General features: G+C 46.3%; 2 protein-coding genes across 3 annotated transcripts; one reads left to right on the top strand and one right to left on the bottom strand.

The window, feature by feature from the left end:
- The first annotated feature begins 78,717 nt into the window (after positions 1-78,717).
- On the top strand, positions 78,718-103,499 carry SLC20A1 (solute carrier family 20 member 1). Of its 2 annotated transcripts, none has more exons than XM_069766749.1 (11): positions 78,718-79,038; positions 90,467-91,088; positions 91,185-91,325; positions 92,421-92,506; positions 93,671-93,767; positions 98,282-98,401; positions 98,889-99,161; positions 101,032-101,593; positions 102,010-102,195; positions 102,435-102,519; positions 102,637-103,499. In XM_069766749.1, exons 2-11 carry the CDS (start codon positions 90,740-90,742, stop codon positions 102,796-102,798), a joined length of 2,061 nt encoding a protein of 686 aa, XP_069622850.1. In that variant the 5' UTR covers positions 78,718-79,038; positions 90,467-90,739; the 3' UTR covers positions 102,799-103,499. The 2 variants fall into 2 exon arrangements, with proteins under 2 accessions (XP_069622850.1, XP_069622851.1); XM_069766750.1 differs by lacking the exon at positions 78,718-79,038 and adding an exon at positions 88,611-88,676.
- Positions 103,500-110,336: 6,837 nt separating this feature from the next.
- MRPS24 (mitochondrial ribosomal protein S24) lies at positions 110,337-143,255 on the bottom strand. The gene is made up of 4 exons (XM_069766751.1): positions 143,142-143,255; positions 141,964-142,044; positions 139,663-139,774; positions 110,337-110,755 (listed from the first exon to the last, which is right to left on the bottom strand). Exons 1-4 carry the CDS (start codon positions 143,253-143,255, stop codon positions 110,472-110,474), a joined length of 591 nt encoding a protein of 196 aa, XP_069622852.1. The 3' UTR covers positions 110,337-110,471.
- Positions 143,256-144,179: the final 924 nt, after the last annotated feature.

The following is a 144,179-nucleotide window of genomic DNA, read 5'->3' as shown; positions in this document are numbered from 1 at the left end:
CATCAGTGTGGAGTAGGAATCTGGCTATTAGGAGCAGTGCCTAGTAAAAAGGCTATAAAGGCACAGATGATTGGCCTCGGGGAGACCAAAACATCCAACACTGCGGAGACACCATCACGTGTTTCTCAACGCAGTGATTCCAGAACACTGCCCCCATCCCTTATGGGAAATATGCAGATGCAGGTAAAGAAGCTGCGGAGACACCATCACGTGTTTCTCGACGCAAGCAGTGAATAGCCAGGCCTTTCCCCGGGAAGGAACAACCACGGGAAGGGCAGCATCCTATGAAGGAAAGCCACCTATGCCAAGCATGGTATCCATCCACAGTTTCAATATTTAGGCACATCAGTGGCTCGCCAAGCGCAACATGGCGTCCCATCTCAATTCCAGTCAATTTTGCATTGAAAAGTCAAATGGCGCTCCTTCACTTCCAAGCTCTGCCATGCGCCCAAACAGTGGTTTACCCCACATATGGGGTATCAGCGTGCTCAGGACAAATTGGACAACAACTTTTGTGGTCCAATTTCTCTTGTTACCCTTGGGAAAATGCAAAACTGGGGGCTAAAAGAAATTTGTGTTAAAAATTTCTTTTTCCACGGCTTTGCGTTATAAACTGTAGTGAAACACTTGGGGGTTCAAAGCTCTCACAAGACATCTAGATAAGTTCTTTAGGGGGTCTACTTTACAAAATGGTGTCACTTGTGGGGGGTTTCAATGTTTAGGCACATCAGGGGCTCTTCAAATGCAGCATGGTGTTCCATCTCAATTCCAGTCAATTTTGCATTGAAAAGTCAAATGGCGCTCCTTCCCTTCTGAGCTCTGCCATGCGCCCAAACAGTGGTTTACCCCCACATATGGGGTATCAGCGTACTCAGGACAAATTGCACAACAACTTTTGGGGTCCAATTTCTTCTCTTACCCTTGGGAAAATAAAAAATTGGGGGCAAGAAGATAATTTTTGTGAAAAAATATGATTTTTTATTTTTACGGCTCTGCATTATAAGCTTCTGTGAAGCACTTGGTGGTTAAAAGTGCTCACTACACATCTAGATAAGTTCCTTAGGGGGTCTACTTTCCAAAATGGTGTCACTTGTGACGGGTTTCAATATTTAGGCACATCAGTGGCTCGCCAAGCGCAACATGGCGTCCCATCTCAATTCCAGTCAATTTTGCATTGAAAAGTCAAATGGCGCTCCTTCACTTCCAAGCTCTGCCATGCGCCCAAACAGTGGTTTACCCCCACATATGGGGTATCAGCGTACTCAGGACAAATTGCACAACAACTTTTGGGGTCCAATTTCTTCTCTTACCCTTGGGAAAATTAAAAATTGGGGGCAACAAGATAATTTTTGTGAAAAAATATGATTTTTTATTTTTACGGCTCTGCATTATAAGCTTCTGTGAAGCACTTGGTGGTTCAAAGTGCTCACTACACATCTAGATAAGTTCCTTAGGGGGTCTACTTTCCAAAATGGTGTCACTTGTGACGGGTTTCAATATTTAGGCACATCAGTGGCTCGCCAAGCGCAACATGGCGTCCCATCTCAATTCCAGTCAATTTTGCATTGAAAAGTCAAATGTGTTATGTTTGCTAATGACAGGTGTTATGAAGGCAATCCAGAAACACAGTGAGCTTAGCGATCAGAGCGCACACAGTGATCTGACAAATACCCAAAAATACAAGAACGAGCTCTGAGACGTGGAAACTCTGTAGACTGCACACCTGATCCTATCCTAAACACAACTAAAAGCGGCTGTGGATTGCGCCTAACAACTACCTAGGCAACTCGGCACAGCCTAAGAAACTAGCTAGCCTGAAGATAGAAAAATAGGCCTGACTTGCCCCAGAGAAATTCCCCAAAGGAAAAGGCAGCCCCCCACATATAATGACTGTGAGTAAGATGAAAAGACAAAACGTAGGGATGAAATAGATTCAGCAAAGTGGGGCCCGATATTCTAGGACAGAGCGAGGACAGTAAAGCGAACTTTGCAGTCTACAAAAAACCCTAAAGCAAAACCACGCAAAGGGGGCAAAAAAAACCCACCGTGCCGAACTAACGGCACGGCGGTACACCCTTTGCGTCTCAGAGCTTCCAGCAAAACAAAAGACAAGCTGGACAGAAAAAAAGCAACAAAAAAGCAAAAAGCACTTAGCTATACAGAGCAGCAGGTCACAGGAACAATCAGGAGAAGCTCAGATCCAACACTGGAACATTGACAAGGAGCAAGGATAGCAGCATCAGGCGGAGTTAAGTAATGAAGCAGTCAACGAGCTCACCAGAACACCTGAGGGAGGAAGCTCAGAAGCTGCAGCACCACTTGTGACCACAGGAGTGAATTCAGCCACAGAATTCACAACAGTACCCCCCCCTTGAGGAGGGGTCACCGAACCCTCACCAGAGCCCCCAGGCCGACCAGGATGAGCCGCATGAAAGGCACGAACAAGATCGGAAGCATGAACATCAGAGGCAAAAACCCAGGAATTATCTTCCTGAGCATAACCCTTCCATTTAACCAGATACTGGAGTTTCCGTCTAGAAACACGAGAATCCAAAATCTTCTCCACAATATACTCCAATTCCCCCTCCACCAAAACCGGGGCAGGAGGCTCAACAGATGGAACCATAGGTGCCACGTATCTCCGCAACAACGACCTATGGAATACATTATGTATGGAAAAGGAGTCTGGGAGGGTCAAACGAAAAGACACAGGATTGAGAACCTCAGAAATCCTATACGGACCAATAAAACGAGGTTTAAATTTAGGAGAGGAAACCTTCATAGGAATATGACGAGAAGATAACCAAACCAGATCCCCAACACGAAGTCGGGGACCCACACGGCGTCTGCGATTAGCGAAAAGTTGAGCTTTCTCCTGGGACAAGATCAAATTGTCCACTACCTGAGTCCAGATCTGCTGCAACCTATCCACCACAGAATCCACACCAGGACAGTCCGAAGACTCAACCTGTCCTGAAGAGAAACGAGGATGGAACCCAGAATTGCAAAAAAATGGAGAAACCAAGGTAGCCGAGCTGGCCCGATTATTAAGGGCGAACTCAGCCAACGGCAAAAAGGACACCCAATCATCCTGGTCTGCAGAAACAAAACATCTCAGATATGTTTCCAAGGTCTGATTGGTTCGTTCGATCTGGCCATTAGTCTGAGGATGGAAAGCCGAGGAAAAGGATAGGTCAATGCCCATCCTACCACAAAAGGCTCGCCAAAACCTTGAAACAAACTGGGAACCTCTGTCAGAAACAATATTCTCAGGAATGCCATGCAACCGAACCACATGCTGAAAGAACAAAGGTACCAAATCAGAGGAGGAAGGCAATTTAGCCAAGGGCACCAGATGGACCATTTTAGAAAAGCGATCACAGACCACCCAAATGACTGACATCTTTTGAGAAACGGGAAGGTCAGAAATGAAATCCATCGAAATATGTGTCCAAGGCCTCTTTGGGACCGGCAAGGGCAAAAGCAACCCACTGGCACGAGAACAGCAGGGCTTAGCCCTAGCACAAATTCCACAGGACTGCACAAAAGTACGTACATCCCGTGACAGAGATGGCCACCAGAAGGATCTAGCCACTAACTCTCTGGTACCAAAGATTCCAGGATGACCAGCCAACACCGAACAATGAAGTTCAGAGATAAGTTTATTAGTCCACCTATCAGGGACGAACAGTTTCTCTGCTGGACAACGATCAGGTTTATTCGCCTGAAATTTTTGCAGCACCCGCCGCAAATCAGGGGAGATGGCAGACACAATGACTCCTTCCTTGAGGATACCCGCTGGCTCAGATAAACCCGGAGAGTCGGGCACAAAACTCCTAGACAGAGCATCCGCCTTCACATTTTTAGAGCCCGGAAGGTACGAAATCACAAAGTCGAAGCGGGCAAAAAATAACGACCAACGGGCCTGTCTAGGATTCAAGCGCTTGGCAGACTCGAGATAAGTCAAGTTCTTATGATCAGTCAATACCACCACGCGATGCTTAGCTCCTTCAAGCCAATGACGCCACTCCTCGAATGCCCACTTCATGGCCAGCAACTCTCGATTGCCCACATCATAATTACGCTCAGCGGGCGAAAACTTCCTGGAAAAGAAAGCACATGGTTTCATCACTGAGCAATCAGAACCTCTCTGTGACAAAACCGCCCCTGCTCCAATCTCAGAAGCATCAACCTCGACCTGGAACGGAAGAGAAACATCTGGCTGACACAACACAGGGGCAGAACAAAAACGACGCTTCAACTCCTGAAAAGCTTCCACAGCAGCAGAAGACCAATTAACCAAATCAGCACCCTTCTTGGTCAAATCGGTCAATGGTTTGGCAATGCTAGAAAAATTACAGATGAAGCGACGATAAAAATTAGCAAAGCCCAGGAACTTTTGCAGACTTTTCAGAGATGTCGGCTGAATCCAATCCTGGATGGCTTGGACCTTAACTGGATCCATCTCGATAGTAGAAGGGGTAAAGATGAACCCCAAAAATGAAACTTTCTGCACACCGAAGAGACACTTTGATCCCTTCACAAACAAAGAGTTAGCACGCAGGACCTGAAAAACCATTCTGACCTGCTTCACATGAGACTCCCAATCATCTGAGAAGATCAAAATGTCATCCAAGTAAACAATCAGGAATTTATCCAGATACTCACGGAAGATGTCATGCATAAAAGACTGAAACACAGATGGAGCATTGGCAAGTCCGAACGGCATCACTAGATACTCAAAATGACCCTCGGGCGTATTGAATGCAGTTTTCCATTCATCTCCTTGCCTGATTCTCACCATATTATATGCACCACGAAGATCTATCTTAGTGAACCAACTAGCCCCCTTAATCCGAGCAAACAAGTCAGATAACAATGGCAAGGGATACTGAAATTTAACAGTGATCTTATTAAGAAGGCGGTAATCAATACACGGTCTCAGCGAACCATCCTTCTTGGCTACAAAGAAGAACCCTGCTCCCAGTGGTGATGACGATGGGCGAATATGTCCCTTCTCCAGGGATTCCTTCACATAACTGCGCATAGCGGCGTGTTCGGGCACGGATAAATTAAATAATCGACCTTTAGGGAATTTACTACCAGGAATCAAATTGATAGCACAATCACAATCCCTATGCGGAGGTAGAGCATCGGACTTGGGCTCTTCAAATACATCCTGATATTCAGACAAGAACTCTGGGACCTCAGAAGGGGTGGATGACGAAATCGACAAAAATGGAACATCACCATGTACCCCCTGACAACCCCAGCTGGATACCGACATGGAATTCCAATCCAATACTGGATTATGGGTTTGTAGCCATGGCAACCCCAACACGACCACATCATGCAGATTATGCAACACCAGAAAGCGAATAACTTCCTGATGTGCAGAAGCCATGCACATGGTCAGCTGGGCCCAGTATTGAGGTTTATTCTTGGCCAAAGGTGTAGCATCAATTCCTCTCAATGGAATAGGACACCGCAAAGGCTCCAAGAAAAACCCACAACGTTTAGCATAATCCAAATCCATCAGATTCAGGGCAGCGCCCGAATCCACAAACGCCATGACAGAAAACGACGACAAAGAGCATATCAAGGTAATGGACAGAAGGAATTTGGACTGTACAGTACCAATGACGGCAGACCTAGTGGACCGCTTAGTGCGCTTAGGACAATCAGAAATAGCATGAGTGGAATCACCACAGTAGAAACACAGACCATTCAGACGTCTGTATTCCTGCCGTTCAACTCTAGTCATAGTCCTATCGCACTGCATAGGCTCAGGTTTAACCTCAGGCAGTACCGCCAAATGGTGCACAGATTTACGCTCGCGCAAGCGTCGACCAATCTGAATGGCCAAAGACAAAGACTCATTCAAACCAGCAGGCATAGGAAATCCCACCATGACATCCTTAAGAGCCTCAGAGAGACCCTTTCTGAACAAAGCTGCCAGCGCAGATTCATTCCACTGAGTGAGTACTGACCATTTCCTAAATTTCTGACAATATACTTCTATATCATCCTGACCCTGGCACAAAGCCAGCAAATTTTTCTCAGCCTGATCCACTGAATTAGGCTCATCGTACAGCAATCCGAGCGCCAGGAAAAACGCATCGACACTACTCAATGCAGGGTCTCCTGGCGCAAGAGAAAATGCCCAGTCTTGAGGGTCGCCGCGCAAAAAAGAAATAATAATCAAAACCTGTTGAATAGGATTACCAGAAGAATGAGGTTTCAAGGCCAGAAATAGCTTACAATTATTTTTGAAACTTAGAAACTTAGTTCTATCTCCAAAAAACAAATCAGGAATAGGAATTCTTGGTTCTAACATAGATTTCTGATCAATAGTATCTTGAATTTTTTGTACATTTATAACGAGATTATCCATTGAAGAGCACAGACCCTGAATATCCATGTCCACACCTGTGTCCAGAATCACCCAAATGTCTAGGGGGAAAAAAAAAAAAAAAAAGTGAACACAGAGCAGAAAAAAAAAATAAAAATGATGTCAGAACTTTTTCTTTCCCTCTATTGAGAATCATTAGTTTGGCTCCTTGTACTGTTATGTTTGCTAATGACAGGTGTTATGAAGGCAATCCAGAAGCACAGTGAGCTTAGCGATCAGAGCGCACACAGTGATCTGACAAATACCCAAAAATACAAGAACGAGCTCTGAGACGTGGAAACTCTGTAGACTGCACACCTGATCCTATCCTAAACACAACTAAAAGCGGCTGTGGATTGCGCCTAACAACTACCTAGGCAACTCGGCACAGCCTAAGAAACTAGCTAGCCTGAAGATAGAAAAATAGGCCTGACTTGCCCCAGAGAAATTCCCCAAAGGAAAAGGCAGCCCCCCACATATAATGACTGTGAGTAAGATGAAAAGACAAAACGTAGGGATGAAATAGATTCAGCAAAGTGGGGCCCGATATTCTAGGACAGAGCGAGGACAGTAAAGCGAACTTTGCAGTCTACAAAAAAACCCTAAAGCAAAACCACGCAAAGGGGGCAAAAAAAACCCACCGTGCCGAACTAACGGCACGGCGGTACACCCTTTGCGTCTCAGAGCTTCCAGCAAAACAAAAGACAAGCTGGACAGAAAAAAAGCAACAAAAAAGCAAAAAGCACTTAGCTATACAGAGCAGCAGGTCACAGGAACAATCAGGAGAAGCTCAGATCCAACACTGGAACATTGACAAGGAGCAAGGATAGCAGCATCAGGCGGAGTTAAGTAATGAAGCAGTCAACGAGCTCACCAGAACACCTGAGGGAGGAAGCTCAGAAGCTGCAGCACCACTTGTGACCACAGGAGTGAATTCAGCCACAGAATTCACAACACAAATGGCGCTCCTTCACTTCCAAGCTCTGCCATGCGCCCAAACAGTGGTTTACCCCCACATATGGGGTATCAGCGTACTCAGGACAAATTGCACAACAACTTTTGGGGTCCAATTTCTTCTCTTACTCTTGGGAAAATAAAAAATTGGGGGCAAAAAGATAATTTTTGTGAAAAAATATGATTTTTTATTTTTACGGCTCTGCATTATAAGCTTCTGTGAAGCACTTGGCGGGTCAAAGTGCTCCCCACACATCTAGATAAGTTCCTTAGGGGGTCTACTTTCCAAAATGGTGTCACTTGTGGGGGATTTCAATGTTTAGGCACATCAGTGGCTCGCCAAGCGCAACATGGCATCCCATCTCAATTCCAGTCAATTTTGCATTGAAAAGTCAAATGGCGCTCCTTCACTTCCAAGCTCTGCCATGCGTCCAAACAGTGGTTTACCCCCACATATGGGGTATCACCGTACTCAGGACAAATTGCACAACAACTTTTGGGGTCCAATTTCTTCTCTTACTCTTGGGAAAATAAAAAATTGGGGGCAAAAAGATAATTTTTGTGAAAAAATATGATTTTTTATTTTTACGGCTCTGCATTATAAGCTTCTGTGAAGCACTTGGTGGGTCAAAGTGCTCACCACACATCTAGATAAGTTCCTTAGGGGGTCTACTTTCCAAAATGGTGTCACTTGTGGGGGATTTCAATGTTTAGGCACATCAGTGGCTCGCCAAGCGCAACATGGCGTCCCATCTCAATTCCAGTCAATTTTGTATTGAATAGTCAAATGCCTCTCCTTCCCTTCTGAGCTCTGCCATACGCCCAAACAGTGGTTTACCCCCACATATGGGGTATCGGCGTACTCAGGACAAATTGTACAACTTTTGGGGTCCATTTTCTCCTGTTACCCTTGGTAAAATAAAACAAATTGGAGCTGAAGTAAATTTTTTTGTGAAAAAAAAAGTTAAATATTTTTTTTTTTTTAAACATTCCAAAAATTCCTGTGAAGGACCTGAAGGGTTAATAATCTTTTTAAATGTGGCTTTGAGCACCTTGAGGGGTGCAGTTTTTAGAATGGTGTGACGCTTGGTTATTTTCTATCATATAGACCTCTCAAAATGACTTCAAATGTGATGTGGTCCCTAAAAAAATGGTGTTGTAAAAATGAGAAATTGCTGGTCAATTTTTAACCCTTATAACTCCCTAACAAAAAAAAATGTTGGTTCCAAAATTGTGCTGATGTAAATTAGACATGTGGGAAATGTTACTTATTAAGTATTTTGTGTGACATATCTCTGTGATTTAAGGGCATAAAAATTTGGAAAAAGTTGGAAAATTGCAAAATTTTCAAAATTTTTGCCAAATTTCCACTTTTTTCACAAATAAACGCAGGTAATATCAAAGAAGTGTTACCACTATCATGAAGCCCAATATGTCACGAGAAAACAATGTCAGAATCACCGGGATCCATTGAAGCGTTCCAGAGTTATAACCTCATAAAGGGACAGTGGTCAGAATTGTAAAAATTGGCCCGGTCATTAACGTGCAAACCACCCTTGGGGCTTAAGGGGTTAAGCATCAAGCAGGTCCTGGCCCACACACAGAGGGAAATCCAACAAATGCAGAACCTCATTGTCAAGCGAGTGGCATAGTGGTGAGCATGAAACGCCTTCCTCGTAAAGTAATGGTGGCTCATTCATTCTCGTGATGTAATTCTGTGATTTGTATCTTTGGCTTCCTCTCTGTATGCACTGTTATGGCAGAGAGGGAATCACATCATGCTCTTTGTCCTGACTATGAAGGAGGAAGCGACGGTGACTCAACTAGAGGACTAGAGAACAAGAACAACTTGTACACATATCTAGGACTTTTCACTTTACTGAGATAATCTATTGGACTATTGGGGGGGTTCCTGCATATATAATAGAGCACACTGACATGCAGTGCTTTAGATTAGAATAATGTGAGATCTCCTCATTATGAAGCCTTGGAGCCCTCCCAGGGGTGTAATAAGAGTAATATGGGACCCAATTCAAAATTTGGACCTGAGCCCTAAAAGCATGATGGTCAGATGTACAGGCCCCCATTATAATGGATCGCCCCCATGGGGCTGTGGGGTACTCGGTACCGGGTCCTTCGGTTCACAGGGGGATGTCCGGTAGCTGACCCGGGTCGTGGCCCTGGGACGTCTGTGTAAAAGGGAAAGGTCTTTAAAGGGGAAATGTTCGTGACGCCACCTGTGGTATTCGGTCAGGATGACCGACGCTGCTTTAAGGGGTCCGCTGGGGTGATGTTATGGCAGCTAGATGGTATACCTTCCCACAGGTGAAGTATGTCTCCAGGGCTTCCCGGTGTGTAGATGGTGGATGGTGAGAGGCGCAGAGAAGAACGAGGACACAAGGTTGCTGTCTCTTTACCTTTACTGAAGACTTCAGCATCCACAGTCCAGTGCACCAGACCACAGGGTAGGCAGAGTCTGGCCGGTTTGGAGGCAAGTCCAGAGTTCCCTTTGTCCAGGTGGAAATCAGTAGCCTTCCCTTGCGCTGTAGTGGTGTAGTCACTATGGCTTCACATAAGGTCCTCACAGATGTAATGTCTCTCTCTCTGTTCCCCATATAGGATAGGACAAACCCATATGACTGGTGGCTTGAGGCTGTTTATAGGGACTCTAGCATGCCCCGGCCTCCATAGGTTGCCACCTGGGTGTAGGGCGGACAGGTAACTTGCAATTAGCTGTCCTGCCGGTCTCTGGAGTAAGGCATAAAGGTCGTTACTCCCTCGGTGTTCAGGGTACCGGGATTTTGCACCTCAGAAGGAGGCAACCTTCACAGGGCTGGTTCCCTTCTGGTATCCTTTCCTTCGACTTCCTTCACACTCTCTGCAATCTGTTCAGCTTTCTATCCGTCTGTTTCCTAGGAGCTGCAGCACTTTAGGCCACAGGGCTCCTCTCCTTCCTTTCCCTCTGTCTCTCTGACAGGAACTGACCTCTTTCCCTCCAGATCAGGATGTTCTCATAGGGGAGTTCACCTTAAACAGGCTTAGAGCTGCCCCTTCTGGTCTGGAGTGTGAACATGTTGCATGCATTGTGTTACCTGGATACAGTTATTCTTCATTGCCTCCAAACGTAGCATCACTCTCCCCGAGAGGAAAGCAATACCACTGCGATGACCAGGACCCTGGGGCGCCACACTAATGTCCCCCGTTCTGTAATAATGTCCATCATATTGGCCACCATTCCTGTAATATTGTCCCTCATCTAATAATAATATTCTTCGCAGCCTCCCATTGTCAGGGCAATTACACAATTGACTGACAAGTGATGGTTGAGGCTGCAACTGATTCCACTATTAGGCCGGGTATTGGGAAACTCACAGTGAGCATATGGTATGAACTATGTCTCCCAGAATGAACCAAGACAGACACAAAAACTCATTTTTATTAGCTCAAGGTTACGCCCATGTGCCTCCCCTTAGGGAGCTCATATGGGGATTAGTTGTGGGATTTGCTAGGTCTTTTAGAATTTTATGAGATCCTAATTTACAAGACACCTTTCCCCATGAAAGTCCCAAGCATAAAATATTGTAGTCATGTTTCTTATCGTGATTTTACCTGTCTATACGGATGAAACATGGCATGAATAGCACCATCCATTGGACCGCTATTAAGTTGGAGTTCTGCAGGCCTTTCAGTGATGTGAGTGAATGCGTTATGTTCAGCCCTTTGTTACAACTCCAAAAATATATCTCCCATAAATATCGGATTGATGCAAACCCCAATATTCATCACTGAACACTAACTGCAAAACGTCACAGAAAAATCATTTGAACAGAGGAAACCCCTTCACTTCTATGCCTCTGAATAAATGAAATCCAGCTGTGGTTATAGCTCCCAGAGTAGATATCCTATTACAATTACCTGGTCACTGCAGTAGGCCCCCGATTCAATGGAGGTTGAAGTATCAGTTCTTTCTCACTTCCCTAATTAATATTACTTTCTCTCTTACCTAGCTGTAATTAATCTAATATGTTCAATGTGAGGGTGATATGTCCCCTGTTGTGAATTCTGTGGCCAAGCTTCCTCCGGTGGATGAGAGTGCTACTACGGCTTCTGAGTTTCCTTCCTCAGGTGACGAGGTTAAGTCGTTAGGTGCTGCTCTATTTAACTCCACCTGGTGCTTTGATCCTGGCCTCCAGTCAATGTTCTAGTATTGGTTTTGCTTCCTCCTGGATCGTTCCTGTGGCCTTCTATCCTGCATAAGCTAAGTTCTGCTTGTGTTATTTTTGTTTGCTATTTTTTCTGTCCAGCTTGCTATATTGGTTTTTCTTGCTTGCTGGAAGCTCTGAGACGCAGAGGGAGCACCTCCGTACCGTTAGTCGGTGCGGAGGGTCTTTTTGCCCCTCTGCGTGGTTGTTTGTAGGTTTTTGTGTTGACCGCAAAGCTATCTTTCCTATCCTCGGTCTATTCAGTAAGTCGGGCCTCACTTTGCTAAATCTATTTTTCATCTCTGTGTTTGTATTTTCATCTTACTCACAGTCATTATATGTGGGGGGCTGCCTTTTCCTTTGGGGAATTTCTCTGAGGCAAGGTAGGCTTATTTTTCTATCTTCAGGGCTAGTTAGTTTCTCAGGCTGTGCCGAGTTGCATAGGGAGCGTTAGGCGCAATCCACGGCTACCTCTAGTGTGGTGTGATAGGATTAGGGATTGCGGTCAGCAGAGTTCCCACGTCTCAGAGCTCGTCCTTTGTTTTTGGTATTTGTCAGGTCACTTTGTGTGCTCTGAACTTCTATGTCCATTGTGGTTCTGAATTACCTGTTCATAACAGTCCCCTCTCCAGAGATGTCTTATGGATTTTAATTTCTCTTTATGACATTAATGAGGATACATTCAGAGATTTCTGCTAGGACTGAGAAACCTTCGTTACAGCTCCGAGATGATATACAGTATTTTAAAACTACAGCATATTTACCCATAAATGCAGACAGGACGACTGCCATGGGACCAGTAGGGAGATGGCAGCAAAGTCTTAAGGTACCTTCACACATAACGATATTGTTAACGATATCGTTGCTATTTGTGACGTAGCAACGATATCGTTAATGAAATCGTTATGTGTGACAGCGACTAACGATCAGGCCCCTGCTGGGAGATCGTTGGTCGCTGAAGAAAGTCCAGAACTTTATTTCGTCGCTGGACTCCCTGGAGACATCGCTGGATCGGCGTGTGTGACACCGATCCAGCGATGTCTTCACTGGTAACCAGGGTAAACATCGGGTAACTAAGCGCAGGGCCGCGCTTAGTAACCCGATGTTTACCCTGGTTACCATGCTAAAAGTAAAAAAAAACAAACACTAGATACTTACCTACAGCCGTCCGTCCTCCAGCGCTGTGCTCTGCTCTCCTCCTGTACTGTCTGTGAGCCGGAAAGCAGAGCGGTGACGTCACCGCTCTGCTTTCCGGCTCCCAGACAGTACAGGAGGAGAGCAGAGAAGCAGAACGCAGCGCTGGAGGACAGACGGCTGTAGGTAAGTATCTAGTGTTTGTTTTTTTTTACTTTTAGGATGGTAACCAGGGTAAACATCGGGTTACTAAGCGCGGCCCTGCGCTTAGTTACCCGATGTTTACCCTGGTTACCGGCATCGTTGGTCGCTGGAGAGCGGTCTGTGTGACAGCTCTCCAGCGACCAAACAGCGACGCTGCAGCGATTCGGATCGTTGTCGGTATCGCTGCAGCGTCGCTAAATGTGAAGGGGCCTTTAGCTGGTCTCTAGAGACACTATGTTATTAACAGACAATGGTGGGAAATAGACCAAATCAGTATGGAAAGATCAGATGGGAAAACAAACTCCAGACATTTGTATCTGAATGGAAAAATATGACAACAAAAAGGAATCGGGGTGCACATTTAAATATTTGCTATTCTTTTCGCGCTTTGTAGATAGCCACCTTGGTCTGACATTTACATTTTGCATTCTTCTCGCAGCTATCAGTAGTAAGGAATAACAATAATAATCAGTCCCGTGGCTTGTAGTACAATATTCCGCTCCACATCACCCATATAGGAGGCACAATTACAGGGGACTATTTAGTTTTTGGTGATAATCTATATTTATAAAGATCAGCGATCGGAGACTTGAGTGTGTCCTGTGATTACACTGATTTATCAACAGTCTCGAGATGTATCTGCAGCAAAGACGTCACTAGGAGACAACCTCAAGGACGGCTGAGGAATTGGGGTTATGTTGTTGTTTTCCAAGGATATTCACCCAACAGCAAGGATACATACAGCAGTCAAGTTAAAGGGGAATAATACTCAAAATTATAATATAGTGAATTATCTAAAATGATGAGCTACAACAAGTCACAACCTCTCAGACCCAACCATATGTTGCTTCCGTTCCCATATAAAGCAATGAATGCAAAATCCTTTAAAATCCTGCAAACTCCAATATTGTCCCCTTCTAAAAAAGTAATTTTAATTTTGTGAAGCTGCCCTGGAACGGACATATGTCCGTCGCATAACACATTGGATGAATTTCGGCGGTGGGATCGGCTGAGGGCATCTCAAGTCTTCTCCAACAACTCATGTTGGGAAAATGAAGAGGTGTCTGGTAGGCGCTTCCTCTTATCTTCACCATTGAAATCACATGAACGCTCAGCCGAGCCGAGTGTTCATATGTATAAGGCAATCGGAAGAGAAAGAGGTCTCAGGCGTATGGCCAGGTTGGGGAAGAACAGCTCCATGTTATGTCATAATAATAATAATAATAATCTTTATTTTTATATAGCGCTAACATATTCCGCAGCGCTTTACAGGTTGCACACATCATCACTGTCCCCGTTGGGGCTCACAATCTAAATTCCCTATCAGTATGTCTTTAGAATGTGGGAGGAAACCGGAGTACACATGTCATGTGACTTAACCTTCCTTGATTTTCTCATGGGTACTGTTATGAACAGGTGATTCAGAACCACAATGGACCTAGTGGTTAAGAGCACACAAGTGACCTGATAGTTACTAACATAGGACGAGCTCTGAGACGTGGGAACTCTGCTGACCGCAATCCCTAATCCTATCATACCACACTAGAGGTAGCCGTGGATTGCGCCTAACGCTCCCTATGCAACTCGGCACAGCCTGAGAAACTAGCTAGCCCTGAAGATAGAAAAATAAGCCTACCTTGCCTCAGAGAAATTCCCCAAAGGAAAAGGCAGCCCCCCACATATAATGACTGAGAGTTAAGATGAAAATACAAACACAGAGATGAAATAGATTTTAGCAAAGTGAGGCCCGACTTACTGAACAGACCGAGGATAGGAAAGATAGCTTTGCGGTCAGCACAAAAACCTACAAACAACCACGCAGAGGGGCAAAAAGACCCTCCGCACCGACTAACGGTACGGAGGTGCTCCCTCTGCGTCTCAGAGCTTCCAGCAAGCAAGAAAAAACAATATAGCAAGCTGGACAGAAAATATAGCAACCAAAAGTAACACAAGCAAAACTTAGCTCATGCAGGGCAGACAGGCCACAAGAACGATCCAGGAGAAAGCAAGACCAATACTGGAACATTGACTGGAGGCCAGGAACAAAGAACTAGGTGGAGTTAAATGGAGTTAAATAGAGCAGCACCTAACGACTTAACCTCGTCACCTGAGGAAGGAAACTCAGAAGCCGCAGCCCCACTCACATCCACCAGAGGAAGCTCATAGACAGAACCAGCCGAAGTACCACTCATGACCACAGGAGGGAGCTTGACCACAGAATTCACAACAGTACCCCTTCCTTGAGGAGGGGTCACCGAACCCTCACCAGAGCCCCCAGGCCGACCAGGATGAGCCAAATGAAAGGCACGAACCAGATCGGCAGCATGAACATCAGAGGCAAAGACCCAGGAATTATCTTCCTGACCATAACCCTTCCACTTAACCAGGTACTGGAGTTTCCGTCTCGAAATACGAGAATCCAAAATCTTCTCCACTATATACTCCAACTCCCCCTCAACCAAAACCGGGGCAGGAGGATCAACGGATGGAACCACAGATGCCACGTATCTCCGCAACAATGACCTATGGAATACGTTATGGATGGAAAAAGAAGCTAGAAGGGTCAAACGAAAAGACAGGATTAAGAACCTCAGAAATCCTATACGGACCAATGAAACGAGGCTTAAACTTAGGAGAGGAAACTTTCATAGGAATATAATGAGATGACAACCAAACCAAATCCCCAACACGAAGTCGGGGACCCACACAGCGCCTGCGGTTAGCGAAACGTTGAGCCTTCTCCTGAGACAATGTCAAATTGTCCACCACATGAGTCCAAATCTGCTGCAACCTATCCACCACAGTATCCACACCAGGACAGTCAGAAGACTCAACCTGCCCTGAAGAGAAACGAGGATGGAAACCAGAATTGCAGAAAAACGGCAAAACCAAAGTAGCCGAGCTGGCCCGATTATTAAGGGCGAACTCAGCCAAAGGCAAAAAGGACACCCAATCATCCTGATCGGCAGAAACAAAACATCTCAGATATGTTTCCAAGGTCTGATTGGTTCGTTCAGTCTGGCCATTTGTCTGAGGATGGAAAGCCGAGGAAAAAGACAAATCAATGCCCATCCTAGCACAAAAGGCTCGCCAAAACCTCGAAACAAACTGGGAACCTCTGTCAGAAACGATGTTCTCCGGAATGCCATGTAAACGAACCACATGCTGAAAGAACAATGGCACCAAATCAGAGGAGGAAGGCAATTTAGACAAGGGTACCAAATGGACCATCTTAGAGAAGCGATCACAAACAACCCAAATGACCGACATTTTTTGAGAGACGGGGAGATCCGAAATAAAATCCATAGAGATATGTGTCCAGGGCCTCTTCGGGACTGGCAAGGGCAAAAGCAACCCACTGGCACGAGAACAGCAGGGCTTAGCCCGAGCACAAATCCCACAGGACTGCACAAACGAACGCACATCCCGCGACAGAGACGGCCACCAAAAGGATCTAGCCACCAAATCTCTGGTACCAAAGATTCCAGGATGACCAGCCAACACCGAACAATGAACCTCAGAGATAACTCTACTCGTCCATTTATCAGGGACAAACAGTTTCTCCGCTGGGCAACGGTCAGGTCTATTAGCCTGAAATTTTTGCAGCACCCGCCGCAAATCAGGGGAGATGGCAGACAAAATTACCCCCTCTTTGAGAATACCCGCCGGTTCAGACAAACCCGGAGAGTCGGGCACAAAACTCCTAGACAGGGCATCTGCCTTCACATTTTTAGAGCTCGGAAGGTACGAAACCACAAAGTCAAAACGGGAGAAAAACAGCGACCAACGAGCCTGTCTAGGATTCAACCGTTTGGCAGACTCGAGATAAGTCAAGTTCTTGTGATCAGTCAAGACCACCACGCGATGCTTAGCTCCTTCAAGCCAATGACGCCACTCCTCGAATGCCCACTTCATGGCCAACAACTCTCGATTGCCAACATCATAATTACGCTCAGCAGGCGAAAACTTCCTGGAAAAGAAGGCGCATGGTTTCATCACCGAGCCATCAGAACTTCCTTGCGACAAAACAGCCCCTGCTCCAATCTCAGAAGCATCAACCTCAACCTGGAACGGGAGCGAAACATCTGGTTGGCACAACACAGGGGCAGAAGAAAAACGACGCTTCAACTCTTGAAAAGCTTCCACAGCAGCAGAAGACCAATTGACCACATCAGCACCCTTTTTGGTTAACTCAGTCAACGGTTTAGCAATACTAGAAAAATTATTGATGAAGCGACGATAAAAATTAGCAAAGCCCAGGAACTTTTGCAGACTCTTCAGAGATGTCGGCTGAGACAATCATAAATGGCCTGAACTTTAACAGGGTCCATCTCGATAGTAGAAGGGGAAAAAATGAACCCCAAAAATGAAACCTTCTGAACACCAAAGAGACACTTTGACCCCTTCACAAACAAAGAATTCGCACGCAGAACCTGGAACACCATTCTGACCTGCTTCACGTGAGACTCCCAATCATCCGAGAAGACCAAAATATCATCCAAGTATTCAATCAGGAATTTATCCAGGTACTCTCGGAAGATGTCATGCATAAAGGACTGAAACACTGATGGAGCATTAGAAAGCCCGAATGGCATAACCAGGTACTCAAAATGGCCCTCGGGCGTATTAAATGCTGTTTTCCATTCATCGCCCTGTTTAATACGCACAAGATTATACGCACCATGAAGATCTATCTTGGTGAATCAACTAGCCCCCTTAATCCGAGCAAACAAATCAGACAGCAGCGGCAAGGGGTACTGAAATTTGACCGTGATTTTATTTAGAAGGCGGTAATCAATACAAGGTCTCAGCGAACCATCCTTCTTGGCCACAAAAAAGAACCCTGCTCCTAATGGCGACGATGACGGGCGAATATGACCCTTCTCCAAGGATTCCTTTACGTAACTCCGCATAGCGGTGTGTTCAGGCACAGACAAATTAAACAGTCGACCTTTAGGAAACTTACTACCAGGCCATGGCAACCCCAACACGACCACATCATGCAGATTATGCAACACCAAAAAGCGAATATCCTCCTGATGCGCAGGAGCCATGGACATGGTCAGCTGGGTCCAGTACTGAGGCTTATTCTTGGCCAAAGGCGTAGCATCAATTCCTCTCAATGGAATAGGATACTGCAAGGGCTCCAAGAAAAACCCACAGCGCCTAGCATACTCCAAGTCCATCAAATTCAGGGCAGCGCCTGAATCCACAAATGCCATGACAGAATAGGATGACAAAGAGCAGATCAAAGTAACGGACAAAAGAAATTTCAACTGTACCGTACCAATGGTGGCAGACCTAGCGAACCGCTTAGTGCGCTTAGGACAATCGGAGATAGCATGAGTGGAATCACCACAGTAAAAACACAGCCCATTCTGACGTCTGTGTTCTTGCCGTTCAGCTCTGGTCAAAGTCCTATCGCACTGCATAGGCTCAGGTCCATGCTCAGCATGCTCAGATAATACCGCCAAATGGTGCACAGTTTTACGCTCACGCAAGCGTCGACCGATCTGAATGGCCGAAGACATAGACTCATTCAGACCAGCAGGCATAGGAAATCCCACCATGACATCCTTAAGGGCTTCAGAGAGACCTTTTCTGAAAATTGCTGCCAGCGCACATTCATTCCATTGAGTGAGCACAGACACCTTCCTAAACTTCTGACAATATATCTCTACCTCATCCTGACCCTGAGACAGAGCCAGCAAATTTTTCTCTGCCTGATCCACTAAATTAGGTTCATCATACAGCAATCCGAGCGCCAGAAAAAATGCATCAATATTACATAATGCAGGATCTCCTGGCGCAAGGGAAAATGCCCAGTCTTGAGGGTCGCCACGTAATAAAGAAATAATTATCTTAACTTGTTGAACTGGGTCACCAGAGGAGCGGGGTTTCAAAGCCAGAAACAGTTTACAATTATTCTTAAAACTCAGAAACATAGCTCTATCTCCAGAAAACAAATCAGGAATAGGAATTCTTGGCTCTAACATAGAATTCTGAACCACAAAGTCTTGAATATTTTGTACTCTTGCAGTGAGATGATCCACACAAGAAGACAGATCTTTAATGTCCATCACTACACCTGTGTCCTGAACCACCCAAATGTCTAGGGGAAAAGAAAAACAAAACACAGCACAGAGAAAAAAAAATGGTCTCAGAACTTCTCTTTTCCCTCTATTGAGAAGCATTAGTACTTTGGGCCTCCAGTACTGTTATGAACAGGTGATTCAGAACCACAATGGACCTAGTGGTTAAGAGCACACAAGTGACCTGATAGTTACTAACATAGGACGAGCTCTGAGACGTGGGAACTCTGCTGACCGCAATCCCTAATCCTATCATACCACACTAGAGGTAGCCGTGGATTGCGCCTAACGCTCCCTATGCAACTCGGCACAGCCTGAGAAACTAGCTAGCCCTGAAGATAGAAAAATAAGCCTACCTTGCCTCAGAGAAATTCCCCAAAGGAAAAGGCAGCCCCCCACATATAATGACTGTGAGTTAAGATGAAAATACAAACACAGAGATGAAATAGATTTTAGCAAAGTGAGGCCCGACTTACTGAACAGACCGAGGATAGGAAAGATAGCTTTGCGGTCAGCACAAAAACCTACAAACAACCACGCAGAGGGGCAAAAAGACCCTCCGCACCGACTAACGGTACGGAGGTGCTCCCTCTGCGTCTCAGAGCTTCCAGCAAGCAAGAAAAAACAATATAGCAAGCTGGACAGAAAATATAGCAACCAAAAGTAACACAAGCAAAACTTAGCTCATGCAGGGCAGACAGGCCACAAGAACGATCCAGGAGAAAGCAAGACCAATACTGGAACATTTACTGGAGGCCAGGAACAAAGAACTAGGTGGAGTTAAATAGAGCAGCACCTAACGACTTAACCTCGTCACCTGAGGAAGGAAACTCAGAAGCCGCAGCCCCACTCACATCCACCAGAGGAAGCTCATAGACAGAACCAGCTGAAGTACCACTCATGACCACAGGAGGGAGCTTGACCACAAAATTCACAACAGGGTACATGAGGTACGCTATGGCCCCCATGTCACAGACCGGACAGCAGACAGACACCACACCCATGGATTTGGCATCAGATCTCAGTGGTCGGGGTAAGTGACCAGTGTCCCATTATAAGTCTATATCCATATCACATGGCAAATCAACGTTGGGGCTCATTCGTATAGTTGACAACAATTCCAACTTTGTCGGGACTGTTGTGATTATTCTGAAATATTCTTGGCAAATTTTTGAATATCCTATGCCATAAAGGGGTGGCACTTGCCTGAACCCCACCCAAAATTGGACATTTCTGAGTGGGTTGTATATTGGAGTGGAACTTCAGTATCCTTATTTTCCCAATAGTCATGTTGATAAATATGCCTTTATGCTAAAGTGAGAAAATGAATGTAGATCACTTTAACGGGAGTCTGTCACTCCCAAATTATCCCACTTATACATTCATAAAGGGGACATCTGCTGTCAAAATCATACACCTGCAGTAAAGATTTCACTACTTTTTTTTACCTGAAATTGAGGGGTCATTAGTGCACCCTTGGAAAACGGCTCAGTTTAGTCAATCACAATCCTTCACACCTCCCTTTATGTTGATTGACATGTTATATCCCCAGCCGTGCACACACTGACACTGCAGGAGCAGAGAGCACACAGTGACAGTGCGCTCTGATCCCTTTTTCTCATCTGCAGCGGCCGCTCGCTGCACACAGGAGTACACAGCAGTGGGTGGCTGATGCTGACAGGGGAGAGAGATGAAAAGGCGCCTGTTCTGACTTCAGGGGCCAAGCGCACTCTCACACAATGTGGCCATGCACTCATCGTTCTGTCGGCGTGTGATCCTGTCTGCAGCCAGGGTCAGTGTGTGTAGGGCTCCAAAGCGAGAGCTGTCAATCAACATATGGTGCACTGAGACCCTGACAGCACCAAGGTCCCCTCATTTACAAATCCAATAAAACTATTTTTATTGCTACATTTCCAAGAGGACTAACAGGAAAAGCTGCTTGTGAGGTCTAAGAGAGGATATTCCAGAACAGCGACTACAAGTAATTATATCAGACAGATAGAAAGGAGCTATTGAGGCTTCTGACCTACAAAGATATGACACTACAGAAATATTCGGGTCAGGGATCAGTGAGGTCACACACAGGAGCAGATTCCTTTCTTATGAGTATAGGGTTTTCCTACAAATTAGCATGTAATGAGGTCAGGTCAGATGCAGGGTGTGAGACACTATTACGTATCTTATCTGCACTTCGCAGACAGTGTATAGTAGTGCCAGACCAATATATAGAGAATGTTATGGTGCCAACAGCAGAATACAGGCGTTTTGAAAGGGGAAATCATCAAAAACTGGTGTATGGGAAAACTTGATTGGTTGCCCATATCAAACAAAAATAATAATCATTTTTATTTCTATAGCGCCAACATATTCCACAGCACTTTACAATTAAGTGGGGACATGTACTGACAAAACACCCATGATCCAGTCATCAGCCAGGATCTGTCTAAGTGCAGTTACCGTGGGCTATTGGGGGCAGGGAGGATGTGGAGACAGATGAGTAGGAAGGAGCAGATTATGATTAACATTTGGGAGGGAACAGGGGAGAGTTAGGTTAGTGAGTTGAGGTGATAGTCCTGCCTAAACAGATGTGTTTTTAAATCAGGCTTAAAAACATGGGGGCTACATATTAGTCGTATCGTTTGGGGTAGCGTATTCCAGTAGACTGGCACAGCACAAGAGAAGTCATGGAGACAGAGGACCGGATTAAGGAGAATGTTAGTCTTAGATCATTTGTAGAACGGAGGGCACGTGATAGGCCTGAGAGATACCGTATGAGACGGGAGTGAACCAAGCATTCCTGGCGTTTGTAGATAAAGGCAAGATTGGAGAGCGGTCTGTAGTTAGCAGCGTAGTTCTGGTCCAGGGATGGCTTTTTTAAGAAAAGGGGTTATGATGGAATATTTAAAAGAAGAGGGAAGATACTCGAAGAAAGAGAGAGGTTAAATATTTTTGTTTAAGTCGGGAGTGACAGCTAGCGTGAGAGACTAAAGGAGATGTGAGGGAATAGGGTCACTGGTGCAGGTTGTAGGGTGAGAAGAAGTGAGGAGCCTGGTCTCTTCTTCTTCCGTGAAAGGCTCGAAGACGGAAAGAGAACTTGAGGTGCGGGTGGGAAGGGGGATCCAGGCTCTGAGGGGATTGTGCAAAAATGTCTTGACAGATGTAATTGATTTTTTGTAGGAAATATGTGGCCAGATCATTAGCACTGAGGTTGGTGATGGGGGTCTCTGGACTTTGGGGCTCAGGAGGGAGTGAAAGGTTTCAAAAAGTTGTTTTGGATTATTGGCTAGAGATGTGATGAGGGTGGTAAAGTAGACTTGTTTAGCCAAATGGAGAGTAGAGTTATAAGTTTTGAGCATGAACTTATAGTGAATGAAGTCTTGTGCTGAAAGTGATTTTCTCTACAGACGCTCGGCACATTGGAGAAAACGTGTTTGCAGCATGTGCTAGGGCTGCTATTGTATGTGGCGGGTCGTTCTGCAAGTGCTGCTTCATCCAGCAGATGGTTCTTTGGAAAATAAAAGCACCAACCTTTCTCCCTTCCTACCTTTGCATCTATAAATGTCTGATAGATATGGGGATCGAAAGTATTTGTGTGTGTTCAGAAACCCTACTGCAATGAAGTAGCACGACTCATTGGTGATGGCAGACAGAATGGGGATCGATGGCCCCCCATTCTGGAGATAGGTGTGGATCCCAGAGCTGGGATCCACATCTATCAGACATTAATGGCATATCCCAGAAATACGCCATAAATATCTTGCAAGAGACAGCCCCGTTAAGGAAGCATCATACAGATGTACACGTTGTATGCCGCCATATAGGGTACTTGCATTGACTGATAAAACTTTAAAAAGTTCTTTTGAAGTCTTTAATTCCAGGAATTGCAGATTATTTTAATCAAAGTGTTATCTGTACGGCCATTAATAAGGTGCCATTATTTTTCGGCCATCAGTCCTCTTGGTTCTATTAGACCTGGGAGCGGACAGTAGTGAACCGATGGTATCCATGTATATACTTCTCTATGATCTCTTCCATTTCTCTTTCCTCTTCATGCTTGGAAATATCTGGAAAGCCGGCTTCTTAAAAGAAGGGGTGTGTGCACCATAAAGGCAGCCAGAAACGTTGAGAGGGGGCTAATTTTGGTTAGTGTCACCCCTTCTATTGATCGGGAAGTTCCTGTGCTGTCTTCCCGTTTGCAAGATTGGATTGCGCTTTGGGTATCTAAGCATCACGTCTTTAATACATTGGTGGATATAAACGTTTTACAAGCACAAGGCGCCGATGTTGTTTTTCGAAACCTATTGGTTGTTTTTTTTTTTCATTAATTTGCCATTCAACCCATCCAGATAGGCCTGTATTTTCACGGGCGCTCAGAAATGTCGGGCAAAGAATTCGGCAAAGAAAAGAATCTGGCAAGAGAATTCCGACCCTTCCAATTTGTTTTTCTCCTCACGTCCGCCATCAATTGAGGGTCTGAAAGCCCATGTAGACATGGATTTTGACAATATCCAAAGGATGTGCCAAAAATCTAAACCTCTAATGTCTATGGGCAGTTTGAGTCGTATTTCCAATTATTCCTACGTGATCTCTATTACTTTACCCACTTCTTTTTTTATTACCTCTCTGTAAATCCTACTGATTCATGAAGTGTCTGAGACATTTTTTTAATTACTTTCTATACAGTTATAGTCCTGTAAGTAGGTTTATCTGCCTCCACCCATCAAACACATAGCATGCACCAACATATCATACATGCCAATAAAAACACCAATAAATGAATATGTCCTTGCCTTCTCCTCTTCCATGAAGGCCAGGGTTCATGTACATGTCTAAATTACAGTTCTCTAAAGGCTGTACTCAGCCATAACCCGTCACCCATAGATGTCCATGGGCTGCATTTGTGTATGCCTCCAATTTCACACTGACATATTTTATCTGTCGGATTTTAAAATGTTTTGGTGGTATCTATGTCATCTTCTTACGATCTTGCTTCATGTGGATGACGAAAGCAAGAAGGAAGGCGGCGATCGTAAGAAAATGGTAGGCGCCAAACCAAGAACAGCGACACCTTCTCGGACAGGACCGCCCCGCAGGTGAGTATAATATAAGGTCTTTTTCTTTCCTTACAGATCGGGTTGGGGTCAGATATATATCATTATAGAATGTTATATATCAGCCCTGAAAGGTTGTGGCCGTATCTCATATCGGCCAAACCTGCTGACAGGTTCCCTTTAAGTAAAGTATTGTGAACATTGCTAAATTTATATATACGGTATATATTTTATTTTTAAAATAAGATCGTGATATGGAATAAAAAACATTGCCAAAAATTGTTAGAAAATACACCTGATTTAAACAATATATAATTTTCTGATGATTTATGACAGAGGGGAACGTACTTGCCGCACCAAGGATGTAGCCCTAGTAAGCTTGGAGACATCCCCTATGGGAGTTGTGGTGACGTGTGCCATATATTGGTTAGAAGAATAGAATTATAATTTACAACTTTATGAACTTTGGAAACTTTAATGAAAAACTTTTTCAGGACGGTGCAGTGAGACATTCAGTTGTGAGCACTTATTAACCTGCTCTGATGAAATATGACACATCCTGTCACCTTTTAACTTTTCCAAGGCAGCCAGAAACAAACAGAGGCCGCAGGAGTTATGACAAAGTTCCAGTCTGTCTCACGGACCTGTAATTATCACCACAAACATCCTACTCTCCCCACACAAGAATGGCTGTCCGGGCCCGGATCATGTGCTTTGTCTCATACCGGTCACAAAGGACAGACCGCCACACACAGTGACTACACGTGCACGCATGGCTGTGCCCGGCCTAATTCTTGTAACCATCACTTATAGGGTTGCGATTTGCGTCTGTTCATCCTAAAACAACATTTTTCATTAATGGGGTTGCTCGTCCCATTTTTTCTATTTCAAAAATTGAAAAATAGTAGTCTGGAATTAAAAAAATAAAATTGTAACCGTCTACCGGACCCTCGCAGTTCCTTGGTAATGTTGTTGGTCCTCCTGCTTCCTTGTTAGTCCTCTCGCTTCCTCTTGCTGTAACATGACCACTACTGCCACACAATGAAAACTCAATGGGGAGTGTTCTGTTGGCCAAACAAGTAATTAACTAATGGCTGAGGTGTATGAACACCATTAGGTAGCCTGATAGATCTTTCCGAAGAACAGAGAATCAGCCGTGATGAATTTCAAGACCCAATCCTTTTGTTCCTAGGAGAGGTAAGCCATGGGGAGAAATTTCTGACAGTGATTTACTCCATTATGATCATGCACACTCGGCAAAATTTGTAGGTCGAGATGGAGAGAGATAGCTGCTGGCCAAATCCGTGTTCGGCCAACAGCTACTGTAGGCACATGGGCACCTTTGGACTATGTGCACCTGGAGTTTGTAATTTGGAGTTTTTTTTGGCGAGGATACAGTCCAAAATCTCAACCAATGCCCATAAACTGAACATAGTGCACAACACTGCCGTTTTGACATTGCTGTGCACTATGTTGATTTTATGGGGGCGCATTTAGAGATGGATTCCAGGCAGAAGCCACCTGAAAAGCAGGTACGGACTGAGGCTGAAGTTCAGCCCTGGCATTTGAAATCACACAGGCCCATGTTTTCTCCATCTCCAAGCACCAGATGGGATATATTACTAACTAGCTGAAGAGCCCGGCGTTGCCTGGGCATAGTAAATATCTGTGGTTAGTTATAGCACCTCACTTCTCTTATTTTCCCATCACGCCTCTCATTTTCCCAATCACATCTTTCATTTTCCCCCTCATATCTCTCATTTTCTCCCTTACACCTCTCATTTTCTCCCTCACTCCTCTCATTCCCCCCTAACACTTGTCATTTCGACCTCACATCTGTCATTTTCCGATCACTCCACTATTTTCCATCACTCCTCTCATTTTGCACTCACACCTTTTCATTTTCACCTCAGTATATACATGTTTGTCATCTCCCTTATATATAGTATACACCTGTATGTCATCTCCTGTATATAGTATATACCTGTATGTCATCTCCCCTGTATATATAATATACCTGCTGTGTGTCATCTCCCCTGTATATAGTATATACCTGTATGTCATCTCCTCCTATATATAGTATATACCTGTATGTCATCTCCTTCTATATATAGTATATACCTGTATGTCATCTCCTCCTGTATATAGTATATACCTGTGTGTCATCTCCCCTGTATATAGTATACATCTGTGTGTCATCTCCTCCTGTATATAGTATATACCTTTATGTCATCTTCTATATATAGCATATACCTGTATGTCATCTCCTCCTGTATATAGTATATACCTGTAGGTCATCTGCTCCTGTATATAGTATATACCTGTGTGTCATCTCCTCCTGTATATAGTATGTACCTGTATGTCATCTCCTCTATATAGTATATACCTGTGTGTCATCTCTCCTGTATATAGTATATATCTGTGTGTCATCTCCCCTGTATATAGTATATACCTGTGTGTCATCTCCTCCTGTATTAGACCTCGTTCACACATTATTTGCTCAGTATTTTTACCTCAGTATTTGTAAGCTAAATTGGCAGCCTGATAAATCCCCAGCCAACAGGAAGCCCTCCCCCTGGCAGTATATATTAGCTCACACATACACATAATAGACAGGTCATGTGACTGACAGCTGCCGTATTTCCTATATGGTACATTTGTTGCTCTTGTAGTTTGTCTGCTTATTAATCTAATTTTTATTTTTGAAGGATAATACCAGACTTGTGTGTGTTTTAGGGCGAGTTTCGTTTGTCAAGTTGTGTGTGTTGAGTTGCGTGTGGCGACATGCATGTAGCGACTTTTGTGAGATGAGTTTTGTGTGGCAACATGCATGTAGCAACTTTTTGTGTGTCGAGTTGCATGTGACAGGTTAGTGTAGCAAGTTGTGTGCAGCAAGTTTTGCGCATGGCGAGTTTTGCGCATGGCGAGTTTTAGGTGTGGTGCCTTTTGAGTATGTGCAAGTTGTGTGTGAGGCAACTTTTGCATGTGCTGCAACTTTTGTACATGTGGCAATTTTTCCGCGTGTGCAAGTTTTGCTTGTGGAGAGTTATCAATGAGGTGAGTTTTGCACTTGTGGTGAGTTTTGCGTGAGCCTAGTTTTTGCATGTGGCGAGTTTTGCGCGTGGCAAGATTTGAGCGGCGACTTTTGTGTTTCGACTTTTATGTGGCGAGGTTGGTGTATGTGTGGTGAAATGTGTGCTGAGGGTGGTATATGTGTTCAAGCACGTGGTAGTGTGTGGCGCATTTTGTGTGTGTCCATATCCCCGTGTGTGGTGAGTATCCCATGTCGGGGCCCCACCTTAGCAACTGTACGGTATATACTCTTTGGCGCCATCGCTCTCACTCTTTAAGTCCCCCTTGTTCACATCTGGCAGCTGTCAATTTGCCTCCAACACTTTTCCTTTCACTTTTTTCCCCATTATGTAGATAGGGGCAAAATTATTTGGTGAATTGGAAAGCGTGGGGTTAAAATTTCAACTCACAACATAGCCTATGATGCTCTCGGGGTCCAGACGTGTGACTGTGCAAAATTTTGTGGCTGTAGCTGCGACGCCTCAAGCACTTTTCCTTACACTTTTTCCCCATTATGTAGATAGGGGCAAAATTGTTTGGTGAATTGGAACGCGCGGGGTTAAAATTTCGCCTCACAACATAGCCTATGACGCTCTAGGGGTCCAGACGTGTGACTGTGCAAAATTTTGTGGCTGTAGCTGCGATGGTGCAGATGCCAATCCCGGACATACATACATACATACACACACACACACACACACACATTCAGCTTTATATAGTAGATATTACCCTGGATAGAGGGAAAACGAGATTTACTACAAGACTAATATGTCTGATGATACCCGTGGCCTACTGGGGTAAGTGACGGTGTCAGCGACTTTGTGCTCCGTCACAACTCTTAACAGTATGGGTGTCCTGATAACACAGATTTTGTTAACAATGCAGCAGCAAGGCAGCCCACAACCAGACCGGTCCTTCTGGCATTTGCCAGAATTGCCAAATGGCCAGTCCGGCCCTGCTGAAAAGACACTGTGTGCACACAGCTTAAGGGAGTTGTTCAGTAGGAAATAAGTTAATTTTCTCCAAGAAGCCACACTTTCAGTTAGGCGACCAGGCAGCATTGTAATGCTATAGAGCCTGCAGATTAACCCTATCTCTGCAGGTAAATGTAATAGCATTTTCCAAGGTGACAGGTCCCCTTTAAACATCTGTCAACTTTAGGCTCAGCGCTCCTTTAAATCCATGAGTAATATTTTTCCATCCTGTATTTCTTCAGCCCCTGGGTTGTATATACCTCGTGACACTTTTTAGGAGGGTGCAGCAAAGTGAGCGGACTATTATGCACAGTGCAGATTTACTCGCTGTAACCAGGTCTATTAGCAGATTATATCATGGCAAATCTAATAAGCCCTAAATTAAATACATTTTCCGGACTGCCAGCAAAAATGCGCTGGGCCCCCGCTGTGTGATATTTTCCATTCTATAAAAGCGGGATTCACACTCCCCAGCGATCACTGTGCTCTCTGAACTAGGTGACCCGGAAAGTATAAGGCTACATTCCCATGATGAGTTTTTGATGAAATTTTAGTGTTGCAGATTTTTTCCACCCATTACGTAAAAAAGATTACTTACATTTTTTCGAAAATACCCCGCGTAAAAGAATCATTGTGGGAACGTAGCCTAATACTCCGCAAAGAGAAGTCCTGAAGGTTGTGGGTGAGCAGGTATAACAATCAGGTAGATAGTAATTATTATTATTATTATTTATTTATATAGCACCATTAATTCCATGGTGCTGTACATGTGAAAAGGGGTTACATACAGGATTATAGATATCGTGTACAGTAAACAAATTTACAATGACAGACTGGTACAGATGGGAGAGGACCCTGTCCTTGCGGACTTACATTCTTCACTGTGTATGAGGTTTATTCCGATACTACACAGGAAGATTCTCCGATTGTAAAATGATCTGAGCCATAGGGGGTGCAGAGGTAATAGTCGCAATTGCACCCTAGTGCCCAGTGGCATAACTTGAAAAACATGCGCCCGATGCAAAAGCTCTAATGGGGCCCCCAATAATTGCAAATCTAGAATAGCATTAGTCTTTTCATATAGGTCTAAGAGACTTTTGGGGACCGTAGGCTCCCCGGCTTGGGAGCGATTGCAACCCCTGCACCGACTGTAGTTACACCCCTGCTGGTGCCTCATGTGGCCATTGTGTCACATAGGAAGACACCAATATTAGCAATAGCACATGAAACAGCGGGGGGTCTTGTTACAAACTTTGCACTGGGTCTCAGGAGCTTTCATTTACTCCTCTGCTTATACAGGGGAATATCTGATAATGAGAAGGGAACCTGTCATTAGATTTGTGCTGGTCGAACCACGGGCAGCAAAAATCACAGCTCGGCTGACCGATTGCAGAGAGGTAATTTTTACTCTGAGACACCGTGGCATTTCATAGGAAACATAGTCTGGAAAAAAACAACCGAGGAGAGACAAGTCTAGTCTGGCACCTTCTCTTTACAGTGCTCCTCTTTTCGACACGTCCCTTTGTGCACACATGGAAGAGACCTGTCAATCAACAGGAAATGGACCGGGGCTGGGAGAAGGTGCTGGACTTAGTCAGGTCTCTATCTGACGGTTCTAACCCCAAAGTTTCGGTGTAAAATGCATATGCCGCAAAGCCAGGCTCCGATTCATGCTGCCTGTGGTTTGGGCAGCATGAAATTAATGACAGGTTGCCTTTAAAAATGAAATATCTGATCCAACCTTTAAGTGCATTTGCTCGTGTTTGTGTAGGAATTACCTAATAAATGTCGTCTTATCAGCGTTTCTGTTCCTTGTTGTTTTAATCGTCACGGTCTTGCTGTAACGGAAATCTTATTTAGATAGACTAACTTTCTGGAAAGCTTGTGCATGTACACAGAAGCCAACCTCGGGAACTGGTCATGTAAAGAAATATGATTAACCTGCAGATAAGAGGTTAATAGCACTCTGACACTGTCCAACGTCTGAACTTAAGAGTACCACTGCCTGGAGGTAATGAACTCCCGGCAGCCTCGGGCTTTCAGTCGTGGGGGCACGGCTGGTGACCTTTCAAGCACCGCTCATTGCATAGAGAGGGATGACATCTTGTTAGGGAAATGGGTTGGAGACAGACGCTCCTGATTCATGAAATGGTGCAGTGGACGAGTGGCGTGCACCTCTGTGACCGCCTTGCTCCTGCTGGAGTAAGCCCCAAACAAGTTCCAAAGAAATTCAAGTTGACACAGAGACATAAAAAGCAAGACTGCAGTTTGCCAAAATGTACGCGAGTTAGCCAAAATCCTTCTGGGAAAACGTCTTGTGAACAGATGAGACCAAGATAGAGCTTTTTGGTAAAGCACATCATTCTACTGTTTACTTAAAACGCAATGAGTCCTACAAAGAACAGTACCTTCAATCAAATATGGTGTTTGGGGTTGTTTTGCTGCCTCGTTCACTGGGTGCCTTTACTATGTACAAGGTATCATGAAGTCTGAATATTACTAAAAGGATTTTGTGTTGCAATGTAATGCCCAGTGTCAGAAAGCTGGGATTGCGTCTTAAGTCGTGAGTCTTCCAGCAGGACAATGACCCCAAACATACATCACGAAGAACCGAGAAATGGATGGAAGCAAAGTGATGAGAGTACTGAAGTGATGGGTCCAGATCTAAATCCCACTGAACCTCTGTGGAGAGATCTTACAATTGCTGTTGAGAGAAGGCGCCTTCAAATATGAGAGGTTCTGGAGCAGTTTGCAAAAGAAGAGTGGTCCAAAAATTCCAGAATTCCAAATTTTTTTCCGGACCATTTTTGGGGGTCTTATGTGAAATTATGTCCAATTTGCCTTTCATCGTTTTTTTTATTTTGCTTTGGTCCAATACAGACAAAGAAAGACAATCTTTGAAAATTTTGGGAGAAAAGGAGAAGTTCCAGAAGACTGGAGAAGAGCAAATGTTGTTCCTATCTTCAAAAAGGGGAAGAAGGTGGACCCAGGGAACTATAGGCCGGTGAGTCTGACTTCTTTATCAGGAATGATCTTTGAACAAATTATTAAACAACATGTAACATGAGTCAGCATGGGTTTGCAACTAATAAGTCATGTCAGACTAACTTAATTTCCTTCTATGACAGACTCACTGACTGGGTGGATCAGGGAAATGCTGTAGATATAGTATATCTTGACTTCAGCAAAGCATTTGACAAAGTATCTCACACAAACTTTATAGAAAAAATGACTCAGTATGGAATGGGCAAGGCAACTGTTAGCTGGATTCATAACTGGCTTAGTGATCGGACCCAAAAAGTGGTCGTAAATGGCTGCACATCTAGTTGGAAGAATGTCTCAAGTGGGGAACCACAGGGCTCTGTCCTGGGCCCTGTATTGTTGAACAGCTTTATCAATTATTTAGATGAAGGAATTGAGGGTAAACTGATTAAATTTGCTGATGACACAAAGCAAGGAGGGATAGCTAATCCTAGAGAAGAAAGAGAGAGGATTCAAAAAGATATAAATAAACTGGAGCAGTGGGCAGCAACTAAAGGTACCGTCACACTGAACGATATCGCTAGCGATCCGTGACGTTGCAGCGTCCTGGCTAGCGATATCGTTCAGTTTGACAGGCAGCAGCGATCAGGCCCCTGCTGTGCCAGCGTTGGTCGCTGCAGAAAGTCCAGAACTTTATTTCGTCGCTGGACTCCCTGCAGACATCGCTGAATCGGCGTGTGTGACGCCGATTCAGCGATGTCTTCACTGGTAACCAGGGTAAACAATGGGTTACTAAGCGCAGGGCCGCGCTTAGTAACCCGATGTTTACCCTGGTTACCAGCGTAAAAGTAAAAAAAAAACAAACACTACATACTTACCTTCCGCTGTCTGTCCCCGGCGCTCTGCTTCTCTGCACTGTGAGCGCCGGCCAGCCGGAAAGTAGAGCACAGCGGTGACGTCACCGCTGTGCTTTCCGGCCGCTGTGCTTACACAGTGCAGAGGAAAGCAGAGCGCCGGAGGACAGACAGCGGAATGTAAGTATGTAGTGTTTTTTTTTTTTACTTTTACGCTGGTAACCAGGGTAAACATCGTGTTACTAAGCGCGGCCCTGCGCTTAGTAACCCGATGTTTACCCTGGTTACCAGGGCATCGTTGGTCGCTGGAGAGCTGTCTGTGTGACAGCTTCCCAGCGACCAAACAGCGACGCTGCAGCGATCGACATCGTTGTCGGTATCGCTGCAGCGTCGCTTAGTGTGACGGTACCTTAACAGAATGGTTTTTAACATGGGAAACTGCAAAGTACTACATCTGGACAATAAAAATGAAAAAAGTATATACAGAATGGGAGGAATAGGGCTAAGCAACAGCACATGTGAAAAAGACTTGGGTATACTAATAGAGCAGAAAATGAACATGAGTCAATAGTGTGATGCAGCAGCAAAAAAGGCAAATGCAATTCTGGGATGTATTAACAGAAGCATACAGTCTAGATCATGTGAAGTCATTATTGCTCCTCTTTGGTCAGACCTTATCTGGAATACTGTTCCCAGTTTTGGGCACCACATTTTAAAAAAGACATCAACAAACTGGAGCAAGTTCAGAGAAGAGCGACCAGAATGGTGACCGGTCGGCAAGCCATATCCTATGAGGAATGGTTACAGGATTTGGGAATGTTTAGCTTGCAAAAAAAAGACTGAGAGGAGACTTAATAGCTGTCTACAAATATCTCAAGGGCTGTCACATTGTAGAAGGATCATCTTTATTCTAATTTGCACAAGCAAAGACTAGAAGCAATGGGATGAAACTGAATGGGAGGAGACACAGATTAGATATTAGAAAAAGCTTTTTGACAGGGTGATCAATGAGTGGATCAGGCTGCCACGAGAGGTGGCGAGTTCTCCTTCAATGGAAGTCTTCAAATAGAGGCTAGACAGACGTCTATCTGAGATGGTTAAGTGAATTCTGCTTTGACCAGGGGGTTGGACCAGATGACCTAGGAGATTTCTTCCAACTCTACCATTCTATGATTATATGATATGATTCTATGAAAACAAGTGTAATTGCAATAACGTTCTTGGGCCATTTCAAGGGTGCCAACACTTTCAACCATGACTGTGAGTGAAGTGGGACATTTGATCCATTGTGCAATCTTCCTCAAAGATTCAGGGAAAGTCAGTCACGTATGCTAGCAAATATGGATTTGGTAGCCAAGAATGATAATCAGTTTTACATAAGAATGACACGTGGAACATTTTGTACAAGAGTCATCACTACCTGCTCTTCCCAACTGATAAAAGTATTGAAGTTTGCTCATTCACATTGTAACCTGCCAACCTACACTCGACGTACTCTATAAATAATGGAGGCAAGAGCCATGCATGATAACAACACACTGGTAATACTCATAATATTAGCAAATTGTTTCATAAAGAACTGAATTTGCCTCAAATGTTCCCAAAAATTCAGATTTTCTCAAATCCAATTTTTTTTGTGTGATTTGTGTAGTGCGCCACTGCCAGATGGCAGACGGCTGAAGGTTATACAGCATCTCGGGTGACACTTGTCACATCCTGATGTATGTCTCCCAATACCTACTCAGCGCAGGCGGCGAGTGATGGAAGACGCTGAAGATAATGCCATGAAGGACAGGAGAGGATGGAGTAGGAGTGAACCAGCGCAGGCGGAGAGTGATGGAAGACGCTGAAGATAATGCCATGAAGGACAGGAGAGGATGGAGTAGGAGTGAACCAGCGCAGGCGGAGAGTGATGGAAGGTGCTGAAGATAATGCCATGAAGGACAGGAGAGGATGGAGTAGGAGTGAACCAGCGCAGGCGGAGAGTGATGGAAGACGCTGAAGATAATGCCATGAAGGACAGGAGAGGATGGAGTAGAAGTGAACCAGCGCAGGCGGAGAGTGATGGAAGACGCTGAAGATAATGCCATGAAGGACAGGAGAGGATGGAGTAGGAGTGAACCAGCGCAGGCGGAGAGTGATGGAAGGTGCTGAAGATAATGCCATGAAGGACAGGAGAGGACGGAGTAGGAGTGAACCAGTGCAGGCGGAGAGTGATGAAAGACGCTGAAGATAATGCCATGAAGGACAGGAGAGGATGGAGTAGGAGTGAACCAGCGCAGGCGGAGAGTGATGGAAGAGGCTGAAGATAATGCCATGAAGGACAGGAGAGGACGGAGTAGGAGTGAACCAGCCCAGGACTAGGCAGGAAGCTTTGGGAACAATGCAAAGGTGAACAACTGACTATATTATTATATGTTATTATGCACTGGCATCTGCCGAGACCCTGATCAAAATGAGGAACATTCAAGTGACACAAAATAAATTAGCTGCAAATTGAATTTTTTTGGCCAAATTTGAGTGAGCAGATGAATTCTAATTTTGTCAGATTCACTCGTCCACCTGTAAGTCTTTATTATTTTGCAAGATATATCAAAATTTTTTATTTCTACCAGGAAATAAAAATCAAAATCACATTTAATGCAAGTTCTCAAGTCGTCCTCTTCTGTTGGGTTGTTTAATAAAAGTCTATTCAGTGTGTACTCAAGGCCGTGGTCAGACGAGCACACGGAAAGTCGTCCGATTTTCATCCATATTGTCATCTGTGTGACATCCATATTTACATAAGTTATAACGTACAAGACCAATTACAGTTTCCTCGATCACTAATAGTGGTGTATCTGTAAAAATTGGATGCTACAAGGATGATCTGTATGGGATCCGATTACTTTGGCACTCATAGACTAGAATGTTTCTCGAATGACTAGGCCAAAGCGAGTCCCCCTTTCCCTTTGACAGACAGATTTTACCTTATGTACAAACATAGGGATAGACCTGTCAATCAACTAGAACGGGAAGGAGAGAAGCTGCCAGGTACCGGCCTCGGTTTTTTAAATGTATGTTTTCCTAAAAACACAGCAGTCTTTCAGAGTAACACATACCTAGCTGCAATGGGGCAGCATGAATCTGAGGAGAGGTTCCCTTTAAAGTGGCACTTTATTGACTCACAAAGCCAGCTTGTCTACCTTTTGTCAGGAGGGGTAGGGCAGGTTCATTGTTGTACAGGCGATTCCTCTGAATTCATCTGTTTTCGTAGTAACGTCCCAACCCTGGCCTCACCTGCACCATTCGTTGGTATCAGCTGTATACTTTGGGCAGGAGGTTTGGCCATGTTAGTCACGGCTGCTGCACCCCAATCGAAAGGCCATAATCTATAGTACAATATACATTAATGATGAGCGGAAGCAAAAGGGACAACTGCTGTCAGCTAACTCTAGGAATATAGTCATGTCATGTCTTTGCCATTTAGTTGAGGAATATGTCGTCGGATCGGATCAAACTTGCTAATATTGGCGGAATCTGACTTTTCGTTTTGACACAATGTGAGAGTTTTTAAAGCATTTGAAATTTTCTGAGGTAAAAAGTTGATTTTGCACCAAATTCATGAATGGTGTTTTGATGCGAATACAAAACAAAAAAAGAATACCCATTAACAACATCTCTCACTCATCCATAGGACATATGTGATCAATACGATCTCTTTGGGAATTGCTGCTGAGACCTCCACTGATCCCGACAATGGGTAGGGAAGGGTCCAAACTTCTCTGTGTGAATAGAGTGGTAATGAGCATGTGCAACTACCACTCCTATACACAGTGATCACACATGCTCATTAATGCTCCCTTCTGACATGGTGGCGTCCTGGAGCCCCAGTGATTGAGCACATATATCCTGTGGATAGGTTAGAAATATTTATGGGACAATCCCTTTAAGCCTTTGATGGGGGTATACATCAGGAGGATTTCCTGGCCTGTACTTCTGACAGAAGGCCATGATGTGACCCAGAGTATAACCATACAATGGAATATATTTGCCTCCTTTGAGTGGAGCCCTATGGATGATTTTCCAGGCATAAGCTCTTAAGTTGATGTAAACACACCGAAAGGCTCCCACTACACAAAACTAGTTGCCCGAAGGCCTACACAATTGCCAATTTAGAGGAACAACCTGTCACTGCTTGCGTCATCCCGCCTTCAATAGTGAAGCTGTATTGGAACTACATGCCAAGGCCCATTGTGTAGTTGTAACAAGGGTGACCGGTGGAAATTGGGGTAGTTGTGGAAAGTTGTTTAAAGGCATAGTACATGGGCAGAGTCTACTGAGCAAACAGTCATTGAGCACCCCCGATCCCTTGCATAGATAGATACACATAGATGGGACCAACACAGCTTTTCCCCACAGGTTAACTGCAGGCAGCTGTACTCGAACAGAGGAAAGGAACTTATATTGAACAAAGGATGAAGGATCGACAAAAAGACAATTTCAACACTGGCTTCCTGCTCTTTCCCTGACACGTGCTGCAGCCATACACACAACGTCCACAGTGGCCGAGATTTGCAGTTATCCAATCTCTGGCATCTGGGCCCCTGAGACCCCTATAGCCAAGGCTCTTCCCAAGTCCTGGGGACCTATGATGTAAGCCTTCAGTAAATATAACTCCTTGGTTCGGGGCAGCAGATGTCTTGCATCCAGGAGTCTGGCAATGCCCCTTCTGTAGCACACATATCTGCCCTGGACAACTTACCAGGGCTTACTGCTTGCAGACCAAGACTTCCTGTCTGCTCTGGAGGCTGCTGACCCAGCCCCCTAAGTTACTTAAGTCTTTCCCTACTTCTAACACACAGATACATACATTACAATAGTAAACATTAGGACCAGGCAAACACAGCACAATACATTAAGAATACATAACATATTTACAGCTCTTGCAAAAATGTGTCTGATTTTTCTCTTTATAGGTATATTTTTGAGCAAAATGTAAGCAGTTCCTTGTTTGATGGCTTGTGAATATCCATCATCCTCTTGATTACATTCCAGAGGTTTTCAATGGGGTTCAGGTCTGGAGATTGGGCTGCCTATGACAGGCTTTTGATGTGGTGGTCTCTTAATTTTTGCCAGAGCTGTACATACAGTGCACAGGGGGGTCACACAGAAGGAGAGGAGGGTGCAACTGAGGGGACCTGCCACCCCCTTACATAGTCTTGGGTCACTTCTCCTGTTTCTCATTCCCATTAGAAGAGATTAGCTCTTGTATTACTCTAGACTCGCCAGATTTTGAGGTACACTTAAGAAGGGCATACACAGTAGAGGACTGTCATTCTAACAATATTTCAGTCACAGTGGCCATTTCTTCCATACACAGGACCTCTTGCTCAGCCGTGTGCTCCTGTGTTCTCTTTGACAGAGCCACTGACAGACATTTCGGCCAGCGGTTTATTTCCGGTAGAAGAAAGCGATCGGCAGTCTAAAATCGGACAAGCCCGATCGTACATCCATTTGATATCTGATTTGGCAGCAAACAATTAAGAGGAGTGTGAGCCCCAAAACATTACAACCAGTTGCCGTAACCCCCTATACATAGCATCAAACTTGATTTAAGGAGGTTCAGTCAACATTAGTCTAGTATGGAGGGATTTACCTGAATTTCTTGGACCCCTCTATTTTTGTGGGGGACCCAAAGTTCAGGTGCACATGGTGTAACTTTAGGCAAAAACTCTCATTGGTGGCAATCAATCTATATTGCCATTCTAGCTAATTAATGGGGTCTCTTTTTGCATATCTTTCGGAAACATTTCTAAAAATACAAAAGTTCTGGTCAAGCGGACAATCCCCTTAGTGGACGTAAAGGTACCTTCACACTGAGCGACTTTAGAACGATAACGATAGCGATCCGTGACGTTGCAGCATCCTGGATAGCGATCTCGTTGTGTTTGACGCAGCAGCGATCAGGATCCTGCTGTGAAATCGCTGGTCGGAGCTAGAAGGCCAGCACCTTATTTCGTCGCTGGATCACCCGCTGACATCGCTGAATTGGTGTGTGTGACGCTGATTCAGCGATGTCTTCACTTGTAACCAGGGTAAACATCGGGTTACAGGATGGCACCATTGAAGCTCTAAAAAACTATAGGGAGAAAAATACTTTATCTAAAAAACTAATTAAAGCTGCCAAAAAGGAAACAGAGAAGCACATTGCTAAGGAGAGTAAAACTAATCCCAAACTGTTCTTCAACTATATCAATAGTAAAAGAATAAAAACTGAAAATGTAGGCCCCTTAAAAAAATAGTGAGGAAAGAATGGTTGTAGATGACGATGAAAAAGCTAACATGTTAAACACCTTCTTCTCCACGGTATTCACGGTGGAAAATGAAATGCTAGGTGAAATCCCAAGAAACAATGAAAACCCTATATTAAGGGTCACCAATCTAACCCAAGAAGAGGTGCGAAACCGGCTAAATAAGATTAAAATAGATAAATCTCCGGGTCCGGATGGCATACACCCACGAGTACTAAGAGAACTAAGTAATGTAATAGATAAACCATTATTTCTTATTTTTAGGGACTCTATAGCGACAGGGTCTGTTCCGCAGGACTGGCGCATAGCAAATGTGGTGCCAATATTCAAAAAGGGCTCTAAAAGTGAACCTGGAAATTATAGGCCAGTAAGTCTAACCTCTATTGTTGGTAAAATATTTGAAGGGTTTCTGAGGGATGTTATTCTGGATTATCTCAATGAGAATAACTGTTTAACTCCATATCAGCATGGGTTTATGAGAAATCGCTCCTGTCAAACCAATCTAATCAGTTTTTATGAAGAGGTAAGCTATAGGCTGGACCACGGTGAGTCATTGGACGTGGTATATCTCGATTTTTCCAAAGCGTTTGATACCGTGCCGCACAAGAGGTTGGTACACAAAATGAGAATGCTTGGTCTGGGGGAAAATGTGTGTAAATGGGTTAGTAACTGGCTTAGTGATAGAAAGCAGAGGGTGGTTATAAATGGTATAGTCTCTAACTGGGTCGCTGTGACCAGTGGGGTACCGCAGGGGTCAGTATTGGGACCTGTTCTCTTCAACATATTCATTAATGATCTGGTAGAAGGTTTACACAGTAAAATATCGATATTTGCAGATGATACAAAACTATGTAAAGCAGTTAATACAAGAGAAGATAGTATTCTGCTACAGATGGATCTGGATAAGTTGGAAACTTGGGCTGAAAGGTGGCAGATGAGGTTTAACAATGATAAATGTAAGGTTATACACATGGGAAGAAGGAATCAATGTCACCATTACACACTGAATGGGAAACCACTGGGTAAATCTGACAGGGAGAAGGACTTGGGGATCCTAGTTAATGATAAACTTACCTGGAGCAGCCAGTGCCAGGCAGCAGCTGCCAAGGCAAACAGGATCATGGGGTGCATTAAAAGAGGTCTGGATACACATGATGAGAGCATTATACTGCCTCTGTACAAATCCCTAGTTAGACCGCACATGGAGTACTGTGTCCAGTTTTGGGCACCGGTGCTCAGGAAGGATATAATGGAACTAGAGAGAGTACAAAGGAGGGCAACAAAATTAATAAAGGGGATGGGAGAACTACAATACCCAGATAGATTAGCGAAATTAGGATTATTTAGTCTAGAAAAAAGACGACTGAGGGGCGATCTAATAACCATGTATAAGTATATAAGGGGACAATACAAATATCTCGCTGAGGATCTGTTTATACCAAGGAAGGTGACGGGCACAAGGGGGCATTCTTTGCGTCTGGAGGAGAGAAGGTTTTTCCACCAACATAGAAGAGGATTCTTTACTGTTAGGGCAGTGAGAATCTGGAATTGCTTGCCTGAGGAGGTGGTGATGGCGAACTCAGTCGAGGGGTTCAAGAGAGGCCTGGATGTCTTCCTGGAGCAGAACAATATTGTATCATACAATTAGGTTCTGTAGAAGGACGTAGATCTGGGGATTTATTATGATGGAATATAGGCTGAACTGGATGGACAAATGTCTTTTTTCGGCCTTACTAACTATGTTACTAAGCGCAGGGCCGCGCTTAGTAACCCGATATTTACCCTGGTTACCATTGTAAATGTAAAAAAAACAAAACACTACATACTTACATTCCGGTGTCTGTCGCGTCCCCCGGCGTCAGCTTCCCTGCACTGTGTCAGCGCCGGCCGGCCGTAAAGCAGAACACAGCGGTGACGTCACCGCTCTGCTTTACGGCCGGCGCTTACACAGTGCAGGGAAGCTGAAGGCGGGGGACGCGACAGACACCGGAATGTAAGTATGTAGTGTTTTTTTGGTTTTTTTTACATTTACAATGGTAACCAGGGTAAACATCGGGTTACTAAGCGCGGCCCTGCGCTTAGTAACCCAATGTTTACCCTGGTTACCAGGGGACTTCGGCATCGTTGGTCGCTGGAGAGCTGTTTGTGTGACAGCTCTCCAGCGACCACACAACGATGAAACAGCGACGCTGCAGCGATCGGCATCGTTGTCTATATCGCTGCAGCGTCGCTTAATGTGACGGTACCTTAAGGGTACCGTCACACTATACGATTTACCTACGATCACGACCAGCGATATGACCTGGCCGTGATCGTAGGTAAATCGTAGTGTGGTCGCTGGGGAGCTGTCACACAGACAGCTCTCCAGCGACCAACGATGCCGAGGTCCCTGGGTAACCAGGGTAAACATCGGGTTACTAAGCGCAGGACCGCGCTTAGTAACCCGATGTTTACCCTGGTTACCAGCGTAAAAAAAACCAAACAGCACATACTTACATTCTGGTGTCCGTCAGGTCCCTTGCTGTCTGCTTCCCGCACTCACTGACTGCCGGCCGTAAAGTGAAAGTGAAAGCACAGCACAGCGGTGACGTCACCGCTGTGCTCTGCTTTCACTTTACGGCCGGCAGTCACTGAGTGCGGGAAGCAGACAGCAAGGGACCTGACGGACACCAGAATGTAAGTATGTGCTGTTTTTTTTTTTTTAGTTTTACGCTTGTAACCAGGGTAATCATCGGGTTACTAAGCGCGGCCTTGCGCTTAGTAACCCGATGTTTACCCTGGTTACAAGAGAACGCATCGCTAGATCGGTGTCACACACACCGATCTAGCGATGACAGCGGGAGATCCAGCGACGAAAGAAAGTTCTAAACGATCTGCTACGACGTACGATTCTCAGCAGGATCCCTGATCGCTGCTGCGTGTCAGACACAGCGATATCGTAACGATATCGCTGGAACGTCACGAATCGTACCGTCGTACCGGTCGAAATGGCAGTGTGTGACGGTACCCTAAGACTGAAAACAAATCGACATGTGTATATCATATCAGACTTGAGATATCAGAAAAGTGAAGACTCCAAAGGCTGTAAACTAGAGACAGAAGAGATAAAGATGGACGCTGAGTGCTGCTGTCTCTGCTTATCCACACAGATGGCTTTAGCACAGCCTTGTAGAAGCCTCCATTATCTCCGCTATCACGTCTTACCTTGTTGTCCCTATCTAGAGAGCTACTTGTAGCATTCCCACAAGTCTTGTTTTCATTCTTCCTGTTATCACATTGCTTGTTTTCCGCCTTTATCTAAATCTATACTCTTTTCTTTCCCAAGATATATTTTTTTCTCCCTCATTCTACATTTTTGTAAACTTGCCGCAGAGCGAGGGAGTAGGAAAACAAACGGTACAGGTCCTCCAAGTTCATGGTTTCCCAAAAGATTCTGTGTTTAGCCAAAAAGGAAGAGCAAAAATAGTTCTGGTTATCAGGTTTATACCACTAAAACACAAGCTGAAAAGAAGAAACAGGAAGAACCTTTCCCAACAAAAAGTGCATGGAGGATCGGGAAGGACACTTGACCGACCGCTAACTAGGGTGTGTGGACATCTTCCCTAGTAATAATTAAAAGAATGCTACTAGCTCACTCCATCAGTTTGTGCAGGTTCAGAAGCCCCAAAAGTAAGGGCTCCTTCACACATCAGTTGTTCGTTTACGAGTGCCATCCATGTTTTTCACAGATAGCACTCGTACTTGTGTAAGTCTTTGGGATTGTTCACATATCTGTTACTTTTTGCAGACCGAGTGATCCATGCAAAATCATATGATCCATGCAAAATCAGCTTGTCCGAAGTTGGTGTGTCAGATCAATAAAAGTCTTTGGGTCTGTGAAAAAAAAAAATAGACAGTAATCTAATGCGTATGGAAGCACCGGCCAACTGATCGACGGGGAAGATGTCGATCGGGCATATCGGATTTCAGGCTGCCCATTGCTTCGTTTGTTGGCAGCTCTCTCATAGAGAACGCAGGAGCTTAGCCGAATAAGCGCTCCTGGGTATGGGAGAGCCGGCCAACATGACTGTCAGCTGAACAACTGGCCGAAGCATCGTTTGCCTGACATCCAATGTATATGGTCGGCTTAAAATGCGACAATCAAAAGCTTATTTGAAAAGGGTCTTACAACATTTTACTGAAAAAAAATAAAGAAAGGGCAAAATAAAAAAAAACATTTGTGGCAAAATTTGTCAGTGCACAAAGAAAGACAAGGCAAAGAAAAAACTTCAATAATACCACAAATGATGAATCAGAGCTTTAGTGCATTATAGTCCAGTCTAACTAAAAATCGGTCCAAAATTCTGTGCCGATTCATTTATTAAAATGGTTTTTCCAATCAGAGCCACTCTTAGGTGAGACCACCTCTCCATTAATGGCAGAGTGAGACAGGGTCCATTCTTCAGTCGGACAATTATGAGACATTTATGGCATATATTATACATCTCAGAGATGAGGTTCCCATTTGGCACGTTCTTGTCTCTGGTTTGGCTGGTATGACCTACTTTGTGTATTTTTTCCCATGGAGTATCAAGCTTCTATGTTATGCTGGGTCTCCTCAATAACAGCCATTATCACCGCTGCCCTGATTTTAAAGGGCTGTGCTCACGTCTGATCTTCAGAAGCACACTGTTCTCCAGCCTCCTGCTTCCTGGGGGTTCACCGTGCTGCTGAATCTACAATTTGGACTAGCAGCATTGCCATGCACAGCTGGTCCGAACTGTCCTTACTCACTTTCTGCAAGCTTTGCCTCTACAGCTTTGGAGGAGTCAATGCAGAGATGTTCAGACAAAGACATCTCCTGTGCTCAGAAGTACAAGGAGATCAGATGAAGCACCTAATTTCCTCCAGCTTTGGAGGAGTGCAGGGGAACTGAAGCGATCTGGCTTTAACGCAGCGCTTACAAGCTCTATAGAAAATAGGTTGCAAATGCCACCAGTTGTCTGCAGTGTTGTGAATTCTGTGACAGAGTTCACTCCTGTGGTCACAAGTGGTACTTTGGCTGGTTCTCTCTGTGAGCTTCCGTTTGTGGAGGAAAGTGGTACTGCAGCTTCTGAGTTTCCTCCCTCAGGTGATCTGGTGAGGTCGTTAGCTGCTTCTCTACTTAACTCCACCTGATGCTTTGATCCATGCTTCCTGTCAATGTTCCAGTGTTGGACTTGTGTTTCTCTGGATCATTCCTGTGGCCTGCTGCTCTGCATAGCTAAGTGCTTCTTTGCTATTTGTTGCTATTTTTTCTGTCCAGCTTGTCTATTTGTTTTGCTGGAAGCTCTGGGACGCAAAGGGTGTACCTCCGTGCCGTTAGTTCGGTACGGAGGGTCTTTTTGCCCCCTTTGCGTGGTTTTCTTTAGGGTTTTGTGTAAACCGCAAAGTTATCTTTCCTATCCTCGTTCTGTCTAGAATATCGGGCCTCACTTTGCTGAATCTATTTCATCCCTACGTTTGTCTTTTCATCTTACTCACAGTCATTATATGTGGGGGGCTGCCTTTTCCTTTGGGGTATTTCTCTGAGGCAAGGTAGGCTTATTTTTCTATCTTCAGGCTAGTTAGTTTCTCAGGCTGTGCCGAGTTGCATAGGGAGCGTTAGGCGCAATCCACAGCTGCCTCTAGTTGTGTTTGGAGAGGATCAGGAATTGCGGTCTACAGAGTTTCCACGTCTCAGAGCTCGTTCTATTATTTTGGGTTATTGTCAGATCACTGTATGTGCTCTGATCGCTATGTACATTGTGTTACTGAATTGCCTATCATAACAGTACAGGAAGCCCAAAGTACTAATGATTCTCAATAGAGGGAAAAAAGAAGTTCTGAGACCATTTTTTTTCCTTTGCACTGTGATTTGTCTTTTTTTTCCCCTAGACATTTGGGTGGTTCAGGACACAGGTGTTACAATGGACATTAAAGGTCTGTCTTCATGTGTAGATCAGCTCACGGCAAGAGTTCAAGATATTCAAAATTTTGTGGTTCAGAATTCTTTGTTAGAACCGAGAATTCCTATTCCAGATTTGTTTTTTGGAGATAGAACTAAATTTCTGAGTTTCAAGAATAATTGTAAACTGTTTCTGGCTTTGAAACCTCGCTCCTCTGGTGACCCAGCACAACAGGTTAGGATCGTCATTTCTTTTTTGCGTGGCGACCCTCAGGACTGGGCATTTTCTCTTGCGTCAGGAGATCCTGCATTGAGTGATATCGATGCGTTTTTCCTGACGCTTGGATTGCTGTACGATGAGCCTAATTCAGTAGATCAGGCAGAAAAAAAATTGCTGGCTCTTTGTCAGGCTCAGGATGAGATAGAGCTATATTGCCAGAAATTTAGAAAATGGAATGAATCTGCGCTTGCAGCCATTTTCAGAAAGGGTCTCTCTGAAGCCCTTAAGGATGTCATGGTGGGTTTTCCTATGCCCGCTGGTTTGAATGAGTCTATGTCTTTGGCCATTCAGATTGGTCGACGCTTGCGTGAGCGTAAATCTGTGTACCATTTGGCGGTATTACCTGAGATTAAACCTGAGCCTATGCAGTGCGATAGGACTATGACCAGAGTTGAACGGCAAGAACACAGACGTATGAATGGGCTGTGTTTCTACTGTGGTGATTCCACTCATGCTATCTCTGATTGTCCTAAGCGCACTAAGCGGTTCGCTAGATCTGCCGCCATTGGTACTGTACAGTCAAAATTTCTTCTGTCCGTTACCTTGATCTGCTCTTTGTCATCGTATTCTGTCATGGCGTTTGTGGATTCAGGCGCTGCCCTGAATTTGATGGACTTGGAATATGCTAAACGTTGTGGGTTTTTATTGGAGCCCTTGCAGTGTCCTATTCCATTGAGAGGAACTGATGCTACACCTTTGGCCAAGAATAAGCCTCAATACTGGACCCAGCTGACCATGTGCATGGCTCCTGCACATCAGGAGGTTATTCGCTTTTTGGTGTTGCATAATCTGCATGATGTGGTCGTGTTGGGGTTGCCATGGCTACAAGCCCATAATCCAGTGTTGTATTGGAATTCCATGTTGGTGTCCAGCTGGGGTTGTCAGGGGGTACATGGTGATGTTCCATTTCTGTCAATTTCGTCATCCACCCCTTCTGAGGTTCCAGAGTTCTTGTCTGATTACCGGGATGTATTTGATGAGCCCAAGTCCGATGCCCTGCCTCCGCATAGGGATTGTGATTGTGCTATCAATTTGATTCCTGGTAGTAAATTCCCAAAAGGTCGACTGTTTAATTTATCCGTGCCTGAGCACACCGCTATGCGCAGTTATGTGAAGGAATCCCTGGAGAAGGGGCATATTCGCCCGTCATCGTCGCCATTAGGAGCAGGGTTCTTTTTTGTAGCCAAGAAGGATGGTTCGCTGAGACCGTGTATAGATTACCGCCTTCTTAATAAGATCACTGTTAAATTTCAGTACCCCTTGCCATTGTTATCTGATTTGTTTGCTCGGATTAAGGGGGCTAGTTGGTTCACTAAGATAGATCTTCGTGGTGCGTATAATCTGGTGAGAATCAGGCAAGGCGATGAATGGAAAACTGCATTTACTACACCCGAGGGTCATTTTGAGTATCTAGTGATGCCGTTCGGACTTGCCAATGCTCCATCAGTGTTTCAATCCTTTATGCATGACATCTTCCGTGAGTACCTGGATAAATTCCTGATTGTGTACTTGGATGACATTTTGATCTTCTCGGATGATTGGGAGTCTCATGTGAAGCAGGTTAGAACGGTTTTTCAGGTCCTGCGTGCTAATTCTTTGTTTGTGAAGGGATCAAAGTGTCTCTTTGGTGTGCAGAAGGTTTCATTTTTGGGGATGGAATGCAGACGAAAAGGACAAATCAATGCCCATCTTAGCACAGAACGTCCGCCAAAATCTAGACACAAACTGGGATCCCCTGTCAGAAACGATGTTCTCAGGAATCCCATGCAAACGAACCACATTCTGAAAAAACAGAGGGACCATCTCAGAGGAGGAAGGTAACTTAGGCAAGGGTACCAGATGAACCATTTTAGAAAAGCGATCACACACAACCCAGATGACGGACATTTTTTGAGAGACAGGGAGATCCGAAATAAAGTCCATGGAAATGTGCGTCCAAGGCCTCTTCGGGATAGGCAAAGGTGACAACAATCCACTGGCCCGAGAACAGCAAGGCTTAGCCCGAGCACAAACCTCACAAGACTGCACAAAAGAACGCACATCCCTCGACAAGGAAGGCCACCAAAAAGACCTGGCCACCAAGTCTCTTGTACCAAATATTCCAGGATGACCTGCCAACGCAGAAGAATGGACCTCGGAGATGACTCTACTGGTCCAATTATCCGGAACAAACAGTCTCTCAGGCGGACAACGATCAGGTTTACCCGCCTGAAACTCCTGCAAAGCACGTCGCAAGTCTGGGGAGACAGCAGACAAAATCACCCCATCCCTAAGGATACCAGAGGGCTCAGAATTTCCAAGGGAGTCAGGCACAAAACTCCTAGAAAGAGCATCCGCCTTCACATTCTTTGAACCACAAAATTGAAACGAGAGAAAAACAGTGACCAACGAGCCTGTCTAGGATTCAGACGCCTGGCAGACTCAAGGTAAATCAAATTTTTGTGATCAGTCAAGACCACCACACTATGTCTAGCACCCTCTAGCCAATGACGCCACTCCTCAAATGCCCACTTCATGGCCAAAAGTTCCCGATTACCAACATCATAATTCCGCTCAGCCGGCGAAAACTTTCTAGAAAAAAACGCGCATGGCTTCATCACTGAGCCATCTGAGCTTCTCTGTGACAAAACCGCCCCCGCTCCAATCTCGGAAGCATCAACCTCAACCTGAAAAGGGAGCGAAACATCTGGCTGACGCAACACAGGAGCAGAAGAAAACCGGCGCTTAAGTTCCTGAAAGGCCTCCACAGCCGCAGGAGACCAATTAGCAACATCAGCACCCTTCTTAGTCAAATCCGTCAAAGGCTTAACAACACTAGAAAAATTAGTTATAAAACGACGATAGAAATTAGCAAAGCCCAAGAACTTCTGTAGACTCTTAAGAGATGTAGGCTGCGTCCAGTCACAAATAGCCTGAACCTTGACGGGATCCATCTCAATAGTAGAAGGGGAAAAAATATACCCCAAGAAAGAAATCTTCTGGACTCCAAAGAGACACTTTGAGCCTTTTACAAACAAGGAATTGGCCCGCAGGACCTGAAACACCTTCCTGACCTGCTGAACATGAGACTCCCAGTCATCAGAAAAAAAACAAAATATCATCCAAATACACAATCATAAATTTATCCAGATATTCACGGAAAATATCGTGCATAAAGGACTGGAAGACTGAAGGAGCATTAGAAAGTCCGAAAGGCATTACCAAATACTCAAAATGGCCCTCAGGCGTATTAAATGCGGTTTTCCACTCATCACCTTGCTTTATTCGTATAAGATTATACGCACCCCGAAGATCAATCTTAGTGAACCATTTAGCCCCCTTAATGCGAGCAAACAAATCAGTCAACAATGGCAAAGGATACTGATATTTTACGGTAATCTTATTCAAAAGACGATAATCTATACAAGGCCTCAAGGAACCATCTTTTTTGGCCACGAAAAAAAAACCTGCTCCCAAAGGGGACAAAGATGGACGGATATGTCCCTTTTCCAAGGACTCCTTAACATAATCCCGCATAGCAGTATGCTCTGGCACTGACAGATTGAACAAACGACCTTTAGGAAATTTACTGCCTGGAATTAAATTTATAGCACAATCGCAATCCCTGTGAGGAGGAAGCGAACTGAGCTTAGGCTCCTCAAAAACATCCCGATAGTCAGACAAAAACACAGGAATCTCAGAAGGAGTAGATGAAGCGATAGAAATCGGAGGTGCATCATCATGAACCCCCTGACAACCCCAGCTTAACACAGACATCGATTTCCAGTCAAGGACTGGATTATGAGTTTGTAACCATGGCAGACCAAGCACTAGGACATCATGCAAATTATACAGTACCAGGAAGCGAATCACCTCCTGATGAACAGGAGTCATACGCATGGTCACTTGTGTCCAGTACTGAGGTTTATTCATAGCCAAAGGTGTAGAGTCAATTCCCTTCAAAGGAATAGGGACTTCCAGAGGCTCCAGACTAAACCCACAGCGATTGGCAAATGACCAATCCATAAGACTCAGGGCAGCGCCTGAATCCACATAGGCATCGACGGAAATGGATGATAATGAACAAATCAGAGTCACAGACAGAATGAACTTAGACTGTAAAGTACTAATGGCAACAGACTTATCAACCTTTTTTGTGCGTTTAGAGCATGCTGATATAACATGAGCTGAATCACCACAATAAAAGCACAACCTTTTTTTCCGCCTATAATTTTGCCGTTCACTTCTGGACTGAATTTTATCACATTGCATTATCTCAGGTGACGGTTCAGACGACACCGCCAAATGGTGCACAGGTTTGCGCTCCCGTAAACGCCGATCAATCTGAATAGCCATAGTCATAGACTCATTCAGACCAGTAGGCGCAGGGAACCCAACCATAACATCTTTAATGGCCTCAGAAAGGCCATCTCTGAACCTTGCAGCCAGGGCGCACTCATTCCACTGAGTAAGCACCGACCACTTCCGAAATTTTTGACAATAAATTTCTGCTTCATCTTGCCCCTGAGAGAGGGCCAACAAAGCTTTTTCAGCCTGAATCTCTTGGTTAGGTTCCTCATAGAGCAAACCCAATGCCAGAAAAAACGCATCCGCATTAAGCAACGCAGTGTCCCCTGGTGCCAATGCAAATGCCCAATCCTGAGGGTCACCCCGCAGGAAAGATATAATAATCTTGACTTGCTGAGCAGGGTCTCCAGAGGAGCGAGATTTCAAAGAAAGAAACAACTTGCAATTGTTCCTAAAATTCAGAAAACGAGATCTATCTCCAGAAAAAAACTCTGGGACAGGAATTCTAGGTTCAGACATAGGAGCATGTACAACAAAATCCTGTATATTTTGAACCTTAGCGGCAAGATTATTCAGGCTGGAAGCCAAACTCTGGACGTCCATGATAAACAGCTGGGATCAGAGCCATTCAAAGATTAAGAGGAGGAGGAAGTAGCCAGGCTGCAATAAGGCTAGGCAGCAAACTCTGAGGGAAAAAAAAAAAAAAAACTTCCTCAGACTACTTATCCTCCTACTTCAGCCAATACAATTAACACTTTGTGGGCCGGTTATACTGTCATGATCCCAATGGCAGGGGATCACTAAAGGACAAGCACAGATACAAACAAGCTCTAGGGCGATGGAACCTGAGCTGACCGCGACCCTGAACCTAACACACAAATAAAAGTAGCCGGGGAACGTGCCTACGATGATCCTAGACGTCTCGCTCCAGCCGAAGATCTAACTTCCCCTATTAGAAGAAACACAGACCTCTCTTGCCTCCAGAGAAATACCCCACAGAAATAGCAGCCCCCCACATATAATGACGGTGAAATGAGAGGAAAGCACATACGCAGTATGAAAACAGTTTCAGCAAAATGAGGCCCGCTAAAGCTAGATAGCAGAGGATACAAAAGTGAACTGCGCGGTCAGCGAAAAACCCTTCAAAAAACCATCCTGAAATTACTTGAACTCATGTGCCAACTCATGGTACATGAGGAGCAATTTCAGCCCACTAGAGCAACCAGCAGCAATAATCACATATCTGCAGGCTGGACTAAAAACCAAATAAAGCAAAACACCAAAACAGGAAAATCCAAACTTAGCTTGACCAGAAGATTCTAGGAGCAGGGAGCAGAGGTAACAAGACACACTGGATACATTGATAACCGGCGAGGAAATGCCAGCACAGCCAGGTTAAATAGGAAACTCCCATATCCTGATGGAACAGGTGGAACCCAGAGACCCAGGAAAGACAAGTCACCCAGTACCATCAGTAACCACCAGAGGGAGCCCAAAAACAGAACTCACAACACAAACCATTGACCGATTTGACCAAGAAGGGTGCTGATTTGGTCAATTGGTCTGCTGCTGTGGAAGCTTTTCAAGAGTTGAAGCGTCGTTTTTCTTCTGCCCCTGTGTTGTGTCAACCAGATGTTTCTCTTCCGTTCCAGGTCGAGGTTGATGCTTCTGAGATTGGAGCAGGGGCTGTTTTGTCACAGAGAGGTTCTGGTTGCTCAGTGATGAAACCATGCGCTTTCTTTTCCAGGAAGTTTTCGCCTGCTGAGCGAAATTATGATGTGGGCAACCGAGAGTTGCTGGCCATGAAGTGGGCATTCGAAGAGTGGCGTCATTGGCTTGAAGGAGCTAAGCATCGCGTGGTGGTATTGACTGATCATAAGAACTTGACTTATCTCGAGTCTGCCAAGCGCTTGAATCCTAGACAAGCTCGTTGGTCGTTGTTTTTTGCCCGTTTTGACTTTGTGATTTCGTACCTTCCGGGCTCTAAAAATGTGAAGGCGGATGCTCTGTCTAGGAGTTTTGTGCCCGACTCTCCGGGTTTATCTGAGCCGGCGGGTATCCTCAAGGAAGGAGTAATTGTGTCTGCCATCTCCCCTGATTTGCGGCGGGTGCTGCAAAAATTTCAGGCTAATAAACCTGATCGTTGCCCAGCGGAGAAACTGTTTGTCCCTGATAGGTGGACGAATAGAGTTATCTCTGAACTTCATTGTTCGGTGTTGGCTGGTCATCCTGGAATCTTTGGTACCAGAGAGTTAGTGGCTAGATCCTTTTGGTGGCCCTCTCTGTCGCGGGATGTGCGTACTTTTGTGCAGTCCTGTGGGATTTGTGCTCGGGCTAAGCCCTGCTGTTCTCGTGACAGTGGGTTGCTTTTGCCCTTGCCGGTCCCGAAGAGGCCTTGGACACATATCTCTATGGATTTTATTTCTGACCTTCCCGTTTCTCAAAAGATGTCAGTCATTTGGGTGGTCTGTGATCGCTTTTCTAAGATGGTCCATCTGGTACCCTTGTCTAAATTGCCTTCCTCCTCTGATTTGGTGCCTTTGTTCTTCCAGCATGTGGTTCGTTTGCATGGCATTCCAGAGAATATTGTTTCTGACAGAGGTTCCCAGTTTGTTTCGAGGTTTTGGCGAGCCTTTTGTGGTAGGATGGGCATTGACTTGTCTTTTTCCTCGGCTTTCCATCCTCAGACTAATGGCCAGACCGAGCGAACCAATCAGACCTTGGAAACATATCTGAGGTGCTTTGTTTCTGCTGATTAGGATGACTGGGTGTCCTTTTTGCCTTTGGCTGAGTTCGCCCTTAATAATCGGGCCAGCTCGGCTACCTTGGTTTCGCCGTTTTTCTGCAATTCTGGGTTCCATCCTCGTTTCTCTTCAGGACAGGTTGAGTCTTCGGACTGTCCTGGTGTGGATACTGTGGTGGACAGGTTGCAGCAGATTTGGACTCAGGTAGTGGACAATTTGACCTTGTCCCAGGAGAAGGCTCAACTTTTCGCTAATCGCAGACGCCGTGTGGGTCCCCGACTTCGTGTTGGGGATCTGGTTTGGTTATCTTCTCGTCATATTCCTATGAAGGTTTCCTCTCCTAAGTTTAAACCTCGTTTTATTGGTCCGTATAGGATTTCTGAGGTTCTTAATCCTGTGTCTTTTCGTCTGACCCTTCCAGATTCTTTTTCCATACATAACGTATTCCATAGGTCATTGTTGCGGAGATACGTGGCACCTATGGTCCCATCTGTTGAGCCTCCTGCCCCGGTTTTGGTGGAGGGGGAATTGGAGTATATTGTGGAGAAGATTTTGGATTCTCGTGTTTCAAGACGGAAACTCCAGTATCTGGTTAAATGGAAGGGTTATGCTCAGGAAGATAATTCCTGGGTTTTTGCCTCTGATGTCCATGCTCCCGATCTTGTTCGTGCCTTTCATGTGGCTCATCCTGGTCGGCCTGGGGGCTCTGGTGAGGGTTCGGTGACCCCTCCTCAAGGGGGGGGTACTGTTGTGAATTCTGTGGCAGAGTTTACTCCTGTGGGACGCAAAGGGTGTACCTCCGTGCCGTTAGTTCGGTACGGAGGGTCTTTTTGCCCCCTTTGCGTGGTTTTCTTTAGGGTTTTGTGTAAACCGCAAAGTTATCTTTCCTATCCTCGTTCTGTCTAGAATATCGGGCCTCACTTTGCTGAATCTATTTCATCCCTACGTTTGTCTTTTCATCTTACTCACAGTCATTATATGTGGGGGGCTGCCTTTTCCTTTGGGGTATTTCTCTGAGGCAAGGTAGGCTTATTTTTCTATCTTCAGGCTAGTTAGTTTCTCAGGCTGTGCCAAGTTGCATAGGGAGCGTTAGGCGCAATCCACAGCTGCCTCTAGTTGTGTTTGGAGAGGATCAGGAATTGCGGTCTACAGAGTTTCCACGTCTCAGAGCTCGTTCTATTATTTTGGGTTATTGTCAGATCACTGTATATGCTCTGATCGCTATGTACATTGTGTTACTGAATTGCCTATCATAACACTGCAGGATGTGTCAGTGCGGAGGCACAGAAGACCAGTAAGGTCGCAGCCAAGGTTCAATTCAGAGGGCAAGATGATAAAGTCAGAAGTCTAAACCATAGGTCAAACTGGAGAGACAAATAGATGGCAATAAAAAAGTTCAGATAGAAATAAAGGGTCAAAAAACAGACAGTCTGAGCATATCAAATTGCAGGGTAGTGGCTAAGTCCAAAGATGGCTTCTGATAATCACAATTTTAATAGCAAGATGCCGGGGAAAAAGGTTTTGGGCTCCACTACAGGTGCCAACTCTACGCCGGGAACAAAAAAGGCATTGGGCTCCACTACAGGTGCCAACTCTATGCCGGGAACAAAAGACATTGGGCTCCACTACAGGTGCCAACTCTATACTGGGAAGAAAAGGCATTGGGCTCAACTACAGGTGCCAACTCTATACTGGGAAGAAAAGGCATTGGGCTCCACTACAGGTGCCAACTCTATACCGGGAAGAAAAGGCATTGGGCTCCACTACAGGTGCCAACTCTATACTGGGAAGAAAAGGCATTGGGATCCACTACAGGTGCCAACTCTATACCAGGAAGAAAAGGCATTGGGCTCCACTACAGGTGCCAACTCTACATCGGGAACAAAAAAGGCATTTTGCTCCACTACAGGTGCCAACTCTATGCCGGGAACAAAAAAGACATTGGACTCCACTACAGGTGCCAACTCTACGCCAGGAATAAAAAAGGCAATAGGCTGCACTACAGGTGCTAACTCTATACCAGGAAGAAAAGGCATTGGGCTCAACTACAGGTGCCAACTCTATACTTGGAAGAAAAGGCATTGGGCTCCACTACAGGTGTCAACTCTATATCGGGAAGAAAAGGCATTGGGCTCCACTACAGGTGCCAACTCTACGCCGGGAACAAAAAAGGCATTGGGCTCCACTACAGGTGCCAACTCTATACCAAGAAGAAAAGGCATTAGGCTCCACTACAGGTGCTAACTACACCAGGAAGAAAAGGCGTTGGGCTCCAGTACAGTTGCCAACTCTATACCAGGAAGAAAAGGCATTGGGCTCCACTACAGGTGTCAACTCTACACCGTGAACAAAAAAGGCATAGGGCTCCACTACAGGTGCCAACTCTATACCAGGAATAAAAGGCATTGATCCCCACTACAGATGACAACTCTTGTTGAAGTTATAAAATTGACTTTCAATCAAGGTGCTTTATCTGCCCAAATCACTGATCCGTTTCCTGATGCCAGTTCTCCTCATTTCTGCCTCCAGATCAAATAGGACTAAAAGTGGTACGAGGCATAAGACCAAAAAGAACTTTGTCTAGACATGGTTAACATAAAAGGTGAAAAACTTCCCCCCCATAGACAATTGTGTTTGTAATGGCGGACACATTCCCAGGAGTGACTGCGGCTGTGACAAAAGTTGGTAAAAACCTGTGTGATCATGTCGTCCAAACCTCAAGGCTGATGGTTAGCTCTTTGATATCAGTCACTAAGAGTAAAGGCCTAAGCAGGCTTTTCAGCCTTCCTGCCCATTTTCTCTGTGGTAGATTTTGGTGGATCAGACTGATGCAAAGCAAGGGCCGGGTCAAAAACATTTCACAAGATTTCATTTCAATATTTCTGATGGTTCTCTTTGTGACGTGTTACATGTTCCTACAATGCAGGCCCCATTCCACCACTACTCTGTGCTCCACTTCAAAGGCTCACGGGCCCATTGCAGGCGCTTTTGGGGGTGGACAGGGCTCAGTCTGACCAATATGACTAATTTGTGGCTTTTAACGTGTAACAGCTTTTGGGCATTTAAAAAAAATATTTTATAGACCCTTGAAGGGAGGTGTCCAACTTTGGGGATATGTTTTACCTACATGCATGTAATAGGGGCTTTAAAAAAAAAAAAAAAAAAACTTTTGCAATTGGGTTTCATTAAAAATGTTTCACCATTTGCCTTCTATATCCTCTATGCTGCACTGTCCATTGTTGGCTGCAGAAGGAGTTAACTGAGAGTCTGTCAGTCAACCCGCTATGACGATCTGTAACTCTTATCTGTCATTTTCTAAGCTCTCAACTGATTTCAAACTACAGCTCACATCAAAGCTGAATGTGTTGGGAAACAAAGAACATTTAAAGCCAAAACAGGGGCAAAATATTCAATCAACCCAATTGCAAAAATATATATTTCAGCCCAATACATGCACATAATTAAAAAAAAAAGTCCTCCTGAGGTTTGTGGTTCTGCTTCATCCTAGATGATACCAGCTAAATGAACCTCATTGATTTCCCCCAACATTTTTGGCGCAGTCTGCAATGGAGGCTTCTTAAAGGGCCTCTAGCGATGGTTTGAGCAAGTCCATACATTGACGGCAGTTTTATATCGCTGATCTATCCCTGATGCCATTACATAGGAGTCAGAGGAGGGGAAGCGCAGCAACTCTGCTCACTCTGCAAAGTCCTGGCCAATATAGAAGGTATTAGAGAAGATGAAAAACGAGAAAAAGGAGTCAAGACTATAAATGATCCAGACGTGGCACATCAACTCACACAAGTATACACAAAAACCTCCAGGTTATTCTTTCATTATAGTCTATGCGGCCTTATTATACCAGAAAAATGCTGGAGAGCAGCTCCAAGTACAAGAAGATGAGTACACAGTCAGGGTCGCAATGTGTGCCGCCAGCGTTCACGTGCTTTATCAGGTTAACGTGACCAGAACACAAGTGAAGCACAAAAACAAACAAAAAACTAATAATAAAAAAAAACAACACAGAAAAGTCGGATTCCTGCAAAAAGCAAACTGCTCATGAAAAGGGTCAAACCATGGCTGCTCACTTCCAGCACAAAAACAGCAGCAGTGTGTCTGGAGGTGAAAGTAGGATTGTAGCTTAGCCCCATTAAATTCAGTTGCAATACCAGATACAACATGTACTCAGGGATGGTGCAATTTCTGGAAGAAGGCAGAACGTTTTTCTCAACGTTTTTCCTCACCCCTTTAAAAATAATTCCTGGAGCTGATGTTGGAGACTAAGGTTTGCTTGAATGCAAAAGTCTTGTCTGGGATTACGTGAAAAGACAGAAGGATTTGTGCAAGGTTACAACTATGGAGGATCTGTGGTCAGGTCTCCAAGATGTTTGGCACAACCGCCCTGAAAGTGTGCCTAGAAGAAAGGATGCTGTCTTGAAGGTATAGGACGGTCACACCAAATATTAATGTTATTTTCCCCTCCACTCCTGATCACTTTGTCTTTTGTTAATTGACTAAAATAAACTATTAACACTTTTGTTTTTGAAAGCACTCTTTGGTCTCATTTTTACTTCCTTGTTTAAAAACACACATGAAAAAATGGTACCGGTGTCATCAGGGTTGTGCATTCGTGTGTCCGTTTTTGCCACCAGTGTTTTTCACGGATACAGAGACGCCTCCAGGTTTTTATGGGCCCCTTTATCACATACCACAATTCATGATGCACAGATACGGCAGAGAAATATAGGTATAGTACAATGTCAAAGATTCCACTTACTTCTTACATTACATGAATGATATATATTGTAAATTCTACAATACCATACATATAGTAGAATGCATCCCATAGTCCTCTATATAGTATAATGCACAGCCCATAGTCCTCCATATAGCATAATGCACCTCCATATAAAATGCACAGCCCATAGTCCTCTACATTAGTATAAAACACAGCACATATCCTTCATATAATATAATGCACAGCCCATAGTCCTCCATATAGCATAATGCACAGCCCATAGTCCTCGTTATAGTATAATGCACAGCCCATAGTCCTCCATATAGCATAATGCACCTCCATATAAAATGCACAGCCCATAGTCCTCTATATTAGTATAAAACACAGCACATATCCTTCATATAATATAATGCACAGCCCATAGTCCTCCATATAGCATAATGCACAGCCCATAGTCCTCGTTATAGTATAATGCACAGCCCATAGTCCTCCATATAGCATAATGCACAGCCCAAAGTCCTCCATATAGCATAATGCACAGCCCATAGTACTCCTTATAGTATAACAGCCCATAGTCCTCCATATAGCATAATGCTAATGCTAATCATCATTGTCCATATACTACGGGGACATGCATATTCTAGAATACCCGATGCATTAGAATCGGGCCACAATCTAGTCTATATATATAATTGTCTAAGGGTTTTTCTGTCTGTCTTTCTGTCTTTCTGTCTGTCTGTCCTGGAAATCCCGCGTCTCTGATTGGTCGAGGCCGCCAGGCCTCGACCAATCAGCGACGGGCACAGCGACGATGATGTCATAAAGGTTGACTCGACCAATCAGCGACGGGCACAGTCTGCCGCGAATTCGCCTCGACCAATCAGCGACGGGCACAGTATCGATGTAGATGTCATAATGGTTGCCATGGCGACGATGTCATAAAGGTTGCCTCGACCAATCAGTGACGGGCACTGTCTGCCGCGAATTCTGGAATCATCATTGTCCATATACTACGGGGACATGCATATTCTAGAATACCCGATGTGTTAGAATCGGGCCACAATCTAGTATAGTATAATGCACCTCCATATAAAATGCACAGCTCATAGTCCTCTATATAGTGTAATGGACCGCCCATAGTCATCCGTATAGTATAATGTGCAGCCCATAATCCTCCATATAGTATAATGCACAGCCCATAGTCCTCCATATAGTATAATGCACCTCCATATAAAATGCACAGCTCATAGTCCTCTATATAGTATAATGGACCGCCCATAGTCCTCCGTATAGTATAATGCGCAGCCCATAATCCTCCATATAGTATAATGCACAGCCCATAGTCCTCCATATAGTATAATGCACAGCCCATACTCCTCCATATATTATAATGCACAGCTCATAGTCCTCTATATAATATAATGGACCGCCCATAGTCCTCCATATAGTATAATGCACAGCCCATACCCCTCCATATAGTACAATGCACAGCTCATAGTCCTCCATATAGTATAATGCACAGACCATAGTCCTTCATATAGTATAATGCACAGCCCATAGTCCTCCATATACGGTTGTATAATGCACAGACCATAGTCCTCCATATAGTATAATGCACAGCCCAAAATCATTCATGCAGTATAATGGGCCCCATATAGTGTTCCATATATAAAAAATAATCAAATACTCGCCTCCCCCCATTCCTCGCTGCTCCGGTCTTCTCAGTGTCTTCTGATCCCTGTACTGCTCGGCACAGAGGGCGCTGTAGTGACGACATTGTGCTCTCTGTGCCAACACGTGACAGAACTGAGACACTAAGGGGGAATAATGGGAGAAGAGACATCAGCTGACGGCTGTCTCTCCCATCATTATTTTCAACTGTATCTGGTCCAGCATGCTGAAACAGTTGAAAGTACAATGGGGGGAACCACTGGTCAAGATACATCAATTACTTGTGTCCCGGATGGCGAGTGGGGTCTCCCCATTTGTCCAGGGTCCCAGCACTTGCCCTGATACTTTGCAATGTTAAACACAGACAGCATATGTATGGCATCTGTGTGCTGTACACTTTTTCATGGACCCATAAACTTGTGTTGACCATTGCTTTGAGCACAGCACCATAGATTATAATGGGTACTTGTGGTATCTGTGAAAAGCGCGGATACAACACATACATGCACCATGGTTGGACACGCAAATGAGGCCTTACAGGACAGCAGTTTTTTTTGCACAGTTCCGCAGGTGCTCTATGGATATGATACAAAGATCAAAGCCTATGCTGCATCCGCATAACAGGATGTAAGGCGGCAGATCTGATATTTGCATCCAGATGCTGAATTTTCATGTGGGTTGTAACCAATTGTCAGATTTTCTTCTCATGCAATTGATTAGAACACTGTACATAACAAAACCATCCACTTCGGACATTTAAAGGGAACTTGTCAGCACCTACAGTCTTGGCCGAAAGTGTTGGCACCCATGAAAGTGTTCCAGAAAATGAAGTATTTCTCCCAGAAAATTTATTGCAGTTACACACTTTCTTTTATACACACGCTTAAGGTATTTCCTTTGTGTGTACGGGAACAACAAAAAAAAAAAAGAAGAAAAATTGGACATAATTTCACACAAAACCCAAAGAAAGTGCCATACAAAATTGTTGGCACCCTCAGCTTAATATTTGGTTGCACCCCCTTTGGAATAAATAACTGCAATCAATCTCTTCCTTTAACCATCAACTAGCTTCTTACACCTCGACTGGAATTTTGGACCACTCTTCTTTTGCAAACTGCTCCAGGTCTCTTATACATGAAGGCGCCTTCTCCCAACACCAATTTTAAGATCTCTTCACAGGAGTTCAATGGGGTTTAGATCCCGATTCTCATCAGGACTCTCCATTGCTTTGTTTCTGTCCATTTCTGGGGGCATCTTGAAGTATGTTTGGGGAAACTGTCCTGCTGGAAGACCCATGACCTAGGTTGCAAACCCAGCTGACACTGGCCACTACATTGCAACCCAAAATCCTTTAGTAATCTTCAGATTTCATGATGTCTTGCACACAGTCAAGGCACCCAGTGCTAGAAGCAAAAAAACAACCCAAAGAAACCTTTGAACCTCCACCATATTTGACTGTAGGTACTGTGTTCTTTTCCTTGTAGGCCTCATTCAGTTTTTGGTAAAATGTAGAATTTTTTACCAAAAAGCTCGATATTGGTCTTATCTGTTCACAAGATGCTTTCCCAGAAGGATTTTGACTGACTCACGCACGTTTTGGCAAACTGTGGTCTAGCTTTTTTCCGTCTCTGTGCCAGCAGTGGGGTCCATAGTGTTTAATTTCATTCAAATGTGGATAGATAATTCACGCTGACACCGATACACCCTGAGCCTCCAGGACAGCTTGGATTTCTTTGGACTTGATTGGGGCTGCTTACCCACTATCTTGACTATTCTGCAATCTTTCATCAATTTTTCTCTGACATCCATTCAGGAAGATTAGCTACAGTGCCATGTGTTGTAATCCTCTTATCTTGCTCACCATGGACAAAGGAACATCAATATCTCTGGAGACGGACTTGTAACCATGAGATTGTTGACATTTTTCAACAATTTTGGTTCTCAAGTCCTAAGACGGTTTTCTTCCCCTTTCTGTTCTCCATGCTTAGTATGGGTACACACAGACATACAATGCAAAGATGGAGTCAACTTCTCCGCTTTTTATCTGGTTTCAGGTGCAATTTTCATATTGCCCACACCTGTTGCTTGCCACAGGTGAGTGTGAACAAGCATCACATGCTTGAAACAAAGTTGTTTCCCAAAATTTTGGAAAGGTGTCAATTTTGTTAGAACCATTTTTGGGGTTTTGTTTAAAATGTTGTCCAATTTGCCTTTTTTCTCTGTCTTTTTGTGTTGTTCCAAAACACACAAAGGAAATAAACATGGGCATAACAAAACATATGTAATTGCAATAATTTTCTGGGAGAAATACTTCATTTTCGGGAACAATTTCAAGGGTGCCAACACTTTTGGCCATGACTGTATATAGTTTTCAGATCACGGGTAGGATGCAATTGGGCTTATAAATACATTTGTAGAGATCTCTCTATGGATGGAGTGTTGCTCATATGATGTCTCCCATACACAGACATCAGCGATTCCTGCTCTTCTATGTAGCACATGTTCAGAAGCAGTTGTAGTGTAGCGGACATTATACAGTAGTACTGAGCAGTGTAGCTGTGACTGCAACCAGGTGTAGGCCAGCTCATCTCCTTGAGAATGATTCTCAGCACAGAAATGCCACTCATGCCCCTTGTGGCCAAAGAGTGCATAACAAATAGGTTTTCCAGCAGATCCTTAATTAAAATATTTTAAAAACATTCATTCATATTGTAAAATTTTAAAATACTTCAAAATGAAGAATCGATGGGAAAATCTATTTGTTTAGCTATGACTGTAGCTCTGGGGTGAGATAAAACACTAGAAAGCAGCAGCATCTGTGGGACTTTCTGCCTCTGCTTCTCATCTGTAGACTTCAATAGGCAGCTCTAACCTGATCTCTCAGTGAGCCAGCAGTCCTCTTTTTTTTTATACCTAGATGGATTTTAGTTGTTTTTCAGTGTGAATGAGGAGTTCAGGAAAAAGAAGGAGAAGTGTCTTATAAGTGGAGAAAGAGATTACAAAATCTTTTATTCACTTGTATTATGGTACTTTTTGAAAAGTTTGTGCAAAGCACAGTGGAGATTTAAGGTACCGTCACACTAAGCGACGCTGCAGCGATACCGACAACGATCCGGATCGCTGCAGCGTCGCTGTTTGGTCGCTGGAGAGCTGTCACACAGACAGCTCTCCAGCGACCAACGATCCCGAGGTCCCCGGTAACCAGGGTAAACATCGGGTAACTAAGCGCAGGGCCGCGCTTAGTAACCCGATGTTTACCCTGGTTACCATCGTTAAAGTAAAAAAACAAACGCTACATACTTACCTACCGCTGTCTGTCCCCGGCGCTCAGCTTCTCTGGTCTGGCTGTGAGCACAGCGGCCGGAAAGCACAGTGGTGACGTCACCGCTCTGCTTTCCGGCTGCCCGGCGCTCACAGCCAGACCAGAGAAGCAGAGCACAGCGCCGGGGACAGACAGCGGTAGGTAAGTATGTAGCGTTTGTTTTTTTACTTTAACGATGGTAACCAGGGTAAACATCGGGTTACTAAGCGCGGCCCTGCGCTTAGTAACCCGATGTTTACCCTGGTTACCAGCGAAGACATCGCTGAATCGGTGTCACACACGCCGATTCAGCGATGTCTACGGGGAGTCCAGCGACAAAACAAAGTTCTGGACTTTCTTCCCCGACCAGCGACAGCACAGCAGGGGCCTGATCGCTGCTGCCTGTGACACTGGACGATATCGCTAGCGAGGACGCTGCAACGTCACGGATCACTAGCGATATCGTCTAGTGTGACGGTACCCTTAGGGTACCGTCACACAGTGAAATTTTGATCGCTACGACGGCACGATTCGTGACGTTCGAGCGATATATCTGTGACGTTCGAGCGATATCGCAATGTCTGACACGCTCCTGCGATCAGGGACCCCGCTGAGAATCGTACGTCGTAGCAGATCGTTTGAAACTTTCTTTCGTCGTCTAGTGTCCCGCTGTGGCGGCATGATTGCATGGTGTAACATATATCGTATACGATGTGCGCATAGTAACCAACGGCTTCTACATCGCACATACGTCATGAAATTATCGCTCCAGCGTCGTAGATTGCAAAGTGTGACAGCAGTCTACGACACTGGAGCGATATTGTTACGACGCTGGAGCGTCACGGATCGTACCGTCGTAGCGATGAAAATTGCACAGTGTGACGGTACCCTAAGGTGCATAGATGACAACTGCAAGTATGTCACAAAGAAAGTCATTAAATCCTCTCTGGAAAGTGAAAAAAAACTTGAGATAACATTATCTGGACAAAAGAATAAAAGACAAAGGTCAGATAAAAATCCCCACAAAAAGCACCAGAGGATGAATCATCCATGATTAGAGAACAGAAGATTTATTATGTCTACAGGAGAGAAGCGCTGAGTGTCATTGCTGGTGGCGTCCTACGCCATAGAGGAGCCTGGCAGCCGGGACCACTGACAGCCGACGCTGCAGCCATCTTTGTAGTCCTAGAACCATTGTTGAATAGTCTACTATGTAATTGTCTAAGGGTCACTTCCGTCTTTCTGTCTGTCCTTCTGTCACGGTTATTCATTCGCTGATTGGTCTCGCCAGCTGCCTGTCATGGCTGCCACGACCAATCAGCGACGGGCACAGTCCGGAAGAAAATGGCCGCTCCTTACTCCCCGCAGTCATTGCCTCTGGTCACCGCTAACACAGGGTTAATGCCGGTAGTAACGGACCGCGTTATACCGCGGGTAACGCACTCCGTTACCGCCGCTATTAACCCTGTGTGTCCCCAACTTTTTACTATTGACGCTGCCTATGCGGCATCAATAGTAAACTAGATGGGTATTTCCTGAAGGAACTACAGATAGTGCTTTGTAATGGTGCCCGGGCTGCCCTGCAAGACTTTCACACTTGGGTGCCCTTCAGGCGCTGGTTTGGTGGGCGGGGCCCCTCAGGGGATGATTTGGTGGGCGGGGCCACTCTGTGTCCGATTTGGTAGACGGGACCACTCTGGGTCCGATTTGGTGGGCGGGGCCACTCTGGGTCAGATTTGGTGGGCGGGGCCACTCTGGGTCAGATTTGGTGGCAGAGCACCTCTGGGTCAGATTTGGTGGGCGGGGCACCTCGGTCAGATTTGGTGGTCGGGGCCCCTCAGGGTCCGATTTGGTGGTCGGGGCCCCTCAGGGTCCGATTTGGTGGTCGGGGCCCCTCAGGGTCCGATTTGGTGGTCGGGGCCCCTCAGGGTCCGATTTGGTGGTCGGGGCCCCTCAGGGTCCGATTTGGAGGTCGGGGCCCCTCAGGGTCCGATTTGGTGGTCGGGGCCCCTCAGGGTCCGTTTTGGAGGTCGGGGCCCCTCAGGGTCCGATTTGGTGGTCGGGGCCTCTCAGGGTCCGATTTGGTGGTCGGGGCCCCTCAGGGTCCGATTTGGTGGTCGGGGCCCCTCAGGGTCCGATTTGGTGGTCGGGGCCCCTCAGGGTCCGATTTGGTGGTCGGGGCCCATCAGGGTCCGATTTGGTGGTCGGGGCCCCTCAGGGTCCGATTTGGTGGTCGGGGCCCCTCAGGGTCCGATTTGGTGGTCGGGGCCCCTCAGGGTCCGATTTGGTGGTCGGGGCCCCTCAGGGTCCGATTTGGTGGGCGGGGCCACTCTGGGTCCGATTTGGTGGGCGGGGCCACTCTGGGTCCGATTTGGTGGGCGGGGCCACTCTGGGTCCGATTTGGTGGGCGGGGCCACTCTGGGTCCGATTTGGTGGGCGGGGCCACTCTGGGTCCGATTTGGTGGGCGGGGCCACTCTGGGTCCGATTTGGTGGGCGGGGCCACTCTGGGTCCGATTTGGTGGGCGGGGCCACTCTGGGTCCGATTTGGTGGGCGGGGCCACTCTGGGTCCGATTTGGTGGGCGGGGCCACTCTGGGTCCGATTTGGTGGGCGGGGCCACTCTGGGTCCGATTTGGTGGGCGGGGCCACTCTGGGTCCGATTTGGTGGGCGGGGCCACTCTGGGTCCGATTTGGTGGGCGGGGCCACTCTGGGTCCGATTTGGTGGGCGGGGCCCCTCAGGGTCCGATTTGGTGGTCGGGGCCCCTCAGGGTCCGATTTGGTGGTCGGGGCCCCTCAGGGTCCGATTTGGGGGTCGGGGACCCTCAGGGTCCGATTTGGGGGTCGGGGACCCTCAGGGTCCGATTTGGGGGTCGGGGCCCCTCAGGGTCCGATTTGGTGGTCGGGGCCCCTCAGGGTCCGATTTGGTGGTCGGGGCCCCTCAGGGTCCGATTTGGTGGACGGGGCCCCTCAGGGTCCGATTTGGTGGTCGGGGCCCCTCAGGGTCCGATTTGGTGGTCGGGGCCCCTCAGGGTCCGATTTGGTGGTCGGGGCCCCTCAGGGTCCGATTTGGTGGTCGGGGCCCCTCAGGGTCCGATTTGGTGGTCGGGGCCCCTCAGGGTCCGATTTGGTGGTCGGGGCCCCTCAGGGTCCGATTTGGTGGTCGGGGCCCCTCAGGGTCCGATTTGGTGGTCGGGGCCCCTCAGGGTCCGATTTGGTGGTCGGGGCCCCTCAGGGTCCGATTTGGTGGTCGGGGCCCCTCAGGGTCCGATTTGGTGGTCGGGGCCCCTCAGGGTCCGATTTGGTGGTCGGGGCCCCTCAGGGTCCGATTTGGTGGTCGGGGCCCCTCAGGGTCCGATTTGGAGGTCGGGGCCCCTCAGGGTCCGATTTGGAGGTCGGGGCCCCTCAGGGTCCGATTTGGTGGTCGGGGCCCCTCAGGGTCCGATTTGGTGGTCGGGGCCCCTCAGGGTCCGATTTGGTGGTCGGGGCCCCTCAGGGTCCGATTTGGTGGTCGGGGCCCCTCAGGGTCCGATTTGGTGGTCGGGGCCCCTCAGGGTCCGATTTGGTGGTCGGGGCCCCTCAGGGTCCGATTTGGTGGTCGGGGCCCCTCAGGGTCCGATTTGGTGGTCGGGGCCCCTCAGGGTCCGTTTTGGAGGTCGGGGCCCCTCAGGGTCCGATTTGGTGGTCGGGGCCCCTCAGGGTCCGATTTGGTGGTCGGGGCCCCTCAGGGTCCGATTTGGTGGTCGGGGCCCCTCAGGGTCCGATTTGGTGGTCGGGGCCCCTCAGGGTCCGATTTGGTGGTCGGGGCCCCTCAGGGTCCGATTTGGTGGTCGGGGCCCCTCAGGGTCCGATTTGGTGGTCGGGGCCCCTCAGGGTCCGATTTGGTGGTCGGGGCCCCTCAGGGTCCGATTTGGTGGTCGGGGCCCCTCAGGGTCCGATTTGGTGGTCGGCGCCCCTCAGGGTCCGATTTGGTGGTCGGGGCCCCTCAGGGTCCGATTTGGTGGTCGGGGCCCCTCAGGGTCCGATTTGGTGGTCGGGGCCCCTCAGGGTCCGATTTGGTGGTCGGGGCCCCTCAGGGTCCGATTTGGTGGTCGGGGCCCCTCAGGGTCCGATTTGGTGGTCGGGGCCCCTCAGGGTCCGATTTGGTGGTCGGGGCCCCTCGGCCTCCGATTTGGTGGTCGGGGCCCCTCGGCCTCCGATTTGGTGGGCTGGACACCTCAGGTAACAATTTAACAATTTGGTGGGTTGGTCACTTTAAGAGCTGATATTATCTGGCAAAACTGTGTCCTGGTGGGGTCATGTAGAGTTCGTAGGCGTTGCCATAGTAACTGGGTGTGACTGCACACAGCACTGAGCTAATCAGCCAGGTGGCAGTTGGCAGTTAGTTTGAAATTGCCTCAGAAAACAGCCATTTTACCTTATGGGAAAATTTACCCATTGAGAAATTGCATTCCAATCAGGGGAAAAACGCAAATTGCGCCAAAGCTACAAATCCGATCGACACGAAAAATACTTAGCACACCTCTTGGGGACGCTGGCTTCGAAATGACACCTCACTGGAGTCTGTGCGTGCAGCGGTTCGGGCCGCATTAATCGCGGACTGAATAATAATAATAATAATAAGTTGTCTACGGGGGAATAACAATATAGTGCTTTTTACAAAAGCACTATAAAAATGTAATGTTAAAAATAAAAAAAAAATAAAAAAAACCTGCTATACTCACCCTCCGTAGTCGCTCGCGCCGGCCGCCATCTTCCGTTGCAGGTTTCGGTGGCAAAGATGGTATGGGAGAAGGACCTGCCATGACGTCACAGTCATGTGACCGCGACGTCATCACAGGCCCTGCGCTCATACCAACCCTGGGACCGGAAGCTGCCTTGAACTACAAGGGGCCCTCGGAAAGGTGAGTATATGCTTATTTTTTATTTTTTAACCTGTGACAAACCTGGCTGGGCAATATACTACGTAGCTGGGCAATATACTACGTGACTGGCCAATATACTACGTGGCTCTGTGCTGTATACTACGTCACTGGGCAATATACTACGTCACTGGGCAATATACTATGTCACTGGGCAATATACTACGTAACTGGGCAATATGCTACATCACTGGGCAATATACTACGTAACTGGGCAATATACTACGTCACTGGGCAATATACTACGTAACTGGGCAATATGCTACGTCACTGGGCAATATACTACGTGGCTGCACAATATACTACGTGACTGGGCAATATACTACGTGACTGGGCAATATACTACGTGACTGGGCAATATACTACGTGGCTGGGCAATATACTACATAACTGGGCAATATACTACGTGGCTGCACAATATACTACGTCACTGGGCAATATACGTCACTGGGCAATATACTACGTCGCTGGGCAATATAATACGTAACTGGGCAATATACTACGTGGCTGGGCAATATACTACGTCGCTGTGCAATATACTACGTCACTGGGCAATATACTACGTGGCTGGGCAATATACTACGTGACTGGGCAATATACTACGTGACTGTGCAATATACTACGTGGCTGGGCAATATACTACGTGGTTGGGCAATATACTACATTGCTGGGCAATATACTACGTCACTGGGCGATATACTACGTGGCTGCGCAATATACTACGTGGCTGGGCAATATACTACGTGGCTGCGCAATATACTACGTGGCTGGGCAATATACTACGTGGCTGCACAATATACTACGTGGCTGGGCAATATACTACGTGGCTGCGCAATATACTACGTGGCTGGGCAATATACTACGTGGCTGGGCAATATACTACGTGGCTGGGCAATATACTACGTGGACATGCATATTCTAGAATACCCGATGCGTTAGAATCGGGCCACCATCTAGTTACTTCATAAAGCTGCATTTATATTTCTTTATTCCATACTTCACTTTTTTGTTTAGATTTGATTTATACTGTATCTAATAATAATGTTGTTCCAAAAAGGTCCCCGATGCCCAGACAGGATCAGCCGCCATCACCGCACTCCGAATACTACACACAACAGACTACATATACCACAAATAATGGCCGGTGACAACGCCACATCAGCTCCATGTCACACACAATCTTCACGTTGTCTCTATGTAACCAGTATAACACCGTGTTACATCCTCCATTATCAGTGCAGCCATTATCTATTTATATAATTGCCATGTAATTTCCTGTTCTGTCCAGATGTCACAGTATTCCAGATTTCCAAGTGGAGGAAGTTCACCAACCGCCATATTGGGACACCCAAGTGATGGGTGCCTCAATATGGAAACTGCTGCTGGTACCAACCGATTGCACGGTACCACCAGTGGAATACCGTCGCACCACACACACACTCTATATGCCGTACGCACCACACACACTCTCTCACACACACTCACGCAGCCTCTTGCGCGGTACCACCAGCAGAACACCGTCGCGAACACGCCGCCGCCGAGATCAGCCGAATGATTCACTGACTGCCGCCATCTTTGTACAGGAGGAGCGCATGTACATTTTTAATGTGACCGCCGCTATCTGTCTGCACAAAGATGGCGGCGGTCTGATTTACTGCACCGGCGCGAATTACGTGCAGGTGCAGTGAATCATTTGGCTGATCCCGGCGGCAGATGCGTGACGTGTCTACAGGCAGAGGAAGCCGGTAACATTAAAGGGGTTTTCTCACGAACGAAAGTTCATTTTAAAAATTGCCTGTGTCTGACCATGTACGGAGCATGCCACATCTCCTGGGCAGGGGAGGAAGCAAAAGACAATTCTGACATTACAGCAGGAGATCACAGTGGAGACATTTTGTGAGGTAAAATATTTCACTGACTTTTTAAAAAATATTTTACCTCACAAAATGTATCCTCTGCGATCTCCTGCTGTAATGTCAGTATTGTCTTTTGCTTCCTCCCCTGCCCAGGAGCTGTGGTATGTTCTGTACATGGTCAGACATATTTTTTTAAATGAACTCAGATCAGTGCGGCCATTACCTCTATATAACCAGTAAAACACCGTGTTACATCCTCCATGATCAGTGCGGCCATTACCTCTATATAACCAGTAAAACACCATGTTACATCCTCCATATTCAGTGCGGCCATTACCTCTATATAACCAGTAAAACACCGTGTTACATCCTCCATGATCAGTGCGGCCATTACCTCTATATAACCAGTAAAACACCATGTTACATCCTCCATATTCAGTGCGGCCATTACCTCCATATAACCAGTATAACACCGTGTTACATCCTCCATATTCAGTGCGGCCATTACCTCCATATAACCAGTACAACACCGTGTTACATCCTCCATATTCAGTGCAGCCATTACCTCTATATAACCAGTACAACACCGTGTTACATCCTCCATACTCAGTGCGGCCATTACCTCTATATAACCAGTACAACACCGTGTTACATCTTCCATATTCAGTGCAGCCATTACCTCTATATAACCAGTATAACACCGTGTTACATCTTCCATATTCAGTGCGGCCATTACCTCTATATAACCAGTACAACACCGTGTTACATCCTCCATATTCAGTGCGGCCATTACCTCTATATAACCAGTATAACACCGTGTTACATCCTCCATATTCAGTGCGGCCATTACCTCTATATAACCAGTACAACACCGTGTTACATCCTCCATATTCAGTGCGGCCATTACCTCTATATAACCAGTATAACACCGTGTTACATCCTCCATATTCAGTGCGGCCATTACCTCTATATAACCAGTACAACACCGTGTTACATCCTCCATATTCAGTGCGGCCATTACCTCTATATAACCAGTACAACACCGTGTTACATCCTCCATATTCAGTGCGGCCATTACCTCTATATAACCAGTACAACACCGTGTTACATCCTCCATATTCAGTGCGGCCATTACCTCTATATAACCAGTACAACACCGTGTTACATCCTCCATATTCAGTGCGGCCATTACCTCTATATAACCAGTACAACACCGTGTTACATCCTCCATATTCAGTGCGGCCATTACCTCCATATAACCAGTACAACACCGTGTTACATCCTCCATACTCAGTGCGGCCATTACCTCCATATAACCAGTACAACACCGTGTTACATCCTCCATATTCAGTGCGGCCATTACCTCTATATAACCAGTACAACACCGTGTTACATCCTCCATATTCAGTGCAGCCATTACCTCTATATAACCAGTATAACACCGTGTTACATCCTCCATATTCAGTGCGGCCATTACCTCTATATAACCAGTACAACACCGTGTTACATCTTCCATATTCAGTGCGGCCATTACCTCTATATAACCAGTACAACACCGTGTTACATCCTCCATATTCAGTGCGGCCATTACCTCTATATAACCAGTATAACACCGTGTTACATCCTCCATACTCAGTGCGGCCATTACCTCTATATAACCAGTACAACACCGTGTTACATCCTCCATATTCAGTGCGGCCATTACCTCTATATAACCAGTACAACACCGTGTTACATCCTCCATATTCAGTGCGGCCATTACCTCTATATAACCAGTATAACACCGTGTTACATCCTCCATATTCAGTGCGGCCATTACCTCTATATAACCAGTACAACACCGTGTTACATCCTCCATATTCAGTGCGGCCATTACCTCTATATAACCAGTACAACACCGTGTTACATCCTCCATATTCAGTGCGGCCATTACCTCTATATAACCAGTACAACACCGTGTTACATCCTCCATATTCAGTGCGGCCATTACCTCTATATAACCAGTATAACACCGTGTTACATCCTCCATGATCAGTGCAGCCATTACCTCTATATAACCAGTATAACACCGTGTTACATCCTCCATATTCAGTGCGGCCATTACCTCTATATAACCAGTATAACACCGTGTTACATCCTCCATATTCAGTGCGGCCATTACCTCCATATAACCAGTACAACACCGTGTTACATCCTCCATATTCAGTGCAGCCATTACCTCTATATAACCAGTATAACACCATGTTACATCCTCCATATTCAGTGCGGCCATTACCTCTATATAACCAGTATAACACCGTGTTACATCCTCCATGATCAGTGCAGCCATTACCTCTATATAACCAGTATAACACCGTGTTACATCCTCCATATTCAGTGCAGCCATTACCTCTATATAACCAGTATAACACCATGTTACATCCTCCATATTCAGTGCAGCCATTACCTCTATATAACCAGTATAACACCGTGTTACATCCTCCATATTCAGTGCAGCCATTACCTCTATATAACCAGTACAACACCGTGTTACATCCTCCATATTCAGTGCGGCCATTACCTCTATATAACCAGTATAACACCGTGTTACATCCTCCATGATCAGTGCAGCCATTACCTCTATATAACCAGTATAACACCGTGTTACATCCTCCATATTCAGTGCAGCCATTACCTCTATATAACCAGTACAACACCGTGTTACATCCTCCATATTCAGTGCGGCCATTACCTCTATATAACCAGTATAACACCATGTTACATCCTCCATATTCAGTGCGGCCATTACCTCTATATAACCAGTATAACACCGTGTTACATCCTCCATACTCAGTGCGGCCATTACCTCTATATAACCAGTACAACACCGTGTTACATCCTCCATATTCAGTGCGGCCATTACCTCTATATAACCAGTATAACACCGTGTTACATCCTCCATGATCAGTGCAGCCATTACCTCTATATAACCAGTATAACACCGTGTTACATCCTCCATGATCAGTGCAGCCATTACCTCTATATAACCAGTATAACACCGTGTTACATCCTCCATATTCAGTGCAGCCATTACCTCTATATAACCAGTATAACACCGTGTTACATCCTCCATATTCAGTGCAGCCATTACCTCTATATAACCAGTATAACACCGTGTTACATCCTCCATGATCAGTGCAGCCATTACCTCTATATAACCAGTATAACACCGTGTTACATCCTCCATACTCAGTGCGGCCATTACCTCTATATAACCAGTACAACACCGTGTTACATCCTCCATATTCAGTGCGGCCATTACCTCTATATAACCAGTATAACACCGTGTTACATCCTCCATGATCAGTGCAGCCATTACCTCTATATAACCAGTATAACACCGTGTTACATCCTCCATATTCAGTGCAGCCATTACCTCTATATAACCAGTACAACACCGTGTTACATCCTCCATATTCAGTGCGGCCATTACCTCTATATAACCAGTACAACACCGTGTTACATCCTCCATATTCAGTGCAGCCATTACCTCTATATAACCAGTATAACACCATGTTACATTCTACATATTCAGTGCAGCCATTACCTCTATATAACCAGTACAACACCGTGTTACATCCTCCATATTCAGTGCGGCCATTACCTCTATATAACCAGTACAACACCGTGTTACATCCTCCATATTCAGTGCGGCCATTACCTCTATATAACCAGTATAACACCGTGTTACATCCTCCATGATCAGTGCAGCCATTACCTCTATATAACCAGTATAACACCGTGTTACATCCTCCATATTCAGTGCAGCCATTACCTCTATATAACCAGTATAACACCGTGTTACATCCTCCATATTCAGTGCAGCCATTACCTCTATATAACCAGTATAACACCATGTTACATCCTCAACAATAGTGTAGCTATTGGGGGCAGAGGGGGCCATCGCCTCGGGCCCGATGCTCAGAGGGGCCCACCCGCAACTACGCTACGGTAACTGTATCGGCGCGGTTACATTCTGCGGCAGAGCAGGGAGAATCGATCTCCCTGCTCTTCTGCAATGGGGCCCCTGAGAAGGCGGGGAAACCCAGTGCCAGCAATGGGCCCCTCGCCCATCATCACAAGTTCAGCTGTTTTGGCAATTAGCCGATACAGCTGACCGCATTGATGAGGGAAGGAGCGCTACACTCCTTCTGCCATCATCCTCCTGTCAGCCTCTGACGTCACCGATGCTGACAGCGTGCGCGCGAACATCACTACCCAGCACCCACTGTCAGGAAATGAGCGGGAGCTCGGAGCACCGCGGGAACAAGGAGAAAGAGAGGCGAGTATTTTACTGTTTTTTATGGGAGCTGCCTTATACTACAGGGTCTGCCTATGGGGGTGCTGCCTTATACTACAGGGTCTGCCTATGGAGGTGCTGCCTTATACTACAGGGTCTATCTATGGGGGTGCTGTCTAATACTACAGGGTCTGCCTATGGGGGTTGTCACGGATCCCTTCTCCGTGGTGTCACTTATTCGTCACGTGCACGCTCTCACACGTGACTTGGGGTTGTGCCTGCAAGGGTTATCTATCTCTCCTCTCTCAGTTCAGCATTCAACCTCTGTCCTATGCTGTAATGGGAGCATAAATCACACTCCGACCCAGGCCACACACCCGCTCATACACGCTGCCACCACTCACCGAATACACGGGCGATGAGTCCCAGACTATTAATACTAGTAATGTCTATCACTCATAAGGCTCACACACCTTAGGCTATGGTTTCTTTTAGAACATTCAAGGTTCAACTTGTTAAAGTTTTTTACTTTAATAACAAAAGGGTCAGTGCTTACAATAAGAAAAAGGTATTAAAATATGATAATAAAGAGACATACAACTTATGCAAAACAGTATCAAAATAAACAGGAGAAAACTTACAGAAATTATCTAACTGGTAGTTGATTTCTGCTCCCTGAGGGTAGGAAGAATGTAGATAGGATCACACTAGCTTCTCAGGCTGCCCCCATCATGTGAACACAATTCTCTGTCTGCAGTCTAAATTTATAACTTTGGTCTGAGGGCAGGTTTCTAGATCGGCCCCTCAGGTTAATATCATAATTGCGGCCTGTTTGATTGGGCACGGCCGCGCTACTAATGAATATATATTATTTTCCTCTGGAGACATTTGTGAGATGGTTCCCAGGAATAGGTACCTCGGGCCGCAATTAGCATCTCCCCTCCAAGCACTAGGGGGTGTCAGGTGTTCCTTTCTTCTTGGACTTAGCTAGACCTCCTGGTGCGATATGGAGACACAATTTCTACTAGTCCCAAGGATGTACCTATTAACACCTAGGTGCGACTTGCCTTCAGGACAGATGTTACATTATCACTAGTCACACATATAACCCTAGACATATGTCACTACACACATATAGATATATATATATATATACACATATTTCACCACAGGGGTGCAGCCTTACACTACAGGGCTGCCTATGGGGGTGCTGCCTTACACTACAGGGTCTGCCTATGGGGGTGCTGCCTTATACTACAGGGTCTGCCTATGGGGGGTGCTGCCTTATACTACAGGGTCTGCTATGGGGGTGCTGCCTTATACTACAGGGTCTGCCTATGGGAGTGCTGCCTTATACTACAGGGTCTACCTATGGGGGTGCTGCCTTACACTACAGGGTCTGCCTATGGGGGTGCTGCCTTATGCTACAGGGCTTGCCTATGCGGGTGCTGCCTTACAGTACAGGGTCTGCCTATGGGGGTGCAGCCTTACACTACAGGGTCTGCCAATGGGGGTACTGCCTTACACTACAGGGTCTGCCTATGGGGGTGCTGCCTTATACTACAGGGTCTGCCTATAGGGGTGCTGCTTTACACTACAGTGTCGGCCTATGGGGGTGCTGCCTTATACTACAGGGTCCGCCTTATACTACAGGGTCTACCTATGGGGTGCTGCCTTATACTACAGGGTCTACCTATGGGGGTGCTGCCTTATACTACAGTGTTTGCCTATGGGGGTGCTGCCTTATACTACAGGGTTCGCCTTATACTACAGGGTCTACCTATGGGGGTGCTGCCTTACACTACAAGGTCTGCCTATGGGGGTTCTGCCTTACACTACAGGGGTCTGCTTATGGGGGTGCTGCCTTATTCTACAGGGTCTGCCTATGGGGGTGCTGCTTTACACTACAGTGTCGGCCTATGGGGGTGCTGCCTTATACTACAGGGTCTGCCTATGGGGTTGCTGCTTTATACTACAGGGTCTACCTATGGGGGTGCTGCCTTATACTACAGTGTCTGCCTATGGGGGTGCTGCCTTATACTACAGGGTCTACCTATGGGGGTGCTGCCTTACACTTCAAGGTCTGCCTATGGGGGTGCTGCCTTATACTACAGGGTCTGCCTATGGGGGGTGCTGCCTTATACTACAGGGTCTGCCTATGGGGGTGCTGCCTTATACTACACGGTCTGCCTATGGGAGTGCTGCCTTATACTACAGGGTCTGCCTATGGGGGTGCTGCCTTACACTACAGGGTCTGCCTATGGGGGTGCTGCCTTATGCTACAGGGCTTGCCTATGCGGGTGCTGCCTTACACTAGAATCTGCCTATGGGGGTGCTGCCTTACAGTACAGGGTCTGCCTATGGGGGTGCAGCCTTACACTACAGGGTCTGCCAATGGGGGTACTGCCTTACACTACAGGGTCTGCCTATGGGGGTGCTGCCTTATACTACAGGGTCTGCCTATAGGGGTGCTGCTTTACACTACAGTGTCGGCCTATGGGGGTGCTGCCTTATACTACAGGGTCTACCTATGGGGTGCTGCCTTATACTACAGGGTCTACCTATGGGGGTGCTGCCTTATACTACAGTGTTTGCCTATGGGGGTGCTGCCTTATACTACAGGGTTCGCCTTATACTACAGGGTCTACCTATGGGGGTGCTGCCTTACACTACAAGGTCTGCCTATGGGGGTTCTGCCTTACACTACAGGGGTCTGCCTATGGGGGTGCTGCCTTATTCTACAGGGTCTGCCTATGGGGGTGCTGCTTTACACTACAGTGTCGGCCTATGGGGGTGCTGCCTTATACTACAGGGTCTGCCTATGGGGTTGCTGCTTTATACTACAGGGTCTACCTATGGGGGTGCTGCCTTATACTACAGTGTCTGCCTATGGGGGTGCTGCCTTATACTACAGGGTCTACCTATGGGGATGCTGCCTTACACTTCAAGGTCTGCCTATGGGGGTGCTGCCTTATACTACAGGGTCTCCCTATGGGGGTGCTGCCTTATTCTACAGGGTTTGCCTATGGGGGTGCTGCCTTACACTACAGAGTCTGCCTATGGGGGTGCTACCTTACACTACAGGGTCTCCCTATGGGGGTGCTGCCCTACACTACAGGGTCTGCCTATGGGGGTGCTGTCTTATACTACAGGGTCTGCCTATGGGGGTGCTGCTTTACACTACAGGGTCTGCCTATGGGGGTGCTGCCTTATACTACAGGGTCTGCCTATGGGTCTGCCGCCGTACACTACAGGGTCTGCCTATGGGGGTGCTGCCTTACACTACAGGGTCTGCCTATGGGGTATAAGAATAAAAAGGTTAGAATGGACTTTGCTAAAAAAACATCTAAAAAAGCCAGCACAGTTCTGGAAGAACATTCTTTGGACAGATGAAACCAAGATCAACCTCTACCAGAATGATGGAAAGAGAAAAGTATGGCGAAGGCGTGGTACAGCTCATGATCCAAAGCATACCACATCATCTGTAAAACACGACGGAGGCAGTGTGATGGCTTGGGCATGCATGGCTGCCAGTGGCACTGGGTCACTAGTGTTTATTGATGATGCGACACAGGACAGAAGCAGCCGAATGAATTCTGAGGTATTCAGAGCCGCCATACTATGTGCTCAGATCCAGCCAAATGCAGCAAAACTGATTTGTCGTCGTTTCATACTACAGATGGACAATGACCCAAAACATAAAGCCAAAGCAACCGAGGAGTTTATTAAAGAAAAGAAGTGGAATATTCTTGAATGGCCAAGTCAGTCACCTGATCTCAACCCAATTGAGCAGCATTTCACTGGTTAAAGACTAAACTTCAGACAGAAAGGTCCACAAATAAACAGCAACTGAAAACCACCGCAGTGAAGGCCTGGCAGAGCATCAAAAAGGAGGAAACACAGTGTCTGGTGATGATGAGTTCAAGACTTCAGGCAGTCATTGCCAACAAAGGGTTTTCATCCAAGTACTAAAACTGAACATTTTATTTAAAATTATTGAATATGTCCAATTACTTTTGGTCCCTTTAAAAACAGGGTGGCACATGTTAAGGAGCTGAAACTCCTAAACTCTTCATCCAATTTTAATGTGGATACCCTCAAATGAAAGCTGAATGTCTGAACTTCAACTGCATCTAAATTGTTTTGTTTAAAATTCATTGTGGTAATGTCTATAACCAAAATTAGAAAAATGTTGTCTCTGTCCAAATATATATGGACCTAACTGTACTACAGGGTCTGCCTATGGGGGTGCTGCCTTCCACTACAGGGTCTGCCTATGGGGGTGCTGCCTTCCACTGCAGAGTCTGCCTATGGGGGTGCTGCCTTACACTATAGGGTCTGCCTATGGGGGTGCTGCCTTACACTACAGGGTCTGCCTATGGGGGTGCTGCCTTACACTACAGGGTCTGCCTATGGGGTGTTGCCTTATACTACAGGGTCTGCCTATGGGAGTGCTGCCTTATACTACAGGGTCTGCCTATGGGGTGTGCTGCCTTACACTACAGGGTCTGCCTATGGGGTGCTGCTTTACACTGCAGAGTCTGCCTGTGGGGGTGCTGCCTTACACTACAAGGTCTGCCTATGGGGGTGCTGCCTTAAACTACAGGGTATGCGTATGGGGGTGCTGCTTTATTATTATAGCACCATTTATTCAATGGCCCTTTACATGTGAGGATGGGTATACATAATAAAAACAAGTACAATAATCTTGAACAAGTCACAACTGGGTACAGGAGGAGAGAGGACCCTGCCCGTGAAGGCTCACAATCTACAAGGGAGGGGTGAGGATACAGTAGGCGAGGGTAGAGCTGGTCATGCAGTGGTTTGGTCGATCGGTGGTTACTGCAGGTTGTAGGCTTGTCGGAAGAGGTGGGTCTTCAGGTTCTTTTTGAAGGTTTCCATGGTAGGTGAGAGTCTGATATGTTGTGGTAGAGGGTTCCAGAGTAGGGCTGATGTGCGAGAGAAATCTTGTATACGATTGTGGGAAGAGGAGAAAAGAGGGGAGTAGAGAAGGAGATCTTGTGAAGATCGGAGGTTGCGTGTAGGTAAGTACCGAGAGACGAGGTCACAGATATATGGAGACAGGTTGTGGATGGCTTTGTATGTCATGGTTAGGCTTTTGTACTGGAGTCTCTGGGTAATGGGGAGCCAGTGAAGGGATTGACAAAGGGGAGATGCCGGGGAATAGTGGGGGACAGGTGGATTAGTCGGGCAGCAGAGTTTACACTACAGGGTCTGCCTGTGGGGGTGCTGCCTTATACTACAGGGTCTACCTATGGGGGTGCTGCCTTATACTACAGGGTCTACCTATGGGGGTGCTGCCTTATACTACAGGGTCTACCTATGGGGGTGCTGCCTTATACTACAGGGTCTACCTATGGGGGTGCTGCCTTAAACTACAGGGTCTACCTATGGGGGTGCTGCCTTAAACTACAGGGTCTACCTATGGGGGTGCTGCCTTATACTACAGGGTCTACCTATGGGGGTGCTGCCTTATACTACAGGGTCTACCTATGGGGGTGCTGCCTTATACTACAGGGTCTACCTATGGGGGTGCTGCCTTATACTATAGGGTCTACCTCTGGGGGTGCTGCCTTATACTACAGGGTCTACCTATGGGGGTGCTGCCTTATACTATAGGGTCTACCTATGGGGGTGCTGCCTTATACTACAGGGTCTACCTATGGGATGCTGCCTTATACTATAGGGTCTACCTATGGGGGTGCTGCCTTATACTACAGGGTCTACCTATGGGGGTGCTGAATTAAACTACAGGGTCTACCTATGGGGGGTGCTGCCTTATACTACAGGGTCTACCTATGAGGGTGCTGCCTTATACTACAGGGTCTACCTATGGGGGTGCTGCCTTATACTACAGGGTCTACCTATGGGGGTGCTGCCTTATACTATAGGGTCTACCTCTGGGGGTGCTGCCTTATACTACAGGGTCTACCTATGGGGGTGCTGCCTTATACTACAGGGTCTACCTATGGGGGTGCTGCCTTATACTACAGGGTCTACCTATGGGATGCTGCCTTATACTATAGGGTCTACCTATGGGGGTGCTGCCTTATACTACAGGGTCTACCTATGGGGGTGCTGAATTAAACTACAGGGTCTACCTATGGGGGTGCTGAATTAAACTACAGGGTCTACCTATGGGGGTGCTGCCTTATACTACAGGGTCTACCTATGGGGGGTGCTGCCTTATACTACAGGGTCTGCATATGGGGTGCTACCTTACGCTACTCAGAAGCTTCGCCCCCCTGAACCAAAACCCTAGCTACACCTCTGACGCTACCATGTTCAGTCCTCCCGCAGTGACTGTGCGCGGTAGTGGCCGTGACTCTGCACAATGGCAGCAGGGTAGCGCACAGTCTCGGTGCACGGGGGCATTTCTGGGGTCCGCAGCTGCGCGCCCCCCGACCGCACACATTCCTCACCCACCGAATCTCCCCTGCATACGTCACCAACGACGTCCACCACCACCCCTGCAACCCTCCAATCAGGGTTCCCTGTGGGCGTGGTCTGTCATGTGTTCCCCGTTTGTCCCGCCGGTGTTCGGTGCTCCCCGTTGTTCCCTCTCCCGGTGGCCGCTTCTTCATCTCTCCTTCTGCCGCCTCTTTGCTCTGGGAGATGAGTGCAGCCGGTAATTCCCGCCTCCGACCGAGCGGTGCCGGGAGGCCGGAGCGGAATGAATGACGGCTGGGCGGGGCGCAGGCTCCTCCCCCTCTGGGATCTTATAATATTGCGCACACGAGGTCACGGCTGTTAATATGGCGCTCAGGCAGATCTGACAACCGGCTTCTCCACCGACGGCGGGAACGCGGAGCTGCAACTACCGGCACACAGTGGTGAGTGTCCCCGGCTGTGGTGTACGGACAATCCGCTGACTGGTGACGATCGATAATAATCGGACAAGTTTAGGAATAACGATCGGGTTACCGTAATTATCGGTGGTAAAAGCCCGAATAGCCCGATGTCTAATATGGGATCTGTATGTGCGATCCGCTATGTGCCGGCTGGGCTCCGGGTCACACCTGTGCGGTATGTCCACCATCCATCCTCCTGAGCGTTGTGTGCCCCCTAATAGTGTAGCATGGTGGGCCCCCATAGTGTAGTGTGCCCCCCTAATAGCGTAGCATGGTGGGCCCCCATAGTGTAGTGTGCCCCCCTAATAGCGTAGCATGGTGGGCCCCCATAGTGTAGTGTGCCCCCTAATAGTGTAGCATGGTGGGCCCCCATAGTGTAGTGTGCCCCCCTAATAGCGTAGCATGGTGGGCCCCCATAGTGTAGTGTGCCCCCCTAATAGCGTAGCATGGTGGGCCCCCATAGTGTAGTGTGCCCCCCTAATAGCGTAGCATGGTGGGCCCCCATAGTGTAGTGTGCCCCCCTAATAGCGTAGCATGGTGGGCCCCCATAGTGTAGTGTGCCCCCCTAATAGCGTAGCATGGTGGGCCCCCATAGTGTAGTGTGCCCCCCCTAATAGCATAGCGTAGCATGGTGGGCCCCCATAGTGTAGTGTGCCCCCCCTAATAGCATAGCATAGCATGGTGGGCCCCAATAGTGTAGTGTGCCCCCCTAATAGCATAGCGTAGCATGGTGGGCACCCATAGTGTAGTGTGCCCCCCTAATAGCATAGCGTAGCATGGTGGGCCCCCATAGTGTAGTGTGCCCCCCTAATAGCGTAGCATGGTGGGCCCCCCCTAATGGTGTAGCATGTTGGGCCCTCCACAGTGTAGTATGTTCAGTTGCGTTTACCTCAGTAGACCCTCCTCCTCCTAAGTATTGGGGTCCCAGTAGGGATTCTAGTGGTGAATATATGTGTATATATATTTGTGGCCGCTCTGTGACTGTAGCACCTCCTGTATTTGGCGGCTGGCAGTGCCCCCTGGTGTAGGAGCCTCCCTGTGATCTGCCAGGTGTCTGTGGCTGTAGCGCCCCCTGTATTTGCCGGCTGGCAGTGCCCCCTGGTGTAGGATCTTCCCTGTGATCTGCCAGATGTCTGTGGCTGTAGCGCCCCCTGTATTTGGCGGCTGGCAGTGCCCCCTGGTGTAGGATCCTCCCTGTGATCTGCCAGCTGTCTGTGGCTGTAGCGCCCCCTGTATTTGGCGGCTGGCAGTGCCCCCTGGTGTAGGAGCCTCCCTGTGATCTGCCAGCTGTCTGTGACTGTAGCGCCCCCTGTATTTGGCGGCTGGCAGTGCCCCCTGGTGTAGGATCCTCCCTGTGATCTGCCAGCTGTCTGTGGCTGTAGCGCCCCCTGTATTTGCCGGCTGGCAGTGCCCCCTGGTGTAGGAGCCTCCCTGTGATCTGCCAGATGTCTGTGGCTGTAGCGCCCCCTGTATTTGGCGGCTGGCAGTGCCCCCTGGTGTAGGAGCCTCCCTGTGATCTGCCAGCTGTCTGTGACTGTAGCGCCCCCTGTATTTGGCGGCTGGCAGTGCCCCCTGGTGTAGGATCTTCCCTGTGATCTGCCAGCTGTCTGTGGCTGTAGCGCCCCCTGTATTTGGCGGCTGGCAGTGCCCCCTGGTGTAGGAGCCTCCCTGTGATCTGCCAGATGTCTGTGGCTGTAGCGCCCCCTGTATTTGGCGGCTGGCAGTGCCCCCTGGTGTAGGAGCCTCCCTGTGATCTGCCAGCTGTCTGTGGCTGTAGTGCCCCCTGTATTTGGCGGCTGGCAGTGCCCCCTGGTGTAGGATCCTCCCTGTGATCTGCCAGCTGTCTGTGGCTGTAGCGTCCCCTGTATTTGGGGGCTGGCAGTGCCCCCTGGTGTAGGAGCCTCCCTGTGATCTGCCAGCTGTCTGTGGCTGTAGCGTCCCCTGTATTTGGGGGCTGGCAGTGCCCCCTGGTGTAGGATCTTCCCTGTGATCTGCCAGATGTCTGTGGCTGTAGCGCCCCCTGTATTTGGCGGCTGGCAGTGCCCCCTGGTGTAGGATCCTCCCTGTGATCTGCCAGCTGTCTGTGGCTGTAGCGCCCCCTGTATTGGGCGGCTGGCAGTGCCCCCTGGTGTAGGAGCCTCCCTGTGATCTGCCAGCTGTCTGTGGCTGTAGCGCCCCCTGTATTGGGCGGCTGGCAGTGCCCCCTGGTGTAGGATCCTCCCTGTGATCTGCCAGCTGTCTGTGGCTGTAGCGCCCCCTGTATTTGGCGGCTGGCAGTGCCCCCTGGTGTAGGATCCTCCCTGTGATCTGCCAGCTGTCTGTGGCTGTAGCGCCCCCTGTATTTGGTGGCTGGCAGTGCCCCCTAGTGTAGGAGCCTCCCTGTGATCTGCCAGATGTGTGACTGTAGCGCCCCCTGTATTTGGTGGCTGGCAGTGCCCCCTGGTGTAGGAGCCTCCCTGTGATCTGCCAGATGTCTGTGGCTGTAGCGCTCCCTGTATTTGGCGGCTGGCAGTGCCCCCTGGTGTAGGATCCTCCCTGTGATCTGCCAGCTGTCTGTGGCTGTAGCGCCCCCTGTATTTGGCGGCTGGCAGTGCCCCCTGGTGTAGGAGCCTCCCTGTGATCTGCCAGATGTCTGTGGCTGTAGCGCCCCCTGTATTTGGCGGCTGGCAGTGCCCCCTGGTGTAGGAGCCTCCCTGTGATCTGCCAGCTGTCTGTGGCTGTAGCGTCCCCTGTATTTGGCGGCTGGCAGTGCCCCCTGGTGTAGGATCCTCCCTGTGATCTGCCAGCTGTCTGTGGCAGTGCCCCCTGGTGTAGGAGCCTCCCTGTGATCTGCCAGCTGTCTGTGGCTGTAGCGCCCCCTGTATTGGGCGGCTGGCAGTGCCCCCTGGTGTAGGATCCTCCCTGTGATCTGCCAGCTGTCTGTGGCTGTAGCGCCCCCTGTATTTGGCGGCTGGCAGTGCCCCCTGGTGTAGGATCCTCCCTGTGATCTGCCAGCTGTCTGTGGCTGTAGCGCCCCCTGTATTTGGTGGCTGGCAGTGCCCCCTGGTGTAGGATCCTCCCTGTGATCTGCCAGCTGTCTGTGACTGTAGCGCCCCCTGTATTTGGTGGCTGGCAGTGCCCCCTGGTGTAGGAGCCTCCCTGTGATCTGCCAGATGTCTGTGGCTGTAGCGCCCCCTGTATTTGGCGGCTGGCAGTGCCCCCTGGTGTAGGATCCTCCCTGTGATCTGCCAGCTGTCTGTGGCTGCACACGTGGTGTCCTCCTGAGCAGGGATTACTGGAGGGGCTGCTGGGGATGAGGCCGGGGGCACGCCGTCTCCTACATGGGGCTCTTCTGGATCCCGTCTCCTGTAGTGGGATATCTGGGAGTCACGGTGGTCGGTGACAGTAATGGGGTCTGCTGCTGGGTGACGGTAATGGGGTCTGCTGCTGGGCGTGTGATGGGAGCCGCGTTATCTGGAACGCTCCTTCCTCTGACTTTAGGAAACTGATCTACTTTGTTTCGCCTACTTAACCCCTTCCCGCTCATCTTCTGCTAGTGGGACATGAAGTTGGGCTCCCGTAACACTACTTCTCCTAAATCTTGGGGAGTGAGGGTGGGCACTGATTGTCAGAACGAGGCGCCTTTATCCCTCTTACAATGGTGTGCAGACCGCCGCTCCATTCACTCTCTGGAGGGCACAATGCTGCGCTTACTCCAGCAGCCCCATAGTGTACGGCACGGCGGTCGAGCATGCGCACTACTGCTCCGTCCTAAATCAGCGGGCTCTGACCATTGATCTATCCTGTAGTCAGGGATAGAACGTCTTCCTACCCGAGTGCCCCTTTAACTCTGTCCATGGAAATCTCCTGTTGGCTGTGGTGTCCCCTGCACATTGATGACCTTGGCCATGTGGTGTGATGGATTGTGCACACCATCTGACCTGTGTACTGTGCAGAGGGGGCATGCGGACCCCTCAGCTCGTAAAACAAGCCCTACGTTCATTGCTGGCACATCTAGGACAAGGTTGACTCTAGTGGCGGCTGTCTCTGTACCCCGCATTGACTGTCGGAGGTCCCGATCTGGCTCCTGTGAGCTCATGGTGGCAGAAGCTGGGTGGTGTCTCCGGGCCCCCCGGGCGCAGCGTTGTCTCTGGGCCCCCGATGATGCCCATTAGACTTCCCACCTGGATATTAAGGATCGGCCATTGCTAATAACGGGTTTTGGTGACTAGACACTTTATCAGTCTGATAGCGGTGGGTATTTCATAGTGCCTCCTCGCCATTGAACGGTTATATTTTAACCAGTAGCTTGTGACTTGGAAACCTGTCGGCCGTTAACCCCTGCTGCTCCAAAGGTAGACGCAACGATCTGCAATTCTCCGTAACGGTCGATGTTCCGTAGTTGTTGCAATCTGTCAAATTTACCCGATTGATGGGAAAAGACAAAGGGAAGGGTTCTGTGTACAACCACAGGGCACAATGCGGTCCGCCCTAAAAGAGCCAACCTTCCCTCCTGATCCCTAATTGTCGATCCACTGAACTAGACAGCCCAAAAGGGAACTAAATAGATCTGCCGGGGGCTCCAGAGTCCCCTGGGTGAGTCTCTGGAGTCTGTAATTGGCCTTGCATGTCTCTGCAGGAAGCTGCACAGCCAAGTTATTATTATTTATTATTATAGCGCCATTTATTCCATGGCGCTTCACATGTGAAGAGGGGTATACATAATAAAAACAAGTACAATAATCTTGAACAATACAAGTCATAACTGGTACAGGAGGAGAGAGGACCCTTCCCGCGAGGAAGTTCAACAATTTCCTCTGCTGGGCCATGGATGTGACCGGCCAGTGCCCCTGTCCCTCTGCCGCAGACTCTCCCTTTACTGAAGGGCACTTTCCCTGTCCTGCGGTGCACACAGTAATGTGATGAATTAGCGCTGTGCTGCCCCCTTTGTCTCAGTCACATGGTCTTGGCCTTGGGAGAGGCACCTAGTGATCAGTATGGGAGGGGGCGCCGCTTGTGAGTAATGGGGCATCCAGACTCAGCCGGCTGCTGCTGCTTTGTGCAATGGAGGAGGGATTCTGCAATGGAGGAAATGTCGTCAGCAGCAGTGAGTCAGCCTCTGAGTCCACCCTGCAGCACACGGTGTCTGCGATGCATGCCGAGGTCTGCGTGGTGCAACACGACACATGCCAATCACCTGCTCATACATGCACGGCCATGCAGAGGGGCAGTCGTCCATCCGTAGCCGCACCTAGGTCGCTCATGGGCGCTGCTGTCATAGGGTATCTTTCTCGCTGGCTGCCAACATGCATGCCGCGGTATTCCAGGTCCCAATCGCCTACACATGTTGGCATTCTGTGCCCATCGTCAGGCGTCCCGCACAACTACATAGCTGGTCCGAATAACTAAAGCAATTGTTACCATCCACCTCTCGTGTCTCCCCTTTTCCCCATAGTTTGTAAGCTTGCGAGCAGGGCCCTCACTCCTCCTGGTATCTGTTTTGAACTGTATTTCTGTTATGCTGTAATGTCTATTGTCTGTACAAGTCCCCTCTATAATTTGTAAAGCGCTGCGGAATATGTTGGCGCTATATAAATAAAAATTATTATTATTATATAGTGTGATCCTGACCTGAAAAGCCACTGATCAGCCCCATTGAATGATGATGTCCGTATAGAGGGGGTGTTAGTGGGGCCCCTGCTTGGTAAAATCAAGTCTCACTGCTTTGGTTGGTAAGGGCCCCATAACTTGTTACATTCACATGATCAGATTTTCGGCCCAAGTGCTGTCCGAGCCTTTACTGCACTCGGACCCATGTTATTCACCTCACCCCACTCCGAAAACTGCTCCTACCCCTGGTACGAGGGGAGGGGTATTATGCACTAGTCTTTCCTATTTCATATGTCTCCTATTTGTCTGGGTTTGCAAAAAAAAAATACAAAATTGGACCCCATACTGTATAACATGAATGTCACCGACTCTTTGTTACTAGAAGACATTAGGTGGGGTCACAAATGGTGCTGGAACCTCTTCCTAAAAGTCACATTGACTTTCTGCTGCACCATCGAAAATGGATTCCGGATTCCCTGCTATACTGTTAATTGGCTGCGCTGCTAAACTGTGAGCGTTAACAATAGGCGGGCAGCTGCGACATCTAGGTTGGGGGGGCTACACAGCAAAGAGAAAGCCACTCAACACAAGTTCAGACAAGTCATGTGTCCAAAAAAAACCAAAACATTCGTACAACTTGCCGTCACACAACTATTTCAAAGCTGACCACTGCTCCATTTATTCCGTGGGTGGCTGCCGAGCGCTGCACTCGCCTGCCACTCTCCTGTTAGAGTGAACCTTTACACTCATTACAAAATGGAGCAGCAGATCAGATGCCCGCCACTCCATATGGTAATTGGGGTAAAATATATTTTCTACCTGGTGTGGGGTCCCAGTGATCCGACCCCACTGATCGATAAGTCATCATCTGTCCTTTGGATAGGTAATGACTTGCTTTCGTTAGACAAGCTGCAGACTTGTATAGAAGTCTATGGCAAGTGAGTCACGTGCAACTTGCGAATCGCCCTCGCCCCCCCAAAAAATGCCCTTAATATAAAAGCAATGTAGAATCTTTGTGACTGTCGCGGCTGCGGTAAGCCCCAGTGTGTATAGCCCTAGTATTGGGAGCGCTGGGTGGCTCCCGGCTTTAATAGAGCAGTAGATGCTTGGCGTTAACATTTCGGTAGGTGTCTGGGATAAAGACCTATCCATGGAGGGGCGGTCACTGACCGTCTGTACCCTACACAGGACCTGCCCGGCTTTTGGTTGCATAACACTGGCTGAGATTTCCAGAATCTTGTGTTGATGATTTCTGATCTGTGTCTATGGCAGAAATAATCCTCATAAATGTCGCTTTTCTCATCTTGGCAGAGATGTGCCACCTTTATTGCCCTCATAACTCTAGATTGGCAGGGACGGGTTCAGCACAAGTTAATTATGTTTATTACATAGTGTAGGGCGGACTTGGCTGGTGACGGCTGTAAGATGCCAGGAGCTATGTTGTTTGTGGAGATTTTGCAACAATGTGGCACATGTTTATTGGAAGTAGGACTATGACTCTAGGAAAGGGGAACTGTTACTTGTGGAACGGAACGTCCTGATCACAGCCCGGACCGTGTGGATCGGAGGGGCTGGGGTTTTGGAAAGTCTCCTTGGCTACCCAATGTCATCACAGGAGCGCCCGTGTGCCAATTCACTGATGGGCAGTAACAGTGCTGCCTCCATCATTGGGATTTGGACTCCTCTTTAAAATGACTGTCGGCACAGAATGACTGTTCAAACCAAGCACAGGCGCTCCGGGCACCATGGCAGGGACAAACGTTTAAGTGCAACTTCCCCTCCCTGCTTGTTTTCAATCTATACAACTTTCTGGCTCTATCAAATCACAGCTGTCAATCAAAATAGGGGGACTGGGGCAGGTCGGAGGGTGTACATGCAGGTGGCGGCTATTCTGTGGGCTGTATACACCTGCACTTGGTGGCGGTGACCCCCATAGATGAAAATGGGGCAACATGTAGTGGTAAAAAAAAACAAGACTTTTGACCAGTTTGGCTAATTTGTCACACCGGGCGCTCTTCTCTACGAAAAATTGTCGTTGATTATCCTGATTTGTCTGCAAGGGTATAAAAGCCCCCCCATAATGGAGGTGTGAAGCCGTATCGTGTGAGCGTGTACAGTGTATGGATCTTGTGGGTATTTTCGGTAACTCCTCTAGACACATAGTCTGCACCTCCCCACAGGGCTGATGTGGAAATCCAGGGAGGTGGGCTCCTCTGAACCAGTAAGAGCAAGTTAGCGGAGACAAAAAGGACTTTGTTATAAAAAGGGGGAAAAAGTGAATACAGCAGTAATGGCCGGATGACACGATTCCCACGTCTAGGTGACACTTCAGCAGATGAGTTTGGCACGTGTGCAGGCGGTCTCCACATATGTCCTACGGAGACTTATAAACGTGCACCTGGACTAAATGTATGGACAGCTCTGGCGAAAATAACCAGACCACTGCAAAATGTTCAGTTTCTGAGTTTTCTCTTTATAGGCATATTCTGGATTAAATGTAAATTGTTCTTTTATTCTATAAACTTCTGATAACTTCTGTCTGAGTTTCCAAGCAATACATTTTGTATTTATTTTCTGACAAAGAAAAAAAGGTTAAATAAACAACCAACCAACCAACCAACCAGTGCTTTCAGACCTCAAATAATGCAGAGAAAACAAGTTCATAATCATTTAGAAACAACAATACTAATGTTTTAACTCAGGAAGAGTTCAGAAATCAATATTTTGTGGAATAACCATGATTTTTAATCACAGCTTTCATGTGTCTTGGCATGCTTTCTACCAGTCTTTCACACAGCTCCTGGCAAAAATGTAATCAGTTCTTCTTTGTTTGATGGCTTGTGACTATCCATCATCCTCTTGATTACATTCCAGAGGTTTCCAATGGGGTTCAGGTTTGGAGATTGGGCGCCCATGACAGGGTTTACATGTGGTGGTCTCTTAATTTTTGCCAGAGCTGTATATGTCTCCATTGATGAGCACATCATACAGGAGGCAGATCTTTGCCAGCTGGTGGAAAGTTATGGGGGTGTATGTGGGCCCTACAGATTTTGGGAGGTGATTAACTGGTGTATATATAGCTGGGGGGAGTGTACGTGGTATCTGGGATGTGAGGGGGGAGTGTACGTGGTATTTGGGCTGTGAGGGGGGAGTGTATGTGGTATTTTGGATCTGAGGAATGGGGGGGGAGTGTACGTGGTATTTGGGATGTGAGGGGGAGTGTACGTGGTATTTGGGATGTAGGGGGGAGTGTACGTGGTATTTGGGATGTAGGGGGGAGTGTACGTGGTATTTGGGATGTGAGGGGGGAGTGTATGTGGTATTTGGGATGTGAGGGGGGAGTGTACGTGGTATTTGGGATGTGAGGGGGGAGTGTACGTGGTATTTGGGATGTGAGGGGGGAGTGTACGTGGTATTTGGGATGTGAGGGGGGAGTGTACGTGGTATTTGGGATGTGAGGGGGGAGTGTACGTGGTATTTGGGATGTGAGGGGGGAGTGTACGTGGTATTTGGGATGTGAGGGGGGACTGTATGTGGTATTTGGGATGTGAGGGGGGAGTGTACATGGTATTTGGGATGTGAGGGGGGGGGGGGGGGGAGTGTACACGGTATATTCACTGCCCCACTGATTATATACCCATGTACAGAGCTGTATGCTGATACTTGTAGATGGGATAACCAGATGAAGTAAAGCCCATTATTGCAGGGGCTGAGTGGTGAGGTAATGGCGGCAGATTGTGTTGGTACAGGCTGCCCTGAGGTGTTCCGTTGGGGCATATTGTATGGCATATGCCGTGTATACTGCTGGTGCTGAGGGTGTATACAGCGGGCACGGTTATGTATAGGCGGCGGGTGTATACACTAATGGCCGCGCTCAGTCGCCTCCCTCTCCTCCTCCGCCATCACTGGCTTGTTTGAACTCCCTCGCTTTGGCGCCCATCTGTCTCCTCCTCCTTCACTTTAGCGCCTTTGTGCAAAATCGAGCGGGAATTGACAGCGGGAGAGACGGCGGCGGCACCTGCGGGTCCTCGGTAAGGAGCTCCGTGCTGTGTGGAGGGAGGTCGTGTGGCTGACTGAGCCGGTGACACGGGAGGCGGGGAGCCGTATGCTGAGCTTTGTAGTGCGCCAGCGGTAACTTGCACCCCTCGGGGTTAGGCTGCTGTGGGTCTCTGGGAGGTGGTGCCCAGGATGTGCCCTCTCTGCCGGCTGGTAGACGTCCTCGCCTCCATTTTACTATGGGCTCCAGGTGCAGAGACTTTTAGTTCTACACTACACAGTTCAGACCAGGTCTACAACCTGTGGTTCCAGAACTACAACTCCCAGCATGTCCTGACCGCTCGGACTAGGTGTTGTACCCTAGAACAGCCCTATAGGTGCCATGTGGGCGCCTTCCTACAAATACTGAGTGCGGCCCTATACCTTGTACACTTTCCTGCTCCCTCCATACACCGCTGCATGGTGTCATGTAACGGGAAGGGGTTACATTGATTTTGCATTTAAAGGTGATTAGTCTCCATTTAAGACCCTTGCTGGGAGCTGTGGTGCCCCCTCCTGCCCTGTACCGATGGCATGTACCCGGTGGTCTGGCTTGGTGAAATGTATGGGGGGCTACAGAGGAGACTATTTGATCTTGCAGTGTTGGTCACTCTGCGGTGGGCCGTGGGATACAACTGCTGTAAATTCCTGCTGGAGTTCAGAGATTAGAGTAAATCCGGCAGGTTCTTCATAGGTGTAGAGCGGCCATGGTTATGGAGGCGTATAGGTAACTTGTGACTGACATCCATAGATCCGTCACTAACCACAGTGAATGCCAATGGGCAGCTCTGCTAGCGGCTATTTTGGCTCTTGTGGTTCTTCTAGGTGTGCTAGTGATGGGCAGGGATGGGGTCAGTGGTTGGTGAACCCTTTAATCCAGTGTTCCCCAACTTCGGTCCTCAAGAGCCACCAACAGGTCATGTTTTCAGGATTTCCTTAGTATTGCCCAGGTGACGGAATTATTTCCTGTGCAGGTGATGCAATTATCACCTGTGCAATACTAAGGAAATCCTGAAAACATGACCTGTTGGTGGCTCTTGAGGACCGGACTTGGGGAACACGGCCTTAATCTCTGGTTGGCAGGGAGGACGGTGCCCGGCGATGCCCCACATGCAGCCCTAGTGTTCATAGTTGAGTTGTGCTTGCCATGTCTGTGCATACACCCATCTCGCCCCATTGGTGCCTGTACACCGAGGGGACGTGCCCTTTTGGCGTCTGTTGGGGTATAGGCGACAGTGCAGACCTGCGGCCAGGCTGGAGATCGCGCTCCGTACTTGGACAGTATTTCGCGGCCATCTGATTCTTGCCCGTTTTGCAGTAAGGATTTGCTTGTCAGATTCTGCCTCTCCTCGCTATGTAGTAACATCTACCCACGGTGCACAGGGGGTGCCCCCCATGGGTGACGGAGTGTGACAGCTCTGAGCCCCCCGATGGGCGCCCATCCTGGCATCTCCAGTCTTGGCACATACTGGCTTCTCATTTATGATATTGTTTAATTACAGGATGTTCTAATTTCCCCCCATGAAGGGCCGCACCTCATTCAGTTGCCTGTTTTTTGTCAAATTGGGGTCATTGGCTTTTTTATAGCCCCAATATACCTGTTAATCCCCTTCAGTCATTTCCTATACCTAATATGGCCCTGAGTGGAGCCAAAATGGAGCACACGCCTATCATTGCCATGCCAAGCGAAAGCCCAAATGCCCATAAAAAGGTCCGTGCATGTGATCCGGCCTCATTTCAGTGATTTGTCTGTCCGGTCTTTAATGCCTTCCTCCTCGTCTTACAGAATGAAGAGTCTGCCTGATTCCTTGTCTTCTGCACCATGGAAGTTTCTTCACCTCTAACCCACCAGAGCCAAAGGAACTGTAAAAAGCCAATTTCTATACAGAGCAAATAGCAAAGACTTTAGACCGAGACTCTCGGCCCTTTATCAGTTTACTGCATATTTAATTTTTTATAGTAATTTATTGAATTATTTTCATACCTCGTATTTTCTTGTTTACATAGTATTTTATTTTTTTAATCTATTTCCACATTGAGCCAAAAAAAAATAATTATCATGGAATCAACAACTGTTTTCAGCGACGTTACCAGTACCCCCGGCCTCCTCCTCGACGGGAGTCCCATGTCCGCCTTCCTCTGGTTGCTGATAGTGGGTTTTATCATAGCCTTTGTGCTCGCTTTCTCGGTCGGTGCCAACGATGTAGCAAACTCGTTTGGCACGGCTGTGGGCTCTGGTGTGGTGACGTTAAGACAAGCTTGCATCCTGGCATCCATCTTTGAAACCGTCGGATCCGTTCTCTTGGGCGCTAAAGTGAGTGAAACAATCCGGAAAGGACTGATCGACGTCACGATGTACAACTCTACCCAGGAGCTGCTAATGGCCGGTTCCATCAGTTCCATGTTTGGTAAGTATGAATGGGTATGTAAGGGGTCTCCGGTATTAAGAACCAAAATCTATCTCCGTTATGGCATTCTGAGCTCGCCATGTTGCATTATTTCAGGTTCTGCTGTATGGCAGCTCGCAGCTTCCTTCCTGAAATTGCCAATCTCCGGTACCCACTGCATCGTTGGCGCCACCATCGGCTTCTCTCTGGTGGCTAAAGGACAGGAAGGAGTGAAGTGGACGGAGCTGCTTCGCATCGGTAAGTCGTGGATCACCTCTTGGGTGGGCGTTTGGGGTGACGAGAGCCAAATGATTTTTGGAAACTGGCAACACATGATGCCGCGTCTCGTACGGACACGAAGGGTGGGTGGGGGGGGGGGGGTGGGGTTTTTATATATATAGTGAAAGAAAGCACTGTTTGACTGGCAGGAAACGTTGCATCCCCCTTTTTGTAATGTTCACATGTTTTGGGGGTCATATAAAATTCTGTATTATGGCCAGTGTTTTGGGTGGTATGGTTGGTCATTTTCTGAGATGCCTTTCTTCTGGAAGAATGGTGCATTTTTAGGGAGAAAAAAACCCCCAAAACTTTTCCACACCCTTAGAATAGGGGTATGACTTGCTGAATACTGGGGGTCTACCCACATCTCGAGATCATGGTTCCGTCTCTGTGGCCCCTATACTGTGGGCGAATAATCCCTAAACTTCCAGACGGCCGGATTAGATTGTCGGTGGAGATGGTTTGTTTCCATTTATGACGCATTGTAAAGTTTTATCCTTATACAAGTGGTATCGGAGGTAAAAAATTAACTTCACGAAGGAACTAGTAGTCGACATACAATCTTCCCATGACATTTACACGACTTTGAGGGGGAAAATAATTGTACGCACTAATCTTCGTAAATATTTCATGCCAGCAAATTGCTTGCTAATCTTCGGCTACACATGACCTTTAAATCTGTCCAGGCCTGTGCTTTCATGTCTGGGCTAATGTTATTCTGTAAGCTTCACAAAGAATATTCACCGAGGGTAAAGCCGCATTGTATTTCTGATTTGAGGGTTTTCAGAAATTTTTATTTTTTTAATAATTTGAGCTCCATTCACATAATGTCACTTGAGCAGAGCTGTAATTTTTGGCAATAGGCACAAGAACGCGTTGGGAGCAGAGCTCTTTCGGCTCAATTTGCGGTTACATCTGATCAGAGCTGGGTGTCGGACCCCCAGTGATCTCAGTATAGGTCAAACATCAGGATACGTGGCCAATATCCTACCAGACAACTCCTTTCTGTCATGTAGGAAAAGCAAACAAAAAAAAAATCTAGGTGCACAATAAACTTTTTCTGTTTGTTACTAGTGCTGTCCTGGTTCGTCTCCCCTCTGTTGTCCGGGATCATGTCTGCTCTTCTGTTTTTCCTCGTCAGAATGTTCATCCTTCGTAAGGTAAGGAGTCAGGATTTCCATATACTTTTTGCTACATAGTGTAATATTTTGCAGAAAGAAGTTTGTTTGCATGAGTGATGAGTCTGCAGCACAAGAGATGAACAATGTGTGGTGCGGGGGGGATAGTGCGCAGGAGTGCATAACCTGGCTCCAGACGGCTCTGGGACTATGTGCTGTATGCTTCACACTGCGAGAAAGGGTCTACTAATGAGAACATTGGATTATTGTAGAAAATAATATGCTGAAACATTGTATTGTAATCCACGTGCTGTACCATATTGTCAGCGCTGGGGTCCTGGGTTTAAATCCCATCAGGGACAACATCTGCATGGACTTTGTATGTTTTCGTAGGTTTCCTCCTGGTGTTTTTTTTTGTTTTTTTCCCCCCCTCCCTTACTCCAAAAACATACTGATAGGGAAGTTAGATTTTATGTCTAAAGTACTATATAAGCGATTGCATCATTTTGTAATCTTTGCACCAAGTGTCTGTAATATTCATCTACTTACGACATGTAGTGGGAATGTGACTGAATCTATCTATAATGCAGATTTGTCTAGTGTGGTGCACTATGAATTCTGGTCCTATATTTTTATATAATTTTTTTTATCGTGTGAATCCAATTATGCAGTTATTCAGGATAAACTCTCCATGCACAGTCCGCTTCTAAGGTTTGTTTTCTTGCAAAGCTGAAGCTGTGCATAAGCACATTAATCATTAGTGATCCAAGTACTTTAAATGGTGCGGTGTGCAGACTGTCCTCCGTCCCTGCCAGCCAGCATCTTTCCTACCCATATACATCCTAAACATTGGCGCTGCCGCCCTGTGACATGAACGGGCTGCGATGTGAGTCCATGCAGGTTGTGCCTCCTATGAGCATTTCCCAGTATGAGCGTACACTTGCTGCCGCCATCTTATCTCACTGGTGAGGGGACACATGGGGAAGCGATGCCTTGTGCCCCTGCTGTATGTGGGCACACTTAGCCCAGACATCGGCACAAGGACAGATCCGCTCTTTATATACAGATAGTATTATATACCTGATTGTTTCTGGTCTCTGTTTCTGGTCTCTGAGCTAGGTACAGCCATGAGACCGATTATTGCCCTTTTTTTTCGGTATTTTAGCCTCTATTCTGAGTTATGCTGACATGTTTTGTTTATTGCAGCCTGACCCTGTACCCAATGGACTGCGTGCCCTGCCCGTCTTCTACGCCTGCACCATCGGCATAAACCTGTTCTCCATCATGTACACCGGCGCACCTCGTGAGTACAATTTACACGTCACTAGGTCTTTTTGGCTTTTGCTCTCGAGCCCGCTATTAAATCCACAATTTACTACTTTTACTTTGCAGGACTGAAATCTTCTAGAAGTCTGCTGGCCTGAGCCCATTACAGAAGGCTGCAGGCTAGTGTATGCTGACATTTCTAACCTAACTAGTTAACCAACCTGGCGGCATCACTGCAGCCATTTCCTCCCCGCTCCTTCAGCAGAGCCATTCCCCTACCTTCCCACCATCGATGGCTATGAAGATCCTGCAGAAGAGTTCACACACCCCCTCCCTGACCCTGATTTATTTTATTTTACCCCCTCCTTTGCCCTCCTAATTCTGCTCAAGCCTGGGGAATAATTCCCCTGCAGTGCCCATAAGATGACTGATGATTTCCCAACCGGACCTGTTCACTGGAAGGGATTGTCATTGACCACTAAAGTCGCGCGTCTTTCTGTTTTGTATCTTAATCTCTCACCATTTTCAAGAGATCTGCTTGTTAGTGAGGGGAAGTGATCCTCTAACCACAGGTCCTAACGACCTGTCGAGAAACATTACTACTTACAGATGAGGTTTTGCAGTCTGAATGGAAACGAGCTTCTCCGAAAATGGCGAGTTTAAGATTAAACACAAAGGCCTCGTTTTGATCAAACCCTTCTTGCTAGGGTTGAACAGAGTATGACTTCTGGCGTTTTTCCAAAGGTCCCGGCCTTCTTTTTGAAGTGGGGGAGGCTGTCTTAGATGGGGGATCTTGTGGCTAAGCTCAGTTGACAAACTAATCCTCTGCCATATACATCAGTGGAGGCTGAAAAAGCCATTAAGGCTAGGTTCACATTGCGTTAGTGCAATCCGTTTAGCGGATATGCTAACGGATTGCGCTAACGCGATGTCCCAAAAGGGATTGCGTTCGGCAATCCTGCTAGCGCAGATGCCCGATCTGCGCTAGCGAAGAATGGAGCGTTCGAGGTCCGTCTGAAACTAACGGTACATCGCTGACGCATGCCGAAAAAGGCATACGTTAGCGATCCGTTAGCACATTGCAGTCAATGAGTGCGCTGACTGAACCGTTACATAGCGTTAATTGTGACAATTGGGCCATGTAACGGAGTCCATTAGCGGACACCCACTACGCAATATGAACCTAGCCTTAGGGGCACACACGACTGACTCCAGCATGAACAAACGCCAATCTAGATGACCCAGGGCCAAAGTAAAGTTAGGCTATGTGTTCATGTTTTTTCGCTATAAAAACTTGAAGAAAAACGCATACACTAAGCATCCTATTTTTAGAATGCATTCTGCAGTTTTTGTGCACTTGCTGCGTTATTTTTCACGGTGGAATCGCATTCCAGAAAAAAAACGCAGCATGTTCATTCTTTGTGTGGAATCGCGGGGATTCCGCACACATAAGAATCCATTGATCCACTTACTTCCCGCATGGGGGCTATGCCCACTATCCAGGAAGTAAGCGGCTCATGTGTGGATAGTACCCAGGGTGGAGGAGAGGACTCTCCTCCAGGCCCTGGGTACCATATAATTGTTAAAAAAAAAAAAATCACAATATTTTCACCTTCCGGCGTCCCTCGGCAGGCTTTCCAGCTCCTCGCGATGCTCCTGTCCCAGTAATGCATTGCGAAAATGACCTGTGATGTGCGGTCTTGTGAGACCACTACGTCATCTGGGGTCATACCGCAAAGCATTACTGGGACCGGAGCATCACGAGGAGCAGGAAGCCTGCCTGGGGACACCAGAAGGTGAAAATATTGTGATTTTATTTTTTTTTAATTATTTTTAACACTCTATCAATAGTAAAACGTTGGTCACACTTGTCAAACACTGTTTGACAAGTGTGACCAACCTGTCAATCAGTTTTCCAAGCGATGCTACAGATCGCTTGGAAAACATTAGCATTCTGCAAGCTAATTACACTGGCAAAACGCTAGTGTTTAGCGGGAATACGCATGCGATATACCCGCGGCAGGAGTTGCAGAATTGCCGCGGAAATTTCCGTGGCAATTCTGCAACGTGTGCACTTAGCCTTACAGCTGCAGAATTTTTGCATGATACAATTATTCTTTTGTTAATCCCATTATTTACGGTACCTACTATTGGGTAACCCCTTTTTGAAGAACTTTGTACATCTTCTTCCACGTTGTCCGGATTACATCAGATGTACATTTAGTGACTGTTTCAGGACGAGCACATTAACTAGCTTACAAGTGTAAATAATTAAGACCTAGGGGCATTTCTACCTGCATTATAAGTGGTGCCAAATAGGCCAACAGAAGGGAACGCTCTTCCTATGGTTTGGTGATCCCAACCGGACGGTGACTTCAGGTTATTCATGATGGCTCTCTGGAAAGGAGCCCTGCTGGCCAGTGTGTAGTTTTTCTGCCATGCTCGGATTACACTGAGGGTTATTAGCTGGACCTCGTGAGTGAGGCCAGGACGGACATATTGGTTTGTCTCCGGCTTTAGCTTTTCATTCAGTCGTCCTGGTCAGCAGCTGAGCACACTTCCATGTAAGTCATGAGCTGACAGCCGGTAGAGGCCAGACGGCATGTGTCTGGTGTTGGTTGTCAGCGGAGTGGATGACATTGGTGGAATTTGTCCAGTCTGCCCCGTAGCAGAAACGTGATGCCTGCAAGTTATTCCGAGTCTGTCGTGGCTGAATGTTGGGTTGCCTTGATGGCGGCTCTTGTGGGACATGCTGGTCCTTGGGTTACAGCCTGAAGACTGTCAGGCATATAGTCACAGCTGTGTGGTGATAAGGGGAACAAGTCACAACAAAACTGGTGCAGCTTTTATAAAGGGGTGGTGGGAGTTAAGGATGCGTTCACACTGACGCTGCATAGTGCTCCAAGCTGTAACACTTGTCTATCCTCGATGTAGATGACACGACTTGTTCTCATACACAGCGCTGTTAATGGGAAACCTTGCAGATCTTCTGTGGAAAGTCACTGTGCTACTTGTCCTGTATGACGAGACCTTCAAAGTTTCCCATTGAGGCCTAAAGATTTGTCCTTTTTTTTTTTTACTGGCTCATTGTTGAGGGTGAATTTTAACACCCTTTGTCACAGCAAACATTGCCCTACAAGACTTTCACACCTGACAGGCACATGGCAAACCAAGGACCCAATCAGCCGTAATGACTCTCATGCTGCACTATAGGAGCACACTGTCATAGACGCTTCATGCTGGGATTCCCCATAGGCATGATGGGTAATACTAGTTTGGTAGCGGACGGTATGGAGACGTTAGAATGGAGCGGTGCGCCCTGGCACTCCCGTGATCTGTGATGATGAAAAACGCTGAATAGTTAAAGCGCCGCTCTGGCGTTCTTATTTCGCCTCTGGAGTGGTGTCACTAATGCAAGTTCCCCGCTCCTAGGAATATAATTACAGCTGCCGTCCTGTGCCGCTCCAACTCCTGACTGACCGGAAGTGGGAAGGAACGGTCACAAGGTATAAGGCCATGGTCACACATTCATTCCAGATACTGGAGTGGGTGATAAATCCAGAAGTGGTGACGTGTTTCTACTATAGTCTTTCCTGTGACTGTTCCGCTTCTGGTTTTGGTTTACAAATACTGAAGGTGTGAACATGGCCTAATTCTTCCATCCTTGTTCTGGCTCTCGTAGACTTCAGGCTCCCCATCCGGCAGGTCACCACGAGCGGGAGATGACGGCCGGTAAGTAGGATACTAGAGGCAGGGAACTTGCATTAGTGACACCACTCCAGTGGGGAAATTAAAACAGAACGCTGGAGTGGTGCCTTAAAGGGGTGAGTGCTCCCCTCCAGGATATACTGACCGGACTTGGACTTCTTTCAACGCTTTTCTTTTAGTCACAGAATGAATAAAAATGAGGGCACACAGAGATTGCACACTGCTTTGGAAGTTGTCTGCCCATTCAGAAGTCTTGGCATTGCTGCTACCTGTAATCTGACAGCAGCAGTCAGGTGGATGTTTCTCCAGTCACCCGCCTGACTGCTGCTGCATCACTGCTGTGCCTTCTGTGTGGGCAGACACCACTCGTGGCTGGTGGAGGCCTCTGGTTCAGCAGAGGTTCTAGGAAGGGAATTTGCTTTTATTTTAATCCTTCTGTGCCTATAAAATACATGTGTTGCATATCTTTTTTTTTTGCTTTTTATTATAAGGGGCTAGGTAGATGAGGCTGGCTTGTTGAATGGCCACAATAGTCCCCAGACATTACCTGGATGGCTTTTTCACTTTTTGGGATCACTGTATACCTACTTCTACACGTTATATCATTTTACAGTCTGACAATCTCTTTAGATCTACTGCTTCAGTGGTCCTTAAGTCTCATTAATCTCTTAATACTGACTCATGGAGGAAGACGCTCATTAAAGCATTGATTACACACATGGAGACATCTGCCGCGTGGCTTCATCAAGACCTCTGGCTTCCAGTGCTGCGGACTCCTTTTCATTTGGAAGGCTCTGCTATAATGGATGGCTTTCATATGGATCTGTCTTTTTTATTTTCTAGTGCTTGGATTTGACAAGATTCCCCTGTGGGGCGTCATCCTGATCTCGGTGGGTTGTTCTGTGATTTGTGCCCTGGTCGTGTGGTTTTTCATCTGTCCAAGAATGAAGAAGAAAATAGAACGTAAGTGTCTCCCCTCCATATTGTCATGTAGCTGACGGTGAGAACGCAGTTATAGCTTTATCTTGTGATTACTCCAGTCCAGAATTAAAGGCCTGATGGGGTGGGGGAGAAGAAACTTGTCATGTGCATGTAAGGTAAAAAGACTGATGTTTATCCAGTCTGACCGGCCCAGCGCCTCTAGCTGTTCTCCTGAGACATCCTCGTTACCTGTCCTGTAAGCTGTTGCATTTAGCAGATCGAATCCATCCTAGATCTATAATCTACCACTCTGGAATAGGGGCAGGGGTCTGTATTGGGCATTGGTGCCTCGGGTACATCTCACACCAGGATCTGATTGATGGTGCTGTTGTCAGGATCTGTGCTGGATCAGTCTTGGTCTCCTTGATGGCCCACCACAGAATGCAATCTAAAAGGGGTGGTAGGGAGTGATATCCCCCTCTAAAATTGAGTTATAACTAGCAACATTCTGCATTCTCCTATTCCTCAGGTGAAATAAAATCCAGCCCGTCAGAATCGCCCTTGATGGACAAGAAGAACCTGGATGAATGCCGCATACTGAGGCCGGACCCAGATGTCAAACTGCCTATCGAGGATTGCGGTGTTGTTGCAGAAACCAAGGTGCCTATTTTGGACCTGGTATCTGTGCCATTGCGTGCCGCGGAAGAGCGAACAGTAACATTCAAGATGGGGGATTCTGATGAGATCTTGGAGAGGGAGAAATCCCAGAGCATGGAGACCAACATTGACCAGGCCGTAAACGGTGAGTGGACTAGCACGAGGAAATCTTCAGAATTTAATGCTCCCAGCTGTATTGCAAAAAATTGAGTTGTGCTGTAGCGTGACGGCTGTGCTCCCGGCTGTGGCGGCGGTGCTCCCGGCTGTGGCGGCGGTGCTCCCGGCTGTGGCGTGGGCACCTATGAATTTATGAATTGCTCTGCAGCGATTACACTTTTTTCTATCCTGGAGATCAGAGGTTTTGTTTACTGCAGCTACAGGTCTACGAAACCTGTAAACTTCTCACCCTCCACTGCATTTTTACAATCCACCCTCCTCTCCAAGGATTTTGTTTGCAGCCTTTGTCACATTGCCCATCATGTGACAGAAGAAATTACATTTACTTTTATAGTCTGGTATACAATCCCTTCTGTGTATTTTTGTCCTTGTAGATGGCCATAATTCCCTTAGGTTGGCTATATGCATTACATGACCCTCTAATTTGTATGGGGGGGGGGGGGGGTGGTATGAATACTCCCGGCAGATGTAAGAAGTACAGATAAACATGTTGGCGCCTCTTCTGGGATATAGTGCTGTGAGGTGTCCCCTTTCTTCCCATTTAATACATGCACACTCGGCAGGACTGAGCACGCATGTGTACGTTCATGGTCATTAGCTGATCGGCTTCTGAGTTGCTACCCACTCAGGATGATATTGGGGATTTGTTTTTCAGGCCTTTTAAAACTTCATTGGAAAGAAGTCAGAAGCTGCAAATTCTTGTAATAGCAATTCTTCCACCCCACATTTCTGTGGTCCATGACCTAGAATGGACTCGTTGTAATGTGACACTGTTCCCTTTCACCAACTTTCCACAATGAAGTGAAGTCACTTGACGGCTTGTTTGCTCTTACAACAAGAACATCCTCCAGATAAGGCATGACCGTCATGGCTGCCCTCTGGTGCCACCTGCAGTCCTGTGTGTTAAAGGGAACCTGTCACCCCGTTTTTTGAGATTGAGCTATAAATACTGTTAAATAGGGCCTGCGCTGTGTGTTCCTATAGTGTATGTAGTGTACCCCGATTCCCCATGTATGCTGAGAAATAACTTACCAAAGTCGCCGTTTTCGCCTGTCAATCAGGCTGGTCAGGTCGGGAGGGCGTGGTGACATCGGTGGTTCTTCCTCAGCTTTACGTTGGTGGCGTAGTGGTGAAGACACAGCGCGCGATCTGCGCTGTAATCCCTTGCATCGGTGGGGGCGGCCATCTTCCTGGGGCCGCGCGTGCGCAGATCGAGTGCTCTGCTGCACGGGGCTTCAGGAAAATGGCCGCGGGATGCCGCGCGTGCGCATTAGAGATCGCGGCGGCCATTTTCCCAAAGCCGAGATGCAAACTCGGCTTTGGGAAAATGGCCGCCGCGATCTCTAATGCGCACGCGCGGCATCCCGCGGCCATTTTCCTGAAGCCCCGTGCAGCAGAGCACTCGATCTGCGCACGCGCGGCCCCAGGAAGATGGCCGCCCCCACCGATGCAAGGGATTACAGCGCAGATCGCGCGCTGTGTCTTCACCACTACGCCACCAACGTAAAGCTGAGGAAGAACCACCGATGTCACCACGCCCTCCCGACCTGACCAGCCTGATTGACAGGCGAAAACGGCGACTTTGGTAAGTTATTTCTCAGCATACATGGGGAATCGGGGTACACTACATACACTATAGGAACACACAGCGCAGGCCCTATTTAACAGTATTTATAGCTCAATCTCAAAAAACGGGGTGACAGGTTCCCTTTAATTTCAACCTGTAATCATTACCCTGTCCGCACATTAAACCCGGCATCTGCTGAGTAATTTCGGTGGCTGTTGTAACTTTATTTTTAAACTTTTTAAAAACTTTAATATATATTTTATTTTTTTAGGAGCTGTGCGATTGCCAAATGGAAATCATGTACAATTCAGTCAGACAGTTAGCAACCAGATGAACTCCAGCGGGCATTATCAGTATCACACCGTGCACAAAGATTCGGGTCTGTACAAAGAGCTTCTGCACAAGCTGCATCTGGCCAAAGTGGGCGACTGCATGGGAGATTCTGGTGAGAAGCCGCTGCGCCGCAACAACAGCTACACCTCGTACACCATGGCCATCTGCGGGATGCCGCTAGATTCCTTCCGGCACAGGGAGGCTGAGGCTCGCCCAGAGGAGGCTGAGAAACTAACCTGGCACGGAGCAGATGGGAAGAAGAGGACTCGCATGGACAGCTACACCAGTTATTGTAATGCCGTGGCAGACACACAGCAGCCCATTAGCTCAGAAGAACAGGAAGAAGGCGGCACAGAAGAGGCTGTAGACAGGAAAAGCAGCAACTCCTCGCTAGAAGAATGGCATGACCAAGACAAGCCCGAGGTGTCTCAGCTGTTCCAGTTCTTGCAGATCCTCACTGCCTGCTTTGGCTCTTTTGCACATGGTGGAAATGATGTCAGGTCAGTTGGCGCGAGAAGGCTATTAATTGTCCTTTAGACTGGGGAGAGGTGGGCTGCGGTGGTCCATGAGATGAGCTCGTGTGTTCACATGTCTACTTATCATCTAACTGTAACAGATCCAGTATTAACATAATGAATCTGTATAAAAACGCATATTGGTTTTCATTTTTAACTTATTAGTTTGTGTTTACAAGAGGGGTCTTAAAGCCCTTCAAGTATTATGGACATGGGCATTGCTAATCAAAAAGCTTCCCACAGACTTCAATTTTATTTTTATTTTTTTATTTATGATCCCAAAGCAAATAACTGCTGGACATGTGAACGGGGCCAGACTGTACCCTAGCTGCCGTGTACAAGTTTTGCATCCACCTTTTCTTGCTGCTTCAGGTTACTGACGTTCTTCTCTTACCTTGCAGCAATGCCATCGGCCCATTGGTGGCTCTGTGGCTGGTTTATGAGACTGGAGATGTCACCTCTAAGGCTGCTACCCCTATTTGGCTGCTCCTGTATGGAGGAATTGGTATCTGTATTGGTCTCTGGGTCTGGGGACGAAGAGTTATCCAGACTATGGGCAAAGATCTGACCCCCATTACTCCCTCAAGGTAATCAGTCAAAACTTTAGCTAAAGTTTTGAAGAAATTTAGGAAAAGATGGCATGAAATTTAGGAATAAAACCCTAAGCCTCTCATTTTGGAAATGTATACAAATCTGAACTACTCCTTGTCTAAAACCTTATCTAATAATTTACTCCTTCTACCATTATGCGTTATATTTTACATAGATTATAATCTGATCAAACCTTGGCTTGTAAGTTAACCACTTGTACATCTTTATATTTCAGTGGCTTCAGCATAGAGTTGGCATCCGCACTGACTGTCGTAATTGCTTCAAATGTTGGTCTGCCCATCAGTACGACACATTGTAAGGTGAGTGTTGCGAGCTGTGCGCCCCCGGCCTGGCGAGTCTTCGGACACTACCTATAGTCACGGAGTAGTTGCAGTATGAGATGACAACCTTTTTTTTTTTTTTTCTTCTGCCCTCAGGTTGGGTCTGTTGTATCTGTCGGATGGCTCCGATCCAAAAAGGCTGTGGACTGGCGTCTGTTCAGAAATATCTTCCTTGCTTGGTTTGTCACCGTGCCAATTTCAGGCCTGATCAGCGCTGGCATCATGGCGCTCTTCAAGTACGCAATCCTAAGAGTATGATCCTGAATCGCCTGCTTATCTGAAATCTCCACTCAGGACTTCCATATCCACCGCACATATCTCATCGGTGCAATGCAACAGGATGCAGCAGACCGTCCCTGAACGAGAGGCTTGAAATAACAGACCTGAAATATGCAATATGTCCGCTCTGTCAGGGATGGGTAGAAATAACGGAGGAGTAGAAGATTGGCTTATACAGGATTCTCTCCGCTTCTCCCTTGTGCTGTAAAACTGCTTTAATGCGCTAGAATACTACAAATCAACCCAATCTACCTGTATACACGTACTGATCATTCCTCAGTATTAATGTTCTCTGTACATAGACCTGCTTGTGTGTCGGCCTTCTCAGTTTCACTGTAAATGTCTGAGCATCTTGTTCATATCTCGCAGGAGCATTTTTTAATTTTTTTCCCCATTCACTGAATGGGCGAAGTGCAGCCAGGTCTAGATTTTAGACTTTTATTATTTTTTTTATTTTCATCTTAAAATCTGGAAGTCCATGATTTTATTTTTTAATAAAGAATCTAAGCGATGTAATCTTTTGAGGATGTGCTGTCTATATGGGATGTGTAGGCCCCAGCTAAAAGTGCAGTTCCAGTAACTAAGGAGCAAAATGGGGAATCCTGTCCTGCATAGTGTCCATTTCACTGGTTTGTTAACTTTGTTACTGGTGAGGTCAAATTAAAGCACTAAGTCCACCACCAACTTGTGCAGAATGGTCATTGTTATTACTCAGTAATTAGGTTCAGCTCTGCAGTAACACCAATCTTGCTTGCAGCCATGCTGTAAAAACAGAAAACCCATCGTTCTAAAGTCATCACTGACTTTTGTACTGATCAGAATTCTATCCCTCAATGTATCACCCAGTACATGGCGGGCGGCATAATGAGTTGGTCCTTGCGACAGGTTCACATGTCGTACTGCTCGGCTGCATCTGACCTGTTTGTCCAGTTCTGTCTATAGCCACAGTGAAGCCCCCAGCCACACACATCGGCAGGCTCAGCTGACAGTACATGTGCCTCCTGCCAGATGTTGGGACAGAAGACACTGGTATATGTTGCCGATACTGGGCTAATCTATAACCAGATCAAAGCTGAAAACATTTAAAGCTTCATGTCTGGGTAAGCGAAGTCCTTATACAGGTGACTGGTTTGACATGGTGAATTAATTTAGGGGCAGCAAAGACCCCATGCATAACTTCTCCCCAATCTGCGTCAGTCCTGTCAGAAGCCACATTTCCACTCTGGAGGATGCCATCTGCAGAGCGGATTATGTAAGGCTACGTTCACACTAGCGTTGTGCGCTGCTGCGTCGGCGATGCAACGCAAAAACGCTGCGTTTTGCGACGCATGCGTCGGTTTTTGCCGAAATTTGGACGCAAGAATAATGCAACTTGTTGCGTTTTCTTGGTCCGACGCTAGTGGCAAAAAAGACGCATGCGTCGCACGACGCAACAAAAAAAACACGCATGCGTCCCCCATGTTAAATATAGGGACGCATGCGTTGCCGCTGCGTCGCCCGACGCAAATGAGCATAACGCTAGTGTGAACGTTACCTAAGAACACCATCCATACTAGGGATTTTTCCACTTTCCTGAGGATTACATCTGAACCCCTGAGTTTATAGATTTCCGTGCGGCAACTTGCACGGTTCCTTCAGAAGCCCCAATGTAGAGATACAACGCTCCTCCAGATATTAGTGATGCTTTGCAGCAGCGGCCGCTCTCCAGATCCAGAAATCTGGTTTAGCAACACGACTGAAGGTTATACTAGGAGGAGACCGTATTAACCCAATGGTCCCACGTCTCTAGGTGTCAATGCAGCAGTATTCACAAAATATCTACCAAAGGGCAAAAAAAAAAAATCCTTATCTAAAGGATGGTGAATAAAACTTAGTTTCCAGGACGTCCCTCCTGACAGCACCCCGGAGGACGTCCTCCTCCTCGCAGGGACAGGAATCACACGAGAGTTCAAATATCCAGTTCCACCCACCGAACCTCAGTGTTTTTCCTGTCCCTGCACGGAGGGACACACGCAGAGAAGCAGCAGGCTTACCGGGCTCAGGAGGATCGGGCGGGCCCTCCAAACCTTCCTCCTGTCAAGCGGCCCAGGGTCGAAACTCCCCGGTGGGGAGTCCCTCTACCCCAAAGGCCCGGAGCGGACGAGGCTCCGGAATCGAACCGCTCCTCCCGGTGGGAGGCTCTCGGTTTAGGACGCGGCGACGATCCATCAGCGTCTCCCTTCGTCAGTGAGCGCTGGTTCGGACGCTTCAGAGTCGCGTCACTTCCGGTCTCATCAGAGCCGGCAGAACGTCATTTCCGGTGGTGTTCCACGAGCAGTAAAGCAGAACGCTCCAGCGGAGAAAGCCGACAGAGCGGTCGCTATTGCGCTAGCGTCCTGCACCTGTGGAGGAGGATTCAACTATTCTGCTACAGGCAATGGAAGAAAGAAACGCCGAGGAGGGGGTAAGCCTGCCCTGGGCAGTACACCCCTTGTATACAGGAAATCCCTCGTTCCATCTAGCCTATTCTCCCATCTTATGTTGTCTAGGATAAGGGAAACCCCGCTGCTCCCCCAGTCAAGACTAAAAAAATCTGGGAAGGTCACGGTGAAAAGCTACAGATGTCCCGTATGCCATATCAAACTTCCAGATTCCCATGGCAAGACCCTCTGTGACTCCTGCACGTCTAAAATCATGAAGGATGAGCAGTCATCACTATTTACTGAGATGAGATCCCTTATCCGGGAGGAAGTACAGGCTTCTATAGCCAGCCTATCACATTCTCGGCCTTCCAGTCCCATAGCTGGTCGCAAGCGGGCCAGGAAAGAGGAGGCGCAGGAGGAGCCAGAGTATTCATCGGATGAAGGTTCTGAGCCTAGGGACTCAGAGGAGGAAGGAGAGATTCCCGTAGAAAACCAGGACCGGGGCAAGAAAGTACCTCTTCCGTTCCGAAGAGACAGATGAACTGGTCCAGGCGGTCAGGAGTACGATGCAGGTCGAAGACACTGCTAAGCCCCAGTCCAGACAGGACTTAATGTTCGGGGGTCTTGTGGCACGAAACCAGACTGTGTTTCCCATTAGTGACCATATTAAGGCTATGATATTGGAGGAATGGAAGGATGCTGAACGCAGACTTGTGTTATCTCGTGACTTTAAAAGTCGCCTGCCTTTCGATCCTGAGGATGTCAAGTTGTGGGAGGAGATCCCTAAAATTGACGTTCCGGTTGCGAAAGTAACAAAAAAGACTGCTATACCTTTCGAAGACTCCTCTAGCCTTCGTGATCCTATGGACAGGAAGTCTGACATACTCCTTAAAAGGGCTTGGGAGGCCTCTACAGCCCTGATTGAAACTAATATTGCGACCACTTCAGTGGCCAGATCTATGTATCTATGGATGGGGCAGCTAGAGGAGCAGCTGTCCAATAAGACCCCCAGATCTGATATCTTGCATTCCCTTCCCATAATGAAATCAGCAATGGCCTTTTTATCTGATATGACAGCTGAATCAGTTAGATTTTCAGCTCGTAATAGTTCTCTTTCTAATGCGGCTAGGAGGGCGGTGTGGCTAAGATCATGGTCAGGTGACAACGCCTCCAAATCCAAACTCTGCTCTATCCCGTTTTCGGGACAGAGGGTGTTTGGTCCAGCGTTAGACTCCATCCTCGAGTCAGCCTCAGATAAAAAGAAAGGGTTTCCGGAGGACAAACCAAAACGTTCTCAGTCCTTTCGGAGAGGCTTCTTCTCCAGAAAGCAGTTCGATCAGAGGGGTCAGGGTCGGTCCAGCAGAGGATCCTACAGAGACTCCCGGGGACAGAATAGCAGGAACAGAGGTTCTTTCTTTAACCCTGCCTATAAAAACAAATCTTTATGACACCACTTGTATCGGAGGGAGGCTTCGGAAGTTTGCAGGAAACTGGGCGCAAATTACGCAGAATCAATGGGTTCTCAGTACTGTATCCGAGGGTTACAGTGTAGAACTTTATTCTCCTCCCCCAGAAAGGTACATTACTCCTACGCTAATCGGGGCAGATTCGGCCATATTAAAAGACTTGCAGGAAATGGTCAGGACAGAGGTAATAATTCCTGTTCCTCAGTCAGAGTTGGGGAAAGGTCACTACTCTTCCCTTTTCACTATCACTGGGGCTTCAGGAGACTCCCGTACCATAATAAATTTAAAACCTTTGAACCATTGGGTGAGATACAAAAGGTTCCGCATGGAATCCATTTGCTCAGCAATCCCTCTTATGAATCAAAATGCGGTCATGTGCACTATCGACCTAAAAAGGGCCTACTACCAGGTCCCAGTACATCCTTTATCTCAGAACCTACTAAGATTTGCAGTAGCTCTGCCATCTCGGATATACCATTATCAATTTCAGGGCCTTCCCTTCGGTCTGGCTTCTGCTCCTCGTATTTTTACCAAGCTTGTATCAGAGATGGTGGCCTTTCTAAGGAATCAAGGCATCATAATAATTCCGTATTTAGACGATTTCCTTCTCGTGGCAGATTCCGTAAAGCTGCTAGAAGATCACTCAGAGCGGACCATTGCTCTAATGAGACATCTCGGATGGGAAATAAACTGGCAGAAATCCGATCTCGTACCAGAACAGAGGAAAACCTTCCTGGGAGTGCTTTTGGACTCCAGACGCAGAATATCTTTATTACCCGACCTCAAGCGAATGATAGTCCAGACTCGAGTTCGATACCTGTTGGAACATCGAGTCACCATAAGGACGGCTATGAAGGTTCTAGGACTAATGACAGCCTGTATACCATGCGTCAGATGGGCACAGGCACATGCAAGGCAGCTACAGAAGCAGATCTTGGTCACCTGGGATCGACGTCAGTCATCACTGGAGGCTCCACTAAGGCTATCTGGTCTAACACGAAGATCCCTCACCTGGTGGATGCGATCAGAAAATCTAAAGGTGGGAGTTCTGTGGATCACTTCTCCTTACGTAATCATTACTACAGACGCCAGCGCATGGGACTGGGGAGCTCATCTACAAGGAAAAATTTTGCAAGGCAGGTGGCCAGAAAATATAAAAAACAGATTGTCCAATTTCAGAGAACTCTACGCGGTATGGCAAGCTCTAAGACACAATCAGCGCAGTCTCTCAGATTGTCATGTAAGAATATTCTCAGACAATGTAACAACAGTCTCATTCCTGAACCATCAGGGAGGTCCAAGATTTCAACCACTGCAGGACCTAGCAGAGACAATCTTCAGCTGGGCAGAAGACATGGTGTTATCCATAACAGCGATCCATTTAGAAGGATCTCAGAACGTGGTAGCGGATTATCTAAGCAGGCGGAACCTGTGCCCAACAGAGTGGGAATTGGAACAGAGCATATTTCGAAGATTATGTCTCAGATGGGGAACTCCCAACATCGACTTATTCGCAAGCAGGAGGAACGCGAAGACTCCAAGATTCTTCTCTCTGAACCCCTCGGACTTACCAGAAGGAGTGGATGCTTTGAGCCATCGATGGGATCAACCTCTGTCATACGCATTTCCACCACTGGCGTTAATTCCCGCTGTGCTACGAAAGATCAAAGAAGATCAGGCAGTAGTCATACTGATCGTACCATATTGGCCAAGAAGGAGCTGGTTTCCAGTGCTGGGGACTCAGGCAATTCGACTGGATTGTCGATTGCTAATCAGAGGGAAGGTCATTCACCAGGGTCCAGTGTATCACCCAGACCCAAGCAAACTCCGTCTTTCAGCCTGGATCCTGAAAGGGACATCCTGAAGTCAAAAGGATTGTCAGACCAGGTCATATCCACTATCCAGGGTAGTAGGAAACCAGTTACCTCAGCCATCTACTGTAAGATCTGGAAACGCTTTTGCCTAGAGGGAGGCAGGTCTGACGTGGTATCTGACTCTCTGGACATCCCGGGTATCTTAGACTTTCTACAGAAAGGGTTTAATCTGGGTCTTCGTCCTAGCACATTGAAGGTCCAGGTGTCAGCGCTAAGTGCATTCCTGGATTACCCTTTGGCATCTCACCCATGGATTATGAGGTTCATTAGAGCCACTCAGAGAATGCGTCCCTCCATTAGACAACTGTCTCCATCTTGGGACCTTAACTTGGTTCTTAGGGTCTTATGCAAGGGCGTCTACTCTTCCGGGGAGAATATGCCTATTCCTATCCTCACTCGTAAAATAGCTTTCTTAGTGGCGATCACTACGGCTAAGAGGGTGGGAGAGATTCAGGCTCTTTGTATCAGGGATCCTTACCTACAGATCAGGGAAGACTGCCTAATCCTGAAACTAGATCCAGCCTTTATCCCGAAGGTAGCTTATAATAAGAATAGAAACCAGGAAATTATTCTCCCTTCATTTTGTAATAATCCAGCTAATGACAAAGAAAGGGCCCTCCATTCTCTGGATGTTAGGCAAGGGGTACTAGACTACTTAAAAGCCACAGAATCTTGGCGTTTAGATTCCAACCTTTTTATTCTGTTCGGTGGAAAGAATAAGGGTAAGAAAGCCTCTAAGGCCTCCATCGCACGTTGGATCACTAATGTGATCTCAGACGTTTATAGGTCAGAAGGTATCTCTCCCCCTTCAGGTTTAAAAGCTCATTCTACCCGAGGTGTTTCTGCCTCCTGGGCGGAGCGTGCGGGAGCCTCGGTAGAGGCACACGGCTTTTGGGAGAAAGGTCCTCCAAGCGGTAATCCCACCCTGAGGAGGTCCTTTGGTACTCTCCGGGGTGCTGTCAGGAGGGACGTCCTGGAAAATAGGTATTAGTCATACCGGTAATTATGTTTCCAGGAGTCCATACTGACAGCACCGGTAGTTCCCCCCCATGTATGTAATAATCTCAGGTATATTCAGACTTGTGCCTATATATATTATTTGTAATGTAATTAAGTCATTAAAATTTTATTTGCATTATTCCATGTTTGGTTCTTGTTACAACACTGAGGTTCGGTGGGTGGAACCGGATATTTGAACTCTCGTGTGATTCCTGTCCCTGCGAGGAGGAGGAGGACGTCCTCCGGGGTGCTGTCAGTATGGACTCCTGGAAACATAATTACCGGTATGACTAATACCTATTTTTTTGCTGTAACTACTATAAGTGTGGTTATCATAGTCTGATATGGTAATTCCTAGATCTTTTAGGCCAGCTATATACTTGTCAGTGTAATTGGTATTAAATGGTGATGAGGGAACATGCTCGGATAAGGTGTTATCTAAGTATGCTTGGGTGCTAATAGTGAATAACATGTTTGTGTCCCTGCAGCTGCATGTTTCACTGCTGTTAGTCCCTGCTGTTGAACAGCAAAGAGACATGCAGCCACGGGGACACAAGAGTCTTCAACTAGCTCGAAAAATGTTTAAGCAACCAAGCATGCTGATACAACACTTTATCCGAGCACGTTGCCTCATCACTAGTATTTAAAGCTATACTGAACGCTCCATTGTGGCTGCGATCCATCACATAGTAGCCTTTTAAGCAGATATATGAAAAATGTTATTGCCGGCAGCAGCAGAGTCTAGATGTGGTAATGGATCCTGAAGTACTGGTATATTTTACATTAGTTTATATACAGCTTTATTCATTATCATACAAAAACCTAAAGAGCAGAGTATGACCAATACAGAGCAGTCTGTACCCACAGAGCGCCAGCTGTGCTCTGCTCGTAGTCTCAGGACGGTCTGGACCTCATAGGTATTTATAAATGACTTTCTCTTCCACCGTTTGCAGCTCCAGCTTCACGGGACACTTGTACAGGTAGGACAGCAACTCTTCAGTGTAGCCGGTGAGAAAGTAAAATTTCTGAGCAGGCAGCTTGCGGATGAGGATGGCACATATCACAATGAGGTTGGCACGGCGCTTGATCACTACTTCATTGGCAAGGCATCCATGGAACGTGCCATACATAAATTTGCGGATATAGACGTCCTCTATGGTGCGCTCTCCAGCCCCCTCTTCACCATCCAGGTTACCTGAAGGAGTAAGAACAAACCATGGGCATTAATTAGTGGAGATGTTCTTCTATACAATCTATCTTTCTGATTTGAGATCAAGTTGTCTGTAGAGCAAATCATTTGCTGTCCTCCTTATACCTGGATGTAGTGACACGGGAAATAAGAGGCAGGCACTTAGCTCAGTGGCAAACAAGCAACTGGAAAAGTGTCAGGCGATAAGTTCCAGCAGCTATAATGCTGACAGAATTCTTATGAAGAAAGACCTGCAACTCAAGAAGTGTTGACGGCAAGTGAAATAGCATCTTGACAAAATGTGGGGCAATGCATGATGTGAGGGGAAGTTCCAGCACTGACAGAATTCTGATGAAGAATGGACAGCAAGTTAAAAATAGCATTACAAAAAGCTAGTGTCACCGTAAAAGGGATCAGATTAATTCCCATTTCCAGTTCACCTGATGGCACCATTGGAGGATGTCATTCTTACCCTCAGTGGAACAGGAACAACAAGCTGTTAAAAGGACCCTCCCCACTCCACCCACCAGTGTTTTTCCTGTCCCACTGTGAATAGGAACAGCAAGCTTATCCTCCACCATTGCTGTGGAGATCAGGGGGTCCAGCCTTTCCCTTCACCACAAAACATCTGCTGCTGATGCCTGCCATGGGGGGTCCCCTCAGCTGCTCCTGGGGTCGGGTCCGTCTTCTCCATGTGGGGGGCTCTCAGTCCGGGCGCCTGACCGCTGGGGGGTGCACACGGCAGCCAGTTCCAGCCTCCGGGTCCAGTGGCCACGTCACTTCCAGCCAAGACGAGCGCACGCACCGGAGATACCAGCGTCTGCGATCCTAATAAGGAGCACCTGGCTAATGTGTCTTCATAATGGAAGAGACAGGCAGACCTGAGGGCCCAGAACAAACATGGGCACGTGAGTAGGCTACTCAATGGTTGTTTATCCCCCTATATGCTAGGAGATAAACACTAGAATCTGTGTGTTTTAGGGAGAGCCTCCCACCCCCTGAAAAGAAAAAGTCTGGGAAGAATAAATGTCCCATTTGTACAGAGAGATTCCCAGAGAACCGGCGGAAGAACAGACTTCATTGTTAGCCAATATGAGAGCAATGATACATCAGAGGTTCAGGCATCCATCTCTAGCCTGAATCTTCCCCAGACCAGCCAGACAGAACCGCAAGCATCGCAGAAAAGACAGAGTCCAGTCCATCTTCTGAAGAAGAAGATACAGAGAAGTCTGATCAAGAAGAAAGAGAAGAACCGTTAGGAAGAGGAAAGAAATGTCTCTTCTCGGCGGCAGATACGGCTGAACTCTTGCATACAGTACATAACACCATGCAGTTACAGGACACTCCAGAGGAAATCTCTGTTCAGGATGAAATGTTTGGCGGTCTGCATGCGCAGGTCACGAAAGTCTTTCCGGTTAACAATCATATCCGTTCCATGATATTGGAGGAATGGCAGGTCGGAGAAAACACTAGGGGTACCTAGAGACTTTAGACTCCGTTTACCTTATAATCCAGAGGATATAAAGGTTTGGGATGAAGTTCCCAAGATAGATGTGCCATTGGCTAAAGTGGCAAAGGAGATAGCGATTCCGTTTGAGGACGCCTCCGCGTTGAAGGATCCAATGGATCGCAAAGCAGATGAACTGCTTAGGCTTCTTTCACACCTCCGTCGGTACGTGGCCGTCGCAACGTACTGACGGACGTTGGCGATTTTTTTTTTGCACAACGTGGGCAGCGAATGCAGTGTTTCAACGGGTCTGCTGCCCATTGTAAACTCCCATGGAGGAGGGGGTGGAGTTATGGCCGGGCATGTGTAGTTTAAAATGCAGGACACGACGTACGAAAAAGCGTTCCCTTGAACGTTTTTTCGCTATGACTTTCCGCCAAATACCGACGCATCCATTGCACGAAGTATGGAACATGTGTCCATACGTCGCGATGCTTCGGTAATACAAGTCTATGTGAGAAAAAAAACGCATCCTACGGGCAACTTTGCAGGATGTGTTTTTTCCACAAAACGACGCATTGTGATGGTCGGGAAAAGAAGGATGTGTGAAAGTAGCCTTAGGAGGACTTGGGAATCCTCGGCGGTGATAATACGGGCCAATATAGCAGCAACCTCGGTAGCCCAGTCCATGCACCTATGGATGGATGGAGGAGCATCTCAAGGCTAAAACCTCCAGAGAGGTTATCCTCAAATCCCTTCCATTACTAAAGCTCGCAACCGGTTTCATGGTGGACGCTTCAGCGGAATCTGTACGATTCGTCTCCAGAAGCGAGTCTTTGTCCAATACAGCCAGAAGAGCTATCCGGCTAAAACCTTGGTCAGGGGATATTCAATCAAAGAATAAGCTTTGTGGGATCCTGTTCTCAGGGAGTAAAGTGTTTGGGCCTATTCTAGTCGACATATTAGAAAAAGCCTCAGAAAAAAAGAAAGGGTTCCCTGAGGAAAATATGAAAAAATACCAACCCTTTCGTAGATCCCAACCTAGTCAGAAGACAGACTACAGGGGGAAAGGGAAGTCTGGGAGATGGCCTTATCCCAAAGGTGGAAAATGTAGAGATTCCATCTTCTCGGGTTCAGGGAAACCGAATAAATGGCATCAGAGTGGGAGGTCGGTTACAAAGATTTCTAGGGGGTTGGCAGAAAATATCCAAAAACCCATGGATTCTGCAGGTGGTTACTCAAGGTTACAAACTAGAGTTCACCAGCCTTCCTCCAGAAAGGTTCATAGTGACCAGATCCTATCCCCTCTTAAACTTCCCTATGTGGTCAGACATCCAGGAGTTGTTAGAAGTAGAGGCAATCGTCCCAGTACCCATCTCAGAGAGAGGCAAGGGCCATTATTCACATCTATTTTCAATTAAAAAAAAACAAACAACATCGGGGGACTCCCGGACGATTATAAATCTAAAACCCCTGAACAGGTTGATCAGGTACAGGAGATTCAGGATGGAAGCTATAAGGTCCACAATAATTCTCATAGACAAAGACATGGTGATATGCACCTTGGATCTAAAAAGTGCATACTACCATATCCCAATACATGCTTCCAACCAGAAATTCCTAAGATTCGCCCTGATGAACAGAGGAGTAATTTATCATTTTCAATTCAAGTGCCTCCCCTTCGGCCTAGCTTCGGCACCCAGGATATTTACCAAACTAATGTCAGAGGTAGTAGCCTACTTAATAAAGAGACTTTTTGATAATGGCGAGATCAGAGAAGCTTCTCAAGATCGACTACAACTTCACACTCTCCATTCTACAGGATCTGGGGTGGATTGTGAATTGGGAAAAATCATGCCTAGTCCCAAATTCCAGAATGAAATTTTTGGGGGTCATTAGATTCCAACGCCAGAACGTCTTTTCTACCAGAAGAAAGACAGAAGACGTTAAAATTGAGAACATACACCAGTTCAGGAAAAGCACTTCCTCCATAAAGGAAGCAATGAGGGTGCTAGGCCTAATGACGGCCTGTATTCCCTGTGTGAAGTGGAGCCAATTTCACTCACGAGGGTTACAGAAGGAGATTTTGAAATCTTGGAACAGGAGGCAAGATTCTCTAGAGAAGATGATTCTTTCTCCCTCAGGAAAGAAATCTCTAACCTGGTGGACCGTGCCGGAAAACCTGAAGGTGGGAGTTCCATGGGTCCTCTATCCCTGTGTCACCGTTACCACGGACGCCAGTCAGTTCGGATGGGGCGGGCATATAGGAAGGACATACTACCAGGGGAAGTGGAGTCCAGAGATGTCAGCCAAGTCATCAAATTTCAGGGAATTATATGCAATCTGGATTAATATTTCTGTATTGATGGCAATTTATTTTCTTAACCTAAACCAGATTTTGGAGGGTTTCAGCTTGCAAAAGAATAATTTATACAACCAATGGATTACGGTAATTTATTGTCCGGTTGTAAGCTTTTATTTACATAACATGGATAAGCGACATAACTTCTGTCAGGGACTGTAGAGGATCAAATTTTCAGATGGGCAGAGAAAACCATCAGATCCATCTCGGCAGTTCACCTGGAGGGTGCCAAAAATTAGGTGGCAGATTTTTTAAGCAGAATGCAAGTAGATCCCAGAGAATGGGAATTGAATCCAGAAGTGTTCGGCAGTCTATGCCAGCAGTGGGGAACACCTCAAGTGGATATTTTTGCCAGCAAGTCAAATGCAAAGACCAGAGCACATTTTTCTCTCAATCCCCTTGATGGGGCAATAGGAGTCAACACTTTATCTCAAGATTGGGGAGGAGAAAGTCTCCGGTACGCTTTTCCACCTCGTCCACTGATCCCGAGAATACTCAGGAAGATACGGGACGAAAGAGCAGCAGTAATCTTGGTGGTTCCCTTTTGGTTGAGAAGAAGCTGGTTCTCTCTACTATCCAGAATGTCGACAGAAAGAGGCAGGACCTTCTGTGCCAAGGTCCGGTGTTTCACAGCAATCCGGACTCACTGCAGCTATCTGCCTGGATCCTGAACGCCTGACTCTAAGATCCAGAGGACTGTCAGAAGTTGTGATCACCACATTTCAGGCAAGCAGAAAGCTGGTGACCTCAGCGATCTATAATAAGATCTGGAAGCGGTATTGTTCTTTTTTAGGAGAAGTCCCTGTGGATACTTCAAATCCGGACATTCCTAGAATTCTTGACTTCCTACAACTGGGGTTTAAAAAAGGCCTCCGGCCTAGTACTTTAAATGTACAGATTGCGGCCTGAGTGTCTTTTTTGATTCATCATTAGCCTCCCATCCTTGGATAGCAAGATTCTCTAGAGCCACACAGAGAATGAGATCTCTTGTGAGGAAATTGTCTCCTCCTTGGGACCTGAATTTGGTCCTTAATGCCCTGTGTAGATCCCGTACTTGTTATCAGAGGACTTGGACATAGCCAATCTCTCCTTTAAAACAGCCTTTCTAGTGGCAATCACTTCAGCTAAGAGATTAGGGGAAATGCAGGCTCTATCCATACAGGATCCACACCTCCAGATCTTTGACGACAGGATAGTCTTAAGACTTAATCCAGCGTTTATCCCCAAGGAAGTTTCGTCCACAAACATAAACCAAAAAGTAATTCTTCCCTCATTCTGCCAACTCCCTAGAAACATGAAGTAAGGGGTTAACCATAACCTTGACGTTCGGGAGACGGATTTAAAATACCTGGGGGCTACGGAAGGTTGGAGACGAGACAAGAACCTGTTCATCCAGCACGGGGGAGCAACAAAGGTTGTAAAGCAGCAAAATCAACTATTGCAAGGTGGACTAAAACTACTGTAAATCTAGTGTATACAGCCCAAGGGAAGGATCTCCCAGATATTCTTAGAGCCCACTCAACCTGAGCTATTGCTACATCTTGGGCAGAGAAGGGGGAGCTTCTGCAGAACAGTTCTGTAGGGCTGCGACTTGGACCAGTCTTTCTACCTTTGCTAGACACTATAAACTAGATTTCTCATCAGAGCAGTTAGCCTTTGGTAGAAAAGTATTACATGCAGTAGTCCCACCCTAAGTTTCCATTCTTTAGTATTCCTCCAATGGTGCTGTCAGGTGGTGAACTGGAAAACGGTAATTAGACCTACCGGTAATTGTATTTCCAGGAATCCATCCTGACAGCACTACTAGTTCCCTCCCACTGCAAATTTGTAATATAGACTAATGTGATGTAACATTGGTATAAAATTGTTAATAAACTCTTTTTGCATCCATCCAGATGTGGTACTTGGAAAATCACTGGTGGGTGGAGTGGGGAGGGTCCTTTTAACCGCTTGTTGTTCCTGTCCCACTGAGGGTAAGAAGGACGTCCTCCAATGGTGCTGTCAAGATGGATTCCTGGAAATACAATTACCGGTAGGTCTAATTACCGTTTTCAGCAAAAGGTGCTTTTGCCGAGCTAATGCTATCCTTAATAATTTTATTTATATATCGCCAACATATTCCACAGCACTTTACATATAGAGGGGACTTGTACAGACAATAGACATTACAGTATAACAAACTCAGATCAAAACAGATACCGATAGGAATGAGGGCCCTGCTGCTCGCAAGCTTACAAACTATGAGGAAAAGGGGAGACACAAGAGGTGGATGGTAACAATTGCTTTCGTTGTTCAGTCCAGCCATAGTGTAAGGATCGGGTGTTCATGTAATGCTGCATGAACCAGTTAACTGCCTAAATATGTAACAGTACAGACACAGAGGGCTATTAACTGCATAAAGTGTATGAGAACATAATGCGAGGAACCGGATTATGGTGTAAGTTTTTGAATGGGCCACACAGGGATAGTTAGGTTAATGCGTTGAGCCGGTAGGCCAGTCTGAACAAATGCATTTTTAGGGCACGCTTAAAACTGTGGGGATTGGGGATTAATCATATTAACCGGTGTAGTGCATTCCAAAGAATTGGCGAAGCACGTGAAAACTCTTAGAGAAGGGAGTGGAAGGTTCTGATTATTGGGGATGTTAACCTCTGGTCATTAGCAGAACGGGTAGGGTGGTAGCCTGAGACCAGGGAGGAGATGTAGGGTGGTGCTGAGCCATGTAGTACTTTGTGGATGAGGGTAATAGTTTTGTACTGGATTCTGAAGTGGATGGGTAACCAGTGTAATGACTGGCACAGGGTAGAGGCATCGGTGTAACGGTTGGTGAGGAATATAATCCTGGCAGCAGCATTCAGGACAGATTGGAGAGGGGAGAGTTTGGTAAGAGGGAGGCCGATTAGTAGAGAGTTACAATAGTCCAGATGAGAATGAATAAGTGAAACAGTAAGAGTTTTTGCAGAGTCGAAAGTAAGAAAAGGCAAATTCTAGAAATGTTTTTGAGATGCAGATAAGAAGAGCGAGCCAGTGATCGGATGTAGGGGGTGACTGAAAGCTCGGAATCAAGTATGACTCCAAGGCAGCGGGCATGTTGCTTGGGAGTAACGGTGGAATCACACATGGAGATGGCAATGTCAGGCAAAGGTAGGTTAGTAGAGGAAGAGAACACCAGGAGTTCAGTTTTTGACAGGTTCAGTATCCTTAACCCCTTAATGACAGCCAATACGTCTTTTAACTGACCTGAGATATAAGAGAATAGCCTCCCCATACAGGTGACAATCCAGCAGCTGTCGGCTGTACACTATAGCTGACAACTTGCTGCATCAGCCATGATCAGTGTTTGCACCGTGCAAATCTGTTTAACCCCTTAGATGCTGCTGTCAATAGTGACAACATCATTATAAATGGTTAACAGAGTGTGGGGGCTTCCTATTTATCCCCATCGGCCCCCAGAGATCATGATTGTGTGGTCCTGATGTTTGCCATGGCAATTAACAACCAAATTCTGGCCTTAGAGAGCTGTCACACAGACAGCTCTCCAGCGACCAACGATCCCAAAGTCCCCGGGTAACCAGGGTAAACATCGGGTAACTAAGCGCAGGGCCGCGCTTAGTAACCCGATGTTTACCCTGGTTACCAGCGTAAAAGTAAAAAAAAAAAAAAACACTACATACTTACCTACCGCTGTCTGTCCCCGGCGCTCTGCTTCTCTGCACTCCTCCTGCACTGGCTGTGAGCACAGCGGCCGGAAAGCAGAGCGGTGACGTCACCGCTCTGCTTTCCGGCTGACCGACGCTCACAGCCAGTACAGGAGGAGTGCAGAGCACAGCGCCGGGGACAGACAGCGGTAGGTAAGTATGTAGTGTTTGGTTTTTTTTTACTTTTACGCTGGTAACCAGGGTAAACATCGGGTTACTAAGCGCGGCCCTGCGCTTAGTAACCCGATGTTTACCCTGGTTACCAGTGAAGACATCGCTGGATCGGTGTCACACACGCCGATCCAGCGATGTCCACGGGAGATCCAGCGACGAAATAAAGTTCTGGACTTTGTTCAGCGACCAACGATCTCCCAGCAGGGGCCTGATCGTTGGTCGCTGTCACACATAACGATTTCCTTAACGATATCGTTGCTACGTCACAAAAAGCAACGATATCGTTAACGATATCGTTATGTGTGAAGGTACCTTTAGAGTCTGATGGCTGTTGTAACCTGTTCAGAAGTTAGAGCTATTTAGGTGGTAAAAATACACATTTTCATTTCTGTCATGCCACTTTGAAATATTCCTGACAAGCACCTTAAGGGTTAATAAACTACCTGACAGCCGTTTTCAATATGTCAGGGGGTGCTGTTTTTAAAATGTTACTGTATATAACTTTTGGGGGTTTCCCAATATATGGGTCCACTAAAGGACCTTTAAACATGGATAGGTCACTAAAAAAATTAATTTTGTAAATTTTCTTGGAAAAAATGAAAAATTACTGCTACATTTTTAAACTTCCTAAAATGCTAACAAAATAAAAGAACATTTTACAAATGATGCTGATGTAAAGCAGATATGTGGGAAATGTTATTTATTAATGTTTTGCTGTGGTATGACTATCTGGATTAAAGGGATAATCATTCAAAGCTTGAAAATTGCTAATTTTTTAACATTTTTCTCATATTTTTAATAAATAAACACAAAACATATCAACCTAAATTTACCATTATCATAAAGTATAATGTGTCATGAAAAAACAATCTCGAAATCACTAGGATTTGTTGAAGGATTCCAGAGTTATTACCACATAAATTGACACTGGTCAGATTTCAAAAATTTGGCTCCGTCACTAAGGGGTTAAAATGCTTTCATAGGCACTTACATGAACCCTCTCTTTGGGGTAAGCCTCATGAAGAATGTGCCTTTTTTTGCCCAATTAAAAAAAATAAAAATCCCATTATTAAATCAAATCCTGTGGGAAAGAGCCCAGGCCCTGATGGGTTCACACCAAAATGTTATAAGGTATTTAGCGAACAGCTTGTCCCTTTCCTAACAAAAGTCTTCAGTTCTGTGTCAGAGGGATCCCCATTCGTGCCCCAGTCCCTGGAGGCCCACATCAGCGTTTTACCAAAACCAGGCAAAGATCCATTGTTAATTTCCAATTATAGGCCCATCTCTTTGATTAATGTGGACATCAAAATATTTTCGAAGGCCCTGGCAAAGAGGTTGGCACCTTTGTTACCCGAGGTTATTCACAAATCAAGTAGGGTTTGTCAAGGGCCGAGAGGCCAGAGATAATACGTATAAAACTCTTCTCCTGATGGCTCAGGCGAGGTCCAGATCACTCCCATTGTGTTTGCTTTCGGTTGACGCAGAGAAGGCCTTCGACCGGGTCAGTTGGAGCTTCATGTCGGCCTCCTTGCATCAATTGGGCCTGGGCACCAAATTTATTGAGAAGATTCTCTCTCTTTATATAGGGGCCCTACAGCTAGGGTTAGGGTTATTATTATTATTTATATAGCACCATTGATTCCATGGTGCTGTACATGATAAGGGATTACATACAAGTGAGGCCATGTTCACACGTTCCTGATTTCCCTGCTGTTTTTTCTGCACTAAAAACCGCAGCTCTTGGCAGAAAACGCAGGTGCGTTTTTTGGTGCGTTTTTATGTGCGTTTTTTTAGTGCGGTTTTTTATGCAGTTTTCTCTGCAGAGTCTGTGTGTTTTCTAGGAAGTTTGTTTAGGGTTAAAATGGCTGAAAATACCCTAACCCTACCCCTAACCCTAGTTCTAACTGTAGTGGGGGACAAAAAAAATAAATTCTTTATTTTATTATTGTTACTACCTATGGGGGTGATAAAGGGGGGGGGGGGGGTCATTTACTTTTTTTTTTATTTTGATCACTGTGAGGTTACCACAGTGATCAAAATGTGCCTGGAACAAATCTGCTGGGCGGCAGATTCGGCGGGCGCACTGCGCATGCGCCCGCCATTTTGGAAGATGGCGGCGCCCAGGGAGAAGATGGACGGACGGACACCGGGAGGCCCGGTAAGTATAAGGGGGGGGAGATGAGGGCACGGGGGAGGGGGCGTCGGAGCACGGGGGGTGGCATCGGAGCATGGGGGGGGGGGGGGGGGTGGGATTGGAGCACGGGGGGCAGCCACACTCCGCCCACGCACTTCCTGCTGTAGCGGTTCTGCACCACAAACCGCCGAAAACCCGCAGATATTTTTTTCGTCTGCGGGTTTTACTGCGGGTTTGACCCTCACAATGGAGGTCAATGGGTGCAGAACCGCTGCAGTTCAGCACAAAGAAGTGACATGGTCCTTCTTTTTTACCGCAGCTATTCAGTGCGGCTTTTTTAGTTAATTTCCGCATCATGTGCACAGTGGTTCCTGTTTTCCATAGGGTACATTGTACTGTACCCTGCATGGAAAACAGCTGCGGACCCGCAGCGGCAAAATCGCGGCGGTTCCGCGGTAAAAAACGCATTGTGTGAACATGGCCTGACAGATATCACATACAGTAAACAAACTAACAATGACGGACTGATACAGAGGGGTGAGGACCCTGCCCTTGCGGGCTTACATTCTACAGGATTATGGGGAAGGAGACAGTAGGTTGAGGGTTGCAGGAGCTCCGGTGTTGGTGAGGCGGTAGCTTCGATAGTGATGAGGCGGCAGCGGTGACAGTGCAGGCTGTAGGCTTTCCTGAAGAGATGAGTTTTCAGGTTCCGTCTGAAGGATCCGACTGTGGTTGGTAGTCGGACGTGTTGGGGCAGAGAATTCCAGAGGATGGGGGATATTCGGGAGAAGTCTTGGAGGCGATTGGATGAGGAGCAATAAGTGTGGAGGAGAGAAGGAGGTCTTGGGAGGACCGGAGATCACGTGAGGGAAGATATCGGGAGATTAGTTCAGAGATATATGGAGGACACAGGTTGTGGATGGCTTTGTAGGTTAGAATTAGTCATTTGAACTGGATACACTGAGGGAATGGGAGCCAGTGAAGAGATTTGCAGAGGGGGGAAGCGGAGGAGTAGCGAGGAGAGAGATGGATTACTCGGGCAGCAGAGTTAAGGATGGACTGGAGAGGTGCAAGGGTGTTAGCAGGGAGGCCACAGAAAAGGATGTTGCAGTAGTCAAGGCGGGAGATGATGAGGGCGTGCACAAGCATTTTAGTAGATTGGGGGTTGAGGAAAGGACAGATCCTGGAGATATTTTTGAGCTGGAGGTGACAGGAGGTGGAAAGAGCTTGGATGTGAGGTTTGAAGGACAGGGCAGAGTCGAAGGTTACTCCGAGGCAGCGGACTTCGGGTACGGGGGAAAGCATGATGTCATTGACTGCGATAGATAGGTCAGGTAAGGAAGATTTGTGGGATGGAGGAAAGATGAGGAGTTCAGATTTGTCCACATTGAGTTTGAGGAAGCGAGAGGAGAAGAAGGAGGATATGGCTGATAGGCACTCTGGGATTCTGGAGAGCAGAGCGGTGACGTCTGGGCCAGAGAGGTAGATCTGAGTGTCATCAGCATAGAGGTGGTACTGGAATCCATGGGACTTTATGAGTTGTCCCAAGCCAAGTGTATAGATTGAGAAGAGTAGGGGTCCTAGAACAGAGCCTTGGGGGACTCCAACACAGAGAGGGTGGGATGAGGAGGTAGTATGGGAGTGGGAGACGCTGAATGTGCGGTTGGAAAGGTACGAGGTGATCCAGGATAGGGCGAGGTCTTTGATGCCAAAGGAGAAGAGGATCTGTAGTAGGAGGCAGTGGTCAACTGTGTCGAAAGCAGAGGACAGGTCTAGAAGGAGGAGTACAGAGTATTGTCCAGTAGCTTTGGCGGTAAGTAGGTCATTAGTGATTATGGTCAGGACAGTCTCAGTTGAGTGATGGGGGCGGAAACCAGATTGTAGATTGTCGAACAACAAGTTAGATGAGAGGTGGGAGGAGAGTTCAGCATGGACGTGCTGCTCCAGGAGTTTGGAAGCGAATGGGAGCAGCGATATTGGGTGACAGCTGGACATAGCAGTTGGATCGAGGGTTGGCTTTTTAAGGATAGGTGTGATTGTGGCATGTTTGAACGCAGAGGGGAAGGTGCCAGAAGTTAGTGATAGGTTGAAGAGGTGGGTTAGGGATGGGATAAGTGTGGGGGTGAGGTTGGGGAGGAGGTGGGATGAGATCAAGCGCACAGGTGGTGAGGTGTGATTTGGAGAGGAGACAATTAAGCCCCCCTTCACTGATCTTGGAGAGGGAGGTTATGGGGTTTGGGCATTGGTCTGGTATACAAAGGGGTTGTGGTGGTTGAACAATAAAGACTTGCCTTGTCTGGTTGATCTTATTTTTAAAGTGTGTGGCAAAGTCCTCAGCAGAGATGAGGGAGGTTGGAGGGGCCAGTGGGGGGCGGAGGAGGGAGTTAAAGGTATTAAATAACTGTTTGGGGTTGTAGGATAGGGAAGATACGAGTGTTGTGAAGTAGGCCTGTTTAGCAGAGGTGAGTGCAGATTTAAAAGCGAGTGTTGCTTGTTTGAATACAGTGAAGTCATCTTGCGAGTGTGTTTTCTTCCAACGCCGCTCCGCAACTCTGGACACTTGCCGGAGCTTTTTGGTGGTGTTATTGTGCCAAGGTTGTCTATTGATACATCGCACTCTGCCATGGACGAGAGGGGCAACCGTGTCAATAGCTGATGCGAGCGTGGCATTGTAGAAAGCAGTGGCACTGTCTGTGTCGTGGAGTGAGGATATGGATGCCAGTGGTAGGATGGAGTCAGAGAGTGTGTGGGTGTCTAGGTGTGCGAGGTTTCTACATGGGTGCGCATGTTGCTGGACATGGATGACTGGTGAGGAGGACAGGGATGAGAAGGTGAGCAGATGGTGGTCGGATAGAGGGAGAGGGGAGGTGGTGAAGTTAGATAGAGAGCAGAGACGGGTGAATACCAGGTCTAGTGTATGCCCGTCTGTGTGGGTGGCTGCGGAGGACCACTGAGTAAGTCCAAAGGATGAGGTAAGGGACAGAAGTTAATGGGTTCCTGTCCTCCCCTATCCACATCAACAACGGTACACGGCAGGGGTGTCCTCTGTCCCCTCTCTTGTATGTATTGATAATGGAACATCTGGCAATAGCCATTAGAAAGAACCCCAGCATTCACGGTATTCCAGTTGGGGTAGGTCAATGTAAATCGGCCTTATATGCAGATGACCTTCTCATGTTTATATCACAGCTTTGCATTCCCTTCCCCTCCATAGTCAAAGAATTTGAGACATTTGGCCATCTTGGTAATTTTAAAGTGAATTATTCTAAATCAGAGGCCCTTAATATAACTTTATCTAGAGAGGACATTCAACATCTTAAAGATAAATTTCCAGAATCCAATCAGCCATCTCGAGATTTGTGTGGGGGAAGAGGTGGTAGACGCCGGATCGGCATAGGTACTTTATATAGGCACAAAGGCTCAGTGGGCGCGGGTCTTCCGAATTTCAAACTGTATCACAGAGCAGCGCTATTGATACGCATGCTGGACTGGCAGTTCCACAGTTCAAACAATGGGTGGGAATAGAACAAACTAGCTCTACAATTCCGCTCCATAACCTTCCCTGGATCAGCCCTAAAAGTAGAGGTCAATTCAGTTCTGAAGCTGACCTCCTTAAAGATACACTTAGAGGATGGGATCTGGAGACCCGCAGAGGCTCTCTCTGTCCTTAGACAGTGGACCGCTTACGCCTCTCTTCTCTAATCCGGAGTTTCCCCCGGGGGTGGAGAGGGATCGTTTTCTTGGGTGGGAGAGAGGGGACAATACCAGATGCTTTCATGCCCTCATGGGTTCGGCCATGCCCGCTTTCGAATCAGTGCAGCCGTTAGAGGGAGGGGCCCTTCTGATTGGTTGGAATACCTCCAACTAAAATCCTTCCCCTGGTCTCCAGAGGGCGCAGGCTCATACTCCTCCCTTCCTATGCCGTTTGAAAAGCTTTTCCTGTTGGGGTCGCCGCCTGCGCATGCGGTCTCCTTAATATATGCTCTTTTGAACCAAAATACCAAAGACAAGTTCCCCAAGTACATGGAGAGGTGGAGGGGTGAGTTGGGAGTTGCTATATCGGAGGCGGAGTGGAGGAAGGCGTTCTTATATTCACATAAATTCTCTATTGCCTGCGCCGCACAGGAAAAGAATTACAAAATTCTCACCAGGTGGAATCGCTGTCCTGATGGCTTACACGCCGCTTGTCCCTCCGTCTCCGATAGGTGCTGGCGTTGTGGAGTAGAGAGAGGTACTGTGCTACACATTTGGTGGGGATGTAAGCATATTAAGCCATTTTGGGATTCTGTCTCTTCTGCATATTAAGCCAATAGCGGGCATTTGGTGACCAACTCCCCCCAGGTGGCTTTATTACCGTATCTATCCTCCCGGGCTCGTTTCGCTTCCAGAAAAAGGGGCTCCTAAGATTCTGCTTAACTGCTGCGCGCACTGTGATCCCGAGACATTGGAAATCCTCCCAATCTCCTAATGTGTCTGAATGGGTCAAGGAGATGACCAACCTTCAAAGTATGGAGGAATTGTCCGCTGAGGTTAACGGTTCAATGGAGAAATATCTGCAGGTCTGGAGTCCTTGGATTTTGTATATGGACTCTCAGGACTTTCAATCCCTCTTTTCTAAGCCATAAGGAAGATAGATTGAACAATACGGATTAGACGGACGTCATTATAGGGGGTGCAAGTTGCCCCCTTCTATATCAGACTCCATGGTTCCTCCCCCCTTTTTTTCAGCCTCTCTCCTCCCCATATTCCTCTTTTTCGTCTCATCCTTTCCGTTCGTGTTTATACCATTATGACTTGGAGTGACCCAGCTCCTCCTGTTTGGGTCGCTCTCTTTCAGAGGACATATGTATCACCAAAGGTCATACAGTCTCCCTGGATGGGGGATACCTACATCCGCCATGGATTTTTACAGTTATACTATTTGGGGACTTGTTGGTTACAGGTCTTGATATACAGCTGTATATGAGATTTCTTTTTGTACTCAATACTTTTTATGTTGTTGAATCCTTTGTTTCTTGTTTGTTTTGAAGTTCTTTTCAATAAAAACCAGATTAAACATAAAAAAATTAAAATCTGTTGCGGTTTTGATGCAGTTTGCAGCAAATATGGTCAAAAATGTGCCATTTGCGGTCAAGTTCAAGGTTTATTTTTCTGTAGTGTGTGAATGAGGTTTGATACAATTGCTGCTACTGTGATATGCAACAGCTGTGTCACCCGCATCTCTGGATAGAATTTTATTCCGATGGTCAAATATGGATAATAAAGGGGTATTCCATATCTACAGAATGTGCCAGAAATGTTAGGTGGGCGGCCCGGAGGTAGAATCCACAGCTATATCTTGGCTGGTACAATATTCAAGGAGAGAATGAATAAATGGAGCGCTGACTCTTGTCACTGGCATCCATGGGAGTCCCACAAACATCCAAGCAGGGATATGCCATAAACGTCTATGCTATGAATACTCCCTTAAGTAATGGAAAACCTTTTTTAAAAGACTAGTGCGCTCCACTAGGCGGTGCCATAATCCCTACAGAAAGCTTACTCTTATTCAAGGTTATCTGTCGGCTATGTAATCTGAGAGCAGCATGACGTAGGGACAGAGACCCTGATTCCAGCAATGTATCGCTTGGTGCAGTTTTGATACAATCCCTGTTTTGGCTGCTGCAGAGCTATGAATGCTGAGCTGTGTATAACCCTGCCCACACCACTGATTGCTGACAATGCTCTGTGAAACTGCCAGTGATAGGGGCTGGGCTACACAGATTAGCTGGACTGGTTTGCACATGAGACCTAGTCCTGCAGTAAAAAAAAAACAAAAAAAACAAAACACCAATTGTATTGAAATTACATAAAACTGCTGAGTAAGCGACATCGCTGGAATCAGGGTTTCTGCCCCCACTGCATGCTGCTCTCAGATTACATAACAAAACCTGCTGGCAGATTCCCTTTAAGGAATGTTGTGAACTCTACTTTACAAGGCCATGTTATACCTACTGCCACCGTTTTAACTGGAACACTTGCAGGTTACAAAATTAAGGGCCTTCATAAATATGATATTCATAATCTATTCTTTTTTTTTTTATGCACCAATCACATAAAAAAAAAAATCTATAATCAAAATGTGTTACGAATGGCAAACAAGCAGGTCAGCGTGGGAAAAATGTTTCCCCATAGAAATATTACGTGCAGTGAGAATATGGCCACAAGGTGGCGCTGTGCAGTATCTATGGCTGACATTTACTGCAGTGCAGACAGTAAGGAACCCCAGTAAGGAAAAAAAAAGTGATAAATCCCATTACTGCTCACCTCTAGAAAAAAAAAATGTTTTCCTCCGTCATATCTCCAACACAGAATGACACCCTCCACCGATCAGCTGACTGAAGGGGCTACAGCACATTTAAAGTGCTATCCCCACAATATAAATCATATTTATGGAGCAGGTTGAGCCAGAAAGAGGAGTAAGGAATCAGGCAGTGAGTATTTGAAGGTTGGTCGGGCTACTAAATAACGAGAGTTATTATTACACTACAGGGAGTGAGAAAAAAAAAGAAAATTCTGAAATAATCCCTTTAAGTGAATTTAGTGCTGCAAAGTAAGTCCTATATGTGGCTCTGCAATAATGTTACAAATCATCCTGACAACTCTCCCCCCTCCTTCTCTCAGTGTTCATGGCAGGGAGGGTTTGAAAGCAAATTTGCACAATGTGGACAGGGAATAATGTATCTACAGTCTCAGAGAGGGCAGATAAAACAAGGCTATAGGTAAGGAGGATAGCATGTGAAAAGGAAATAAGAGAAGGATGGAAGCTGTGCTGCTATACTAGCCAATGAAAACCACAGCTTCCTGGATACACACAGACCTCACATCCAGCCTATATTACTGGAAGAGCCACCCCCAGCAAGAGAAAAAGCTGAAACTTAGACCAGGCTGTAAACTGCATCTGAAAATGAATGATTGAAACATAGGGCAGTTCTATTAACCAAAGGTAACTATTACATTATTTATTTTTCGGACAAATATGTCCATAGCTCAACAAACCAAAACCGTAATATAGACCAATGGGAGCTGTGTGCTCCAAAGTCTGGCAGCTTTTATAAAATTAACAAGAACACCCAGAAAAAAAATTAATAAAAACCAGCACTGTTGAAAACAGGCATAAAACATACTCCAAAATATGATTATAAACAAAGGAAAAAGGAGTACCAAACTACCTATAAAAATATCAAATATTTCTTGGTTATCAGTAAAATAGTAAACACCATAGACACAAATATATTAAAAAGGTTATATGGACAAACGATTTATATAGTGAAGGACACAAACAGAAAAGTCCGACACGACTGCTTGTATGTAAAAAGGACCGAGAATTCAATGGTCGTAATATATATATTGCAGCACTGTCACAGCACAATGGGTATATTTAGGGTTAATTAAAAACACATTATCACCATAGCTATGGCCCTATATAGATACCCAGATCTTTAAACAATATGCATCAGAGCAAAAAAAATCTCACGCAGGTGTATCTGTGCAATTGGTAAGACTACGCAGCCCCAACGCGCGTTTCGCGTGGGCTTCCTCAGGGGGCTGTGTATACACTTGTGTGTCTTAGTCTTTATATATACCCCACACACCTATTCCCAATGTGGGCATAATGATGTGAATGAAGTGTGCAGGGCACATGCAACACGCCCTGCACTACGGACCCCGGAAGCGATGCTCCAGCCAGCACACGTCACGGACATGCGCACATGTCCCACAAGTTTTTTTCCCGTGCGGTAACTGTCTGGCCTGTAATAACTTGATAAGGGCCACGTCTTTCACATCAAGTGATGGTTCTCGTGAGTTTAAGATCAGGGACCATATTACGTGTAATACCACCCATGTAATATATTATGCTCGGTGCACGTGTTCATTAATATACGTGGGGTTAACCTCAAGAGAACTTCGGGTTAGAACACGTAAGGGACATTATGGCAGCTACCAATGTGGACGATGTGAGCACCTTAAAAACAGCACGGTGGCTCAGTGGTTAGCACAGCAGCCTTGCAGCGCTGGAGTCCTGGGTTCTAATCCCACTCAGGACAACATCTGCAAAGAGTTTGTATGTTCTCTCCGTGTTTGCGTGGGTTTCCTCCGGGTTCTCCGGTTTCCTCCCACATTCCAAAGACATACTGATAGGGAATTTAGATTGTGAGCCCCATCGGGGACAGTGATCATAATGTGTGCAACCTGTAAAGCGCTGCGGAATATGTTAGCGCTATATAAAAATAAAGATTAAAAAAAAATAAAGATTATTGTTTAAAGATCTGGGTATCTCAGCTATGGTGATAATGTGTTTTTAATTAACACTAAATATACCCATTGTGCTGTGACAGTGCTGCAATATATACAGTTAGGTCCATATATATTTGGACAGAGACAACATTTTTCGAATTTTGGTTATAGACATTACCACAATGAGTTTTAAACAAAACAATTCAGATGCAATTGAAGTTCAGACTTTCAGCTTTCATTTGAGGGTATCCACATTAAAATTGGATGAAGGGTTTAGGAGTTTCAGCTCCTTAACATGTGCCACCCTGTTTTTAAAGGGACCAAAAGTAATTGGACAGATTCAATAATTGTAAATAAAATGTTCAGTTTTAATATTTGGATGAAAACCCTTTGTTGGCAATGACTGCCTGAAGTCTTGAACTCATGGACATCACCAGACGCTGTGTTTCCTCCTATTTGATGCTCTGCCAGGCCTTCACTGCGGTGGTTTTCAGTTGCTGTTTGTTTGTGGGCCTTTCTGTCTGAAGTTTAGGCTTTAACAAGTGAAATGCTGCTCAATTGGGTTGAGATCAGGTGACTGACTTGGCCATTCAAGAATATTGCACTTCTTTGCTTTAATAAACTCCTAGGTTGCTTTGGCTTTATGTTTTGGGTCATTGTCCATCTGTAGTATGAAACGACGACCAATCAGTTTGGCTGCATTTGGCTGGATCTGAGCACACAGTATGGCTCTGAATACCTCAGAATTCATTCGGCTGCTTCTGTCCTGTGTCACATCATCAATAAACACTAGTGACCCAGTGCCACTGGCAGCCATGCATGCCCAAGCCATCACACTGCCTCCGCCGTGTTTTACAGATGATGTGGTATGCTTTGGATCATGAGCTGTACCACGCCTTCGCCATACTTTCCTCTTTCCATCATTCTGGTAGAGGTTGATCTTGGTTTCATCTGTCCAAAGAATGTTCTTCCAGAACTGTGCTGGCTTTTTTAGATGTTTTTTGCAAAGTCCAGTCTAGCCTTTTTATTCTTGATGCTTATGAGTGGCTGCACCGTGCAGTGAACCCTCTGTATTTACTTTCATGCAGTCTTCTCTTTATGGTAGATTTGGATATTGATATGCCGACCTCCTGGAGAGTGTTGTTCACTTGGTTGGCTGTTGTGAAGGGGTTTCTCTTCACCATGGAGATTATTCTGCGATCATCCACCACTGTTGTCTTCCGTGGGCGCCCAGGTCTTTTAGCATTGATGAGTTCACCAGTGCTTTCTTTCTTTCTCAGGATGTACCAAACTGTAGATTTTTCCACTCCTAATATTGTAGCAATTTCTCGGATGGGTTTTTTCTGTTTTCGCAGCTTTAAGATGGCTTGTTTCACCTGCATGGAGAGCTCCTTTGACCGCATGTTTACTTCACAGCAAAACCTTCCAAATTCAAGCACCACACCTCAAATCAACTCCAGGCCTTTTATCTGCTTAAATGAGAATGACATAACGAAGGGATTGCCCTCACCTGTCCATGAAATAGCCATGGAGTCAATTGTCCAATTACTTTTGGTCCCTTTAAAAACAGGGTGGCACATGTTAAGGAGCTGAAATTCCTAAACCCTTCATCCAATTTTAATGTGGATACCGTCAAATGAAAGCTGAAAGTCTGAACTTCAACTGTATCTGAATTGTTTTGTTTAAAAATTCATTGTGGTAATTTCCATACCCAAAATTAGAAAATTGTCATCTCTGTCCAAATATATATGGACCTAACTGTATACAGGTCCTTCTCAAAAAATTAGCATATAGTGTTAAATTTCATTATTTACCATAATGTAATGATTACAATTAAACTTTCATATATTATAGATTCATTATCCACCAACTGAAATTTGTCAGGTCTTTTATTGTTTTAATACTGATGATTTTGGCATACAACTCCTGATAACCCAAAAAACCTGTCTCAATAAATTAGCATATCAAGAAAAGGTTCTCTAAACGACCTATTACCCTAATCTTCTGAATCAACTAATTAACTCTAAACACATGCAAAAGATACCTGAGGCTTTTATGAACTCCCTGCCTGGTTCATTACTCAAAACCCCCATCATGGGTAAGACTAGCGACCTGACAGATGTCAAGAAGGCCATCATTGACACCCTCAAGCAAGAGGGTAAGACCCAGAAAGAAATTTCTCAACAAATAGGCTGTTCCCAGAGTGCTGTATCAAGGCACCTCAATGGTAAGTCTGTTGGAAGGAAACAATGTGGCAGAAAACGCTGTACAACGAGAAGAGGAGACCGGACCCTGAGGAAGATTGTGGAGAAGGACCGATTCCAGACCTTGGGAAACCTGAGGAAGCAGTGGACTGAGTCTGGTGTGGAAACATCCAGAGCCACCGTGCACAGGCGTGTGCAGGAAATGGGCTACAGGTGCCGCATTCCCCAGGTAAAGCCACTTTTGAACCATAAACAGCGGCAGAGGCGCCTGACCTGGGCTACAGAGAAGCAGCACTGGACTGTTGCTAAGTGGTCCCAAGTACTTTTTTCTGATGAAAGCAAATTTTGCATGTCATTCGGAAATCAAGGTGCCAGAGTCTGGAGGAAGACTGGGGAGAAGGAAATGCCAAAATGCCTGAAGTCCAGTGTCAAGTACCCACAGTCAGTGATGGTGTGGGGTGCCATGTCAGCTGCTGGTGTTGGTCCACTGTGTTTCATCAAGGGCAGGGTCAATGCAGCTAGCTATCAGGAGATTTTGGAGCACTTCATGCTTCCATCGGCTGAAATGCTTTATGGAGATGAAGATTTCATTTTTCAGCACGACCTGGCACCTGCTCACAGTGCCAAAACCACTGGTAAATGGTTTACTGACCATGGTATTACTGTGCTCAATTGGCCTGCCAACTCTCCTGACCTGAACCCCATAGAGAATCTGTGGGATATTGTGAAGAGAAAGTTGAGAGACGCAAGACCCAACACTCTGGATGAGCTTAAGGCCGCTATTGAAGCATCCTGGGCCTCCATAACATCTCAGCAGTGTCACAGGCTGATTGCCTCCATGCCACGCCGCATTGAAGCAGTCATTTCTGCCAAAGGATTCCCGACCAAGTATTGAGTGCATAACTGAACATTATTATTTGATGGTTTTTTTGTTTGTTATTAAAAAACACTTTTATTTGATTGGATGGGTGAAATATGCTAATTTATTGAGACAGGTTTTTTGGGTTATCAGGAGTTGTATGCCAAAATCATCAGTATTAAAACAATAAAAGACCTGACAAATTTCAGTTGGTGGATAATGAATCTATAATATATGAAAGTTTAATTGTAATCATTACATTATGGTAAATAATGAAATTTAACACTATATGCTAATTTTTTGAGAAGGACCTGTATTACAACCATTGAATTCTCGGTCCTTTTTACATACAAGCAGTTGTGTCGGACTTTTCTGTTTGTGTCCTTCACTATATAAATCGTTTGTCCATATAACCTTTTTAATATATTTGCGTCTATGGTGTTTACTATTTTACTGATAACCAATAAATATTTGAGCTTTTATAACATTTTTGGTATTGCAGCTTCGATTGCTGGAGTGAAGCTCTTAACAACCTAAGAGGATATCTCAGAAGCCGAGTCGTTACCATTGGAAATGCAGCGCGGACCAAGGCAGCTTATTGCTTGCTCAGGCAGTACTACTGACCAATGCTGGAGGTAGCGGCCATTGGTTATATCGCTGAGCTGAGCGCTGGCAGTAGTGCACCGTCAATGGCGGCCGACCATGCGGCTGCTATAGGGCCCAAGAGTCGGGAGAACCCGATACAGAGCCGCACCCCCTAGCCCGTCACAGAACATTCAAATGCATCAGCTGATGCTCCCTCCTCCATCATTCTTCCTTGGCATCGGCTATCGCAATGATGGGGGAATAAGGAGAGGCGAGGATTTTTTTTTTTTTTTAAATCAGTGCGTACATTGTGGTGGCTATAATACTATATGGAGGACTATGGGGTGTGCATTATACTGTGTGGAGGACTATGGGGAGCGTATTATACTATACGGAGGACTATGGGGAGTGCATTATACCACACGGAGGACTATGGGGAGCGCATTATACCACACGGAGGACTATGGGGAGCGCATTATACTACACAGAGGACTATGGGGAGCACATTATACTGTATGGAGGACTATGGGAGTGCAGTATACTGCGTGAGGATTATGGGGAGCGTATTATCCTGTATGGAGGACTATGAGGGGTGCATTACTCTAAATAGAGGATTATAGGTTGCATTATACTATATAGAGTACTATGGGGTGCATTATACCACATGGACAACTGTGGGTGGTGCATTATACTCTATGGAGGACTATGCATAGTGCATTAAACGAAATGGAAGACTATGGGGTGCATTATAATATATTGAGAACTGGGGGTGTATTATACTATATGAAGGACTATGGAGTGCATAGTACTATATGGAGGATTATCGGGTGCATTATGCTACATACAGGACTATGGGTGGTGAATTATACTGTATGGAGAACTATGAGGAGTGCATTATACTGTAAGGAAAACTGGGGTGGATTATACTATATGGAGGACTATGGGGAGTGAATTATACTATATGGAAGACTATGGAGCCTTTATACTTTATGGAAGGCTAAGTGGGGGACATTATACTGTATACAAGCAATAATACAGTGTGAATGTTTGTGCTGGGGTCCATCATATTGTGTGGAGGGCTAGTGGGGGCCATTATACAGTGTGGTGACATGTAGAGTCATTATACTGTACGTAGACCTATTATATTGCATGGAGGGCTGTGTGGGGGATCATACTGTGTTGGGATCACCATAGTTTGCAGGGGGAGTTGAGGTGATGTACAGTAGGGTCGTCATACTGTGCATGTTGAGGGTACTGTGGAGGTATCATATTGTGTTTGGGTGGGGGACACTTGTTGGTATCATACTTTATGGTTGCAATGAGGGGGGAATCTAAGGCTTCAGTAGGAGGAACATTACTTTATAAAGGCTGCAAAGTTGTGAGATATGTTCTTCTGTGATATCAATGAATATATAGATTTTTTTGTTGGGGGAGGGGGTGGGCCCAATTAGAACTTCTTCTTTGGGGCCCCATGATTTCTATGTATGCCTCTGACACCTCCGACATGCCATCAGTGGCATGCATCTCAGCTGACACTGGAACCTTCTACAACTGGTAATACATTAAGATAATCACATCCTGCCACAGTCACCAGACCCGCTCCGATGAGCTCCTAGTCAGTCTTTTGGCACTGCAGGTTTGCGGAGTGACGTGAAGCACCCAGTGTGGGTATACATATCTCTGCCATACACCTATACACTTGCTCACATAAATAGAGGGACGAGACTTGTGCCCAAGGTGAACTATATGACTAGCACTATACGGCAGTGCATGTTGGTGACTGGGAGTCGGCATAACTTTCACCTGAATAATGTGGCATTTGAGTAGAGGCCCCCTACATATCTTGGTATTTTTCTACAAGTCAGGTGGCCACCTTTTATATTATAAGCTGTTGGATTATACATCTTCGGTGTAATATGGCCGCAGACAAAGTAAGGAGAAATAAGGAATGAGAGGACCAATATAGCGCGGTTGTACGTCTTCCAAATCAGTCACTAGCTTCAGGTACTAGCAAACATTGTCAGACCACCAAGCAAACACCATCATTCGTATCTAGAATCCCCCAAAGAGTGAGGAAAAGGGACGGAAAGTGAGGAGGAAGGAGAACTTGTCATGGATGATGACGGAGATGCGGCCTCCAATAGCCCCGTATCGCAAACACAATCCACTATTCAGAAACTGCAACCTAGAAGATCCTACGCAGAACGATGCCCACAATGTAATTCTGCTTTATCCTCTCTAAACCTACACATTTCATACAAAGCTGGGCCACGTTCGAAGGCCTGCTGATCTTGCCGCCAATTGTACAGTCAGCTGAGGCATCCGATGGAAATGCTGCTGCTCCTTGTATAAGTGGGATAGTGGTCAAAATATTGCCCCTTGACACCTTGTCTTTCAACCACTGAAGGCAATCAAACTTTCTGCAGGTAAACAACTGGCTACGTCGATGGTGCCATCAGCAAGGATTTGGATTTCTGGATCACGGAGTGAATTACCTAGACGATGGGCTGCACCTTATGAAGACTGGAAAACATGTATTTGGAAGTCGCCTTGCTGCACTGATCAGGAGAGCTTTAAACTAGAACAATGTGGGAAGGGAAGCAAAAGGTCAGAAAAAGCCATACACCTGACATCTACTATTGAGAACTCTGCTATTAGAAGTGGGAGGGAAGAACAAAGACAAAAAAAATCTAAATAAAAATATTGGAGAAAGAAAACCATCACAAACTAAAATGTTTCTATACAAATGCACAAAGCATGGGCAACAAACAAGGAGAATTGGAACTACTAACGCAGGAAAAGAAATATGATGTCGTTGGAATCACTGAAACTTGGTGGGACGATACACATGATTGGAATACAAGGCTAGAAGGATACAACTTATTTGCAAGAAACAGACTTGATAAACGAGGAGGAGGTGTCGCATTGTATGTTAGAAAAGCGTATGTCTGCGCAGAGATTGAAGCTTCAGAGACTGGGAGTTCTGTGGAAACTGTTTGGGTAAGAATACAAGGACCGAACAATGGAAAGGGCACCATTGTAGGCATTTACTACAGGCCGCCTGTGCAAGCTGAAGATATGGATGAACTCTTTATACATCAAATGGCCAAGTTCTCCAAAAAATATGACATAGTTGTCATGGGAGACTTCAACTATCCAGACATTTGTTGGGAATCTCTTTCAGGCAAAACTAACAGGTCAAGCAAATTCTTATCCTCTCTTGCTGACAACTTTATCTTCCAAAAGGTAGGAGAGAAAACAAGGGGATCTGCTACCTTGGATCTAATCCTTATAAACAGGGAGGAAATGGTTGAGGAGGTAAGAGTGGCTGGGACCCTAGGAGGTAGCGACCATGCTATTTTAGGATTTTGGATAACTAGAGGAGGAAGACCTGTCAAGACTCAGACTTCAAGGTTAGATTTCAGAAAGGCAGATTTTAAGGGACTCAGAAAAAGTATCGGAGGGATCCAGTGGCTGGATATCCTTAAGGACAAAAATGTCCAGGAAGGATGGGAAATCTTGAATAATTAGATTCTCAAAGCACAATCGTTAACATTTCGAAAAAGAGGGAAGAATACAAAGCATTTAAGGAAACCAGGATTGATGAACACAGAACTTAAACACATGCTAAAGAAGAATATAATGATGATAGATGGGAATCAATATTAGAGTACGTGCCTAAGATTTCCATGAGTGAACCCGGGAGGTTATCACAGTTATTTGTAATCCATAGGGCTTATAGAACCCCTGAAAGATTATTCAAGGCTGGACTGAGGTCTAATTCTGATTGCCCAAGGTGTTCACAATCTCAGGCAGGCATACTGCACATGCTGTGGCATTGACCTAGGCTGTCTTCCTTCTGGATAGTGGTATTGAACCGTATTGAACTGGTGTATGGGTGCACTGTCCGTAAAAACCCATTGGTATGCATATTGGGATACGTGGAAGAAATAATAAAGGACAACTCGACCAAAATAGTAATTGCACGATTGTTATTTATTGCAAGAAAGCTGATAGCAAAATTTTGGATAAGAGAGGAACCTCCGACTAGAAGAAACTTTATTACACAAACGGATCATATACTTCTTCTGGAAAAAAGCATATACATCAAGAGAAACAAGGTGGATCTTTTCCACAAGTTATGGCAACCGTGGATTGACTGGAACTAGTGTGGCGGGAATGATGTGACGCTATAAGAGGTGTTCAGGGGTTGTGACAGTACGCTATTCGATTATGTGTACAACGTGAGGAATTCTGTTTGTTTATGTCATGGTCTCTAAGACCAGGGGGGAGGGGGGATGGGGGAGAAGGACAGATACTTTACTTTACTCTAAAAACTGGTACCTGAGTAAACTGTAATGTCATGAGTAATACATGTTTTAATTTGCTGATTAAAAAATAAAAATAATATAATGCTGTCTGCAGAACCTGCAGGGCACGAATCAGATTATCTAAAGCGGACAATGAATTTAGGCTTGCAAGACATCAAAAGCAATAAAAAAGGATTTGGGGAGGTTTTGTCAAAAGTAAAAGAAAAGTCAAAGATGCTATAGGATTTTTACAGGATGAAAATGATGAAATGGTAAGAAAGGATGTTGGGGAGGCCGAACTTTTAAATTCCTATTTTGCATCTGTTTTCTCTCAGAAAGGAAAAGTAACATCAACTGATATTCACTGTCCTATTAAAGGAATAGAAGAATCCAGGATATCTATAAACAGAAATATAGTAAGGAAACACTTAGCTAACATAAATGAATTCAAGTCACCAGGTCCAGATGAAATACACCCCAGAGTACTAAAGGAGATAGCAGATGAAATTTTTGAACCACTCTCCATAATCTTTGAAAATTCTTGGAGAACAGGAGAAGAGCAAATGTTGTTCCCATCTTGAAAAAGGGAAAGAAGGTGGACCGAGGGAACTATAGGTCGGTGAATCTGACTTCCCTACCAGGAAAGATCTTTGAACAAATTATTAAACAACATATATGTAAGTATCTGGATAAGAATGAAGTGATTACCCAGAGTCAGCATTTGTTTGTAACTAATAAGTCATGTCAGACTAACTTAATTTACTTCTATGACAGTATCACTGACTGGGTGAATCAGGGAAATGCTGCAGATATAGTATATCTTGATTTCAGCAAAGCATTTGACAAAGTATCTCACACAATCCTTATTGAAAAAATGACGAAGTATGGAATGGACAAGGCAACGGTTAGGTGGATTCATAACTGGCTTAGTGATCGGACCCAAAGAGTGGTCGTAAATGGCTGCACATCCAGTTGGAAGAATGTCTCAAGTGGGGCACCACAGGGCTCTGTCCTGTGCCAGGTATTGTTCAACGTCTTTATCAATGATTTAGATGAAGGAATTGAGGGTAAACTGATTAAATTTGCTAATGACACAAAGCTAGGAGGAATAGCCACTACTAGAGAAGAGAGATAGAGGATTCAAAAAGATATAAATTGGAGCAGTGGGCAGCAACTAACAGAATGGTTTTTAACAAGGAAAAATGAAAAGTACTACATCTGGGCAATAAAAATGAAAAAAGCATATACAGAATGGGAGGAATAGGGCTAAGCAACAGCACCTGTGAAAAAGACTTGGGTATACTAATAGATCATAAACTGAACATGAGTCAACAGTGTGATGCAGCAGCAAAAAAGGCAAATGCAAATTGGGATGTATTAAAAGAAGCATACAGTCTAGATCACGTGAAATCATTATCCCCCTCTACTCCTCTTTGGTCAGACCTCATCTGGAATACTGTGTACAGTTTTGGGCACCACATTTTAAAAAAGACATCAACAAACTGGAGCAAGTTCAGAGAAGAGCGACCAGAATGGTGACCGGTCTGCAAACCATGTCCTATGAGGAACGTTTACAGGATTTGGGAATGTTTAGCTGGCAAAAAAGAAGACTGAGAGGAGACTTAATAGCTGTCTACAAATATCTCAAGGGCTGTCACCATTGTAAAAGGATCATCTTTATTCTCATTTGCAAAAGGAAAGACTAGAAGCAATGGGATGAAACTGAATGGGAGGAGACACATATTAGATATTAGAAAAAAACTTTTTGACAGTTAGGGTGATCAATGAGTGGAACAGGCTGCCACGAGGGGTGGCGAGTTCTCCTTCAATGGAAGTCTTCAAACAGAGGCTGGACAGACATCTGTCTGGGATGATTTAGTGACTCCTGCTTTGAGCAGTTGGATAAGAGAGGTGGAATTAATCAACAGTCTAATCTCCTATCCTTTATCAGAGTTTTTTAAGGATTTTTGGAGCAGAAACTGAGCAGAAACACTCTAAAAACCTTCCTCCAAATCTCAAATCAGTCTGAAACATGTTGCCTGGAGCGCAGTGGATATTTCTTTTCTGACTTTTTAATTTTTGATCTGTTGTGTTCAACCATTTTTTATGCCTTTTATACCTCTGGATCAATAATTCAATTCTTTTAAGAAGATGTGAGTGCCGACTATAGTTTGGATGGTTGCTGTTACTGGAGTATTTTGCCGTGCACCCGGACAGGTGAGCTGATTGCCCCGTTTTACATTTTAGATTAGGTCTTATGCAATCGGACATCATCCTAATCATCACTTCCTTCTTCAGAACTATCAATGTCGGGTCAGTAATGGACACATATAGCCTGTCACTCTTGTGAAAATATCAAGGGGGAATATATGGGATTCACTTTGGCCCTGTGAGCACTGTCATGTTACACCTGGGAGATCTAATCTTACATGTCCAGTGTAGGTCCGTACACTCCAATCTGTACTGAATGTAACTTCACAATGGAGGTCACTGAATTGTCCAAGGATTTATTGTTTCCTTACACTTAAATCTAAAAATTCTATAAATGGATAGAATAATAAAAATCAAGATATCCTGATCCTTCAAAAATGGACGTCTTCTCTATCACATAGTAAGCCCCCACTAAATAAGACTAACATTGCAGGGGTTGGTCTACGATGTATGGGGGGGCTCCTGACTCTCCTTCTACATATAATGTTGTAGAAGATAAGGATCCAACATGTCAGACTTCAGCAAGATAATAATTGTTAGCCCTAATTACATGAATATATATAGTGAAAAGAAAAAATCATATGCAAAAGGCGGACAATCCCTTTAAGACTTCACATTTGCACAGTATATGGAAGAGTTATAAAAGTCTTACTTGTGTGTTGAGAAAGCCAGCCTTTCCTATGGGCAATGTAGTGAGGGGGATGTGCTTCTTCATAGGTCACTGGTTTGTCTCCTTTACCCACACGTACACGAGCTGCACGGTTCTAAAAATAAAAAAAACACATATGATATATATATATATATATTAATATATTATAATATTTGTGCCATTGTTAGATATTACACGTCTGTGTTAGACAAGGTAGATATCGATGTTACATAGTTGTTATAGCGCCCCCTACAGATCTCGTCATGCTAAGGCTACTTTCACATTTCCGTCTTTCTGCTACCGTCGCAATACGTTGATTTGTGAAAATGCAGGCTCCTGCATCTTCCCATAGACTTGTATTAGCGACGTATGGACTCACGTTTTGTCCGCCGTGCACTGGATCCTGCAAAATGTGGCGGCCCGTCTTTTGCAAAAAAACGATCAAGGGAACGTTTTTCTGTACGTTGTATCCTGTGTTTCCGACTGCGCATGCCCGGCAGGCAATCTCGCTCTCTCTTTCCTCCCCGGGACTTTAGACTGGACAGCGGACCCGTTGAAAAACTGGGTCCGCTGCTCACGATATACACTATTTGACAAACGTCCGTCGGTACGTCGCGCCGACGCTTTGTGACAGCCGACTACCGACGGAAATGTGAAAGTAGCCTTACTCAGAATGTGCACCTAAGGCTTCTTTCACACTTCCGTCGGTAGTCAGTGTCCCGTTGTAATTCGTCGGGAAGACGTGCCGACGGATGTCGGTAAGATAGTGATCCAATGGAGGGAACGCATCCAGTGTTATGACTGATGTGTCGGCTAAGCTTTTCCGGTGTAGGGGAGAGGGAGAGAGAGACGGAAGTGTGAAAGAGGCCTAATGTGTTGAGTGCCGGCCGTCCGGCGTGCTCGGTGAGTGCTGACCGTCCCAGGTCAGCCAGGAGTACAGGCGCTGGAAACTTTTGAATATGTGCTTCAGCTATTCAAATACATGGCAGATCATGTGATCTCTCTGATCTGTCTATGTGAGTTAATCCTGTTCTGTAATGGGCATATACACTGGAAGGGTAATGATGAGAATACGCGATTATAGGGTATGTCCCAAGTCAGAAAGTTATCCTCTGAGGGACTGGGAATAACTTTCCGATCACTGGGGGTCCGACTGCTGGGACCCCCACCAATCCCGATAACTGGGGCTCTAAACAGCCCCATGTGAATGGAGTGGTGGTCGATCATCAGCTGGGTGCAGCACTCGGCTATTCCTCGGTACTCCCATAAGAATGAATGGGGCCACAGTGCGAATAATCGACCACTTCTCCATTCACATGGGGCTCTTCATAGCCCCCCGGTTCTCAGGATCAGTGGGGGCTCCAAAAATCGAGAAGCTATACCCTATGCCATGGATTGGAGGTAACTTTCAAACTTGAGAACAGCCCCTTAAGGATGCAGCAATGTTTTTTTACTAAAGGCCTGCAAGAGTCATAATTATTGTATTATTTCCATCAATCCAGGTGTATAAGAGCTACACTTTTCAATAATAGATTTATAAATAATGTATTAAAAAAATTCTAAATTTTTGTGGTTAACTTTTGGTTTTGGTTTTTGGCATAGGCAGCATCAATAGTAAAAAGTTCGTCACACAGGGTTAATAGCAGCGTTAGACTGCGTTACACCGCGTCATGCCGCAGTGTAACGCAGTCAGTTTAACGGACTGCTAAAACGCTATTTTGGCGGCGGGTGCTGACTGGGGGAGGGGGGTAGTATGGAGGGGCACTGACTGCAGGGGCGTAGGGAGCGGCCATTTTGCGGCCGGACTGTGCCCGTCGCTGATTGGCCGCGGCCAATCAGCGACTTGGGATTTCCATGACAGACAGACGGAAGTGCCCCTTAGACGATTATATATATGGATTCCAAACAATGCACATAAAAGAGAAAATTGCGGCACTCACCACCAATGTATCATTTTTCATACTTTCTTGCATTCACATGGTCACCGGTTACAAATAGACGTTTGTTGCATAGCCGTATAGCTGTGCGTCATCTAGGGTGTCAGACCCACAGTGTCGCAAGTTACATGTGAAGGTCTATTGTATCCTGTGACCTTGCGGATGGTCACAGGATACATTGGTGGAAATGATACATTGGTGGTGAGTGCCGCAATTATTTTTTACTATGTTTTAATGCCCAGTCTCAGACTTCCCATTGTTCTATAAATGTGATTACCATTAAAAAAAGTAAAAACCAAACCAAATTCCATGTGATAAAATGTTACAGTAAGGTACCTTGATAAGGGCCATAACATATTGTGCTTACCTTCAGACAAACCGAGCTCGTCTGAATACAGCGAATCTGAGAATGTCGGGGGAAAATGCCTTCTAGTCCTCTGACCAAAACCTACAAATAAAAAGCGTATAAGTAAGATTCGGCCTTGCTGTGTAATGACCTCATCTGAGAATGTGATGTGTAGCTCCTGCAGGCGGCCGGCAGTCGTACCCTTATGATTGGCGCTTAGGCCTGGTTCACACCACGTTTTTCTAACGTTTGACAGCTCTGTCTTCTATAGACTGCAATGTTATAAAAAAAAAAAACAAAAAGGATCAAGTTTTCATCTTTTTTTATCAGGATTTAAAAGCACAAAAAAATAGTTTTCCGCATCCTCTGAAAAATGGATTGATACGGATCCGTGCACACAAGTATTTCTGATCGCTAACACAGATGACAGCTGTGCCGGATGTCGGACCTCGACTGATCAAACATTGATGAACTATCCTAAGGAAGGGTCATCAATGCTAAAGTAATGGATGCCTCCTTAATGCACCACTCCAGCGGGGATATTCCGCTAAGAGGTCACTGGGCTTCTCCCACCCTCATTAATGAAGATCGTCATCTAGTGCTCGGAAACACAAGCACTTTTTCAATTTACGGCATATTAAAATTTTCAGCCATTTTTGAGATATTAACACTTTTCTTTTCAGCCTTGTTGCCTTGGAGACCGACCGCCACTGCTAGAGACGCGTGCAGTGCCTACAAGTGCTCTTCTATTCAGCTTGTAAGCACTGTACTGAGGCCGGCCAGGAGCGCTGGAGGGGGCGCTGTTATTGGGGGCGCTGTTACCTCCTAGCCCCAGCCAGCTTCAGCGCAGCGCTTACAAGACAGCAGCGGTGGCCGGTTTCCTAGACAACGAGCTGCAAAAAAAGAAAACTGTTACTGTCTGAAGAATGGCTGCAAATTTTTAATAAGAAGTGAATAGCAAATCTGCTTGTTTTTATAACCGCGAACTGGATACATACATCTATAAAAATGAGAAAAATGTTACAAAAAATGGTCCCAACAGGAAACCGTGCACAAGAAAAAAAAAAAAAAACAATTGTGGTGCATTTAATAGAAGCAGCCATAACCCCAAATCCCTACAGGAAGCAAAGCTTCAGAATGCCATCCACTCCACCTGTTACCACAGGCGCACCCCCCAGTGACCCCAATGTCCCTGTTACCTGCAGCCGACTCACTGCGCTACACATGGGCGCCGCCATCTTTGGAATATACCATAGCGCAATCCGTGGGGAGGAAACATGCACGGTCCGGCCTCTGACTGACAACAGCGACATCTAGTGGACAAAGTAGAGAATCGCGTCTGGGTGTAACGCACAATTATCACAGCCAGGAAGTGACTGACACATTGCTCCGAATCCCCTGCGATATTAGTGCTGCTCCCAGAAGAAGTAACCCAAATACAGGCAGTAACTGACCATATGCTATATGTGTATAGTTCAGGGATAACCAAAATGGCCACAGATCAGCCTCACACTGACCCATGTAGTAATTCAATAGGACTGTTCAGTTAATAAAATGGCGGCATCTAATCCCTGCTGTATCTCAGATGAGTATCGCCTATACAAGTCTATGGGTGCGTAAAAATATTGGATCCCATACGGATCATCCGTAACTTGTTAAGCACTCGATTTCTACGGATCCATTGTCATTATTAACCCTGGAAAGCTGGAATTCATCATGTCCGTCATTAAATATCTAAAATCAGATGTCACCGGACGAAAAATAGGGACAAAACCATCTGAGAAGGACGAAAATCAGGCAATTTGTCATAGGATGGCTTAACCCCTTCACCACCTTGCGATTTTTGCTTTTCCGATTATTGCTCCCCTTCTTCCCAAAGCCATAACTTTTTTTATTTTTCCGTCAATATGGCCATGTGAGGGCTTATTTTTTTGCGGGACAAGTTGTACTTTTGAACAACACCATTGGTTTTACCGTGTCATGTACTGGAGAACGGGAAGAAAATTCAAACTGCGGTGAAATTGCCAATAAAACATGCAATACCACAATTGTTTTTTTTACCATGTTCACTAAATGCTAAAACTGACCAGCAGTTATGATTCTCCAGGTCATTACGAGTCCGCAGACACCAAACATGTCTAGGTTCTTTTTTTTGTCTAAGTGGTGAAAAAAAATCCCAAATTTGTAAAAAAAATAATGTCGCCATTTTCCGAGACCCGTAGCGCCTCCATTTTTCG

The sequence above is a fragment of the Ranitomeya imitator genome, chromosome 4 (assembly GCF_032444005.1).
Source record: "Ranitomeya imitator isolate aRanImi1 chromosome 4, aRanImi1.pri, whole genome shotgun sequence".
Classification (NCBI taxonomy): domain Eukaryota; kingdom Metazoa; phylum Chordata; class Amphibia; order Anura; family Dendrobatidae; genus Ranitomeya; species Ranitomeya imitator.
This window is presented reverse-complemented; position numbering and strand designations above follow the sequence as displayed.

What these genes read in the sequence shown, in the direction of transcription:
- SLC20A1 (XM_069766749.1), top strand. Translation starts at nt 90,740, where the DNA reads ATGGAATCAACAACTGTTTTCAGCGACGTTACCAGTACCCCCGGCCTC. An exon ending in CATGGTGGAAATGATGTCAG is followed by an intron (nt 101,594 to 102,009) that starts GTCAGTTGGCGC and finishes CTTACCTTGCAG; the next exon opens with CAATGCCATCGGCCCATTGG. An exon ending in TCAGTACGACACATTGTAAG is followed by an intron (nt 102,520 to 102,636) that starts GTGAGTGTTGCG and finishes TTCTGCCCTCAG; the next exon opens with GTTGGGTCTGTTGTATCTGT.
- MRPS24 (XM_069766751.1), bottom strand. Translation starts at nt 143,255, where the DNA reads ATGTCGCTGTTGTCAGTCAGAGGCCGGACCGTGCATGTTTCCTCCCCA. An exon ending in GCGCAGTGAGTCGGCTGCAG is followed by an intron (nt 142,045 to 143,141) that starts GTAACAGGGACA and finishes TTTTATTTGTAG; the next exon opens with GTTTTGGTCAGAGGACTAGA. An exon ending in CTGGCTTTCTCAACACACAA is followed by an intron (nt 110,756 to 139,662) that starts GTAAGACTTTTA and finishes TTACTCCTTCAG; the next exon opens with GTAACCTGGATGGTGAAGAG.